At 34.3% G+C, this 137,279-nt stretch overlaps 16 protein-coding genes and 2 non-coding genes across 20 annotated transcripts; 7 read left to right on the top strand and 11 right to left on the bottom strand.

Moving 5' to 3' along the window:
• Positions 1–28,050: 28,050 nt before the first annotated feature.
• LOC130933678 (uncharacterized) lies at positions 28,051–29,079 on the bottom strand. Its single transcript, XM_057863303.1, has one exon. It carries the CDS (start codon positions 29,077–29,079, stop codon positions 28,051–28,053), a length of 1,029 nt encoding a protein of 342 aa, XP_057719286.1.
• A 33-nt stretch (positions 29,080–29,112) lies between these two features.
• On the bottom strand, positions 29,113–30,246 carry LOC130933667 (uncharacterized). The gene has a single exon (XM_057863295.1). The coding sequence runs from the start codon at positions 30,244–30,246 to the stop codon at positions 29,113–29,115; it is 1,134 nt and encodes a 377-aa protein (XP_057719278.1).
• Positions 30,247–33,340: 3,094 nt separating this feature from the next.
• Positions 33,341–34,472, top strand: LOC130960699 (uncharacterized). Its single transcript, XM_057886182.1, has 2 exons — positions 33,341–33,902; positions 34,175–34,472. The coding sequence occupies exons 1-2, from the start codon at positions 33,401–33,403 to the stop codon at positions 34,357–34,359; spliced, it is 687 nt and encodes a 228-aa protein (XP_057742165.1). The 5' UTR covers positions 33,341–33,400; the 3' UTR covers positions 34,360–34,472.
• Positions 34,473–38,311: 3,839 nt separating this feature from the next.
• On the top strand, positions 38,312–45,784 carry LOC130936485 (ISWI chromatin-remodeling complex ATPase CHR17-like). The gene is made up of 24 exons (XM_057866561.1): positions 38,312–38,591; positions 38,832–38,960; positions 39,059–39,165; positions 39,259–39,362; positions 39,885–39,982; positions 40,103–40,282; positions 40,374–40,595; positions 41,070–41,204; positions 41,296–41,578; positions 41,676–41,749; positions 41,870–42,090; positions 42,186–42,273; positions 42,658–42,751; positions 42,842–43,030; positions 43,424–43,455; positions 43,583–43,659; positions 43,771–43,860; positions 43,942–44,015; positions 44,101–44,159; positions 44,242–44,407; positions 44,627–44,805; positions 44,961–45,176; positions 45,269–45,364; positions 45,475–45,784. Exons 1-24 carry the CDS (start codon positions 38,370–38,372, stop codon positions 45,490–45,492), a joined length of 3,153 nt encoding a protein of 1,050 aa, XP_057722544.1. The 5' UTR covers positions 38,312–38,369; the 3' UTR covers positions 45,493–45,784.
• An 8,689-nt stretch (positions 45,785–54,473) lies between these two features.
• On the top strand, positions 54,474–55,278 carry LOC130962490 (monothiol glutaredoxin-S2-like). Its single transcript, XM_057888701.1, has one exon. The coding sequence runs from the start codon at positions 54,610–54,612 to the stop codon at positions 54,916–54,918; it is 309 nt and encodes a 102-aa protein (XP_057744684.1). The 5' UTR covers positions 54,474–54,609; the 3' UTR covers positions 54,919–55,278.
• A 589-nt stretch (positions 55,279–55,867) lies between these two features.
• LOC130939942 (pentatricopeptide repeat-containing protein At4g22760) lies at positions 55,868–57,985 on the bottom strand. 2 transcript variants are annotated; one of them, XM_057868010.1, is made up of 2 exons: positions 57,528–57,985; positions 55,868–57,449 (listed from the first exon to the last, which is right to left on the bottom strand). In XM_057868010.1, exons 1-2 carry the CDS (start codon positions 57,876–57,878, stop codon positions 56,154–56,156), a joined length of 1,647 nt encoding a protein of 548 aa, XP_057723993.1. In that variant the 5' UTR covers positions 57,879–57,985; the 3' UTR covers positions 55,868–56,153. The 2 variants fall into 2 exon arrangements, with proteins under 2 accessions (XP_057723993.1, XP_057723989.1); XM_057868006.1 differs by having other exon boundaries at positions 55,870–57,984.
• A 978-nt stretch (positions 57,986–58,963) lies between these two features.
• Positions 58,964–62,875, top strand: LOC130970346 (acyl-CoA-binding domain-containing protein 6-like). Of its 2 annotated transcripts, none has more exons than XM_057896419.1 (17): positions 58,964–59,174; positions 59,264–59,345; positions 59,431–59,577; positions 59,674–59,751; positions 59,857–59,961; positions 60,076–60,142; positions 60,222–60,283; positions 60,410–60,549; positions 60,628–60,754; positions 60,857–60,971; positions 61,066–61,154; positions 61,271–61,354; positions 61,437–61,500; positions 61,601–61,797; positions 61,908–62,411; positions 62,505–62,564; positions 62,643–62,875. In XM_057896419.1, exons 1-17 carry the CDS (start codon positions 59,137–59,139, stop codon positions 62,724–62,726), a joined length of 2,043 nt encoding a protein of 680 aa, XP_057752402.1. In that variant the 5' UTR covers positions 58,964–59,136; the 3' UTR covers positions 62,727–62,875. The 2 variants fall into 2 exon arrangements, with proteins under 2 accessions (XP_057752402.1, XP_057752394.1); XM_057896411.1 differs by having other exon boundaries at positions 61,595–61,797.
• Positions 62,876–63,092: 217 nt separating this feature from the next.
• On the bottom strand, positions 63,093–64,265 carry LOC130933658 (uncharacterized). Its single transcript, XM_057863284.1, has one exon. It carries the CDS (start codon positions 64,263–64,265, stop codon positions 63,093–63,095), a length of 1,173 nt encoding a protein of 390 aa, XP_057719267.1.
• A 941-nt stretch (positions 64,266–65,206) lies between these two features.
• Positions 65,207–66,559, top strand: LOC130933648 (uncharacterized). The gene is made up of 5 exons (XM_057863275.1): positions 65,207–65,339; positions 65,424–65,635; positions 65,746–66,249; positions 66,341–66,400; positions 66,476–66,559. Exons 1-5 carry the CDS (start codon positions 65,207–65,209, stop codon positions 66,557–66,559), a joined length of 993 nt encoding a protein of 330 aa, XP_057719258.1.
• Positions 66,560–66,911: 352 nt separating this feature from the next.
• LOC130933640 (uncharacterized) lies at positions 66,912–68,084 on the bottom strand. The gene has a single exon (XM_057863266.1). It carries the CDS (start codon positions 68,082–68,084, stop codon positions 66,912–66,914), a length of 1,173 nt encoding a protein of 390 aa, XP_057719249.1.
• Positions 68,085–81,344: 13,260 nt separating this feature from the next.
• On the top strand, positions 81,345–81,452 carry LOC130955742 (small nucleolar RNA R71). The gene has a single exon (XR_009076869.1). It is a non-coding gene; the product is annotated as a small nucleolar RNA R71 (small nucleolar RNA).
• An 18,352-nt stretch (positions 81,453–99,804) lies between these two features.
• LOC130978863 (uncharacterized) lies at positions 99,805–101,847 on the bottom strand. Its single transcript, XM_057902569.1, has 2 exons — positions 100,722–101,847; positions 99,805–100,042 (listed from the first exon to the last, which is right to left on the bottom strand). Exons 1-2 carry the CDS (start codon positions 101,746–101,748, stop codon positions 100,020–100,022), a joined length of 1,050 nt encoding a protein of 349 aa, XP_057758552.1. The 5' UTR covers positions 101,749–101,847; the 3' UTR covers positions 99,805–100,019.
• Positions 101,848–102,120: 273 nt separating this feature from the next.
• Positions 102,121–103,761, top strand: LOC130944982 (uncharacterized). Its single transcript, XM_057873611.1, has 5 exons — positions 102,121–102,532; positions 102,608–102,727; positions 102,800–102,899; positions 102,999–103,249; positions 103,345–103,761. Exons 1-5 carry the CDS (start codon positions 102,204–102,206, stop codon positions 103,430–103,432), a joined length of 888 nt encoding a protein of 295 aa, XP_057729594.1. The 5' UTR covers positions 102,121–102,203; the 3' UTR covers positions 103,433–103,761.
• Positions 103,762–104,341: 580 nt separating this feature from the next.
• Positions 104,342–105,511, bottom strand: LOC130933623 (transcription termination factor MTERF8, chloroplastic-like). Its single transcript, XM_057863248.1, has one exon. The coding sequence runs from the start codon at positions 105,509–105,511 to the stop codon at positions 104,342–104,344; it is 1,170 nt and encodes a 389-aa protein (XP_057719231.1).
• Positions 105,512–115,722: 10,211 nt separating this feature from the next.
• LOC130938752 (uncharacterized) lies at positions 115,723–117,021 on the bottom strand. The gene has a single exon (XM_057867179.1). The coding sequence runs from the start codon at positions 116,917–116,919 to the stop codon at positions 115,750–115,752; it is 1,170 nt and encodes a 389-aa protein (XP_057723162.1). The 5' UTR covers positions 116,920–117,021; the 3' UTR covers positions 115,723–115,749.
• A 980-nt stretch (positions 117,022–118,001) lies between these two features.
• LOC130941680 (probable serine/threonine-protein phosphatase 2A regulatory subunit B'' subunit TON2) lies at positions 118,002–122,361 on the bottom strand. The gene is made up of 12 exons (XM_057870249.1): positions 122,046–122,361; positions 121,796–121,887; positions 121,459–121,521; positions 121,266–121,364; positions 120,677–120,835; positions 120,447–120,518; positions 120,172–120,304; positions 120,001–120,065; positions 119,685–119,760; positions 119,359–119,460; positions 118,875–119,067; positions 118,002–118,495 (listed from the first exon to the last, which is right to left on the bottom strand). Exons 1-12 carry the CDS (start codon positions 122,182–122,184, stop codon positions 118,258–118,260), a joined length of 1,431 nt encoding a protein of 476 aa, XP_057726232.1. The 5' UTR covers positions 122,185–122,361; the 3' UTR covers positions 118,002–118,257.
• LOC130954364 (small nucleolar RNA snoR104) lies at positions 118,580–118,697 on the bottom strand. Its single transcript, XR_009076288.1, has one exon. It is a non-coding gene; the product is annotated as a small nucleolar RNA snoR104 (small nucleolar RNA).
• An 11,682-nt stretch (positions 122,362–134,043) lies between the features above and the next one.
• LOC130933613 (uncharacterized) lies at positions 134,044–136,937 on the bottom strand. The gene is made up of 7 exons (XM_057863239.1): positions 136,714–136,937; positions 136,174–136,495; positions 135,651–136,093; positions 135,302–135,390; positions 134,761–135,015; positions 134,602–134,685; positions 134,044–134,513 (listed from the first exon to the last, which is right to left on the bottom strand). Exons 1-7 carry the CDS (start codon positions 136,935–136,937, stop codon positions 134,044–134,046), a joined length of 1,887 nt encoding a protein of 628 aa, XP_057719222.1.
• Between the last annotated feature and the right edge of the window lie 342 nt (positions 136,938–137,279).

The raw sequence follows: 137,279 nt of genomic DNA, 5'->3' as shown, positions 1-137,279 counted from the left end.
TGAATTAAAAGGTGTCATTTGTGAGAAGATACATTCGGAAAGATCTAGAAGAATATCGTGTATTTTGTACAGATATCCTTTACCTGTGTTTGGTGGATTCATTCATTTTCAGACCAAATACGTGACAGATGAAGCGAGTATGCAGGAAATATTTTCAATGTATATTGAGAATCGGCACCGAATATCATGCATTGAGTTGTATATTGAGTTCGAGTAATCTGAAGCGGACCGAAATATTGAGCTGGAAGATTATGATAGTGATAGTGAGGAGAATTTTGAAAGTAACTATGAGATCATTGGTCCAGGTGAAGACGAAGATGGAGCTGACGGCACCATGAATGCAGATGTGGCAGAGGTTGCTAATGCACTAGCAAATTCGCTTCTGTTTCAGGAGCCTTCTTTCATGCGGTCGTTGGACTTGGAAGCGATGAATGCACCGGAGTTTTCGCAATATATGAATGCAGGTATGTCGTTTGTGACCATACCATTTGATTACTTTATTAATTAATAGTTCTTTATTGTGAATTATATTTACTAGCTCTGATGTATGTAGAATAGCGAATGTAGATAGAATAGCGAATGTAAAGACTATTATAGGAAGATTTTAATTGTTAAGATATATATATTTAATGATTATTTATGAAAATATATATCTTGTGGTGTGATTGTGGCAGAGCTTTCTATTGTGGCTGACGGTGAATTTACGGTGGAAATGAAATTCAGTTCAAGGGAGGAAGTAATTAAGGCAATGAAAGACTATACCATCCGTAGAGGTGTAGACTATCGGGTTTATGAGTCAGAACTGACGATATTCTATGCTAAATGTACACAATATGGCAAAGGTTGTGATTGGCTTATCAGGGTTACCAAAATGTAGCATTTAAGGAGGTACAATGGTAATCACACTTGTACCAGGTTGACAATTTCTCAAGACCATTCGAAACTGGATTCCAAGACAGTTGCAGAAGCAATTAAGTCGTTGGTAGAGGTTGACCCATCTTTGAAGGTGAAATCAGTCATTGCAGAAGTCCAGTCAAAGTTTAACTACACCATCAGCTATCGAAAAGCTTGGTTAGCAAAGCAGAAGGCGGTTGAGTCAATTTTCGGAGGTTAGGAGGCATCGTATGAAGCTTTGCCCATATGGTTTGAGGCCATGTGTCACAAGGAGCCGTCAGCAGTGGTTCACTTTGAAACAATGCCTGCGTACCAGGGGGATGACTTGGTTCCTGATATCCGTGTACTACATAGAGTCTTCTGGAGTTATTACCCTTGTATTAGGGCCTTCAGACATTGCAAGCCAGTAGTGCATGTGGACGGGACTCATTTGTATGGTAAATACAAGGGTTGTTTGTTGGTTGCAGTCTCACAAGATGGTAATAACAACATCGTCCCTATTGCATTTGCCATAGTGGAGGGGGAGACTTCTGATGCATGGTACTTTTTTCTAGGTAACCTTCGTCAACATGTGGTGACACGTGATGGTGTCGGACTTATCTCTGATCGACACGATTCTATCAGGTCAGCTATTGATTGGAGTAATGGGGCTTGGTCTCCTCCTAGAGCTTTCCATATGTTCTGTATCTGGCATATTGAGTCGAACTTCTTGAGGAAGTTCAAGGCACCGTACTTGCAGAAGCTCATCGTCAATATCGGTAAGTTTAAATACAAGGTCTACTCCATTGTTTACTAAGTCAATACGGCTCGATAGAATGTGATTCATTGGTGATTGTTTTTTATCGTAGGATATTCGTGGACGATACGGGAGTACTAGATGCGTTATGAACGATTAAAAGAACGGGGTGAGGCCTATACCAACTGGCTTGACTGCATCCCACGTGAGCAGTATGCTTTGGCATTCGATGATGGATACATATGGGGATATATGACCACCAATATTGTGGAGTGCATCAACTCCGTCCTGAAGGGTGCACGCAATCTTCCGGTCACTGCGCTTGTTAAGGCTACATTTTATAGACTAAATGAGTTGTTCACTAGTAAAAGAGCCGAGGTATGGTGACCTCGAAGCTGCATGCAAACCATTGAGGATCGGGAAACATACAGGTGAGCTGTTTTGATAGAGAACATGAGGTCTTTGAAGTACGTGAGATGCCTAGTGGGGTTGAGTAAGCAGTTGACCTACGCCAATAACGGTGCGACTGTGGTGAATTTCAGGTTGACCGAATTCTGTGTCGACATGTTCTAGCTTGCTGTGCAAATCAGCAGTTGGATTGGCAAGTATAAATTCATGACGTATACAAGATGGACCAAGTTCGAAAAGTATACAGGGCTAGATTTAGACCACTGAAAAATCCTACAACGTGGCCTGCTTATCATGGACCTCGATTCGTTGGCAATCCGTTCCTCAAACGGGTAGCCAAAGGTCGGCCTAAGATGACCCGCTTCTTAAATGAGATGGACACTCGCATGTTGCGTGGTCCTAGGAGATGCAAGCAATGCGGTGCCGAGGGACACAGCCGGAGTAGATATCTTCAACGAGGTGGTCCAAGTGCGGGGGCACCCGGAGAGTAGAAGTGACTATTGTTACATTTCATCTTAATTTACGTTGATGTATGACATTGGCAGTTTGATATATCGTAAGGAATTTATTGCTATATGTATTCATTTCAAACCTACATAGTCATCGCAGCATGAATGACAATATTGATCCATACATCCTAATTAAAATAGCAAAGTAACAATATCGATCCATACCACCTAAGTAAAATAGCAAAGTAACAATATCGATCCATACAACTTTTTGTCGGCAGACCTAAAATCATTGCCACATCCTCCAACGTCATCGCACACTCACCAACCAGAAAATGAAAGGTGTGCGTCTCAGGCCGCCATCTCTCAATCAGAGCATTAATCATTGCTGACTGACACTAGATTACCCCAATTTGGGAAACATAATAAAAATTCGTCTCCCGTAAGTGACCCTCAACAATTTCGTTATACCGATCGAACGGTTTCAAGTGATCACATATCAACATTCATAAATCCTACAAAATTATATTTCCTTTATAAGTACCAATGTAACATAACTATCATAACAATAATATAATTTCCCTTACATGTCCATTATTATAACTAACTACCTGCATACAGTTGCCTATCAAACATATAAATATTGTAACAACATTATTATATTATTAATAATAATAATAATAACAATAATAATAACAATAATAATTAATTATAATAATTAACATAATGTACCGACAATGATAATAGTAATAACAGTAATATTGTTGTTAATAATAATAATATTAACAATAATAATTAATTACAATTCTCCACGGTACGGTAATAACACTAATAATAATAGTAATAATAATAATTCTCTACCGATAATAATAATAATAATAATAATAATAATAATAATAATAATAATAATAATATTTTTCATTAAAATTACTTCACCGATAATAATAATAATAATAATAATAATAATAATAATAATATTTATTTTTAAATTTATTCATTCATTAACATATTATTCAATAATAATCATGATAAACTCAAATCAAATAAAAAACCTAACATTCATTAACTATTCGTACAAGTTTTACAAGGATAAACACTAACTAATTAACTCTACTTCATTCTTTATGTATAACACCTAACAGTAACTATATCATACATATATATTTGATGAATCTCTATTTAGTGCTATAATAATATATATTGTTATTAAAAAAAATAAAATAATTGTTATCACTACTATTATTTATTTACTAAATCAAAATATTATAAAATAGAAACTTACATAACTAGGATGTCCAAGATAATTAACAATATAAAACTCTGGTTGATTTAGATCTTTGATCTTTCTTCTTTTTGGCATTGTTTCCAATTTTTTTGGTGTTTTCGGTGGTCCAACAATGGTGGTGGGATTGGGAAACAGAGAGGGAAAGAGACGAGAGTGATGGAGAACAAAGAGAGAGAGAGAAGAGAGTGAAAGGGAAAGTGAAAATGGGTGGGAAGCTATTACACTCTTTCTTCAGGTGGAGCCAACGCGGGACTGAGCTGCATGCTTGCCACGTGGCAGCACGCCTCAAATCAGACCCACCAATTTACTGTCAGTCTGATTACTGAAATCGGACCGTCCGATTTTAGTACCACAATTCAGTCCATCCGATTTCAGTTCAGCAGCCATCACAGTTCGGTGATACACCCAGATCTCCCATAACTCTGTTATACACGATCTCTACTTCCATATCAAAATTAAAAAAACTCAACATAATAATTAACTTATTTGGTTGCAGATCTTGTGACAAAATCATCTATATCTTAAATTTAGTATAAGGGGCTAATATATTGAAGTCTTACAAGTTAGAGAAAAAAAATAATATATTTAACTGTAATAGGCTTTCATAATTAACTTATTTTTTGTAGTAATTTAATTTAATGTTATTTTAAATTTTATTAATTTTTTAAATTAAATTTTTACACATAAAATTAAGATATTTAATAAATATTAGTGTTATAATATTCAAAATTTCGATCTTTCAAGTTCTAAACTAAATTTCAAAAATTATAATTTTATGTATTATTTTTGAAAAATTAGATAATTTTTTATTAATTTAATTTAATATTTTTTTATGTTTTGTTATTTTTTAATTGAATTTTTTTATCAGTAAAAAAATTCAAATTTTCAATAAGCATATATGATTTTTAACATTTATCGTTGTAATGATAATTTTTTTACATATTTAATATTTTATATATTTTAATTTTTTCTACAAATATAATGATAAAAATCAAAGAATTATTTCTTTTTTACGAAGAAGACTAATATTAAAATATATATATATATATAATTTATAATATTAACCTCTATTGATAATTTTACTACCCTAATAAATCATAAAAAAATTTATTCCATACAAATTAATCATAACTAATAAGCTTGATCTTATTTTTTTAAAGTGACTCTATAAATAGCTAGTTTTAATTTTGGCAATATCACCCAAACGAAAAATGTGAAAATAAAAGATGTTATGATAAATAACGCCTGATGATTATCAGTGGCTAAAAAAATGGAGGTTGAATATTGGCCTTTTTTAAATTTTACCGTTAAACTTAATTTCTGTTGAGATACCTTCAGTAGAAAGCAGGAGAAATTATGGTTTTATCTCTTGACACGGTAGGAGGCAAAATAAAGAAGTGTACAAGATGTGTTATAGAGAAGTATTGCAGAATAGTAGAAATAGGAGATACTTCAGATTTGTCTCCTATAATGTAGAACCAAAAACAGATAAGAGAAAGAATAATGACGCACAGATGTATCCTAATTCAGCTACTCAGTGTAATGTAGCTTACATTCAGTCTCCATCACAACAGTGACAAAATTTCACTATCTTTCAACAAAGATTACAATCACCAATTCTCTCTATGATTCTAATCAACCCTATCTGGGACAAATTCAGTTTCTAACTGATGCGGATTTTATAACCCACACTTACTAACCGGCAAGTGCACCGGGTCGTACCAAGTAATACCTTACGTGAGTAAGGGTCGATCCCACGAGGATTGATGGATCAAGCAACAATGATTGATTGATTGGATTAGTTAAGCAAGCAAAAATTGGTTTTGAGATGTTCAAAAGGTTTAAGTTCGAACTTAGAATATCAAAAGGATAGACAAATAAATGAGTTGGGAATAAAATGTTGAGAAAACAGTTAAGGTTTCAGAGTTATCTATTTTCCAGATTAACTTTTATCACTAACTAATTTAATCATGCAAGATATAATTTCATGGCAAACTATATGTGACTAGGCCCTAATTTCTTAGACCTTCCTAGTCTCCTCTAAAATTCATTAACTGTCAATTCCTTAGACAATTAATTCCACTTAGAGGGTGATGATCAATTTCTAGTTTATATGCCAAAAGAATCCTAATTATCCACAAATAAAGGGATTATATGTCATGTATCCCATTAAGTACAAACAATTAAAAATTCAGTATAATATGTTTTCAAGCTGTTGTTCAAGTAAAGAGCTTTTCCAAGTTTTACAAGAACTCAATTAGAACATGGGTCATACTTCCGTTCCACCCAATATTCATAAAATTAAGAGCAAAAACAATTATTGAAATATAAATTAAAACATGAATAAATTAGAAAGATCAAACGAATTAATCCATTACAAATAGATAGAGCTCCTAACCTTAACAGTGGAGGATTAGTTGCTCATGGTTTAGAGAAGAAAAATAAGGGTTCTGATAACAATCTGGTATCTGTCTAAATGTACAGAGTTTCTATTTATTACTAATCCTAATAGGTTTAAAATCAAAAATAAAAAATAATATATTTTCTTAAAAGATAAGATTTGAATTTAAATTCGAATTAATTAACAGATCTTCAGTTGATGGTTGGGGACCACTTGATTTGTCCATTCTGCAGCTTCTAATCTGTGTTTTCTGGGCTGGAAAGTGGGTCAAAACAGCCCAAAATTCGTAACCAGCGTTTTCTGAATTATTGCAAATCGCGCATGTGACACATCCGCGTCGTCCACGCGTTCGCGTCATTTATGCATATTCCAGTCCACGCGTTCGCGTAAGGCACGCGATCGCGTCATTGCGATTTCTCCATTCCGCGCGGTCGCGTGAGCCATGCATCTGCGTCGGTCTTCGCTGGTCATCTCTTTGGTTTCTTCTTTTTCTCTGCAAAACCTTTATAAAATCTCTCCGAATGCTATCTAAAATAAATAAAATTGCACAAAACTCAAAATAGCATCCATAGTGGCTAAAATATAATTAATTATTAATTAAACTCAACAAATTAGGTGCAAATTCACTAGGAAAAGATAGATAAGATGCTCACGCATCACTAACCCAAACGAGACTTGACTAGGAACTCACCCTAACTTTTCAACTGTAAAGTGCTAACCCAACTTATAAGAGAATCTCCTCAAGATCATGACAACAAAACAGAAAAAACTAACAAAGAATTTCTAAGATAACTATGACTTTTTCTCCAAGTCTAACTCTTTGTCTTTTTTCGCTCAATGGCTTTTTCTTACAAACCTTACCAATTTGTCTTTTACCATTGAAATACAAAAAGACTAAACTGAGGAAAAAAATACTCAATAAAAACCATGAAGGAGAAGAATAAACAACTCATTGAGCATTTATTAGTGCTTTCACTCCTTACTCCAATCCTTGGCCATTCATCCCTTTAATAGAGGAATTAAGCTTTCTAGGCTTGAAACTTGTTTTTGCACCTTGTTTGACTTCTTATCCCAAAATCAGATGTAGCAGCGGCATTCACAGAGGAGAGAGAGAGTAGAAACAGTGATCGAATCAAACATGCAAGCATACCTTTAATCTTCTCTTTCAACCTTTTTCATCTTAATTCATAAATATGAGCCATTCAATCTTACTTTGGCCCTAAATTTGTTTCTTGATCGTTGATTTACAGCAGATCTCTATAATCTTCATCTTCTTGAAATTTTCAATTCGGTGCTAGCACAGAAAATATTTCTTCAACATTTCTTAATGAAGCACAAATGTAAAAATCTCCTTTTTGTGATTTACCCTTGATTTGATTTTGCCCTTTACCCTAGCCTCGTTGACCTTCTCCTCTTTTGTTTAAAATTGAAAACATTACTTTTTGTTCTTCACTTTGCCCTAGCTTAAAGTTTTTCATTTTCTTTCTTTTCTTCTAAAATATCACGTTGGTGTAGAAAGAGAAAGAAGAGAGAGAAGAGAGAACATGATTTTGGTGGTATGGTTTGGTTCAATTAAAATGAAATTGAAATTTCCAGTTAACAACTAAGTTGAGAAGGTTGGATTTGGATATGGGTCATCATTCAACCTTTGTTCTTGGGCCAAAATTTTCTTTTCTTTCTTTTGACTAGACTTTTGTTTTTGTTTCTGATGGAAAGGTTTGTAATGAAAGCAAGTGAGTCTTTTAGCCATAATTGTGTGTGTGGGGGCTAGAAGCTTATTTGGGATTGTTTTATTTCTTTGTGGGTCTGTTTTAATTAAGTTAATTTTCTGCACACTGAACACAATCAATCATACAAACAATTGGACAATAACTCAATAATGTTTAGTCGTCATCTTAATCATAATTTAGTTCTTTAACCTCAACAACGTTAATATAAAAAATATTTAAATAATTATTCTTTATCTTGTATAAATTATCCAAAACAATTTCAATATGTTTGATTTAATATTTTCTTTGTGATTAAAATAAAAATAGACATATTATTTTTTATTTTTCAAATTGCATATTGGTCCTCAAAATTTCTTTTTAAGCTTCGCCACTGCTTAGGACCATGTTGCTATTATCACTAGGTGTTAACTTGTCAAAGATGAAAATATATTACATCCAAAAAAATGCAATTACAACTCAATTTCAATATACACTTCTTCAATTAAGGTATCTATTTTCATCGATTTTCAATCTATACTTTTTCAACCGATTCTCTAATCCAACTAACGTTTCCTCTTATTCTTTCACTTTGTTATCCACCATATATCCATGGCCTACAAATTGAATTCATTTCTATTTCAATATCCCCTTTGAGAGTGTCTTCATATCCTCCTCATTACATTAAAAAACTTAATCATTTAGTCATACAAAGAAATTACAATGATATTCTACTGTCTACAAGATGGACTAACAGTTACTAGGCTAACAACATAAAATACAAATTGAAGAAACAAAGACATTATTAAACCTAATATAACTTAAAGTATGAGAACCGAAAGAATAATATATCTAAATTGTTCTTCGTCCCAGACATTAACATAATGCCATATGACCCACAATAACACTTGAGGATGACCTATTTTTTCTTCTTCTGATGTCCAACACTGCAATTGGAATTCATTTTCCAACCAGAATCGTCATATGCATCTGTGCCATTTCGCATGTTTGATGATGACTAATACTCTTCACTCCCAATCATGATTTCTTAAGGTTCATATTTGATTTGGAAGAGAAGTGAAAGGTTTTGGTTGAGATGAATTACCCCAAATAACATATATTTGGCTGCATTTGTTTATAGAGATAGGACACTAAGACAGGGACACAGAAACACAGAATTGTATTTGACAGAGACAATGTGTCTAGAGATACTGAATTAGTGTATTTTTTGTCCATCCTAATAGGAAGAATACGGAGACACTAACAAGAGACACAATTTAGTTTTTATTTTTTCTTTCATTATTTTTGTTAATCTTTCATAATTATATTTTTTATTATTATATTTTTTGTCTCAAATGTTTTGAATAAAAAATGAAAATAAATTATATTTTCATAATTTGTTCTAGTTTATCACAAAACAGAATACAAAAACATAAAAATTTGTGTCTCTGTCCTTTATGTCTTGTTCTCAGGGTCTTGTCTTATCCTATTTTCATAAACAAATGCAGCATTTTAGTTCAGTGTAGCATGTGAAAAATAAAGGAGGACAAATTGACCTCTGACTATTGCTAATAGGAAGATAAATCAATTCCTGACCATTGTCCATTTATCAATATGTCAGTTAATGGAGACTCAGTATTGGCATTAGCAATATTAAGTGCCACGTAGATCTCTTCTATTAAGTTTGATAAGAAAAGATGACAAACGAACTACCATGATTCACATCAAACAAAGACAAGAATTGAAATAGATATTTTTTTATATAATTGTCTTATCCTATTTTAAAATTGACAGGAATCGAGTTGTGTGTTTATTCATAAATTGACATGTGTAGCTAAATAGATATTTAATATGTATATTTACATGAACAAAATTTATTTACTCTATGGTTAATTGCGAAAATTTATGATTATATATATATATATGTGTGTGTGTGTGTGTGTACATATATACATATATGAATATTTACATAAAGTTGTCTTTATAAAAATTTAATAGTTAAAAATTATTAGATAATTTAAGTGATTTAACTAAATTATTATCTAACGATTTTTAATTATTAACACGTGAATTTTTGTTGCATATGAAGCTTGAGGTTCTTCTATGTAACTTGAGTTTTCACCCAACCTTTGTATATGAACGAGCTCAATGGCGAGGAATGACACAACCATTCTTTTTCCAAAGTCAAATGTATGTGGAATGTGGCTATGGTTACAGGTTGCACGTAAATATTGGAAGGAAGATGAGTTTTTATGTTTTAAATCTTTTTGTCATTGTTACAGGTTAGGCCAATGTCCACCCACAACATAGAACACACTAACACATGGGGGGAAATTGTTAATTGCATCTCAGTTTTGGAATCTCCTGCACCTTCAAGTTATTCCATGGCCGCTCTTGTTGAATGTTGTGGCATCGGATGAAGAGGTTTTTTTTGGATTGGGCATGGGCCGGACCAATCCAACCCACACCAACACTACACAACCCGGATGGGTCACCCCTCACACCCCATACCACCCAAAACTAACAATCTGCTAATTATTTGAATTAACCATCCTAACGACTTATGCATCCTTCCCTTTCACCATCGCTTATCTCCTTGATTACTGAACCTCGCCATAAACAACGCAGCTCACTCCTCTGGTCAGCACCATGTACGAGATTGGAAGGCTTATACACTGCTGATCTGTTCAAGGCGATTCCCATGCTCGCTATGGTTGTTCCTGCGGTGATGATTGAAACTATTGCTGCTGTTCTGGCACTGATTCGGCGATGATGGATGAAGATGGGTGGTGTTGCTTGGGTGCTGGAGGAAGAAAAGAAGCACTACTGCTACTGAGGAGAAGGCAATTGCTGCTGTTTCAGACCTAAATCCATTTTGCTCCTCAATTGTATGGTACTTTGTTCCTCTTTTATTAGAGATGACTTATTTGTTGATCCTCAAACTTTAATCAAATTGAATTTCACTTCTGATGATTTTGTGGATGTCTGCAGATGGTTGAGTGTTCCAGTTATGGTGCAATGTCCCTACTTCTGCGGCCTTGGCTGTTTCATGGGTGAGGAGATTCTTGTTTCTGGGAGTCCAAGTTAACCCCTTTTTCTGGTAAATGCTCCATTAGTATATCAATGTCTTGAAGAATTGCTGAAATTTCCCCTATTGAACCCTTGGATTTAATTGCTTGTACGAGTTCCAAATTATCAGATTTTATTAGAGTCTTTCCCATATGGAGATTATTAACTATGATTATGGCTTGTCTAACTGCTGTTGCTTCTGCTGTGATGCTTGAATTTGCTTGAATTTTTCATGTGAAACCTAATACAATTCTTCCTCTGTTATCTCTGACTACCACAGATATTGCACTAGAACCATTTTTTTCCTAGATGCTGCATCGACATTTGCCTTCAGGCAGCCAGTTGGAGGAGGTCTCCATCTTACCAGGTTTGTTCTGTTCTCTTTTTCTATAAGCATTGGTTTTTCTTTTGATTTTCAGTAAAGATTTTTCATAATATTTCCTTTTTTATTGTCCACATTGGGTTTATTTCTATATGTTGAAATAGTTTGTCATTTCTAGTCTTCCATATTTTCTACATCAAGAACCCAAAATTGCTGATTCTTTTATCTTGTTCTTCACCTCTTGGTGCTTTAATTTTTCTTATATTTTCCAACAACTAATTCCCAATAGATGTGATTGTCTCTCTAGTTGGAATACTTTGACATTCAGCCCCAAACCATGTAGCTCTTACCCAATTGCATAGCAGGAAAGCTTGTTTCACTATTTCCACTTCTTTAGAACAAACTTGCCAAATTAGGCTTTGTATTATCTTTCTCTTATACAGGTTGTGACCTACTGGCAATACATCCTGGCTTACTCTCCATAGCAGCATTCTATTTTTTTGTGGGACATCCATTTTCCATATTTCTTTCCAAATGTCTCTTCTATCTTCACTTGTTGATGGATTTTCTTAGTTCAATTCTTGACTTTCCATTTTAGCCACATGATATCCTATTTTGACTGTGTAACTCCCATCCTCTTTCCATGGCCAATACAAGTAATCTACTTTGTTTATGACACCAATAGGGGTTTTTAAAATTGCTCTGATGATCTCATGGGAAAACATTCCTACAAGTTTCCTTTCGTTCATCCCTCTCCCTCTATAATTAGCTTGCTAACTTTGGTCTCATCACTACTTTCTGCATTTAGATCCTTGTTCTTTCCGGCAATCCAATTATCTTTCCAAATGCACACTTTTGACCCATCTCCTATGCTCCACTTGCCTCTTGCTCTAAGAAGCTCTCTCCCATGCAAAATACTTCTCCAAACCCATGATGCTCCTTTTCCTTTTTGCTGTCCAAAAATTGTCTTCTGGAAAGTATAATGATCTTAGAATTTGGACCCAAATCAAATTCGGGTTTTTGACAGCTCTCCAAACTTGTTTTGCAAGGTAGGCAGAGTTTTGTGATTTCAGATCTTTGAATCCCGACCCCCCATCCAACTTACTCTTTGTGATAGATTCCCACTTTTTCCAATGGATACCTCGGTTCCTTCCTGATGCTGCCCACTAGAATCATTCCACCTTAGTGCATATTCTTTTGCAAAATTGTTTTGGAAACTTAATGACGTTCATAGCGTATGATGGTATTGCTTGAATTACCGCTTTGATTAGAGTTTCCTTGCCCGCTTGATTTAATAACTTCTCCTTCCACCCTTTTAATTTATTCATTATTTTCTCTTCAATCCATGCTAAAGCATTGCTTTGAGATCTTCCCCAAGTAGCTGGAAGACCAAGTTACTTACCAGGTGTCTCCTATAATGCCATGCCTAATATCTCCTCAATGTCAACCATTTTCTGAATTGACACATGACTCCCAAAAGTGATACCCAACTTATTCAGATTTATCCTCTGTCTAGATGCCTTTGTGTATTTAATGAGCGGATAATTTATACGCTTTTTGGCATTGTTTTTAGTATGTTTTTAGTATGTTTTAGTTAGTTTTTATTATGTTTTTATTAGTTTTTAGTTAAAATTCACTTTTCTGGACTTTACTATGAGTTTGTGTGTTTTTTCTGTGATTTCAGGTATTTTCTGGCTGAAATTGAGGGACCTGAGCAAAAATCTGATTCAGAGGCTGAAAAGGACTGCAGATGCTATTGGATTCTGACCTCCCTGCACTCGAAGTGGATTTTCTGGAGCTACAGAAGCGCAATTGGCGCGCTCTCAATTGCGTTGGAAAGTAGACATCCTGGGCTTTCCAGCAATGGATAATAGTCCATACTTTGCCCGAGATTTGATGGCCCAAACCGGCGTTCCAAATCAGCTCAAAACTGCTCGGCGTTAAACGCCGGAACTGGCACAAGAATGGGAGTTAAATGCCCAAAATTGGCACAAAAGCTGGCGTTTAACTCTAAGAAAAGTCTCTACACATGAAAGCTTTAATGCTCAGCCCAAGCACACACCAAGTGGGTCCGGAAGTGGATTTTTATGTCATTTACTCATCTTTGTAAACCCTAAGCTACTAGTTCTCTACAAATAGGACCTTTTACTATTGTATTCTCATCTTGGTAGCTATCTTGGAGAGTTTTATGCTATCTTAGATCACGTTTTGGGGGTTGGCCTCTCGGCCATGCCTAGACCTTGTTCTTATTTTTCACGTGGGTTTCTACACACCATAGATTAAGGTGGGGAGCTCTGCTGTACCTCGAGTATTAATGCAATTACTATTGTTCTTCTATTCAATTCAGCTTATTCTTGTTCTAAGATATTCATTCGCACCCAAGAACATGATGAATGTGATGATTATGTGACGCTCATCATCATTCTCACTTATGAACGCGTGCCTGACAACCACTCCCGTTCTACAAGCAAATAAGGTTTGAATGTTTATCTCTTGGATCCCTTAATCGGAATCCTCGTGGTATAAGATAGAATTGATGGCGGCATTCAAGAGAATTTGGAAGGTCTAAACCTTGGAAGGGACAAAGCATCTCCATACGCTTATCTGAAATTCTCACCAATGAATTACATAAGTATCTCTATCCTTATTTTATGCTTTATTCATATATCATCCATAACCATTTGAATCCGCCTGACTGAGATTTACAAGATGACCATAGCTTGCTTCATACCAACAATCTCCGTGGGATCGACCCTTACTCGCGTAAGGTTTATTACTTGGACGACCCAGTGCACTTGCTGGTTAGTTGTGCGAAGTTGTGAAATTATGATTAGACCATGGTATTGAGCACCAAGTTTTTGGAGCCATTACCGGGAATTGTTTGAATTGTGAAAAGTGGAGATCACAATTTCGTGCACCAGTATTCATTCAACACTGAAATAATTTGATATGCTTCTTTCTCTTTAGCTTCTGCAAAAATAATACAATCGTCTGCAAACAAAAGATGAGTAATTGTAGGGGTTGTAGGAGCAACCTTTAATCCAGAGATGTTGCCCTCATTCCGTGCTTCCTGCATCAAAATAGTAAAAACTTCGGCTGCTGAAATGAATAGATAGGGAGATAAAGGGTCACCCTGTCTTAGGCCTCTTTGTGGCTTGATTTTTTCGGATAACTCGCTATTGAACTTAAATCTATAATTGGCAATTCTAACACATTTCATCACTAATTCCACCCATCTTTCATTAAATCCAAACTTCTTTAATACATTTTCAAGAAAATCTTATTCTAATCTATCATACGCTTTATTCATGTCTAACTTCATTGCCATGTTATTAGATCCTCTTTTTCCCTTTCTGTTCAGGCTATGATATATCTCTTGCACGATCACCACATTATCTTATCAATCTTCCTCCTACAAATGCACTTTGAATTGGTGGAATTATATCCTCCATTAGTCCTTTCAACCTCAACACTAAGATCCTTAATATAATATTGTATATGAAATTACAACAACTAATAGGTCTTAGCTGGTTAAGTTCTTCTGGATTAGCCCGCTTCTGAAAAAATTCTTTGACAACCTCACATACCTCCTTCTTGATTACCTCCCAATATTTATGATAGAATAACCCGCTTAAGCCATCTGGTCCTGGGGTTTTGAGACTCCCCATGCTGAAAACTACATTCCTTATCTCATCTTCTAAGACCTAAAAAATCAACCTCCTGTTCATTTCTTCCATGACCCTCACTGGAATCTTACTTAGGGTGTTGTCATACCTTTGTGTTATAGTTGAAGTGAACAATGCTTCAAATTTCTCTTCAATGTGCCTCATTATTTCTTCCCTCTCTTCCAACCAATAGCTTGCTTTATTTTTCAATCTTTTAATGTGGTTTCTCTCTCTTCTCTGGATGGTTGTTACATGAAAAGAGAATGTGTTCTTATCACCCCACTTCAACCACTTTAATCTGGATCTCTGGCCCCAAAATTTCCCCTTTTGCTTCCATAATGCTGTCATTTTCTCCTTTAAAACTTGTATCCGATTCTACTTTTCTTCAGTGAAATCTGAATCTTGTAACTTTTTTAACTCTTCTTTCAGCTTATTTATTTCTTTATCTGTCCGTTTGAATGTAGATTTACTCTACTTTTTCAGTTTTTTCTTGCAATTATTCATCCTTCTTGTTATCCTTGTCCATTCGCAGCTCTGTGAGACCTTTTTCTCTCATTCCTTCTTAACAATATTTTCACATTTCTTATGGTCAGCCCAAAATACCTCAAATTTAAAGCTCTTGCTGATCCTATATACCATTTTTGGGTCCAAAATTAACGGGCAATGATCCGAGCTTATAGCAGGCATAGTCCAAAGTGAAGCATTCTCAAACAAAAGTCTCAATTCCCAATTAACTAATGCCCTGTCAATCATTTCTCTAGTTACAAATCCGTTTCTTAGATTACGAAATCAAGTAAATCTGCCCCTTTGAGATCTAAATCCATAAGAAAGTTAGAATCAACAAAGTTTCTGAACTCTCTTACTTGGCTATGTGACTTTGGGTGTAAACCCATTTTCTCCTCCTGAGTCAAAATGTCATTAAAATTGCCTATAAAAGGTTGAGGTTCAACCTTGTTATAATTAGTTGCTGTAATTTCTTTCCGTTGCACTCTCCTCCTGCCAAAATTAGGATTGCCATAAATAAAATTACATACCCATGCCTTTCCCTTTCTATTAACAATACGGGCCTTTATGTAGCTATCACACCAAAAGTAAACATCAACATCATATATATCATTCCAAAAGAGACATGGCCCTCCAGACAAACTCCAGGGTTCTATACAAAAAGTATTCTCAAAATGTAGTTTTTTCTTTAATTTCATAATAGATTTTTCTTTCGCTCTTGTTTCAATAAGAAAAACTAAAGCTGGCTTGATTTGCTTGCACATTTTGTGCAATTCAAAAATTGTCGCAGGGGCTGCTACCCCGCGACAGTTCTAGCTTATGATACTCATGGTTGAGTTGGGGGCATGTTTAGGCCCGCCTCCTTAGCCATTAAGTCTTCTATGATCTCTTCTCTATTCTGCTGGTCTTCCTCTATTGGCGTTGCTCCAGCTGGTCCTGATGATTGCTTGTTTCTTTCACCAGCTTTCCAAACTTGTAGGGCAGCTTTCTCTCTGAACATGTCTCCCATTAGCAATTGTTGCTTGTCATCCCTTTTCCTTTTCAATTTCAGCTTTTTCTCCATTTCTCGTGCAAGTTCTATTTCATATTCTGTAGCCACTACAAATGCTTTGCTATTGTTGGGCTCTAGTTCTTCATCTTCATTTGCAAGTTCAACGTAATAAACACCTCCATCAGCTGTTGTATATATTTTCTTGTTATCCTGTTCTAACTCTCTGTTTTTAACCCAGTGGTCTCCGTCTGCACTGGTATGATCCCTTTTATTATTACGTTGGGCCTCAATAACATTGTTTTCTCTTGTAACTACTTTCATTCTCTCCTTTGCCATGTTATTGAGCTTTTTAAGTGGTTGTCTAATAGTGAGATTATTATCTTCTTCTTGTGACACAATTCTAAATAGATGAATATTTTTATTGGGCCTTTGGCAGAAGTCAGCCCATGTACCTTTAATTGTAGATTCCTCTCTTAACACACTTGGCCCACCCATTTTTTTATCTTTCTCATAGATCTTTTTGCTACCCTTAATATCTTTACTCTCCTTTACACAATCCCTAGCATCTCTCTCCACTTCTTCTAATTCAGTTTCTCTGACAAGCAGATCTTCCAGGATATTCTTCTCCTTTTTCACATCTCTATGATCTTCTTCGCCAGTTCTTCTAGGAGCTTCGGCTATACTATCCTCTTGTATTCCCCCATTCTTTTTTCTGTGCATTGTCAGCTTGACTTCCTGCTATCTCATGTGTTGACTCACCTACCTTCCTCCAATCATGTTCTTCACGTGCCACTTCTCTCTAATTCTGCCATGAGCTACTCTCTTCCCTACTTACCATGTATTCTTTTAGCTTCAACGCTCTTGCTTGTGTCACTCCCAAACCAGCCGAATACCTTGGTTCCTTTGGGTTCCAGGTTGATATTGCTGTTGAATTCTTGCACTCCTTCTTGTTATGACCGATAATTTCACAGTTTAGACAATAACTCTCCAAGATTCTTTCATACTTAAACTATATCCATGTATTTGGTAGTCTGTCCCTATTCAAATAAAAACCAGTGGGTATGGGTTTTGAAACTGGTATTGCTACTTTAACTTTAAGAAAATTCTTTCTAAAGTGTCTCCCACCATTGGGTCTTCAGCCTCTGCAACCAAGCCTATTTTATTCCCAATCTCCTTTGCTAATTCCACATTAATGAACTCTTGGAGAAGTCCATGTATTTGGATCCAGATTTCCAAAAATCATGTCTAACCTCAGATATGGAATCTCCATGCATCCACATTTGTAAGTTTAGAATATGGCCTCTAACATTCCAAGGCCCTCCTTTTAATATTTGTAACCCTTTTGTCTTGTTCCTGAAGCTGACTAAAACTTTGTTTTTCTCAATTTCAGAAATTGACATACTTTTGGGATTTCCCCAGACTTCAATTAGAGTGTTTTTTATGGTTTTGAAAGCAAGATCCTTGTTAGTGATCATTTTCCCAACTAGATTCAAGCATTCTGCCCTGAACTCTTGTTGCGTCATCTTCTGCAAAGAGATTGTTTTTCCTTCTATGGATTCCAGTCCAAAGTTTCCATCAAAACTCAATAGGTTTTAGGATATTATTGTTCAAGTATTTGTTGGTTTTGCAATTTGTATGCTGGTGATTTGTGGGTAATGGTGGATATTGTGTAAGAATGGATGTGTTAATTGCTTGTGTGTAATGGTGGATATTGTATAGGAAAGGTTAGGTTAGATTTTGCTCGAAGAAGTACTGAGGATTTGTATAATATACTGGAAAAGTCAAAAGATGTGCTTATGTGATGTTAGATTAAGTGTGAACAAGAAGAACCATATGTTCTTAGAAAACTCTCATATCCTGAGAGAAACATTCTCCTAGAGAGAACTTGGTGACGAACATCTTAAATCCAAGAGGTTGAAGATAAGAGTTGTATCAATGGGGCCTTAGGTTTTTAACAGAAGTGAGGTTTTGGGCTCGAGCTATTTGGGTCAAATTATCTCCAAAAAGTGCATAGTTTTTTTTGTTTTTATTCGGCTCAAATTATCCCCAAAAAGTGTATTGTAGGAATTTTTTTTGTCATGATACTCAGTCAGTTAAAGAGAGTTATGATTGTGCATGCAACAAAAAAAGAGAGCTATGAGTATGCTTAGTTTTGTTATTGAGTTTAAATCCGTAACAAATTAGTCATTAATTAAGGAATACCGTGGACAAACAAAGAAAAAAGAGTTATGAGTGTACTTAGAGCATCTTCCATGCTTGGTTTTAATTTTATTTATTTTACGTCCTACATAATACTACATAAGTATTTGTGTGGCCATATATCATAAAAATTGATTTAAAATTCAATATGAAATTTGTCACTCCAATTCTTGATTTCATTTCAATTTAACCTTACATAGAAAGGTTACAATGTTCATTTAATAGATTTAATAGATATACAAATGATAGCATTTTACTAGTCTTTCTTTAAAATGACACTGTATCACTTTATTAATACCAGTATCATTTCAAATATTGTATCCAATACAAGTTAAAATTCAAATTAGTTCAGTTACTATAAAGTCAAAACTGATACTCAAAAAAATCTCGTTTGAGTTGCTCTTAATTTTGTTATTGTAGGTCCCTAATTTACTGGAGCTGATTAGTTTTGTTGCTATGCTTGGTAGGGGTATTCAAGATCGGGCCTGTTCAAAATTCGGCTCGGACTCGAAGCATATTTTGTCAGGTTCGGGTTTGTCATTTCTACCCGGTGTTGTATTTGGGTCGGGTTTAAGTTATGCTTCGGGTCACTCTGGGTGGCCCGAAGTTGTATTTTACAATAAAAATATATATTTTTGAGTGAAATTAGTAATATTATATTATATTTTTATACTCTAATTAATATTTTTATATTATATAATATTATTTTTATTTTAAAATAATTTATTTTGGTATAAAAATATGATATAACATTTGTTAAATTTAATTTTTAAAAACAAAATTTTATTATTTTAATATGTAAAATTTACAAATTTGTATATACTAATTTTACATTGGGTCAACCTGGTTTATTTTCGGTTTACTTTGAGTCGAGTCAAAATAGACCCGATAACCTTTTAGGACCGAATCCGGATCTACTTAAACCCGGCCAAGCTCCAGCTCATAAATCCCCTAGTGCTTGGTAAAAAGATATATAAGACAGTTATTATTATCAGCGGCTCAATATACCTGTCTTATCGCATTTCTAAACTTTTAAGTTGTAGCTTCTCCAATAGTGGATCTAACTCTCTCTGAATAAGTGGAGCTTTACTTCTTCGTAAAGCAAAGCTATATTCTCGTTATAGTCTCAAATATAGACATCTTCAAACACTACAATAATCAGCTGTTTATAAGGTGTAAAGAAACGGTAAAAAGAGAAGATTATTATCCACAAAGCTAAGCATGGAAGGCACATCTTTTGGTGACATGGGAGGAGATGTTCTTGATCTGGAAGAGTCTCCAGCTCAACAAGAAGAAGCAACGAATCAGAAATTAGTAGATCTGGTAAATTATCACGGTGTGCAAAATAATTCTCCAAATATGGGGAGATCCATAGGGATTGGTGGTCACCAATGCGAGACCAAACTCTTTCATCTTGAATTTCAAAAATCAAGATAAAGCAAGGAGAGGGTATGATGGTAGATCATGGAGGATAGAGGGCTACATGTTGAGTCTTCAATAGTGGAGTCCTAACCTATCCATAGATGAGGTAAACTATAATCAACTTCCTATTTGGGTGCAAATACATGGGTTACCTTATGATAAAATCCATATAAGTAATGCGGAGAAAATGGGAGCTATAGCGGGAAAGGTGATAAGTGTTGAAAATCTATTTGTTGAAGAAAATATGCTTTAATCATTCTTTGAGAGTCGGAGTGGAATTAAATGTCCTATTACCATTAAAGAATAGTCTTTGGTGCAAAAGAAATAATGGAAGTCACTCATTTGCAGATTTCAAGTATGAAAAATTGTATGATTACTGTTATAAATGTGGGAGAATAGGTCATGATAAAAAAAAAGCTGTGCTGAGGAGATAGCTATGTCCATAGTTAACCCAAGTATCCCCAGATATGGTCCAGATCTCACAACTCCAAGGTTTAGGTCAATTGACAATAAGGCAATAAGAAGGGCTGACATCAAGAGAAGAAAGAAAGAGCAACATAATTGGGTTGAGGAGTTATGGAAGACGCATGAAAGGAGACTATAGGAAAAGTGTGACTAAGAAGACAACAAGAGAGAAGAAGAAGTGTCTGATCAAGAAGGAATTAGAAGCTCCAAGCTAGTGTTTCAGCAAAATCTTAGAGCAGATGATAAACTACTATTTTATGGTTTATTTTGTATTGAATTGAGTGAATTTTATCCATTATTCTCACACTTATTCATAGAATTCGCATTGTTTTACACTTTCCTTCCTAATTTTGTGCTATGATTGAAAATATGCTTCTTTGGTCTTAATTTTGCTAATTTAATCATCTCTTATTACCATTCGATACTGTGATATGTTTGTTAAGTGTTTTCAGGGTTTATAGGGCAACAACGGCTTAGAGGATGGAAAAGAAGTATGCAAAAGTGGAAGGAACACAAGAAATTGATGTTTTGAGAATCTGGTAGCGACGTGCACGCGTGGATGACGCGTACACGTGACTGAGCCAATGTCCAAATGATGCGCATGCGTGACTGACGCCTACGCGTGGCCAGTGAAAAGTCCAGCGACGCGTACGCGTGACTGACGTATATACATGACAGAGCGTCATGTTATGCAATTACAGAAAATGCTGGGGCAATTTCTGGGCTGCTTTTGACCCTGTTTCAAGCCCGAAAATACTTATTAGAGGCTGCAGAGTGAAGCTGGGAGAATCATTCAATCACTTTTCATTCACATAATTTTAGGGTTTCTTTTAGTCTTAGTTTTTCTCAAATTAAGATTTCTACCTTGCTTTAATTTAGTTTTCTTCTACTTTTAATTGTTCTAGTACTTTGGTTTGTCTACTTCTCTTGTTGATTCCTTTATGTTGCAAATTTAGTTTATGAATTCTTCTTGTTTCCTTTAATCCATATTTATGCAATTTATATTTTTATGTTTATGATTGCTTTCTTCAATTTGTTGTTATTGTTTCCTCTTGTAATTGTTAGTCTTAGATTTTATTATTTCTTATTAATTCTCTATGCTTTTATTTTGTGCCTACCAAGTATTTTATCAAATACTTGGTTAGATTTTAAATTATATTTTTATATTCTTAGCTTGGATTGAGTAATTTGGAGACTCTTGAATTGTGAAGTCTCTTGTTGGTTGGTGATTGAAAGTTGCTAGTTGGCTTGAGCTTCACTAACTCTAGTCTTTGATTAGGACTTGTGAACTCAAGTTGATTTGCTCACTTGACTTTCCTTCAATTGTTAGAAGTTGACTAAGTGAGAGCAATTTGCAGTTACCATTACAATTGACGATGATAATTAGGATAGGACTTCTAATTCTCTTTCCTTGCTAAGAGCTTACTTAGTTATTAGTTTATTTCCTTGTCATTTACATTCCTTGTTCAACATCTAGAAACCCCAAAAAATACTTTTTCTTAACCAATATTAAACACACTTCCCTGCAATTCATTGAGAGACGACCCGAGGTTTAAATACTTCAGTTAATTTTATTGTGTTTGTATTTGTGACAAACAATCTAAACATTGATTGAGGTTTAATTGTCAGTTTAAAACTATACTTACCACGCGATATTTTTGTAAAAATCTTTACCAACATTTTTTCTCCGTCAGCAGACCAGCAAATTCAAACGAGTAAATGGGAGAGAGACAAGTAGTAATGCAGAATGTTCAAGGCCAAGTTGAATGGGCTGATCTTGAAAAAGTGAACCGCGATAAGAATATCAATGTCTTAGAGCTTGGAGACGGTACAACTAATCAAGAAAAAAAGGAAAAAAAGGGAAAGTGTTACTTCAAAAAATCATCAAGTCAGAGGGTCAGAATCAGAGAAGAGTGAACGAGTTGATAGGAGGATAGAAAAGACAATAGAAAATTAAAAAGATAGTAGCATACTAGCATGATCCATAGGAAGAATGAAAGGGTGGGCCAGGTAAGAAAAGAGCAAATAGTAAAACAAATGAGTCATGGGCTGCCTTTAACCACAGGCCCAGTAGAACTATACAACAACTCAAAGTTGGGCCAATTGAAGAAGAGAAGAATTCCACTATTGGAAAATTATTGAAGAAGTTCATTAAAACCATGGTTGAAGAGAAAAGAAAAAGAAACACAGGAGAAGAATTTGAAGGTGAAGCTCACGATACAAACACTATGGACATTGAAGGGATGATCAGGCAGCATAGGACTGAAGAATGGAAGCCAAATCAAAATAACAAGCCGGATCAAAACAACAAGCAATTGGTATCCAGAGATGTGAAGGATTCTATTATGCGGAGCTAGTAGAAGAAGAAGAGGAGATGGAGCCATAAAATAGTAAAAATATTATGGTGACTGGAGAATATAAAACTGAACTTGCCCAAAGAATGGAGAAAAAATTGAAAATCAAAAAAGGAAGAAAAGAAGACCAACATGGGTAGAATAGCGGGATGGAAAAGAAACAGCTACACAGAATTGAAAGATAAACAAAAAACACAAGCTGGTCAAAGGTTCAGCTAGCAAAACATCTCATGGAAAAGACTTGCACATAGAAAAGACACTATATAAGACTCAATAGCTGAAAAGGCAGGCTTAAATATGCCCCGAACTCAACCATAAGTGTCATAAGCTGGAACTGTCACAGGTTAGCAGCACACGCGATAGTTTTGAAACTGCACAGCATGTGCAAGCAAATTAAGCTAGCAATAGTATTCTTAATTGAAACTAGAGCTAAAGAAAAAACTATTCAGAAAATAAAGAAGAGGTTATATTTTGAGATTATATTTTACATAGAACCCTGGAGTTTATCCAAAGGGCCTATGCCTTTTTTGGAATGAAATTTACAATATTAATATTTTTTTGTGATAATTACATAAAAGGCTAAAATTGAAGATAAAAAAGGGAACATCTAAACATGTAATTTCATCTATGAAAATCCAAATTTTGGAAGAAGAAGAGAACAATGGAGGATGATCACAGCAACTAATTGCAATTTAAATGAACCTCAACTATTCATTGGAGACTTTAACGATGTGATGAGCCAAGAGAAAAAAATCGGACTTCACCCTTCACCCAAAGCCACTAAGCCAGGTGAGAGAGTTTAGACAGTTTGTAGACAATAAATTTCTTATGAATTTAGACATGAAAGGGGGAAGATTCACTTGATTTAGCAATCCTAGGAACAAATTTGTTACTTGGGAGAAAATTGACAGGGCATTAGCTAATTTGGAGTGTAGGATTCTGCACCAACATGCATCACTCTTGACTTTCTGGGCAATTAGTTCTGATCATTGTTCCCTAATTTTAAACAAATATAGTTTAAAGGATTGGAAAGAATTTCAGATTTGAGGCATTTTGGGCTGATAATGAGAATTGCAAGAATGTTGTAAAAGAGAAATAGAACAAGAAAGTTGTTCAAGGCTACGATTGGACAAGAATAAAAAGAAAATTGAACAATTGCAAAGAGGAGCTGAATAAATGGAGCAAGGCAACTTTCAAGCGTACAAATAAAAAAATTCAGAGATTGAAAGCGGAACTGAAAAAGGTTACAATAGTCAAAAGCCACAAAGGAGGAGCAAGCGTAGATATAGGTTTTAAAGGAGAACATAGTTGCATTGTGAAGACAAGAAGAAAAATATTTGGACAGAGAGCTATGTTAAAGTGGATGAAATAAGGGTAACAATAACATCTTTTTTTCATGCTACAACTATTTAAAGAAGAAAAAAGAAACACATAGTAAAGGTGAAGAATGAAGCAGGCTCCTGGTTGGATGATAAAAGGAAAATTATGAAGCATATTGAGCAATATTTTGAAGGATTGTTTACCTCAAACAGTAGGCAGAATTTTGAAAGCACCCTCAATAAGATTCCAGTGAGAGCTACAAAGAAAATGAATAGAGGGCAGATCTTGGAAGTCACAGAAGAGGAGATTAGAAAAGCTGCTTTTAGTATGGGTAGCCTGAAGGCTCCAAGGCCAGATGATTTGAATAAACTATTTTACCAAAAACAATGGGAGGTGGTTAAGAACGAGGTTTGTGGAGTTGTCAAAGAGTTTTTTAAAAGTGAAAATTTACCAGAAGAATTCAGTAAAACAATAGTAGTCTTAATTCCAAAGATCGAGAATATGGTAGAGTTTAATCAGTTAAGACCGATTAGTTGCTGTAATTTTATTTACAAGATTATATCCATGGTGTTAGTGATAAGGTTAAAAAGAATACTGGAAGAAATAGTTTCACCAATTCAAAGTGCATTTATAAGAGGGAGATTTATACAAGATAACGTAGTAATAGTTCAAAAAATTTATCACAGCTTCAACAAGAAAGGAAGAGGAGGATCCCATAATATGGCAATTAAGTTAGATATAAACAAGGCATACGACAGACTAAAGTGGGACTTTCTTGAGAATGTACTCAGGAGACTTGGGTTCAATGAAAAATGGGTTAAACTAGTGATGGGACGTGTCAGAAGTGCAAGCTATAGGTTCAAGGGAATTGGCAAGTTGTCTAGAAGGATCAAGCCACAAAGAGATTTTTGTCAAGGAGACCGATTGTCACCTTACCTCTTTGGCAGCAAAAGTATTTACCATTTTGATGCAAGAGGGCTAAGGAAAAAGTTATATATCGGCTCTAAGAATAGGTCTAACAACCCCGGTAATTACTCACCTGTTGCTTGCAGATGACTGCATTATATTCACGGAAGAAAAGGATGACGAGGTATTTCAAGTAATTAATAATGTCAATGAATACACAGAGGCATCCAGACAAAGAATAAATTTGAGCAAGTCAGGCATCACCTTCGGAAGTCAAGTGCCGATACAAAGAAAGGTGGATATTGAAGAGATTTTAGGAATGGTGGCATAGGACACATGTTAAAAATACCTAGGATTTCCGATTATATGGGGAAGGTCTCAGAACAGAGGTTTAAGTTGGATTGAAGAAAAATTATGAATTAATTAGAGGGATAGAAGGAAAAACTTTTAAACCACACAAGCAAGGAAATACTTATAAAATCAGTAGTTCAAGCAATGCCAGCATATGCTATGAATGTAACACCTTTATTGTCAGAATGTCATGCTTCTGCCTGTGCCACTCTATTTGCGAGGATATTACGACGACTTCTATATACTTAATAATAAGATATAAGCCTTTAACTCGAAACCGTGTCGCTGTTTTCTTTAAAAAACTGAAAGTTCTTTTTCTTTGGCGTTTTACAAACATGCATATATAAACATATTTAATCACAATCTGCATATATATACATACAAGACTTTTTATACAAGTAACTTACAAATATACTAGACATACATATCATTACAAATCACAACTTTTATCTCTTTTACAAAAATATATAACAAGACGAGGGAAGAATAATAACTAAAATATATACAACACAGTCAGATGCGTAGAAAAAACTCCTTAAACTACTCTCCGTCCTAAAAAGAAAAATCTATGGGGGTGAGAACCTAACAATACATTCTCACTATAGAAGTTTTAGAATTATCGTAAGAAGATATATAAAAGAAAACTGTTTTTAACTACAGTGATCGTCACTCATCTTATGAATCTTTTTGAAAATTAACGGTTAATTATTCAAAAATCCAAATTCATATCTTATTTGTAAAAACTCCAAATCAAACATAATATAGCATAATATTTCACTACTTGTCGGAGAACCATTCCAATCAAACTTACTAAGAGGGAGCAGCTGCTAGGAGAAGCACCATGCCCGCCTCACGTGCAAGCAGAGGGGATCATCTCTGTCTTCCAAGTCGGGTTGGGTAGAGAAAGTCATTGTTTAGAGTTTGGACCAAATGACTGGTTTAGACTCCTGACAAAAAAAAAAATAGGTCTTCCAACTTGAAATTTTGCATATGTCAAATTTTGGGCAATTTACTTAAATAAATAGAATGGGAGATTTCTTTACCTGAATGTGCAAAACTGTTTGTTGTTACGTGTATGTGCAAAACTCCATTTCTATGTAATCCGTGGCAACCCACCATGGTTTCAAAACATGCATAAACCGTGGCAGGTCCCAGCGGATTAGGAGCATAATTTTTTGAGTGTAAACCATGGTAGGTCACCACGGTTTACGAAGGAAACATGGCAAGCATAAACCGTGGAGAGTCACCACGGTTTATGAGGAAATTGGTTGCACATAAAACCCGGTAACCCACCGCGGTTTATGTGTGTGTACATATATAAGTAATCCGCTGAAGGCAGGGACGGATCATTTGAGACATCAGGAAAAAAAAGGAAGTTGCTGTAGTGTTGAGAGGTTTTTGGAAAACTTTGGAGGTGTGAAGGAGGAGTGGGTGGTGGAGCCAATGGAGGATGAGGATCGCTTGTACCGACTAAATGGCATCGCTCATGTGGCAGGATATATCGAGGAAGAGGTTAGTTACTATTATTGTTATTATTATTGTTATTAAAATTAATTCTAATATAGCAATTGATATTATTAGGAATATTGTTAGTAAAAATATTTTATTATGTTTATTTGTATTGTGATTCTGATTAATATTATTTACATAAATATTGATATTATTATGGTTATTGTTAGTAATGCATACTTTATTATGCTTATTTATCTTCTTAGTGTGGTTAATAGTATTTTTGTAAAATATTTAATTATAGATATTAATATTTTATTGAAAGATATTTTTTTCTGTATTTATATTGTTAATTTGTTGTAATGAGTGCATAGTATTCTTAGCTTCACTATTTATTAGACAATAAGAGAATCAATTTATTTATGTTTGGTGTTGTTTGTAATGGTTGTATGTTAAGGGATTTTGTTACCCACGTTTTGCAGCCTAGTAGGGTTATTACCGCCGTCAGGCGACAGCAAAATATGCCCTTACATGACCGGATTATGCCGTATCTGGAGACTGCGGGCTTGTATCATCTTGCTAGGCTAAACAGTCAGTGGTTCTGGGTTGATGAGTCTCTCCTTAGCGCATTTATTGAGCGGTGGCGTCCGGAGACCCACACGTTCCATATGCCGTTTGGTGAGTGCACCATTACTTTACAGGATGTTGCGTATCAGTTGGGTTTGCCGATTGATGGTGCGCCCGTTAGTGGGTGCTTGACTGAGTTTGAGAATCTGATGGAACACGGTAGACCAGCATGGGTGTGGTTCCGGGAGTTGTTCGGGGAGTTACCTCCACAGAGTAAAGTCAAGCAGATGACAGTGTGCTACACATGGTTCCACGAGAGGTTCCGGGTTCTCCCTGCAGATGCTACTGATGAGACCGTGCGTGTATACGCACGCGCTTATATCCTGATTCTCTTGAGACTGATCCATGGAGCCATGGATCCTGGTTGCCTTTGGACGACCTTCCTTTGCACGCTGCATATTAGGGTCAGGAATGATGGTTGGCCCAGCATATGGAGGCCATAGTCCTTCAGGGATAGGTGGGAGAAACCCCTGGTTGTAAACGTTGAACACCTCACTCATACGATACACTTCGTGAACATATGACGCCTAGTTAAGCCGGGAGTAGGCGCAACACGCAATGGCGTGGCAACAAGGATAATGCAGCGCCTGGAAGTGGCCACAGTCGCATCGGTGATCTTTAAGGGAAACTCTATAGCTACCCAGCGAGAAGGTCCCCGTTGGTGTTGTCTCAGCGACGGTGTACTCGGACTGATGCCTGTCGTATAATGTCACAGTGAAGCACCTAGAGTCTCTTAGGTTCCGATCAATAGCCTTTACCAATGCCTGACAGAATTCATTGCCAGATCCGAGTTGTGCCTCTGCTGTCTGTCCCCGTACCACAAATAGCTGAGCAAGCCTCCCGTAGGTTGACTTAACCAACGATGTGACCGGCAGGTTGCGAGTTCCCTTTAGCACGGAGTTCACACATTCACTGATGTTTGTGGTCATGTGCCCGAACCGTCGACCAGCATCCTCATGTTGGGTCCATTTGTCATACTCCATACGGTTGGCCCAGTCAGACATTGCTGGATTCTCAGTCCGCATGATGTCGAACCAGTAGTAAAACTCTGCCTCAGTCTTGGCGTAGGCAGCATTGACCAGCAACCTCCTTGAGTCCTTACCTTTGAACGTTAGGGCGAAATTCGTAGCCACATGCCTTATACAGTAGGCCCGGAAAGCACGAGGAGGCAGCCATCCAGTCTCAGGTGCCTCAAGCGCTGCCTTGATCCCATTATGCCTGTCTAATATAACAAGGATGCCCTCCTGAGGAGTCACATGCTGTCGGAGATTGGACAAGAAGAATGACCACGACTCTGCATTTTCGCCCTCCACAAGGGCAAATACTATCGGCAGGATGTTCGAGTTCCCGTCCTGAGCTATTGCCAACAGCAGCGTCCCTCCGTACTTTCCATACAAGTGGCTACCATCAATACTGACGAGGGGCTTACAATGCCGGAATGCCTCAACACAGGGTGGAAATGTCCAGAAAAGCCGGTGAAAGTACACCGTGGACTCATCAACCCCACCACCAATCCGAACAGGAGACGTCTTCAGCACCGTGATTGTTCCTGGCATTGTCGCCTGGATCCCTAGCATCCAACGTGGTAACTACGCGTAAGACTCTTCCCAATCTCCATATATTTGTGCCACTGCCTTCTGCTTAGCCATCCAAACCTTCCTGTAACTAGGCCTGAAACCGTAATCAGCTTCTGTCGCTTGCTGAAGTACCTTTACCGTAACCGCTGCATCCGCCCTAACCATAGGAAGAATCCTCGCACATATAACGTGATAATCCAGCTGACGGTGATCACTTGAAATAGAAGTTGCGAGGCATGTGTGTGGCCCGTTGTACCTCCTTACCTCCCAAGTCCCCTTTCGTGCACGAAGCGCTACACGAATCAACCAAGTACAACCCTTGCCGAATTCCTTGCATTTTCCATGATACTTCAAATGATCCGATTCGATGACTCTGTACTCAACACCTCGCCGGATTCTATAGTCCTTTACACTCAGCACAGCTTCATCTTTACTCTGGAATGATTGTCCAATCTGAAATTCTGTAGAAGATCTCCCCACTCTGTTACCACTGTCTTCCTGTTGACCAAGAGCTTCCAAGTTTAGTGTGAAGTGTGGAAGGTACTGATGAGAACCAGAACTTGAAGGCCGATGCTGCGCATGTGGATCGCCACTTGTGTCATCGTCGCTATCACCATCGATATCAACAGGCTCCTGGTCAGACTCATCGTCACGCATTGCATTCTCTACTTGATCGGGTCCACCAAAGTCTTCGATATAAGGTACGAGGCCACCACCGGTGCCCACAACGTTGGGAGGCTCAATTACTGCTGCATTCTCCAAAGGTACAGAACCAACAACCTCCAGTCGGTCTAAATCAGCCGCAAACGAAGGTGATTGAACCGGCGGAAGATACGGTCTGACCGCAGGCATCGAACTAGATGCACCACCCGCGGAAGCTGGGCAAGGAACTGGAGCGGATGCCCCAGAACTATCAACACCAACCTCCAACTTCGCGAATAACTCATGGATTCTGATCTCCGAAAAACTCCTTACAAAGTAGAACAGAACCCTAATATCTTCATCAGCCTTAACCGCAAAGGTTTCATACTGAACACCGGTCGAGACAACCGCCATGGGAATCTTGTAGAATAGTTTCTTCACCCACTTGCTACCCAACACGCCAAGCTTCTCCAAGATGCTGTTCTTCAAATCTGACAAACTCATCGACGAACTGATAAAAATACTTAGTGGTTCTCTGTCGGTAAACTTCACACCTTGGCTTTTGCTTTTTTTTTTTTTTTTTTTTCCCAGAGCAATGCACCAGGGCAAGAAAACTCTCCTCCTCACTAGCCATTGTGAAAATGATCTCTTATGGAGCTTGAATCACCCACATATATATAGACTTCCCGTCATAGTAAACCGTGAAAACCTACCAGGTTTTATGTGCAACAAACTTTCCTCATAAACCGTGGTGACTCTCCACGGTTTATGCTTGCCATTTTTTCTTCGTAAACCGTGGTGACCTACCACGGTTTACACTCAAAAAATTATGCTCCTAATCCGCTGGGACCTGCCACGGTTTATGCATGTTTTGAAACTATGGTGAGTTGCCACGGATTACATAGAAATGGAGTTTTGCACATCCACGTAACAACAAACAGTTTTGCACATTTAGGTAAAGAAATTTCCCATTCTATTTATTTAAGTAAATTGTCCTCAAATTTTGGTTGTTTCCATTGACTTAGCTATTTTAGCCACCAATCATATAGCCATCACGGACAAGATGATATGTAAAATTAGTTAAATAGTAAATATTTTGACTTCTTAAGATTTTGGGTTCAAATTTTATGAATTAAAATAATTTTTTCTATATCTATATTTATATACCAAATACAGTAGAAATATGAGAATATTTGGTGTACAGTTTTTTTATTTTTAAATATATTTTATTATATATAATTTATAAAAAAATATTTTTTATTATTTCTAGAACTTAATAAAAATCTCTTACAATTAAAGCAAAAATACCTTATCATTTCAACTCATTAATTTTGTTTTTATCAATTTTACACATATTCAATAAATAGGTACGAGTTTCTATTCATATACTAAATATTTAAATGTGTAAGATAATATATATAAAGTCAATGAGTTATAACTCAAATGACAGTCTTTTCATACTCATTTAAGAGGTTACGGGTTCAAATCTCCATATTTTTAATAAAAAAAACATATAAATAAAAAATTGAAAAGACTAATTCAAAATATCTAAATACTAAGTTTAAATAATACTTAATACTAAATAAATTCATGAGAAAGTATAATAACTAGTACTTTTATTAAAATATGGTAGCACTTAATTAGAAAAGTGAGTAATTTTATACCATTAAATATAATTTCACACAATTAAAAACATTAATAATGACTCATTGATAATTATAAATCACAAAATCTGCTGACTCATATCACTCCTCTAAATTCATATTGCATTGTTACCGCTTTCCACATGCAGCTAGCTTGGTGGGATTTTATTTTGGGTAATGCTAGGGAGATAAAAAAACAGTCAGAACTTGCCTTATTTAATATTTATTAATTGTCGCAACAATTAATGAATGTTAAATAAGGCAAGTTATGATTGTTTTTGACTGATTTTCTTTGGTTACCAAACTTTTCCGTTTGTTTTTTCCTTGTTCACGTTGCCATCTTGGTGGATCAGGTGATGCAAATAACGTATATGATATCTCTATTTGCATCCATGAACCCACTTGATATAATTAACCAGGTCTAATTCTGTGTGCTTAGCTAAACTAGCTCTAATGGTATATATAAACTAAGACGACGTGATGAGAAATGGGATCGGAGTTTAAACTCGTTGTTGATATGAGTTTAACTTGCTTCCAATCTCCTTTCGCACCTAATTGAGGCAAATTTAAACTAAGTCAAGCAATGATGTCTTCATACTATCATTGGAGAAATTAAACAATGTAAAGTTGAATAGAAAAATCTTCTGTTATTCTATCAATTTGTGTATATTTTTTTTATTTATATATTATAAATAAATTATAACAAAATAGAGAATACAATGATATTATAATAGTAAAAACTTACATGTAATTATTTTTATGTGAAGTTGTTAATTAAGAATTATTAAATAATTTTACATGTTTGACTAAAGTTTTATCTAATATTTTTTGACTATCAACTTCATATAAAGCCAACTGCATGCACTTGAGTATTCACTTATTATAATCTATTAAGAGATTCAAAATTAATTTTGTAATTGGTATTAACTAAATTAACGGTGCTTGATATAACAAGTGTCTACATACATCTACGAGTGGCAATGGGTAGGATAGGGTAGGGTTTGGATCCAACCCTAACCCTATTCGCGGGTTGAGATTTTTATATAAACTCAACCCTACTCTACCCGCGGGTTGAGAATATCTCAATCCTAACCCTACCCGCTCTTAATCCGCGGGTATCCGACTCTACCCGCAGGTTACAGAAAAGATACACTATTATTACATAACTACTTGATGATAATTCAAAATAGAACTGACTTTTATGTAAAAAAAAAAAATTAAATTATCAATTAATGATTTTTTTTAGTGGCCCGGGATCTTTTGCATTTAGTGAAAGGTCTTTATATAACTACTTGATGATAATACACTATTATTACATAACTACTTGATGATAATACACTATTATTACATCCACTTAAAATATATTTTTATATACGTATATAACATATACATATATAACTTGCGGGTTGGTCGGGTAGCGTTGAAACTCAACCTGCACCCTACCCTACCCGCACAAGAACCCTACCTGCTGCGGATCGGATTGACAACTCTATCCGACCGAATGGGTAGGATTGAATACCTGCAAATATGGTACATATTGCCACCCCTACATACATCTCATCTATCATCTTTACCCGAAAGCTACTCTAACCATCTTGCTTTTACAACTCCCCATATACCCAAGTTGCCATTTTTACAACTATGCCATCTCTTGATTTGTTGGCAAGATTGATGGTTTTTTGGTGATTATAATAAAAGAATAATTAAATTAGTCCAAAACATTAGTTGTCCCTTTCTGGATTAAAATAATTGTGTTCGATGAAACCTATATTTAGAGAAGATGATGAGAGAGCTTAAAAAAAGCCGGTTGGTTTCTAATGACACCAAATTATTACACCCATGCATGCAGGCCATTGTTCCATAACAACAAAAACAATAACAAAAAACCATATCCCTCTTTATTCTTCATATATTATTCCCATTATTCTAACCTAATTCATCATCATCAACCCTAATTCACATTTCTTACTCTCTGTTTCTTTCCCACAATCAATAATTCATTACACACAAACACTATGGGTTGTGGTAAATCAAAACCCGCAGATGTTGCTTCTGGAAACACAACTACCGTCCAGCGCAAGAAGAATATTCTAAGCGTACCCACGGCAGATGTGAAAGAAACCATTAAGGACCACAAAATCAGCAACAACACTGTTGAAATGAATCAAGCAGAGAAGAATGATGTCAAGGAGGAGAAGGAGAAAAATAATGGAGCTACTCCTGCTGCTGATGAGTCCAAAAACAAGAATGAAGATAGTAAAAAGGTGCAAGAAGAGGAGAAATTGGAGAACAAGAGCAAGGAAGGTGATGCTGCTGCTGCTGTAGAGGAAGAGAAAACAAAGGAAGCTGTTATTCAAGTTATTGCTGATGAGAAGAAGAAGGAGGAGGATGATTCATTGAAGAAAGAGAATAATGTTGAAAAGGATAATAATAATAATAATAATAATAAGGTGGAGTTTGTTGCTGCTCCTGTTACTGCAGATGAAAAGAATGATGCAGAAAAGAAAGAAGAGCAAGGTCTGAATTTTAGGGTTTATATGAAATAAATTAAGATAACTGATAAAGAATTTTATACTATTATTTAATTATATTTATATATTTCAATAATTTTTTAAGTAAAAAATTTGGAAATTATTTTTTATATAATAATATTTAATAACTGTTAAATGATTTTATTATATTTAATTAAATTATTATTTAATATGAAAATAATTGTACGGAATGTTTTACCTTAAAATTTTAAGATCTTATTAACATTATTAATTAACTGGGTGTTGTATGTTTATTAGAAGAGAGTGTTGATGTGGTCAAGGAAGAAGTATTAACAAGCAAAGAAACAGAGAAACAGGAAGAGGCTCCAAGCAGCAAAGAAACAGAGAAAAGCGAAGAGGCTCCGGCAAAAGAAGATGGAGAAAGCAAAGACACAACAACGGTAGTTTCAACCTCTGAAGAAGGCCAAGACCAAAAAAATTGAAAGCTGAGATGAAGTATTTGGATTATTGTATGCCACGAACTATAATTAAGTTCATTATTAATGTTAATGTTCAGCTCATGAAGAGATAGATAAACAAAAGAGGCTATTATTGTAAGAGCAAAATTTTTCAATCACAATGCTAAGTTGGAATTATTAATTTATTATGCCTTTGGTGAATCAAAGAAGATGATTTAATTTGATCAGTTACAAAATTAATTGAGCAAACGAAATGACGCCATAATTTGTTAATTGTCAAACTTGTTTAATTTCGCATGATTAGCTGAAGAAATTATAATAGACTAATTGAAGCAAATATGATTTGCTAACATCGCCAGACACCATTTTAAACTAGATTCATTATTACTGTATCATCCAATTTGACCTAGCCATAATTTTAATCTTTTACATGTAAATTATATATAAATTTCAGTTTAATTTTTTTTAAAATTTTATTTTAATATTATTTTATTGTATAAATAATTTTAACCCACTCTAATATTTTTTCTAACTCCGTTCCTGTGTATCTGTGTAAGCTCCAATTGACAGAAAAACAGCGAAAAAAAATAAATGACTAAAATTATACTTCAAATCAGAAATGAGTTAGCATGTGGCTAAACCAGTAAGCAATAAGCAATTCCTTTTATTCAATCATACAAATTTAAACCTAACAATTTATTTAAGCCAATATAATTAATAGTCTAAGTAGTAAGTACTGATTTGTTAAAGTTTTTATTTTTCAAATATAACTTATTAAAATTGGTGTTTAAAAAATATAATTTTTTAAAAGTTGTAATACTAAATCAAATTAAAAATCATTTTTAATAGGTTTAATTATTCTGCTGGTCCCTATAGTTTCACGAAATTTTCAATTAGGTCCATATACTTTTTTTCCTTTTAATTGGGTCCCTATATGTTAATTTTTTTTCAATTTAGTCCCTATTAACGTTAAACGTCAAAAAAATGTTAGTGAATTGTAAAATTACTTTTATACCCTTAGGGACCTAATTGAAAAGAAAAAAAATATAGGGACTTAATTGAAAATTCGGTGAACCTATAAATATTCAATGAAAGATATTCCTATAATCCCTATTCAATGATTCTAAAACATAAAAAATATTCTTATAATCCATTTTATTTTATTACTATCATTCTTTTGTTTATTTATATACAAATTGTACCAAAAATACCTTCTCTTTTTTTTTTTTTGACTTTCAAAATACCTTATCTTAAGAATCTAAAAAAAAGAATGGATAAAATGAAATAGAAATAATAGTAATAAACATATATAAAATTCAGTTTTCATCCTTCAAGTATTCATTATGATAATGTAACATTTTACATTTGTGTCTTTATCATATCATGGTACACAATAAAAAATCACAAGGATATGTAATTTGTGTTATTGAAATTTAAAATCTGAAAATCAGTTCTTGTGTTGCAGCCTCCCACTCCCTGAACTAGCATAGAGATCAATAATAGCATTAATAACGGACGGTTTTAAGCCGAAAAAAATTATGAGAGAACAGACTTCAGTTTATCAGTAACTATATGCAACCATCCCGAACCTCACTTTTCCCAGACCTGTATAAAAATCACCAATTTAGTAAATCAAATAATAAACTTAAATTTATAGTCATGATTCATGAACCTAGAAACAATCTAACAATGCCTTATCAAAGTGAACATTGTAATCAAATCATGCATGCATCACAATACAAACCAGATAGGAGTAAAGATCACAAACACTAACCGTGAACATTGAATATGATTAGCAATTTTATCCAGCTCACTTCACAAAAGAAAATTCTTTACATTTTTATTGAATTAAAATATTGCAAATATATAAAAAAACAACTCAGTACACTAAAGATGTGACTAATGCATCAATGTATGTTCTTACCTTCAGATTTCTGACTTGGTGAGGACAACCGGCTGGAATGAAAATAGCAGATGAACTAAGATCCATTACATATGGTTGGAGTGAACAATTCAAATTTTTTACTCCACCCGTTGGAGGAGCAGATGAACTAAGATCCATTACATATGGTGATATGGGAAAAACTCCTCTTGATGACTCCCAAGAACATTACACTCATGTAAAAGATTCATTATATCATCATTTATTGTTATTTAGCTTTATTATTATCATTATATCAAGTGAAAGCTCACTGAAAAATTGCTATATACATAAAAGAGAGGAAAGACTAATATAGGTTTAGAAGTTTGGACACACACACAGAGATAGTATAAGTAGTAAAAATCAACGAATAGTCTGAGTCAATTCCTGAACAATTTTTTTTTTCTTTCATTCTTAGTGTATAGTGCATGTGAAAATTCAGGCATATAGAGTTTTATAATAAATAATCCTGGCATAATACTAATCAAGCATATAACAGAGTTTATAAATAATCCTGGCATCATTTGCACATAAACTTGCAAAGTCTATAATAACTCCATTATTATTCATACTTGTAAAGACAGATAAATCCTCCCTTCTGTACAACAAGTTTTTTACCAATAATTAATACATAAACCAGCTAAGTTAGCTAGCTGCACAAATTAATTTAGTGCTATTTTCTAATTTCACATAAATAATAATGGGCTTTCATAAATTCAATGAACTGCACAAACATGGAATAGAACTAGGTTCACAATATATAGAAAATCCAATCAATGGGCTTTCATAAATTCAACTAACTGCAAAATAAACGAAATACTCTGATAATACAGCCTTCCTAGGAACTAAGCAGCAAGAACAATGGGAGAAAATAGGCAAAATGAACATTCGATTGAAAATCACAGGATCTTTAAAAATTAGTTCAATTGGATGCGATTAAGACATGCTTTATTGAGAACTAGTCAACCTTGAGCAATTCATTATTGCTGAGCTTGCCCATAGTGGATCAAGTCACATGATCAAATCCCTAACTCTAAACAGCAGCAATTAAACCCAACTAATAAAAGATAAATCCAAATTTTTGCTCAAAATTCTGAACCAAGATTGAAAACAAGAAGGAAAGATCAGTGTGGAAGAGCGAACCAGTGAAAGGGGAGATGCCGCGATAGGTCAGATTGGGGCGATAGGTTAGATTGGCTCACGGTGGAGGACGGTGTGACGGTTCCGCACGTGATCGAGGAGATGCTCAACTTCGACGCCGGTGAGAGCACCACGGATGGCAGCGGCGCGACTCGACAATCCACTTGGAGGAGCAGGGTAACGCAGGGGTGAGGGATTTCGCACACCTTGGATGAAGGAGTATGGATCTCAAGAACTGGGGATGAGAGGGGAACACTCGATGGGGGCACGACAGGGATGCCGAGAGGAGGAGGCGTGGCGAGAGGGCACCTGCGGCAGATCTGGCGAGAGGGCACCTGCGATGATGTGATTTTGGAAGTGAGAAGGGTTTTTTTGGAATTTTAAAAATATAAGAGTGTTCTGGTATCCTAAAAGAGAGAATATTCGTTTTTTTAAGAGAATATTCTGTTATTTTAGACGTTTTTGTCACGGTAGGGATTTAATTGAAAAAAAAATTAACATATAGGGACCCAATTGAAAAGAAAAAAAGTATAGGGACCTAATTGAAAATTTCGCGAAACTATAGGGACCAACAGAATAATTAAACCTTTTTAATATGCACATGCAATAATAATTATATTTAATAAAAAAAATTTAAAATCATAACCAGTTAATGAAGTAAGGCCCATAATAAAGCCTGTGGAGAAATCAAAAGTGGGCCCAAACTGTGGCCAATAAAAAACGAAGGAGACCCAAATCCAAGTAAGCGGGAAAATCTAATTTCCACGTAAATGGCGCGAAATATTCGGTTCACTTTCTTCGACGGCGTAGAGCCACTCGATCAAACCGCAAATAAATCTGACGGCCATAAATGCCTCACTAACTACGCATTTATTCGTTCCCTTCGGTTTTGGTTATTCATCACTGTGTCCCTCTCGCGCTCTCTTTTTTCTTCCGAAAGAAACCCTCTCAGATCTGAAAAGAGAACCAAGCCATGGGGAGGCCCTCCAAATCTCAGCCTTCTTCCGACGACGAAGCGCCGTCGAATGCCTCTGACTCCGATTCCGATTCCGGTTCGGAGGAGCAACTTCCCAACGATCAGATCAACGAACAAGAAGACGACGAGGAGCTCGAAGAGGTGGCTCGCTCCGCTAGCTCTGGCGATGACGATACTGCGCCGGATGAACCTGCAGGAGACGCCGACGACGATGAACAGGTAAACGTAAAACCATTGTTTCATGCCCCTGCGTTTTGTCGTTTGGACTTCGCTGAGCTAGGGCTTTAACTTCGTGTAACGCATTATCGTTTTGCGATGCTAAAATATTTGCAAGTGAAGCTATACGGTTGTTGTGTAGCAGATGTCAACTTCAATCGACAGTGCTTCTTGTTATTGCATTTCGTTCACGCATGAACAGATTTTGCTTCATGTTTTGTTTTCGAAACTGTTTCATTGTAGGACGAAAATAATGCTGACACTGAAGTTAGCAAGCGCGAGAAGGCGAGGTTGAAAGAAATGCAGAAATTGAAGAAGCAGAAGATTCAGGAGATTTTGGATGAACAAAATGCAGCTATTGATGCTGATATGGTGCGTATATACATGATACATGGGATGGCTTTTCACTTTCGTTATATAAAATTTGAATTGATTGTTAAATGAATCGATATTGTTACCTTTTGATGCAGAATAATAAAGGAAAGGGCCGATTGAAGTATCTGTTGCAGCAAACTGAGATTTTTGCTCATTTTGCCAAAGGTGCTCAATCTTCTTCTCAGAAGAAGTCAAAGGGAAGGTAATTTCAGAAGTCAAGAAGGACAACAAAGAGTTGTGATTCTTCTGCCTATGACTTCGTTACTTATTGTGAATTTATTGTTTTCTACTTTAGGGGACGCCATGCATCGAAAGTGACTGAAGAAGAGGAAGATGAAGAGTATCTTAAAGAAGAAGAAGATGGTTTGGCAAGCACGCGGCTGGTAACACAGCCATCATGTGAGCGTTTTTCTTACTTTAAATTTATTTTTGTATGTAGTATCTGTGCTTGCGTTGGAGTGCTCCATTCTTAGTTCTTCATTCATTGTGTACTCCATGTCCTTCTTTCTTCCCACCAGTCACTTTGTGGAGAAAATATTTGGATATTCCATTTCTATTTTATGTTGTTATATTGGTCGGTGATTCATCTATAGCATTGTTTTGGTTAAATTGTGTATGCTCCATTCCTTGTTTTGTTTTTCTTTTTTGGCTAAATTCTTTTTACTTACTATTGATGTTAGGAGGCCTGGTTCCTTGACTTCTTGTAGGGCATGTGTTTGACATTGATTATGTGTTGGACACCCTGCCCCCCTTTCTCTCTCTCATTTCTTTTCCCTCTGTTCACTAGTTGATTTCTTCTTGTTACTATCATAATTTGTTTTTATGGAAGCATATTTACTAATATGCAGTTTCTTTCTAGTCATATGATCATATTCAACATCTTTAAAGCTATTGGTTCATGTGGAATTTCTTTTCCAACAGGTATCCAAGGGAAGATGAGGGATTATCAACTTGCTGGGTTAAACTGGCTCATACGATTGTATGAGAATGGTATAAATGGAATTCTGGCAGATGAAATGGTAGGTATGGTAGGCGCTTAGAGTTAAGTCTCTGCGCAAATAAGTTCAAGAACATAATTAATATGTGATGTATAAATTGATTTTCTTAAGTATTAAATTAATTATGCTGTTGATTTGCAGGGACTTGGGAAAACATTACAAACTATATCTTTGCTAGGGTATTTATATGAGTTCAGAGGTATAAAGGGTCCTCATATGGTTGTTGCCCCAAAGTCTACTCTTGGAAATTGGATGAATGAGATTCGGCGCTTTTGTCCTGTTTTACGAGCAATAAAGTTCCTTGGCAACCCGGATGAAAGGGTAAGAATAGCTTTGCTGTTGCAAATTATTTTTCAAAGGTTACATCGGTGGATACTTTTGACACTTGTCTGTTGGTTTCAAATAACTGCAGAGGCATATACGAGAGGAGTTATTGGTTGCCGGGAAGTTTGATGTATGTGTTACAAGTTTTGAAATGGTTATCAAGGAGAAGTCTGCATTGCGTCGATTTAGTTGGCGCTACATAATTATTGATGAGGCCCACAGAATCAAGAATGAGAACTCCCTCCTTTCCAAGACGATGAGGCTCTATAATACAAACTACCGACTCCTTATAACTGGCACACCACTCCAAGTATGTCTTGTTTATTATGCACAACAATGCTGCAATGTAATCTTGAAACTAGTATTTTGTTTTTTTTTCTTTATTTTGTTGATCCATGTAGTTAAATTCCTTAGAACGGCCCTTTTCTTTTATGGAGTTCATGGGCTTTGCTGAACAGGGAAGCATCATTGTGTCAATTCATCTCCCTTTGAATGAATTTAAAGCTTAGTATGACCTTGCGTGTATTATCATTTGCAGTTTAGCTTTCAAAAATTAGACTGTTGCATATGCTACCAATGATGGGCTTGAATTACTCATAATTTGGCTTAACTTGGTAGCATTGCTGTTTTGTATTTTTGTTTATTTTCTGTACCTCCCCACAGCATTATCTGTTCATAGACTGGTGTAACTTTTAAAACTCTGATTCTAGTTCACTTTCCCTCGAAACATGCATCATCTAACAAAGTTGGATATTTACTGTGGTTTCTTATTTTGTGATTGCAGAACAATCTTCATGAACTCTGGGCTCTTCTCAATTTTCTTCTGCCTGAAATTTTTAGCTCTGCTGAAACTTTTGATGAATGGTTCCAAATATCAGGTGAAAATGATCAGCAGGAAGTTGTTCAACAATTACACAAGGTTAGCCATGAACCTCATTTGTTTGTTGAGTGTTGTTTTAATCACTTAATCTGACACTGAGTAATATTTTTACTTTTTATCTACATCTTAGGTCCTTCGCCCATTTCTCCTTCGGAGGTTGAAGTCAGATGTCGAGAAAGGGTTGCCACCGAAAAAGGAAACTATACTCAAAGTAGGCATGTCACAAATGCAGAAGCAGTACTATAGGGCATTACTACAGAAAGATCTAGAGGTTGTCAATGCTGGTGGAGAACGAAAGCGACTCCTCAACATAGCAATGCAACTGCGTAAATGTTGTAATCACCCATATCTCTTCCAAGGTGCTGAACCTGGTCCTCCCTATACTACAGGAGACCATCTCGTCACAAATGCTGGTAAAATTTCTTTACATAAAGAGATATTCTGGAAGTTCTTTGTAGACTAATCATTTAATGACTTATTGTCAAATGTTTCTAAATATTTCTTTTGTAGGTAAAATGGTTCTATTGGATAAGTTACTTCCTAAATTAAAAGAGCGTGATTCCCGGGTCCTGATATTTTCACAGGTTAGTTTTCTGTAAGAACAGGTTTGTCACTTTGTTGTCACTGATTGGCTTTGAAGGTTTTAAATTTATGCAATCTAATTTCTTGCTTCCCATCCTTGCTTAATTGTGGCCCTTCTGCAGATGACTAGGCTGCTGGACATACTTGAAGATTATTTGATGTTTCGGGGATATCAATATTGTCGTATAGATGGAAACACCGGTGGAGAAGATCGTGATGCTTCCATTGAAGCTTTCAACAAACCAGGAAGTGAGAAATTTGTCTTCTTGTTATCTACTCGGGCTGGAGGTCTCGGCATCAATCTTGCTACTGCTGATGTTGTAATTCTTTATGATAGTGACTGGTTAGTTAGTTGTCAGTTGATTGTGTCATCAGTCTTCTGAATTGCATTGGTTACCATAACTTGCTGCTTATTGATATTTGGTGGTGTTATACCAGGAACCCACAAGTTGACCTGCAAGCTCAGGATCGTGCTCATAGGATTGGACAGAAGAAAGAAGTACAAGTTTTCCGATTTTGCACGGAGGTTTGTAACTGTTGTGCATTATTACTATGTTCACTATTATCTATGCTTTTCTATATAGGCAGCATACATGTAAGGCACCTAACTGGATATATCTAATTTTAAAAAAATTGCAACACATGATGTCTATGATGCAACTTATAAAATTATTACAATATCAAGATAAATTGATATTAATCTTAGAATGAATGCCTGTGTCAGCATTAGTCATTATAGATAAACTAAAAGCCTGTATATCTAGTAAGTGCGATATCTCACTTGTATTGGCACAAAGTTTCAATAAATATTCAACAAGATATATATCCAACTCTGGCACAACAACCAATTTGAAGCACTGAATTTATACTTTTGGTTGGTCTTAATATCTTGTACAATGAAAATCCACAGTATACAATTGAAGAGAAAGTAATTGAAAGGGCTTACAAAAAGCTTGCACTTGATGCTCTAGTGATTCAGCAAGGCCGATTAGCTGAGCAGAAGAGTAAGGGTTTTCATCTGATTTCTTAGTATTCTTTTATCTCTTTAAACTTTTATGATTGTCTTATGTGGTACAATTGGTTTATGTGTACAGCTGTAAATAAAGATGAGTTGCTTCAAATGGTTAGATTTGGTGCTGAAATGGTTTTTAGTTCCAAGGACAGTACAATTACAGATGAGGATATTGACAGAATTATTGCCAAAGGAGAGGAAGCTACAGCTGAGCTTGATGCTAAGATGAAGAAATTTACTGAAGACGCCATCAAATTTAAGATGGATGACAGTATGTAACTTTTTAATATAAATCTGGCTATGGAATAGACAATTGTCTGAGTGATACTGTTGATCTGTTGCATTGTTTGAATTCTTGTTTACCCCTTTTCAAGTTTCAAGCTTTTCTTTTTCTTATCTGTGTGCTCTCCAAATGGAGCCTTAATTTTATCCTCCTTGAAAGAATGAAATAATTGGCATGCATTTATGCTTGCTTATTTCATAAATTAGTTTTTTGGTCTTTGAAGCGACAATCTACAAGTCATTTGCTTTTGTTCTAAATGAAGCATCTTTTTTTATTAAGATACAACTGCAAGCATTTTGCTCCTGTGTAGCATTGATATTGCCTTTTAACTTGTATGGTAGTTTGAAGTTACTAAATTTTCTTTTTAAATGTTATTTGTAGATGCTGAGCTTTATGATTTTGATGATGACAAGGTAAGTCAACATTTTATAATTTCCTTGCTAACTGTGGTGGACTCTTTTATTGCTCAGTTTTGCATCAGTCTAATGAGCTGCACTCCTCATTCTAACCAATATCTGACTGCTTTTTCTTTGAATGAAGGATGAGAACAAATTTGATTTCAAAAAGATTGTGAGTGAAAACTGGATTGAGCCACCGAGAAGAGAGCGGAAGCGCAAGTAAACACCAGTCTATATGCTATACATTGAATTACCCCCCCCCCCCCCCCCACACACACACAGAGAAAAACCAAAAAAATCTGATGTATGATTATTCTATTGGTTTCTTAGTTACTCGGAGTCTGAATACTTCAAGCAAACCTTGCGCCAAGGAGGTCCTACTAAACCGAAGGAGCCCCGTATTCCCAGGATGCCTCAACTGTAATCTTCTCTCTAAACAAGGTTTCCATTTTAATATGGTAGTTCTGTCTTGATTTATTGTGTCTAATCTGTTGTCTTCAGGCATGATTTCCAGTTTTTCAACACACAAAGGTTGAGTGAGCTGTATGAAAAGGAAGTACGCTATCTCATGGTGGGTAACATGAGCCTAGTGACATACAAATGTATCCCATCTTGGCATGTAAATGATTAATGTGACAATGACATATATGTTGAATTTAGAGGTGGGAGATCCACTGACTGCTGAAGAGTTGGAAGAAAAGGAGCAGCTGCTAGAGGAGGTGAGCTAATTTCATTCCAGGCCTGGCTTTGATACGGATCTATTTTATTTTGGTTTTAATTTTGGTATTTTTTTACACTTAGGGTTTCTCATCATGGAGCAGGAGGGATTTTAATACTTTTGTTAGGGCCTGTGAAAAATATGGCCGAAATGATATTAAAGGTATTGCTTCTGAGATGGAAGGAAAAACAGAAGAGGAAGTTGAGAGATATGCGGTGGTCTTCAAAGAAAGATACAAGGAATTAAATGGTTAGTGATGATGGCCATGTAAAGAAAAAAAAAGAAATGGAGGATCTTTTGTGGTACTACAGTATTGCCTTGTTTTTCTTCTTGGGTTAATATGCCAACTGATGCTTCCATTGATTTTTGTTTCATCTGGTCATTGAATTTTGCTTGAAGTTTGTTTCTCTGTATTACTATATGCTGTGTCTAATTTTTGCATTTTGACTTGTGTTTTATTGTCCGCAGATTATGATAGAATTATTAAAAACATCGAAAGAGGGGAAGCTAGAATATCCCGGAAAGATGAGATTATGAAAGCTATTGGGAAGAAGTTGGACCGCTACAAGAATCCATGGTTAGAACTAAAGATACAATATGGGCAAAACAAAGGGAAGTTATACAATGAAGAATGTGATCGATTCATGGTATTGTTTGCTTGTTAATCTTGGTTCTGTCCATATTTGAATTTTTTCGTTTTGTCTAAATTTATGTCCAGTTTCTTCATGTGTTTTTACTTTTTTCTTTTTTCGCTTACAAGGGGAGTTTTTTTTGCTGTTTATCTTGGCTTCGAAATTCGCAGATATGCATGATTCACAAACTTGGCTATGGGAATTGGGATGAACTGAAGGCAGCATTTCGAATGTCACCTTTGTTTCGTTTTGATTGGTTTGTTAAGTCTCGCACAACGCAAGAACTAACAAGGAGGTGCGACACCCTCATTCGCCTTGTTGAGAAGGAAAACCAAGAATATGACGAAAGAGAGAGACAGGCTCGTAAGGAGAAGAAACTTGCAAAGGTTTGTATATCCTTTTATCAACGCCATACATTACTAATTAAATATCAATCAATATCAGTTGTCATCTTATGCAAGTTTGACAAATCTTTCAGAGTAGTACCCCATCAAAGCGTACCATGCCACGACAGACGGAGTCTCCATCTTCGAAGAAGCGCAAGCAGCTGACCATGGATAACTTTGTAAGCTCGGTACGTTTCTTTGCTGAATCCTATATACCTTAAGCATGTATTATATCCCATGATCCTAATTACAAGTATCCCGTCGTGATTTTATTGAAGCTGACTGTTTTAATTGGCAGGGGAAGAAGAAAAAATAAATTAAGAGGAAAGCCGAAATTTTATTTTGGCTGAGTGAGGCGTGGGCCGGGATCTGGCCTCGCTAATTTTGATGTGTCCTATTTTCACATGCCAACTTTGGTCGGTATTAAATGCTCGAAAGATAAACCTTTGAGAGCGCATTTATTAGTTAGGGAAATCTAGATGAAATATATTGTTGAAATTTTGTAAATCTATCCACAAACCATTAGATTGAATGTCCATTGTATTTGAACACTAGTCACTAGTCAGATACTCAGCTTAATATAGTATTCACCCTATTGTATTATGTTATCTAACGTCTTTACAAACGCAAGAGATACAAACCTTAATGTGTCTTTACCCGCAGTTAATATTTGGTCAGAGGAATTTATTTATTGTTTGTGATTATCAGTTAATCATTAATGTTCAAAAGTATAGGCTAAAGTATGTCAGATTATTAGACTAAAAATTGGGTTGACAGTTAAAAATAGTTAAAAATAATAAATTATGATGTTTTAGCATTTCTCAATTTAATATCATCCTTTTTTAAGTTGAAAATAATGAATTTCATTAAACAAAGCCTCAGTACAAGGAAGCAATTAAGTCTAACAATACAATAAGGCACGATAAAATAATCTGTATATACTTGAACAGTCTACTGTCTGAATATATATAATTAATTAATTACAGTTTAGCCTGTTCTTAGTAATACCACTGCATACTCAAACCGCCTAAATAGTAAATAAAACTACACTGAAAAAATAAAGTAGGTGATGGGCCATCTTTGATTACTCACTAAGGGTTCGCAGATCTGGTACTGGTGTTAATAGTTGAGATGGCAAAGGTTTCTTAGTGCATTATTACGAGATAGATTGGAATCTATTCCATCACTCAAATTAGACATCGACAGGGTGGGTGAATATTGGCTAATCTTAGCTTTTTCTAAACAAATTTTAGTAACACATGCTTGATCTATCTGTTCTCCTTTCCTTTTACCAACTTTCTGCGTGGCAAACTGGCAAAAAAGAAGGGAATGAAGGTAAAATGGGAAAACTGGTGGCCAAAGCTATAACCATGACTGATATGCAGAAATGGTATATGCATATCTGCGTCTAAATTATTCTACCAAAAATCCACGGGAATTATCTTTTTTTAATATTTATAGTGTCATATCCTCTCTCTCTCTCTCTCTCTCTCTCACACACACACACACACACACACTCTCTCTCTTGTTTTTCTGGTAATGTAATCTTTGTCCCGCCTTGGATCGATTAATTAAGCATAAATTAATAATAAATGTTTAGAAATAACATCTGTAAATATTCTTGCAGCCATAGATAACGCGTTGAAGCAATTTAATGAACAAATTAAGCAAATTACAACTTAACTTTGACCAACTAACGTGCATGTATTCATGAATTGTCATGAAATATTGCACTTTGGCGTAGGAACTCATTAGAATAATGTATTTCAATTCTATTTAATTAGTTTGTAAATGGTTCTCCGGAATATAATGACAAACTGTGAAAGGTTAGTTTTCCATATAGTTCCGTATAGTGATGGCTCTTAGCTAGGTTACCCAATAATGTTAACTAACGTTGACTAGTTCACAAGATGAAGATTTTTTGCATCGACTCCATATGCAATATAAATTTATGCATGACACATTCATATATTCTTTTTGGCTTCCTTATTTCATTTTTTTTACAGATATTAGAATACTTGTTTTTTTGACATTTAAAATAAATAATTAACGTATGTACGTACGTTGAGAAGGAAAATAAAAACATTTTTTATATCTATATTATTATCTATGATGCACAGACACGAATATAGATACCGATATGGATACTGACATGACACAGAATGCGCTGATACATAAATTTTAAAATCTTATAAGATATGAGACATTTATACATATAAAATATAAAATATTTTTTAGATGAATCATAATAATATTTTGATATTTTATTAATATTAAAATATAAATTAATTTTTAATTATTTTTAATATTTTATTTTAATTATATAAAGTATTTAAAATATTTTGTTTTAATAAATAATAATATATATATTCTTTTAATTTATTTAAAAAATATATGTTAAAAATAAAATTGGACACGCTGACACGTCATTTAGATATATTCAAGCATTTTTGAAAAAAAAATATTTTTTATTAAGATACGAGTGGACACGTGCATACAACAATAAACACATGTGTCGAATAAGTGTATGTCGATGAATATTATAAAATGTGCCCAGTAAATAAATACAACAACTCAACGAAGTCGTACTTCATTGATTTTTATCGAAGCAAGCTAAGTGTAATATTAATAAGCTAATAATGATATTCCAAGAAATTAGTAAAAACTAATTAAGAGAACACCGAAGTTCAAACCCTAGAGAAATTATAGTAATCATTTTGAGGGAGCCCCTAATTAGCTTTAACTCATTTGCTTTTTGACATTTCAATTAAGTCATTTCAAGTAACTGAAATAAAAAGGAATAAAATGAAAGTAGCTTCTCCAAAAACAAAATTAAAGCTATATATTCACATCCAATTTTAAAGATTAGTAGCCATATATTGCCAAACCAATCAAATCCTATCTTATCGAAATGTTGTTTACTCAGAACGAATATGGAGTTTGCTTTTGGGTCATTTTACAAGTACTCTCTCCGCGTAAAGAATCCACGTTGAAAACAACATGTATCACTGTGACCAAAGCAAAATTATCATAGAATATGATGAAAGTACCATCACATTTTCCAAATTTAAATCTCCACGGATAATCCAATCATTCAACCATGTTATCTATTATTTGATAAATCTATTTATAGGTTTTTATACCCTCAAAGAGAGAAGTAAAAGATTAATCAGTTAAGTGTATTAATTTTTGTAAGACATAATGATAATGACTACTATTTATACATATCTAGTAATAAATGAATTGAAAAACTTTGGACTAACTTCTTCTTCTTCTTGGACAGAATAATTTAATTAATATTTGATTTATTAAATTATTCAAAAAAAAGTCGGAAAAATGAAATGAGTCCAAATTAAGTTTCAAAAGTGATTTTCATGTTTAGAATTTGGGTTTAATTTTAATGTATTTATAATATAAAAAATTTATATATTTTTCAATTAAATTATTGAATGTAGATGAATTTTTAATTATAGTTATTTTGAAAATTAGTTACTTTTATTGATATAATAAAATATGATTGAATATATGAGTTTAATTTTGATGTAATAATAGTGTAAAATATTTTATATCACATTCGTTCTTTTGAATGATCATTTACGAATTCAATATAAAAAGTAATTATTTTTGCTGATGTGGTTTACATAATTGGACGATATACGTGTAAAATTACTTTACACTGATAGTACATCAAAATTAAATTCTCAGTTCCATAAAAAATTAAATTCTTAGAATTTTAGATAATGTTTCTAGATTAAAGTAATTTGCATATCTATGGACTATAAGAAAGAAGTTCAATTCAGGTAATTAAAGATAGAGATGAACACCGGCCATATATGCATGCCTGCCGCAAAAAGAGATAAATCATAATGCTAGTGGGAATCATAGGCATGAAGAGGCAATCTTAATAAAATCTTGGAATATTTTCATGATGGAACAATATTATTATATTAATAGAAAAAATGGTGAAAATAAAATAAAAATTGAGGGAATTTTCCTTTTAGATTGTGCTTTGAGAGGGTTTTGGATACTTCATGATAGGCTAAGCTATTCAATTCTCTTTGTCTCGTATCTTAAAAAGCAATGGAAAATGCAAAGTGTAAATTCATTAATATTATTATTATTATTATGGTTCTTTTGATAATGATAGGACCCTCATCACCATCTCTCAAATAGCAATTTGTACAGTTATGTACTTCGCCAACCAAAAATCCCAATTTTGTATGTGTGATGCCACATTCATCACTGAATTTTTTGTTTTAAATATTTATTATTATTTCTAACATATACAAAAAAATTTAAGCTGACATTCTTTCTCCAACCATGCATCCGTCCGGTCCTTTCGTGAATCTTGACTTTTGTTTATTAATTTATGAATTGAGAAGTATTTAAAATTAAAATAGATACATAAATTAAACAACCAGTGATTTATTAATCTAGAAACATTATTCATATTAATTATTACACCCAAGACCCAACCAATTTATGTGCGTAACTATTGTTAGAACTTAGAAACCAAGAGAAAGAAATTAGAGAAAATAATCTACGAATTTCATATGATGTAAGGTACAATTTATTTATAGGTATCAAACAAATACAAAATAATCAGAAAAACTTAATTATTTAATTTAAATTAAAATACAAACACTACTATAATTAATATTTTTAATGAAAAAGTATAAAACTAATTTTTAGTTAATCAACATTAATATCTTTTTAATTCTAAAATTCTAATTTTTTAAAAGATTTAAAATTTAAAATTTATAATTTAAAATTTAAAAATAAAAATTTATGATTTAGAATTTAAAATTTAATATAAATAAAATAATTTTAAAAAATTAACTGATTTTGTTTAAAAAATAAATTAGTTCTCTAATATTCTTGTTTTAAATATATTCTAACAACTATAAAGAGAAGCCAATTTATTATAAAGTAATGATGAAGAAAAATGAGCATAACACAAGCCACTTAATTATATATATATATATATATATATATATATATATATATATATATATATTAAGGTGAAAATTCAGGTACAATTAATTTTATGTAAAGTTGATAATTGAGAATGGTTAGATAATAATTTAATCAAATTTGTTAAATAATTTATCGACTTTCAACTATCAACTTTATATAAAAATAATTGCATCTTAATAAGTTTCTATCATATTTTAATGTGAATCAATTAACTTTATATAAAATTAATAACTAAAAACAGTTAAATAATAATTTAATCAAATTTATTAAATTATTTATTGGCTCTCAATTATTAATTTTATATAAAATTAACCGTATCTAATAAGTTTCCACCATATTTTAATGTGAAAGCATATATGCTGTGCAGACATAGGCATGCATGAAAATGCAATTGAGTATATGCTGAGTATGAGTAAGTACTTATATACGTACATGCATTACATGCTAGTTGTTAAGTTTAGTCACACTGACATGATGAAGCAACAAGGAATTGAAGAAGATTATTATAAGTGGCTCTTGGCTTTTAGTTAGAGCCACTTAAATCTCTTATCATGCATGCACTTGCAGCCACCTATAATAAAATGTAAGAATTTCTCCATTTTGTGGATCAATATGTTAGGTTGTTATCCCAAAACGTGGCGCCATGCCACAATAGACATATATATCGGAAAAAGAAAACACAAAATTATTCGCTGTTATTATATTCTAGAAAATTTTATTTGATATTATTATATTCTCTAAATATAATATGTGATTTGTTGGAATAAGATTTAGGATACGAGAGAAAATTTTGGATTGGTGTCTATTGTTAAAAATATATACGCATGATTGAATTTTATCTTGTGGGGTTGTAGATTTGAAAAATATTCAGTTAAAATGGTAGATCATATTAGAAATATTTTAATAATTTATAAGGGGTAAAATAATATCTAAAAAGATTTTAAATGAGTTTATTAAATGTGGAATTTAGACATACGTAATTCATAAAAGAATCAATAATAATGTTGCTTAACCCTTATAAGTGAATTTTGTCTTGGTAAAAATTCACATGCACGCAGTTATTTTCGTATGAAGTTGTTAGTTGAAAATTATTAGATAATAATTTTGTCAAACATATCAAATTATATAATGATTTTTAATTAACAACTTTATATAAAGACAATCATACTTAAATTTTTATCTTTTGTTTTAGTGTTATTTAAGATGAAAATTTGGGTGCAGTTAATTTCACATAAAGTTGATATTTGAGAATCGTTAGATAAAAATTTAGTCAAATAATCTAACAGCTCTCAAATATTAACTTCACGTGAAGTCGACCGCACTTGAGTTTTTACCGTTATTTAATCAAGTGAGACATAATCTCACTTATTTTAGTAATTAGACAAGCAAGCTAAGTTGAAATATGAAATTATAAGTAATAAATTCCCCTAATTTTAAGAGGAGATAGAGACATATATAAAGGTTTAACTTTATCTGTATGGGATATATGATGCATATATGTGAAAGTGAAAGAACATAAACCCTAGTTTTGGACGTGAACATCCATTGCACCAGCCAGATTCCCAAACAAGAAATGCAATGCAAGTAGATTATTTTTGGATTCAAATTAAATGCATTTTTCCAGAGATATATCATATCATCATCATCGTATTCACGTGGGACACAAACCCAACCAATTTCTTGCATTGCATTGTAACGATGATTAATAAATGTTAGATAAAATAAATTTAAACTATTTTAATTAATTTTTTTTGTCTCTTAAATATTATTGTAATTCTAATCGGTGTTTTTTAATTCCCCTCGTCTTCGCAACTTTTTGTTCCTAAAAACAAAATAAGGGTTTTGTTAGAGAATTATTATTTTTTAACTAATAATCAACTAATAAAATACTAGATGAAAGGCAATTTAAGTGAAAAGAGAAATATTGGCAAAAAAAAAAAAAGTCTGCTTCCTATGGAAATAATTTTGTTAAAACAATCTTTACAATATATTGGACTATTTTCTAATATTTAAGGGTATTCTTTTGTCCTCTCTATACTTTTTGATGTGCAACTTTATCCATTTACTCTATTTCATAACATTCTCTTGTTACTATTACTGTATGCATATACCTTAATAATTTGATGATGGCATATGTATATAGAGACTTCTACTATTTAGAGTATCACATAACTTTTTTTTTAAAATAGTCATTGAGGAGATTTTATCTTTAATTTTCGTGCTAGCTTAATCAACTTAACTCTTGATAATATTGATAATTTATTTTTCTTTTATTTATGAACAAAAGTTTACGTATGCAACGTTAGCCACCCTATTAGGATTAATTAATAAAGTATACTTGTAAGGTTTTTTGAGAGTTTATAAAAATTTTTTTACAGAATACTCGTCAAATTAAAGTGACTCATGTATCAACTATATAAATTAAACCTAGATCATTCTAAAATTTGGCTCTATTCTTATTTTACTAACTAGTTAGTAAAATAAGAATATAGACTACACAGTAATAATAAGGATGATTAACAAAATAAAAAAATGTTGTGTTGTCAGTGCTATATAGAGATAAGATCATAAGAGCATCTCCAATCCTGCTATTCTTAAATTCAATTTCATTTTGGATCTCACTAAATGAAATATTCATATTTGTAGAATAATCATATATCATAAACAGTGATTTATTTAAAATAAAAAATATAATTTGTCATTTTAATATTTGATTTCATTAATTCAATTAATATTTTATATTATTTTTAATTATTTCATTAAAATAGTTATACAAATAATAAAATTTTATTAATTTTTAATTAAGATGATTTTTTTTAAAGTAAGACCAATTTTATTTTGTACGTCAAGTTTAATACAGATGTTAATTCTAAATCAGTTCATTTTGTAAAAGCATACAAAATCATACACTAAATATATTTCATTAGAGTTGCTCTAAATGCATAACACCAAGTTTACATAATAAATGAAATTTAAGCGAAATATTTTTCTTTTTTAGAATTTAAGTTTGATGTACTATTACTTGTAATGAAGTAAAATGTTTTACGTTATCAACTAGTTATCTTATATCCTTTTGTATGTATAATTTAAGATAATTATTATAATTATTTTTTTATAAGGTAGGATTTAATTTTGATATATTGATAGTGTAAAACGTTTTACATAGTCGTAAAATCACAATCGTTCTCTTGGATGATCATTTATACAATCAATATAAAAGATAATTATTTTTGTTAATGTCGTGTTATGTGACTAGATGCACGTGTAAAATAGTTTTATACTGACAGTACATCGAAATTAAAATCTTTGGACAAGTGAAAATGCAAATGTGGGATATATATAAACTTTTACCTACACTATCATGTGAAACTATAAATTTCATCTTTTTAAAATGATCAATCTACTTCCAGCTAGTTGTCATCTTAAACTAATATTTTTTCAAATTTCAACTCGCAATATTGCTTTAACCATATATTTCCTTTTCCAGAATTAGATGCGAATCTAAATAAGAGAAAAAAAAGATCGAGGTCCCAATTGGATAATTTCAACTTTCGTTCCAACGCAGCAGATGCCTCTAAGATAGATAAGGTGGAAACTCTCTCTAGTTTTAGGTGGAAAAAATTAAAAGGAAAAAGAAAAAAAAAAGAAACATGATTGTTGTTGATATTAATTACTATTTATAAGTGATCAAATTATTATTACTGTTGTTGCTGTTGATATTATGATTACAACTTGTGCATAATTAGCGAATTTATTCATGTCAAATAGCTTAATTAATTCAATAATAATTCTCCTCATTCCACAATTGGAAGTCGTATATATGCAATCGTGTAAAAGCAAAACACGAAAACAACAGTGTTTGATTTTTCTACCAATCAGATAACACCACATGACAATTTAATTTTAATCAATTAACATGATGGTATATATGCACAAAGTTCCTTTTTTCTATTTTTTTTTTCATTTTTTTTTCCCTTTAAAGCCGTACAAAGGACACTATCTTATTATATTTTCCGTATATGCATGCATGCATGGATCAATTATGGATATATATATTCGTTCAGCAGTAAATAAAAAGAATACTTTTCCATCATCAATCACTATCATGCCTGAAATGATCAAAGCAAAATTAAAATAACCGACCCAAATATCTAATAATAATTTAAAATATTAAATTATCTCTATCCATTATTCTCATCATCTCTTTAATTATCACCTATCTTTTCCTTTTTCCTTATTAGAGAGATTCCAATTGATAATAGTCCACCAACCCCTATATATATAAGTCTGCTTAACTTGCTGCTTCTCATCAACATCACAAACCCAGATACATCATTACACATTGATCACAAAATTCCCCCAAGCTAAGGTAGTTGTTTTCTATTAAACTGCATTAAATAATTAAATCAAACCCATCTAGGAATTGAGGGTATACACCATTATATTGTATTGTATAATGGATAGAGTGACAAAGTTGGTTTCAGAGAGGCCAGTGGTGATATTTAGTAGGAGTACATGCTGCATGTGCCACACCATCAAGACACTGTTCTGTGATTTTGGTGTTAACCCAGCGGTTCATGAGTTGGATGAGATACAAAGAGGAAGAGACATAGAGCAAGCTCTTTCAAGGCTTGGTTGCAACCCTTCTGTGCCTGCAGTTTTCATTGGTGGTGAGCTTGTTGGTGGAACCAATGAAGTCATGAGCCTTCACCTTAACCGATCCTTGATCCCTATGCTCAAGAAAGCTGGTGCTCTTTGGGTTTGAATTTTCATTTCATTTTCATTTTCATATCATCATCTTATTGCTATCACTATCTACTCACCATGCACACACATGCACTTACTAATAAGTCTGTTTTGGTCATAGTAATATATATATATATATAGAGAGAGAGAGGCAGTGTCATATATTCATATAATATAGAGTTCATATATATGGCACTAGATGCTTGCTAAAAGAATGATGTAATTATCTTTTTGATGATTATAATAAACTAATACATGGAGTTTGCAGCCTATGTTTACTAGCATCAGTAATCACAAATATAATTAAGCACTTTTGTTGAGTCTGTAAATCAAGGTACTTAAGTTCTTAAAAGAATAATAATGCAACTGGAATTGAATATTGTAAATTTGTAATGTTTTGATATAGACAAAACTGTTGGCGTATTTGATTCTGCCAGACGGTGTCTTTTCTCAGCACTTTGATGAGGGACAAATGCAAAAAAAGTAAAAGGAATAAATAAACAAACTTGCATTGCTTGCTGATATCTCATATGCAAAAGTGAGAGTGACATAAATGTAACATGATCCTTTTCTGTCACATCATCAAATTATCAAATAATACAGAGCTTAGATAAAAGAATAAAAGACAAAAGGGATTATTTTTTTTTATTAAAATAAAGCAGCTAACACTATGGAGCGCATGTCAATATGTCATCAAGTTAAAAGAGGAAAATGTAGTTTGATCAGAGATTTAACACTGTATGCTAAATATCTTTAGGAATTGTAATCTGGTGAATACACTATCTCTATGAAAAGGATAGGCAAGAACATTGGTGATAAAGTTAAAAAAGTAATGCTTATCAGTTCTATTTATAGTCTAATACTTTAACTTTGTGAGTCATCTACTCTTTCTCACTTCACTATATATTCAAGAGATTTGCCATGTCTACGTAAGAAATCCCTTCTCTTATGCGATACCTACTCATGTAGCACCATGGACTCTATGGTTTTTATTTCTACTTACTTTTCAATGCATGTAATACAACAAGTTCCAAAAAAAAAATCTTTCCAACCTAGCTAGTCACCATTTCAATAACTGGCTTTCTTCCAAATAAATTTGATTTCCAAGGGATGAAAAAGAAAATGGAGAAAAAACCATAATCAGTATCTGATTAATTAGGATTAATTTAATATATGATTTACATGTACATATTTACTAATGGAAAAAAAAAATGGCATGTAAAAAAACAGAAACAGCTAATTATGTAAGTAAAATTAGATTTTCCAACTACAACCAGGTACCTTGGTGATCTTTCCTTCCTCACTCATTCTAAACTTCTTGGCATCATCCCATTTTCCAACAGCAGCATATATGCTAGAAAGGAGAGAACAATAACCAGCTACATCACTTTCCAGCTTAATGCAGTGCTGAACAGCTATTTCCCCAAGCTCCACATTGTTATGTACTCTGCATGCAAGAAGAAGAGCTCCCCAAACACTAGCATTTGGTTGCATTGGCATGTTTGTTATAAGATTATAAGCTTCATTCAACCATCCTGCTCTCCCTAATAGATCAACCATGATTCCATAATGATCAAGTGAAGGCACAACTCCATTTTCTTTCATGGAGTTAAAGCACTGGTAACCTTCTTTGACCAAACCGGCATGATTATAAGCAGTAAGGAGTCCAGTGTAAATCACTAGATTCGGCCGAATACAGTCCTCAAGCATCTGTTCATATAACTTGATTGCATCAGATGACCTTCCATTGATTCCACATCCGTAGATCATTGCAGAGTATGCAATCAAATCCCTCTGTTTCAGACCATGAAATAGCTCATATGCCCGGTCGATGCTTCCACACTTCGCATACAAGTCAATTAAAGAAGTAATCAAGTGATCATCCAATACAATTCCAAAGTCACTCATGTGTAACTCAATCCAACACCAATATTCTAGATCCGCCAATTGTGAACATGCTGATATGGCACTGGCCAAAGTCATCTTATCTGGATTCACATAGCTTTCTGGTTTAATCATCTCACTGAAAAGTTCAAGGGCCTCCTTGGGTCTACTGTTTTGAGCATAACAGGCTATCATAGCATTATACAAAAGCAAATCCTTTTTATTCATCTTATCAAAGAGCTTTCGAGCAGACTCAACATCCCCACTCTTTGAATAACCAGCAATCAATGTTATCCAAGACACATTGTTTCGCATCGGCATTGCATTGAAAAATTCTCTTGCTGACACTATGCTTCCACAGTCAACATAACCACCGATCATTGTGTTCCAGGAGGCCAAGTTTCTCTCTGGCATTTGTTGAAACAAAGAATAGGCCGAATCCATATCTCCGGATTTGGCATATCCTGAGACCATAGAATTCCAAGATATAACATCTTTCTTAGGAATCTCTTCAAAAAATTCCTGAGCCTTGCCTAAGTTACCAGCTTTCAGATACCCAGACAGCATAGAGTTCCAAGAAACCACATTTCTGTCAGACATTTCATCAAACAGTTTGCGTGCAGTCCCCACATCACCGATTTTCGAGTACAAGTCAAGAAGGGCTGTCTGCACATAAACACAAGCATTAAACCCAAGAACATGAACCTGTCCATGAATTGATACACCATGAAACCCATCCTGAACCTTAGCACATGACTTAAGCGCAGAGGACATAGCATGTGAAGTTGGACACAAGCCAATCCTCTGCATTTGAACATAGAGAGAAATTGCTTCCATGAATTGACCGTTTTGAGAGAAGAAGCGAATCATACATCCCCATGAGAAGGAATCAGGGTTGCGCATACGGTGCAGAACAAGGTGGACATAGCGTGCCAGTGTTTTGTAGTTGGTTACATTCCAGAGAAGAATGTGATGGATGAGGAGTTGTTCAAGATGGAAAAGTCCATTGATCAGTATGTGAGCATGGATCTCTTTTGCTTGTTTTAGAGTTGAACACTTTTTCAATAAGGTTATTAATTTGGGAGCTCCCACCATTAAACTTTTCTAAATTATGTTGCTAGAGAAGCAAGAAAAGAATGAAACTTTAGGCACTGCTTGATTAGTGATGCAATTATTGAAATGAATTTTATGTCATGGGAAAGAAAAGAAACTGAGAAAAGAGGAAAAGTTAACCGTATAATATATATATAATAATATTTCTATAATTAAATATAGATAGTAGTCTTTAAGTACTCTTGTATATATTATTATGATAAGAAGTTATGTATTTTAATTTTTTTTATAAGCAGTAAGTTATTGGTTAGTAAAGTATTTAAATAGATTAAAAATTTTTAATAGACAAGTTTTTTTTAGTAAATGTTATGGTGTTTATCACTTTATACTTAAATTACTAAAAAAAATAAATAAATAATATTTAATAAATTTTATATGATTTATTTTTTATTTTAAATTTTTTATTTTTTATTTTAAAAAAAATTAGACAATTTAAATACCATAAAAAACACCATAGAACTCGTTTAATTTATAATAATAAAATATAAAAAAATATTTTTTAAATATATATTATATTCATTTTAATTCTGGTTAAATCTCACTTAAACATTTAAACTCTTAATTTTATCGCTTTAATAACCAATTTCGGTTTTTTTTGCAATGCAGTGCAAACTAATATGGAAATATATCCAAGTTATTAGCCCTAAAATTGAATGATGAGAGGAAAGGACAGCTCCAATTATAGAGCAAGCAAATAGCAACCATGCCCATGACAATGACTCAGCAGAATACAATACTTACAAACCTGGAGAAAAGTTGATAGTGACAAAGACGAACAATTTATTCATTTAAGTATTAAAAAACCTCTGTTTTTTCACAAAAAGTAACATCGTTTTAAATGAAAAAAAAATTTATTTTATCATTTATTTTTTATTACTCATCAGATAATCTTTCATAAAAATACACAAAAAAAATCGTTTATTGTTTACTGGTGCATTTGTTTTTGTGTCCCACATGATTAATATTCAATTATTGATTAGGAAGTGAAGTGAAGAGAATCGAATCCATATTGTGCGGAAGAAAATAGTGACCTCACTGCTATGAGTTTTTGTCTCATCATGCCACTTGCTTTATCAATTAATACTCATTTATTAAATTAAACAATGTTGTTCATCCACCATAACCATAACCATAACCATAACCATAACCCTTAACAACCAGCAATCATTTTCTCTTTGTTTTCCTTCTTCACTTGCTGGTTGCCACTTGCCTCATCAGAAGAAACAAATCCTTTTTCGAAATGTTCGGTTTCTCTCGTCGCCGTACCAAACTTGCCCGGTAAAACCCCTCTTTCTTTTCTCTTTGATTCTTTTGAAGTTTGCTTCAATTAATTGATGTGTTGAACTTGAACGTGTACTGTAATGTAGATTGAAGGTGCAGCTTTCTGACTCAACTCAGGGAATTAGGAGTCCCGTCAGGAACCCCAAACGAAATGGAACCACCAATGGAGTAGTTTTCCTTTTACCTTTTCTTGTATAAGAAATGGCAGCAATATATATAAAGTCTTAAGCTTGTTTGCTTTTATTCATTTCAGGGTGAAGGTGAAGGTGAAGGAGAAGAAGGAACAAGTGGTCATTCTGATGAGAATTATTGCCACACTTCATCTCAACCACAGTCAACCACCTCAGATAATTGGATGGTCTTGTCAATTGCAGGGGATAAACCAACTCCTAGATCCAATGTTTGTATTCTTCTTCTTCTTCTTCTTAGTGTATTTTGTGGAATTTTTGTTGTTAGGTACTAATTGAATTGAGGTATTATTATTCATTGTGAATAGCATGCAGCAGCTGTGGTTGGGAACAAGATGATAGTGGTTGGTGGTGAATCTGGAAATGGATTCTTAGATGATGTGCAGGTGTGAATCTTGGAGATTGTTGATCAACATTGGCTAGTTAATGGGTTGTTTGTTGGTTTCTTCATATAACTGTGTTTTTTTATTGCTATTCATTTCTATTATCAGGTGCTGAATTTCGACACATTTTCGTGGACCACAGCATCGTCGAAGCTTTACTTGTCGCCAAGCAGTCTGCCGCTGAAGATTCCAGCATGCAAGGGTCATTGTTTGGTAAATATGCCCTGTTAGCAGCATATTCTCACTAAGTGTTCTGCATTGAATGGATATATCATTAAAATTTTCTTGCTGCATCAATTCTCTCATAGTTGATGATAATTTGGGCAGGTTTCTTGGGGAAAAAAGGTACTTCTAATTGGAGGGAAGACAGATCCAGAAAGTGACAAGATTTCAGGTTCAGCTTTGTGCCCTTTACATCCAATTGATCTGTTCATGTTGTGTTATTGATCTAATTATATTTTTGATGTTTGTAGTATGGGCATTTGATACAGAGATTGAGTGCTGGTCACTAATGGAGGCAAAGGGAGACATACCGGTACCAATTTCTACTAATAATTATGCAAATACCCTGTGAATATCATGATTCATGACTGAATAAATATCTTCACAGAAATAACACTAGGCAGTACTGAATTACTGATAAAGATTTTATTCTTTGTAGATTGCTCGAAGTGGTCATAGTGTTGTTATGGCAAACACTGTTTTAATATTGTTCGGCGGCGAAGATGCAAAAAGAAGGAAACTGAATGATCTACATATGTTTGATCTCAAGTCCTTGACATGGCTTCCTCTTCACTACACGTAAGTGTGTTTCAGCCTACTCTTGGACTTAAATGTGATTATATAGTCATAATCACTTTGCATAAATGTTACTTGCAGCGGAGCCGCTCCTTGTCCAAGATTCAACCATGTAGCTTCTCTTCATGATGACAAAATTTTATACATATTTGGAGGATCATCAAAATCCAGAACCTTAAATGACTTATATTCACTCAACTTTGAAACAGTGAGTCGAATGTCAAAGTCTCAAATGGAATTGCTTCATTTCTTCTAGTGCAGATTAAATCTCATCCACTATATAATTTGATGAAAATGAATGCTTCTTCAGATGGCATGGTCAAGAGTGAAGATTCAAGGTTTCCATCCATCACCTAGAGCTGGTTGTTGTGGAGTTCTCTGTGGTACTAAATGGTATATTACAGGGGGTGGAAGCAAAAAAAAACGTATGTATAATTCTGGAACAGGTAGTCGTTCTTCATCATACCAAACTAAATCATAACACATTTTAGATAATTTGTTATTCTCTACATTTTGCAGGAGATGGAGAGACTTTGATATTTGATATCGTTAAAAGTGAATGGTCTGTGGCATTTACAGCACCTCCATCTTCAATCATTACCAGCAGGGTGGGTTACATTTATTGTTCCCATGCCATGTTTAGTTATCATTTCTCTGTTATATTGAAATCCTCGTTTTGCAATTGATAATTTAACATTGTGCTTATAAGAACTTTGTATAGCAGGGTTTCAGTCTGGTATATGTGCAGCACAAGGAAAAGGACTTTCTTGTTGCATTTGGAGGGTCCAAAAAAGATCCAACGAATCAGGTCTGTCAAAAAGTATTAGGAAGTTAGTGTTTGATTTCAATTTTGTTGAACCTAATAACCTTTTTTCTTCTTAATTTAACAGGTGGAAGTGCTGATAATGGAAAAGAATGAATTGGCGCAGGGAAGACGATCAAGTCTGAATAAAGGTCTAGCATCTATATTGGAAAATTATTCATCATCCAATAGATAGATTGGCCCCTCAAACTGATGATACCTCTTTCTTTTTTTTTTTTGACAAAGGTTTAGTTGACTCTGCTAGACAAAATCTAGCATCTGCAATTGAACATGGTTCTGGTAGGAAATCTTTGTCAGAGTCCCTGGTTCAAGATTCTAATTTCCCACCTACCAATCTCTCTTCCCTTCCCAAGCAATTCGAGCTCGACAAAGAATACAATACAGATGTCAAGATTGACAAGAACTCTGATCAAGGTTCTTTCCCTCAGGTAAAACACATCTAAATATCATTAGTATTTATTATTCCAAAATATGTCTGATAAAAGTGGGGCGGGGGTAGATGAAACACAATAGTAGTTTAATTTGTCATACATTTCAGGTGGCAGATCAGAGAAGAAATGAAGTTGATTATGGTAATCATGGAGCGAAGATGAATGTGGAGGAAAAACAGTTATTGCTATCTGAAATTTTAAATCAGCAAAACCAAGGATTTGAAAACATCAGACTAGAAGGCGACGATGCTTCGTTTCTTGATAGCAATAAATTTGGATCTCTGTCTACTTCAGCTTTGTACCATTACTATGAAAGTAAAATGGCGGCTCTGATAAGGAAAAATGGAATTCTAGAGGGACAACTGGCGGCATCCCTCGCAAACAAAGAAGCCGCAGAGAAAAGCTTAGCATCTGCTATTAAAAGCCGGAATGAAATGGAGACAAAACTAGGCGAGGCACTGAAGGAGATGGAATCACTGAGAGAAAAGCTGGGGGGTTTAGAGTTAGCACAAGAAGAGGCTAACAACCTATCAAGCATGGTCCATTCGGATAATGTACGGCTCGAACACGATGTGGCCTTCCTCAAGGCTGTTTTAGATGATACACAAAAGGTACATAACATTAACCCACACTTTGATGGAAAAAGCACTTGGATCAATCATTTTATACAATAATGTAATCGGCTGATTGAGTTTTTGTTGTAGGAGCTGCACTCAACCAGAGGTGTGATTGCTGGAGAGAGAGCCAGGGCATTCCAACTACAGGTATAAATATAACTATTTGTATTGATTACTAGCCTTAGCTGTGTCATTCATAACATAACTTCCTTGTTGTACGCACAGTACGAAGTATTTCATCTCAAACAGAGATTGCAATCAGTGGAGAATCGAGAACCTACTCCAAGGAAACCTTTTCATCTGCAGTGAAGTGAAGTGGGTAGTTTAAGAGTAGTTACTAATAACCATTTAAATCAGTTAATGTGATCTTTATTTTTTTTAAACAATTTGTGATCTAGTGATATAGTGGGTAATAGTAACTGCCATTATGTTAAGGGGAATAAACTAACAGGTAGAGGAATGTAAAAATGGTATTTGTCTTTTTCTCTTATTTGATAAACGACTTAATAAATCAGAAATCTGTTTGTCCTTTTCTCTTATTTTATTTAACTAAAAACCCAATTCGAGTTGCCACCTTAAAAGTTCTGATATTGTTTATTGCTCCTGAATATTGAAAAACTAATGAACTATAACCAGCAAAATGAATGCAAAATATCAAAGGAGAACTCATAGGCATCAAGACATCAATTTACTATCCATTACTGGAAGATTCATTTTCTCATGATACAGCGTCAATAAGTCAGGAGCATGATCCTTGTCACGATTAACATACTTCTTAAAAAACTCCTCTTCAGAAACATAATATGCAGAAGCATGCCTGCCACTCCTAATGACACCATTGGAGATAAGAATCTTCATGACAGCAGCCCTCGGAACAACCCTTTTGTCCAAATCCAGCGAGAGAAGAACCGGATTATTGGTTACTTCAGCAGGCTCCCAACCGAGTTCTTTGACAAAGAATCCAATGCAGGCCTCAATTTTCTGCACAGATTTGAGCATACAGAAAGGGTGCTTCACAAAAGCCTCACGAATGTTGTCATCAGTTAATCCAAAACCCTTGTACAACTCAACTTTCTTATCCCACATGGACTTCGGAAGAAACTTAGCATACAATGCAGCAACAAAATTAGACTTGTTGGGATCAACCCCCATTTTAATGACTTCATCTACTATACTCTTAAGGCGAACTTCAGAATTGAATACAAGCAAGCAAGGCCACTGGCGAATCAGCCATGACATGCTTATCTCACGGACTCCTAAATCAACCAACAAGTTAATATTTGGAAGCGTCCTGGAACATGTTAAAATTTGGACAGCGCGTAAGATAGAAGCAACGGTCCTTTCTTCAGAACGAATGAAATTGTTCAAAAAATCGAAAGTGGGGATCAGGTGTTTCTCTAAGCTTCTTTTCAAGATTAGAGGGTTGCGCTCGATGAGGCAGGCAAGTTGCGATTTTGAAGCACCTTTGGAGATGAGGAACTCGAGCTTCGGCAAGATGGTCTCTTTGGGTTTGCTGGCGAGAACCTTGGGTGATCTCCGAATGACATTGTGAATCTGCAAATCTGAGAAACCGAAGCTCCTGAAGAGTGCGATGACTGAGTCGGGTTTCTCGGGACTCTTTAAAAGGACGTATTTCGAAGCACGAAGAGCGGAATCTGGGAGGAACCCACAATTGTTGACGAGGTAATTCACCGTAAAGGATTGTTTTTCCAGGGTTTTTGTGACTGTAGCGTAATTGGGAGCAGGGAATGGGGAAGAAGGGGAAGGGGTCAGAAATGAGGTTGATGGGGTTCTTGTGATTACAGTAAGGTGGTACAAGAACAGGTTTTTGAGACAAGATCCCCACATGAGTTCTAATTTTTTTTGACAGAGTAAAATGGGAGAAGGGATAAACCCTAAATAGGGATTCAGGAGGAGAAGAACAACGATTTATTAAGACGGGCTCGATCTAATAATTAAGATATCGTGTGAAATTAGCACTTATTGAGTTTGGCCCACAGCTTAAGGCCCAAGATGGCAAGATGAAGTCCGAAGGTGCACGGTGCAAGCTATCCAGGGGCATTCTTGTCCAATATGTTTGACCGATCTGGCTGCGGTTCGGACCCGCTGCTAGCACGCTTACTGCACCGACTGCATCCGCCGTTGGAGTCACGTGCGCAGAGCGTGCCCTCTCTGCACTTCCGACTTCGGGTCCTGGTTCTCCATCCTCAGCCTCTCTTCCAGAACCTTCCCGCAAGCACTTCAATGGCGTGCTAGGTATGCTAACAACAATTCAATTCAATTCAATTGACAGATATGATTTGGGAATTGGGGTTTTGTAGCATATACAATCAAAGGCTGCAACCTGATTATGCATCCCTAAGGTGTGTTGAGCCAGGATGCAAAGGCTTCTCTTTTTCTCCTTTCTCATTTTCATCTTAGTTGCAGTTACATTCTTACTCTCAATGCAATGAGTCTTTAACTGTTTAAATTTTCAGAATGGAACAAGAAAAGATGCTGTGAAAAGGGAAATTCTAGAACGGGTTGAACCATGGATAATGAGGGAGCTACAAGAGAAGGCGACCTTCATGTTGGACCTCTTAGTCCATTCCTACATGATAAAGCCACCATCTTTTGGCATGAGCTAAGCTACTTGACTCTCTTGATTCTCTTGGTAAGAATGTTGTTGCCCTTAATTTTCAATTGGTAAGAGGGTTGTCACAACATGGAGTGAGTGGACAACACACATTAGCTGTTACTGTTGGTGATGCTGCCTTCCCACAACTATGAATCCTTGTTGGTGTTGGTGCATGTTGCAAACTTTCAGTAGCATCCGAACAAGTGTACAACATTTGTATGATAATAGTAATACTGTCAAACATTTAAAAAGAACATGTGTTGCTGATTCACGTCCAATTCAATCCGTTTCCTACGATGTCAAATGTAATTAGTTCAAAAAGACCAGCCTTGTAAATAATATTTATGCACATCGACTGTATCATCTCTATTAAATGGTAATTTGTGTAGCCAAGCTGATAAATCTGTGCATGGACATGATGAATCTAGCATCTGCAATTGAACATGGTTCTGGTAGGAAATCTTTGTCAGAGTCCCTGGTTCAAGATTCTAATTTCCCACATACCAATCTCTCTTCCCTTCCCAAGCAATTCGAGCTCGACAAAGAATACAATACAGATGTCAAGATTGACAAGAACTCTGATCAAGGTTCTTTCCCTCAGGTAAAACACATCTAAATATCATTAGTATTTATTATTCCAAAATATGTCTGATAAAAGTGGGGCGGGGGTAGATGAAACACGATAGTAGTTTAATTTGTCATACATTTCAGGCAGCAGATCAGAGAAGAAATGAAGTTGATTATGGTAATCATGGAGCGAAGATGAATGTGGAGGAAAAACAGTTATTACTATCTGAAATTTTAAATCAGCAAAACCAAGGATTTGAAAACATCAGACTAGAAGGCGATGATGCTTTGTTTCTTGATAGCAATAAATTTGGATCTCTGTCTACTTCAACTTTGTACCATTACTATGAAAGTAAAATGGCGGCTCTGATAAGGAAAAATGGAATTCTAGAGGGACAACTAGCAGCTTCCCTCGCAAACAAAGAAGCCGCAGAGAAAAGCTTAGCATCTGCTATTAAAAGCCGGAACGAAATGGAGACAAAACTAGGCGAGGCACTGAAGGAGATGGAATCACTGAGAGAAAAGCTGGGGGGTTTAGAGTTAGCACAAGAAGAGGCTAACAACCTATCAAGCATGGTCCATTCGGATAATGTATGGCTCGAACACGATGTGGCCTTCCTCAAGGCTGTTTTAGATGATACACAAAAGGTACATAACATTAACACACTTCGATGGAAAAAGCACTTGGATCAATCATTTTATGCAATAATGTAATCGGCTGATTGAGTTTTTGTTGTAGGAGCTGCACTCAACCAGAGGTGTGATTGCTGGAGAGAGAGCCAGGGCATTCCAACTACAGGTATAAATATAACTATTTGTATTGATTACTAGCCTTAGCTGTATCATTCATAACATCACTTTCTTGTACACACAGTATGAAGTATTTCATCTCAAACAGAGATTGCAATCAGTGGAGAATCGAGAACCTACTCCAAGGAAACCTTTTCATCTGCAGTGAAGTGAAGTGGGTAGTTGAAGAGTAGTTACTAGTTAACCATTTAAATCAGTTAATGTGATCTTTATTTTTTTTTTTAACAATTTGTGATCCAGTGATATAGTGGGTAATGGTAACTGACATTATGTTAATGTGAATAAACTAACAGGTAGAGGAATGTAAAAATGGTATTTGTCTTTTTCTCTTATTTTATTTAACTAAATCTAATTCCAGTTGCTACCTTAAAAGTTCTGATATTGTTTATTGCTCCTGGACATTGAAAAATTAATGAACTATAACCAGCAAAATGAATGCAAAATATCAAAGGAGAACTCATAGGCAACTAGACTGAAATTAAAAAAGGAGTCCACAAAACTCAAGATATCAATTTACTATCCATTACTGCAAGATTCATTTTCTCATGATACAGCTTCAATAAGTCGGGAGCATGATCCTTAGCACGACTAACATACTTCTTAAAGAAGTCCCCTTCAGAAACATAATATGCAGAAACATGCCTGCCACTCTTAATGACACCATTGGAGATGAGAATCTTCATGACAGCAGCCCTCGGAACAACCCTTTTGTCCAAATCCAGCGAGATGAGAACCGGATTATTGGTTACTTCAGCAGGCTCCCAACCGAGTTCTTTGACAAAGAATCCAATGCAGGCCTCAATTTTCTGCACAGATTTGAGCATACAGAAAGGGTGCTTCACAAAAGCCTCACGAATGTTGTCATCAGTTAATCCTAACCTCTTGTACAACTCAACTTTCTTATCCCACATGGACTTCGGAAGAAACTTAGCATACAATGCAGGAACAAAATTAGACTTGTTGGGATCAACCCCCATTTTAATGACTTCATCTACTATACTCTTAAGGCGAACATCAGAAGTGTATAGAATCAACCAAGGCCACTGGCGAATCAGCCATGACATGCTTATCTCACGGACTCCTAAATCAACCAACATGTTAATATTTCGAAGCGTCCTAGAACAAGTTAAAATTTGGCCAGCGCGTAAGATAGAAGCAACGGTCCTTTCTTCAGAACGAATGAAATTGTTCAAAAAATCGAAAGTGGGGATCAGGTGTTTCTCTACGCTTCTTTTCAAGATTAGAGGGTTGAGCTCGATGAGGCGGGCAAGTTGCGATTTTGAAGCACCTTTGGAGATGAGGAACTCGAGCTTCGGCAAGATGGTCTCTTTGGGTTTGCTGACGATAACCTGCGGCGATCTCCGAATGACATTGTGAATCTGCAAATCTGAGAAACCGAAGCTCCTGAAGAGTGCGATGACTGAGTCGGGTTTCTCGGGACTCTTAAAAAGGACGTATTTCGAAACATGAAGAGCGGAATCTGGGAGGAACCCACAATTGTTGACGAGGTAATTCACCGTAAAGGATTGTTTTTCCAGGGTTTTTGTGACTGTGGCGTAATTTGGAGCAGGGAATGGGGAAGATGGTGAAGGAATCAGAAATGAGGTTGATGGGGTTCTTGTGATGACAGTAAGGTGGTACAAGAACAGGTTTTTGAGACAAGATCCCCGCATGAGTTCTAATTTTTTTGACAGATCGATGGGTGAGTAAGACGGGAGAAGAGATAAACCCTAAATTGGGGGGATTCAGGAGGAGAAGATAAACGAATTATTAAGACAGGCTCGATCTAACAGTTAAAATTATTTAATATACTAAAACTGGATTTTCTCTTTATTACATTAAAGTGAGGTTTCAATTTTTTGTGAATTCTTTTTTAAAATACAAGTTCTATTCTTTTTTCAAAATTTATTTAAAAAATTTATTTTTATTATAATTATATTACAATTAATATTTAATAAATAATATATAATTATATTAATTTTAAAAAAATATTTTTATTATAATTATATAAAATTAATATTTAATACATTATCAATTAATAAAAATAAAGTGTCAATTTTTTATAAATTTATTTTTTCTCCAAAAAAAAGTATTATTCTTTTTTCTAAATTAAAAAATATATTTATTATAATATATTATAATTATATTACAATTAACATTTAAAAAATAATACATAATTATACTAATTTAAGAAAATATTTTTTTATAATTATATAAAATCAATAATTAACACATTATTAAACTAATTATCAATCAAAAATATTTTTAATTATTTTAATTATATTGATACAATTCTAATTCTCATTCATTTTTATTAGTGATAAGTTCTTATATTAATGGTGACCCATTTATAATAATAATAATAATAATAATAATAATAATAATAATAATAATAATAATAATAATTAAACGTTAAAATAATTGTCAAAAGTTGTCTACCTAGCTTCAATTAGTTAACAAATTTAATTTTAGCTGTTATGTTTTATTTTTTACATAATTATATTAATTGTCAATATTTTTTTATAATTATACATCAAATCAATATTTAATAAATAATTATGTTAATTGTCAATAATTTTAATTTTCAATTATTGTAATATAATTTTAAATTAATTGTAATTTTCGGCAAGTTGATATTGATATCTACCTTAAAAAATTAAAACAAAAATCTATGGTTCTCATGATAAAAATATATATGATATAATAATGACTTTTTCAATCACAACAAATATATGATGTATAACGTAAATAATAAAAAAATTAACTTAATAATAACTAATTTATATAATTATTTTTGTTCTAATAAAGGCTATATATAATTTTTTTTTTTGTTCGTGAGCCTAGGTCTAAGAGTCAACTCATTTTTTTAATTTATTATTCTTCTTTTACTACATAAAATAAGAATGTATTCTTCGTTTATTATCGAAGTTGATCCTTTTAAGGTACTGTATCGTATCCCTTGTATCTCGGAAAAAACGGTTATACCTCGGTTGGATAAAATGAAATTCAAATTAAATTAAACATATCACCGTAACCCACTTTTTTCCGAGATTCTCGGCTTTAGTCATCTATAACTAACGGACTCACTTATCTCCGAGAATCTCGGCGCTAGTCATCCACGATCAAAAGGACCGACAAATAGTTCAAACACAACAGGCTATAAATAAGATAGAATCAAGGATAAGAGGGACAAAAGACAACTTCGTGACCAATCTTATACTTATTTTCGTTAAGAGATCATTCACTGACTTGAGCGTCGGAGTCCTTTTTTCAGGTACCACGTTCGGGTTCAAGTTCGCAAGGGTGCTTCACTTTTAGGCTGAGACACCAAGTTCCTAAGAGTCGAACTGACCAAATGCCTCGGAGAAGAGTATTATTGCCAGAACATTTGGCGCCTACCATGGAGGCCCTAAATCATTTAAATCTAACTCCCCACATATCTCGCTTTAATTATTTCTTTGCAGGATCATGGCCGAAGAGGTTATATCCGCTACTCCTCCTTCCACAAACAAGGAGCTAGTAGCTATGAATACTACCCTCTTGGCCGAGGTCAGGAGAATGACTGATCTCCTAGAAGCATCTCACAATGGGAAGTCAAACGTAGAGGACCCTAAGAGCGCAACCTCGAACGGGGTGCGACCTCTGGACTTAGGCTCCTAGGAAGTCACTCCACTTAAAGAAAGGCTGATGATAGATAATCCCTTCTCAAAGAAGATTGTCAGTTTTCAGATGCCGAAGAATTTTGTTCTGCCCACAGCACTTAAGGCGTATGAAGGGTTTGGGGACCACGTGTACACATTAAAAAATTCCAATCCATGATGTTTTGAACGGTGCCTCTGACCCTATACTCTGTTATTCTTTCCCAACTTATTTAGATGGTGCTGCTTTACTTTGGTTCTCTAAAATTTCTGCAGGTTTGATCTCTTGCTTTGAAGAGTTAGCAAGGTCCTTCATAGACTATTTCTTGGCCTCAAGAATATACGTGCATGGATCTGATTACCTCAGCACTATCAAATAAGGTCCGCAGGAGAGCCTGAAAGACTATATGACAAGGTTCAACAAAGCAACCATGGAAATCCCGGACCTTGATCCCAAGGTACATCTACACGCATTGAAGAGCGGCTTCCGCCCAGGGAAATTCCTAGAAACCATTGCTATTACCAAGCCGAAAACATTAGAGGAATTCTGAGAAAAAGCAGCGGGTCAAATGGAGATCGAGTAACTCCGTAAAGCTTGACGAATGGAGAAACCACAATCCCACCGAGACGAAAAGCGACAAACAAGGTCTCACACCAGTAGGGAGCCTAAGAAACTCTTCAAGCTCGCTCCCAAGTTCGACTCCTACACCAAGTTTAACACCAAAAGAGAGGACATCATTAAAAAAATATTACACAACAAACTAATAAAACTGCCGAGTAAAGCGAGCACATATCAGGACTAAAGATATGTGGACAAAAGCAAGCATTGCACATTTCACCAGAAGTACGGCCACACCACTGACGAATGCGTAGTAGCCAAGGACTTACTGGAAAAGCTAGCTAGACAAGGCTTACTGGATAAATACGCCACTTCCAGAAACCAGAAAGAAACAACAAAAGACACTGAAAAGTCAAACATTAGCTCCGAGCATAAAGAAAAAGGAGCTTGGTATGGGCCAGTCGAAACCCATGCCTCTAAAGGAATAATAAACTACAATTCAGGTGGCTTCGCAAGAGGAGGAGCAACCAACACAATTAGGAACAGAAGCTACAGAACCATGATGACAATGGAAGGATCTTGGCAGAGGGCTCAAACCTCGGCCCCAGCTACCCAGATCACTTTTAATGCATCCGACTTCAAGTCACACTGCCTAAACCTCGACGATCCAGTAGTAATCTTGTTAAACATGGGAGAAATGACAGTCAAAAAGGTCCTACTCGACCTAAGGAGTAGCGCCGACGTCCTATTCTACTTCACGTTCAAGAAGATGCAACTCAGCGAAAAAGCACTGCAACCATCACCCGGAGAATTGGTAGGGTTCTCCGGAGAAAAAATCCCTGTATCAGATTATGTATGACTGAAAACAACGCTAGGGGAGTCTCAGAACTCAAAAATCCTAGATATTCAATTCTTAGTTGTTGATTGTGCAATCCTGTATAATGTCATTTTAGGACGTCCGTTCCTTAACTCCTTTGGAGCTATTATCTCCACCGTTCACCTTTGTGTTAAGTTCCCTCTACAAGATAACATGGTAGCAACAATGCATGCTGACCACAAAAAGGCTAGAGTCTAGACAATGCTACAACGCGGGCTTGAAAACCACCCCAAAGGAGACCATTATAAGAGTCCATTCCATTTACAAATCGGAAAGCATCCCAACCCTGGCTGAACTAGATCCAAGAAGTAACGACAATCGTCCAGCTCTAATGGACGACCTAGAAAAGGTACAACTAGGCAAGGCCGACCAGTTCACTAACATCGGCTGTCTTTTCTGCAGGAACAAAACAAGGCCTGATCAAAACATTACAATCCAACTCTGACCTATTTGCATGGACACCTGCAGACATGCCAGGAATCAATCCGAACTTAATATGTCACAAGCTAGCGATCAACCCTAATGCCCGACCTGTAAGACAAAAAAATGAAACCTGGGCTCGGAAAGAAGAAACGCAGCAAGGGAAGAGACACAGAAGTTGCTTGATGCAGGATTCATCCAAGAACTTCGATTCTCATCATGGTTGGCCAACGTAGTAATGGTAAAAAAGAGTTCGGAAAAATGGTACATGTGTATGGACTTCACAGACTTGAACAGGGCATGTCGAAAAGACTCTGCCCACTTCCAAACATTGATAGGTTAGTAGATGACACCTCGGGGTTCCAAGTACTCAGTTTCATGGACACCTATTTAGGCTGTAATCAAATACTCATGCACCCAAATGATGAAGACAAAACAACATTCGTGACTGACCAAGGTAACTTCTGTTATAAAGTCATTCCCTTCGGACTAAAAAATGCAGGAGCGACCTATCAGAGATTAATGGACAAGGTTTTCAAAGAACAAATCGGCCGAAATATTGAAATATATGTCAATGACATGGTGGTCAAGTCAAGCTCGGGACAACAACATGAAGCCGACCTTAATGAAATTTTCCAACAACTCAGAAAATATAACATGAAGCTGAACCCAAAAATGTGCGCATTTGGGGTGCAGGGAGGCAAATTTCTTGGATTCCTACTAACAAAGAACAAATCGGCCGAAACATTGAAATATATGTCAATGACATGGTGGTCAAGTCAAGCTCGGGACAACAACATGAAGCCGACCTTAATGAAATTTTCCAACAACTCAGAAAATATAACATGAAGCTGAACCCAAAAAAGTGTGCATTTGGAGTGCAAGAAGGCAAATTTCTTGGATTCTTACTAACAAACAGAGGAATAGAAGCCAACCCTGACAAATGTCAGGCTATCATAAATATGCAATCGCCAAGGACCATAAAAGAAGTACAGCAACTCACAGGTCGTCGAGTAGCCTTGTCAAGATTTCTGCCTGCAGCAACAGCAGCAAAGTCATATCACTTCTTCAACACTTTAAGAAAGGCCAAAGAGTTCGTCTGGACAGATGAATACGAAAAAGCATTTACCGAATTCAAAGACCTCTTAGGTTCACCACCCATACTACAAAAGCCTCAGCAAGGTAAACCCCTTCACCTATTCCTTTCAATTTCAACTAACACGGTTAGCTCTGTGCTTGTTACAGAAATAGGAAAGGAGCAACACCTAGTAAATTTTGTGAGCAAAGTTCTGAAGAATGCTAAAACGAGATACCCAACAATTGAAAAACTAGCATTCGGCCTAATCATCACAACTCGGCGCTTGCGACACTACTTCCAGACAGACCAAATAATAGTTCAGACCGGTCAACCTGTAACACCTTAATTACCCTAAGTCTTACCTCATGCCATAAAGCAAAGGTTAATCAAAGGTTACGACAATTCTAAGGCATGTACAATATTATATATAGAAAGAAATAATAATTTTAAAAGCCCGATGAAGGAATAAGCTCAAAAATAGAGTTACAAAAGTGTAAAATGTTCACACGAAGCTACAAACTTAAGGCACAAGATATAGGTACAAGATAAGAAAGCATAAGTAGATCTATGAATATAATAGTCATAAGAAACTAGCCTCAAACTGCGGAGTTTAGGCTAACTAGTTATATACAGACATACAGAGTTTTGAAAGTAAAACTAGCATATACAATATATCTCTCTCAAAGTAAGCCTCTAAGGCGAATATAAATACAAAAGTGAGAGTACTAAACAAAATATCCAAAAGACTCTAAAATATGATAAGGATCATTTGCTCTGTCACCCTCACGTAACTCACTGAGTTGAGTTTTGACCTACATCTGAAAAATAACAACACAATATGGTATAAGAACCGAAGGTTCTTAGTATGGCAATAGTGCCCAGTAATGTAAGATATAAGACTCTGGGATGCCAGGGGCAATCCTAGAGCTTCATATTAATCATGAGATTCAACTTAAGGCATAACTAAATTTAAAACCATAATTTTAAAACCATAATGAAATAAGTGGATCTAACTTAGGGATTTTCTAATCTAACAGTTACACCACTGTCCCACAGCCTTCGTTAGCCTAACCTCCATGCGATCCCATCACCACCGCCTTCCAAACTTCCTCAATCCTAGCAGAAAACACAAGTAATAGCAATGCAAGTAAAACACAAGTATAATCATATATATCAAGTAATTCAAGAATCAACTAAGCATGTTATACAATTAGGCAAACGATGCAAGTCGTCAAAGCAAGCAAACATATAGAATATGCACATGATGAATGCCTGTCCTATTTGGCTGTGATATCACTTCGTCGGTTCAACTGCCAACTCGACACATTCCCATTGAAATGTCGCCTTTCGGTCACGAATAAAAGGGGTACCATCCCCAGGGATATAGTGTCCGGCTCACTTTTCCAAAAATATGGTGCTCGACTCACTCTTGTGACTTGAAAGGATGTGAGCAGAATACTTAGCCACAGACCTCACATCTCAACATAAGCGGGATTAACCACCGTCCTTATGCCGCCGCCGCGACCTCGATAAGCAGGATTAACCACCGTCCTCGTTAGGCGCATAACGTCTCAACAATGTCAGTAATTTTTTTCATAATTCATTCTCATTACTCAGTAAAGTCATCATTTAATCCCGAGTCCTAGACTCGTCTCAACCATCAGTGGTCCGTAATTTCACAATCCATCGCACAATCATCATTGCAATATTCTGCCATCTCACTCAACTAATTTCATCCTCAGTACCCTAGAAACCTAAGTCCCTGTCTTCTAGATTCATACAGAAATTCACTAAATTAAGTCACTAACTCATCCTTAGAAGTATTAGAGCCTAAGTACTAGATAGTATTCCTAAACAGCACTTAAAGAATGTTTGGAAAGCTCGAGAACCTTTGAAAATGAAGAAAAATATTTTTTCAGCAAAATAAGAGTCTCGCGTATGCAAGCCCCTGTCTCACATACGCAAGCCCCTGTCTCGCGTACGCATGCTGTTGAAACATGGGTGGTCGCGTACGCAACCATCTGCTCACTACGCAAGTGTCCCAACCCGAATGGGTTGCTCGCGTCGCGTGTGACATGTTCGCGTACGCAAGGGCCAAAACTCTGATAGCTCGCTTATGCGTGCAAGGCCCGCGTATGCAACATGCCCAACCCGAATGGAATGGCCGCGTTGCGTGCACTACGTCGTGTACACAACTGGTGCACGAAATTGTGATCAATACTTTTCAAAATATAAACAATCCCTAGTAATGGCTCCAAAGACTTGGTGCTCAATACCATGGCATAAACACAACTTCGCACAACTAACCAGCAAGTGCACTGGGTCGTCCAAGTAATAAACTTTACGCGAGTAACGGTCGATCCCACGGAGATTGGTGGTATGAAGCAAGCTATGGTCACCTTGTAAATCTTAGTCAGGCAGACTCAAATGGGTATGGTGATGAACGAAAATAACATAAAAGATAAAGATAGGGATACTTATGTATATCATTGGTGTAAGAGCTTCAGACAAGCGTATGAAGATGCCTTCCCTTCTGTCTCTCTGCTTTCCTACTGTCTTCATCCAATCCTTCTTACTCCTTTCCATGGCAAGCTTATGCAAGGGTTTCACCGTTGTCAATGGCTACCTCCCATCCTCTCATTGGAAATACGTTCCTGATGCTCTGTCACAGCATCGGCTATCCATCTGTCGGTTCTCAATCAGGCCGGAATAGAATCCAGTGATTCTTTTGCGTCTGTCACTAACGCCCCGCCCTCAGGAGTTTGAAGCACGTCACAGTCATTCAATCATTGAATCCTACTCAGAATACCACAGACAAGGTTAGACCTTCCGGATTCTCTTGAATGCCGCCATCAGTTCTTGCCTATACCACGAAGACTCTGATCTCACGGAATGGCTGGCTCGTTTGTCAGGCGAGCACTCGGTTGTCAGGCGATCAACCATGCATCATGCAATCAGAAATCCAAGAGATATTCACTAAGCCTCGAATGCTTGTAGAACAAGAATGGTTGTCAGTCACCTTGTTCATAGGTGAGAATGATGATGAGTGTCAATCATCACCTTCATCAAGTTGAAGAACAAGTGATATCTTGGACAAAGAACAAGCGGAATTGAATAGAAGAACAATAGTAATTGCATTAATACTCGAGGTACAGCAGAGCTCCACACCTTAATCTATGGTGTGTAGAAACTCCACCGTTGAAAATACATAAGAACAAGGTCTAGGCATGGCCGAATGGCCAGCCTCCCAAAGTGAGTTCAATTATCAAAACATGATCAAAAGACTCTCTATCCCTATTACAATAGTAAAAGGTCCTACTTATAGAAAACTAGTAGCCTAAGGTGTACAAAGATGAGTAAATGACATAAAAATCCACTTCCGGGCCCACTTGGTGTGTGCTTGGGCTGAGCAATGAAGCATTTTCGTGTAGAGACTTCTCTTGGAGTTAAACGCCAGCTTTTATGCCAGTTTGGGCGTTTAACTCCCAATTAGGTGCCAGTTCCGGCGTTTAACGCTGGAATTTCTGTAGGTGACTTTGAACACCGGTTTGGGCCATCAAATCTTGGGCAAAGTATGGACTATCATATATTGCTGGAAAGCCCAGGATGTCTACTTTCCAACGCCGTTGAGAGCGCGCCAATTGGGCTTCTATAGCTCCAGAAAATCCACTTCGAGTGCAGGGAGGTCAGAATCCAACAGCATCTGCAGTCCTTTTCAGTCTCTGAATCAGATTTTTGCTCAGGTCCCTCAATTTCAGCCAGAAAATACCTGAAATCACAGAAAAACACACAAACTCATAGTAAAGTCCAGAAAAGTGAATTTTAACTAAAAACTAATAAAAATATACTAAGAACTCAACCAAAACTACTAAAAACATACTAAAAACAATGCCAAAAAGCGTACAAATTATCCGCTCATCACAACACCAAACTTAAATTGTTGCTTGTCCCCAAGCAACTAAAGATCAAATAAGATAAAAAGAAGAGAATATGCAATGAACTCCAAAAACTTTTTGCCTCTGAACAGTTTTGGCATCTCACTTTATCCTTTGGAACTCAGAATGATTGGCTTCTTTAGGAACTCAGAATCCAGATAGTGTTATTGATTCTCCTAGTTAAGTATGATGATTCTTGAACACAGCTACTTTATTGAGTCTTGGCTGTGGCCCAAAGCACTCTGTCTTCCAGTATTACCACCGGATACATACATGCCACAGACACATAATTGGGTGAACCTTTTCAGATTGTGACTCAGCTTTGCTAAAGTCCCCAATTAGAGGTGTCCAGGGTTCTTAAGCACACTCTTATTGCCTTGGATCACAACTTTATTTCTTTCTTTCTCTTTCTCTTTTCTTTTTTTTCCCTTTTTTTTTCGTTTGCTTTTTGCTTCTCTTTTTTTTTTTTGTGTTCACTGCTTTTTCTTGCTTCAAGAATCATTTTTATGATTTTTCAGATCCTCAGTAAAATGTCTCCTTTTTCGTCATTCTTTCAAGAGCCAACATTCATGAACCACAAATTCAAAAGACATATGCACTGTTCAAGCATACATTCAGAGAACAAAAGTGTTGCCACCACATCAAAATAATTAAACTGTTATAAAATTCAAAATTCATGCAATTCTTGTTCTTTTCAATTAAGCACGTTTTTATTTAAGAAAGGTGATGGATTCATAGGACATTCATAACTTTAAGGCATAGACACTAAGACACTAATGATCATAAGACACAAACATGGATAAACATAAGCACTAAAATTCGAAAAACAGAAGAATAAAGAACAAGGAAATCAAGGAACGGGTCCACCTTTAGTGATGGCGGCTCTTCCTTCCTCTTGAAGGTCCTATGGAGTGCTTGAGCTCCTCAATGTCTCTTCCTTGCCTTTGTTGCTCCTCTCTCATGATTCTTTGATCTTCTCTTATTTCATGGAGGAGAATGGAGTGTTCTTGGTGCTCCACCCTTAGTTGTCCCATGTTGGAACTCAATTCTCCTAGGGAGGTGTTTAGTTGCTCCCAATAGTTTTGTGGAGGAAAGTGCATCCCTTGAGGCATCTCGGGGATCTCATGATGAGAGGGGTCTCTTGTGTGCTCCATCCTTTTCTTGGTAATGGGCTTATCCTCACAATGGTGATGTCTCCCTCTATGTCAACTCCAACTGAATAACAGAGGTGACAAATGAGGTGAGGAAAGGCTAACATTGCCAAGGTAGAGGACTTATCCGCCACCTTGTAGAGTTCTTGGGCTATAACCTCATGAACTTCCACTTCTTCTCCAATCATGATGCTATGGATCATGATGGCCCGGTCTAAAGTAACTTCGGACCGGTTGCTAGTGGGAATGATTGAGCGTTGGATAAACTCCAACCATCCTCTAGCCACGGGTTTGAGGTCATGCCTTCTCAATTGAACCGGCTTGCCTCTTGAATCTCTCTTCCATTGTGCGCCCTCTTCACATATGATTGTGAGGACTTGGTCCAACCTTTGATCAAAGTTGACCCTTCTTGTGTAAGGATGTTCATCTCCTTGCATCATAGGCAAGTTGAACGCCACCCTCACACTTTCCGGACTAAAATCCAAGTATTTCCCCCGAACCATAGTAAGATAATTCTTTGGATCCGGGTTCATACTTTGATCATGGCTCTTGGTGATCCATGCATTGGCATAGAACTCTTGAACCATCAAGATTCCAACTTGTTGAATGGGGTTGGTAAGTACTTCCCAACCTCTTCTTTGGATCTCATGGCGGATCTCCGGATATTCACCCTTTTTGAGTAAAAAGGGGACCTCGGGGATCACCTTCTTCAAGGCTACAACTTCATAGAAGTGGTCTTGATGCACCCTTGAGATGAACCTATCCATCTCACATGACTCGGAGGTGGAAGCTTTTGCCTTCCCTTTCCTCTTTCTAGAGGTTTCTCCGGCCTTGGATGCCATAATGGTTATGGAAAAACGAAAAAGCAACGCTTTTACCACACCAAACTTAAAATGTTTGCTCGTCCTCGAGCAAAAGAAGAAAGAAGAGAGTAGAAGAAGAAGAAATGAGGAAGAGGGAGATGGTGGTGTATTCGGCCAAAGAGGGGGAGAAGTGGTGTTTTGGTTGTGTGAAAATGAAGGAGTGAAGAAGGGTATTTATAGGAGAGGGGAGATGGGGTTCGGCCATATTGGGTGGGTTTGGGAGGGAAAGTGGTTTGAATTTGAAGGGTGAGGTTGGTGGGGATCCTGTGGGGTCCACAGATCCTGTGGTGTCAAGGAAAAGTCATCCCTGCACCAAATGTTGCTCAAAATCACGTTTTGAGCCATTTCTGGCGTTAAACGCCGGGCTGGTGCCCATTCCTGGCGTTTAACGCCAGGTTCTTGCCCTTTTTTGGCGTTTAACGCCAGTCTGGTGCCCCTTTCTGGCGTTAAACGCCCAGAATGGTGCCAGACTGGGCGTTAAACGCCCAACTGCTAAGTTTACTGGCGTTTGAACGCCAGCAACATCTTCCTCCAGGGTGTGCTGTTTTTCTTCCTGTTTTTCATTTTGTTTTTGCTTTTTCAATGGATTTTGTGACTTCTTATGATCATCAACCTACAAAAAAACATAAAATAACAAAAGAAACTATATAAATTATAATCATTGGGTTGCCTCCCAACAAGCGCTTCTTTAATGTCAGTAGCTTGACAGAGGGCTCTCATGGAGCCTCACAGATACTCAGAGCAATGTTGGAACCTCCCAACACCAAACTTAGAGTTTGAATGTGGGGGTTCAACACCAAACTTAGAGTTTGGTTGTGGCCTCCCAACACCAAACTTAGAGTTTGACTGTGGGGGCTCTTCTTGACTCTGATTTGAGAGAAGCTCTTCATGCTCCATCTCTATGGTGACAGAGGGATATCCTTGAGCCTTAAACACAAAGGATTCTTCATTCACTTGAATGATCAGTTCACCTCCATCAACATCAATCACAGCCTTTGCTGTGGCTAGGAAGGGTCTGCCAAGGATGATGGTTTCATCCATGCACCTCCCAGTCTCTAGGACTATGAAATCAGTAGGGATGTAATGGTCTTCAATCTTAACCAAAACATTCTCTACAAGTCCATAAGCTTGTTTTCTGGAGTTGTCTGCCATCTCTAGTGAGATTTTTGCAGCTTGTACCTCAAAGATCCTTAGCTTCTCCATTACTGAGAAAGGCATGAGGTTTACACTTGACCCTAAGTCACACAGAGCCTTCTTGAAGGTCATGGTGCCTATGGTACAAGGTATGGAAAATTTCCCAGGATCTTGTCTCTTTTGAGGTAATTTCTGCCTAGACAAGTCATCTAGCTCTTTGGTGAGCAAAGGAGGTTCATTCTCCCAAGTTTCATTTCCAAATAACTTGTCATTTAGCTTCATGATTGCTCCAAGGTATTTAGCAACTTGCTCTTCAGTGACATACTCATCCTCTTCAGAGGAAGAATACTCATCAGAGCTCATGAAAGACAGAAGTAAGTCCAATGGAATCTCTATGGTCTCATGTTGAGTCTCAGATTCCCATGGTTCCTCATTGGGGAACTCTTTGGAGGCTAGTGCACGCCCATTGAGGTCTTCCTCAGTGGCATTCACTTCCTCTCTATCCTCTCCAAATTCGGCCATATTGATGGCTTTGCACTCTCCTTTTGGATTTTCTTCTGTGTTGCTTGGGAGAGTACTTGGAGGGAGTTCAGTAACTTTCTTGCTCAGCTGTCCCACTTGTCCTTCCAAATTTCTAATGGCGGACCTTGTTTCATTCATGAAACTTTGAGTGGTTTTAATTAGATCAGAGACCATGGTTGCTAAGTCAGAGGGGTTCTGCTTAGGATTCTCTGTCTGTTGCTGAGAAGATGATGGAAAAGGTTTGCCATTGTTAAACCTGTTTCTTCCACCATTATTATTGAAACCTTGTTGAGGTCTCTCTTGATTCTTCCATGAGAGATTTGGGTGATTTCTCCATGAAGAATTATAGGTGTTTCCATAGGGTTCTCCTAGGTAATTCACCTCTTCCATTGAAGGGTTCTCAGGATCATAAGCTTCTTCCTCAGATGAAGCCTCCTTAGTACTGCTTGGTGCATTTTGCATTCCAGACAGACTTTGAGAAATCAAATTGACTTGTTGAGTCAATATCTTGTTCTGAGCCAATATGGCATTCAGAGCATCAATCTCAAGAACTCCTTTCTTCTGACTTGTCCCATTGTTCACAGGATTCCTTTCAGAAGTGTACATGAATTGGTTATTTGCAACCATTTCAATGAGTTCTTGAGCCTCTGTAGGCGTCTTCTTCAGATGAAGAGATCCTCCGGCAGAGCTATCCAAAGACATCTTGGATAGTTCAGAGAGACCATCATAGAAAATACCTATGATGCTCCATTCAGAAAGCATGTCAGAAGGACATTTTCTGATTAATTGTTTGTATCTTTCCCAAGCTTCATAGAGGGATTCTCCATCCTTCTGTCTGAAGGTTTGGACTTCCACTCTAAGCTTACTCCATCTTTGTGGTGGAAAGAACTTTGCCAAGAAGGCATTGACTAGCTTTTCCCAAGAGTCCAGGCTTTCTTTAGGTTGAGAGTCCAACCATATTCTAGCTCTGTCTTTTACAGCAAAAGGGAATAGCATCAGTCTATAGACCTCAGGGTCAACCCCATTAGTCTTGACTGTGTCACAGATTTGCAAGAATTCAGCTAAGAACTGATGAGGATCTTCCATTGGAAGTCCATGGAACTTGCAATTCTGTTGCATTAGAGAAACTAATTGAGGCTTAAGCTCAAAGTTGTTTGCTCCAATGGCAGGGATAGAGATGCTTCTCCCATAAAAATCAGGAGTAGGTGCAGTAAAGTCACCCAGCACCTTCCTTGCATTGTTTGCATTATTGTTGTTTTCGGCTGCCATGTCTTCTTCTTCTCTGAAGAATTCGGTCAGGTCCTCTAAAGAGAGTTGTGCTTTGGCTTCTCTTAGCTTTCTCTTCAAGGTTCTTTCGGGTTCAGGGTCAGCTTCAACAAGAATGCCTTTGTCTCTGCTCCTGCTCATATGAAAGAGAAGAGAACAAGAAAATGTGGATTCCTCTATGTCACAGTATAGAGATTCCTTGAGGTGTCAGAGGAAAAGAGAAATAGAAAGAAGAAGGAGAAGAAGAATTCGAACTTTACTTAGATAAGGTTCGAATTGTGCATTAAGAAAGAGTGGTACTCCATAAATAGAAGGATGTGAGGAGGAGGGGAGTAATTTTTCGAAAATTAATTAAAATATTTTGAAAAACATTTTTGAAAAACACTAATTGATTTTCGAAAACAAAAGTGGAAAAGAAATCAAGTGATTTTTGAAAAAGGATTTGAAATTAGAAGTTAAAAAGATTTGATTGAAAACTTATTTTGAAAAAGATATGATTAGGAAGATATGATTGGTTTTAAAAAAATGTGATTGAGAAGATATGATTTGAAAACAATTTTAAAAAGATTTGATTTTAAAAATAAATGACTTGCCTAACAAGAAAAGATATGATTCAAACATAAAACCTTCCTCAACAGAAAAGGCAAAAAATGTTCAATCAAATCATTAATTGTTAGTAAGTATCTTTGAAAAAGGAAAGAAATTGATTTTGAAAACATTTGATTGAAAAGATATGATTTGAAAAAGATTTGATTTTGAAAAACTTTGAAAACTTGAAAAAAATTGATTTTGAAAACAAAATCTTCCCCCTAGCACCATCCTGGCGTTAAACGCCCAGAATGGTATCCATTCTGGCGTTTAACGCCCAAAATGCACCCTTTTTGGGCGTTAAACGCCCAACCAGGTACCCTGGTTGGCGTTTAAACGCCAGTCTACCTTCTTCACTGGGCATTTTTGAATGCCCAGCTTTTTCTGTATAATTCCTCTGCAGTATGTTCTGAAGCTTCAATTCTCTGTATTATTGACTTGAAAAGACACAAAATAAAATTTTTTTTTGGATTTTTAATAATCAAAATGCAACAAGAATCAAATAACAATGCATGCAAGACACCAAACTTAGCAGTTTGTATACTACTGACACTACATGAGACACATAAACACTCAAGTCAAAAGAATTCAAAGATCAGAGTAAGAAATCATCAAGAATTACTTGAAGATCCTTAAGACACAAGAATGCATGCAATTGACACCAAAACTTAAGATGAGACACTAGACTCAAGCAAGAAATATTTTTGGTTTTTATGATTTTCTAATTTTTTTGTGTTTTTCGAAAATTAAGTGAAAACATCAAAATTCTTAATGAGAATTTCAGGAATCAGTGCAATGCTAGTCTAAGACTCCGGTCCAGGAATTAGACATGGCTTCACAGCCAGCCAAGCTTTCAAAGAAAGCTTCGGTCCAAAACACTAGACATGGCCAAAGGCCAGCCAAGCCTTAGCAGATCACTGCTCCAAAAGCAAGATCAACAAGCTCTTGTGATGATAAGTTGAAACCTCGGTCCAATGAAATTAGACATGGCTTTACAGCCAGCCAGATTTCAGCAAATCATCATGAAACTCTAGAATTCATCTTCAAGAATTTCGAAAAAAATAAATGCCTAATCTAAGCAACAAGATGAACCGTCAGTTGTCCATACACAAGAACAATCCCCGGCAACGGCGCCAAAAACTTGGTGCACGAAATTGTGATCAATACTTTTCAAAACATAAACAATCCCTAGTAATGGCTCCAAAGACTTGGTGCTCAATACCATGGCATAAACACAACTTCGCACAACTAACCAGCAAGTGCACTGGGTCGTCCAAGTAATAAACCTTACGCGAATAAGGGTCGATCCCACGGAGATTGGTGGTATGAAGCAAGCTATGGTCACCTTGTAAATCTTAGTCAGGCAGACTCAAATGGGTATGGTGATGAACGAAAATAACATAAAAGATAAAGATAGGGATACTTATGTATATCATTGGTGTAAGAGCTTCAGACAAGCGTATGAAGATGCCTTCCCTTCTGTCTCTCTGCTTTCCTACTGTCTTCATCCAATCCTTCTTACTCCTTTCCATGGCAAGCTTATGCAAGGGTTTCACCGTTGTCAATGGCTACCTCCCATCCTCTCATTGGAAATACGTTCCTGATGCTCTGTCACAGCATCGGCTATCCATCTGTCGGTTCTCAATCAGGCCGGAATAGAATCCAGTGATTCTTTTGCGTCTGTCACTAACGCCTCACCCTCAGGAGTTTGAAGCACGTCACAGTCATTCAATCATTGAATCCTACTCAGAATACCACAGACAAGGTTAGACCTTCCGGATTCTCTTGAATGCCGCCATCAGTTCTTGCCTATACCACGAAGACTCTGATCTCACGGAATGGCTGGCTCGTTTGTCAGGCGAGCACTCGGTTGTCAGGCGAGCACTCGGTTGTCAGGCGATCAACCATGCATCATGCAATCAGAAATCCAAGAGATATTCACTAAGCCTCGAATGCTTGTAGAACAAGAATGGTTGTCAGTCACCTTGTTCATAGGTGAGAATGATGATGAGTGTCAATCATCACCTTCATCAAGTTGAAGAACAAGTGATATCTTGGACAAAGAACAAGCGGAATTGAATAGAAGAACAATAGTAATTGCATTAATACTCGAGGTACAGCAGAGCTCCACACCTTAATCTATGGTGTGTAGAAACTCCACCGTTGAAAATACATAAGAACAAGATCTAGGCATGGCCGAATGGCCAGCCTCCCAAAGTGAGTTCAATCATCAAAACATGATCAAAAGACTCTCTATCCCTATTACAATAGTAAAAGGTCCTACTTATAGAAAACTAGTAGCCTAAGGTGTACAAAGATGAGTAAATGACATAAAAATCCACTTTCGGGCCCACTTGGTGTGTGCTTGGGCTGAGCAATGAAGCATTTTCGTGTAGAGACTTCTCTTGGAGTTAAACGCCAGCTTTTATGCCAGTTTGGGCGTTTAACTCCCAATTAGGTGCCAGTTCCGGCGTTTAACGCTGGAATTTCTGTAGGTGACTTTGAACGCCGGTTTGGGCCATCAAATCTTGGGCAAAGTATGGACTATCATATATTGCTGGAAAGCCCAGGATGTCTACTTTCCAACGCCGTTGAGAGCGCGCCAATTGGGCTTCTGTAGCTCCAGAAAATCCACTTCGAGTGCAGGGAGGTCAGAATCCAACAGCATCTGCAGTCCTTTTCAGTCTCTGAATCAGATTTTTGCTCAGGTCCCTCAATTTCAGCCAGAAAATACCTGAAATCACAGAAAAACACACAAACTCATAGTAAAGTCCAGAAAAGTGAATTTTAACTAAAAACTAATAAAAATATACTAAGAACTCAACCAAAACTACTAAAAACATACTAAAAACAATGCCAAAAAGCGTACAAATTATCCGCTCATCAACAACCCTCACCAGTTTTAAGCTCCAAACTTTAAACGTTCATAACTTCCTCTACAAAAATTCATTTTCCTCAAACTTTATATCAACTTAAAGCTCTTTGAATTCTCTTTAATCTAAAACAATTTCCAACCTATTTAAAAAATAGAGGCTCAAGTTATGATCCGCCAAAGTTCATCAAAAATTGATTTTTACTAAAAGTTAACTAGGTTCTCAACTTCCAAAATTCACAATCAATACCAAATATCCTACAACCAAAATAGTTCCAATAGACATAAATGATATTCAAATATCTTCCAATTCATTCCACAACCTAACAACATGTAATTTCACCAATTTCATCCAAAAATTCTCATTTGCATTCCTCAAATTCTCAATTATTACACTCAAAGCATCATTTCCCTATCCTCAACATTTATCAGCATCAATAAGCTTCACAATTCATGATCAACATTCAAAATCATCATTCTCAACTTCAATTTCAACAATCAACCACAACATCAAAGTTCAACATCACAATTCATCAAAACCAACAATGCCATCATACATTATCAACTCAACAATTTCCAACAATCAATTCAATCCTATCCTAAAGTCCACTAGCCTAAATGTCCATAAATATTACATATTACATAGAAGAAATCGAAACCATACCTTGACTGATTTCCAATATGTGTTATACACCAAATTTGTGTCCAAATCAAGCCTTCAATCACCAACAATTAATCTAAAGTTCCAATAATTCACAATTAAAGCTAGGCATACATAATTTATCATAAATCAACACCTAGAGTTCATCAAATTCATAAATTCACAAGGTAAAGAATTTTCTTATCTTCTCCGATGGTGTTTGGAGCACAAACCACCAATAGCCCAACCTTAGATACCACATAATCAATCAAAACACAAAAATTCACTCAAAACCAACACCTACATTTTCGAATTTCTTAGGGATGCAGAAAGGAGAAAAAATTTCAAAATCTTACCAACACAAGTTGAATAAGACTAACAGTCTCGGCGAGAGCTTCATGTAGCCGCTGACGGCACGTAAATCGGAGCATCGTAGCTCGAGTTATGGCCACCGGAAGTTAGATGTGAATAGTATTTTTCTCTTCTCTTCCTCTCTTCTCTTGCAGCTGCTATGGTTGTGTTTTGAGGTGTTATGATGCGGAATGGGTTCATTTTGAGTGTATTTATATGTTGGGCTTGGCCCAAATTGAGTCCGGTCCAATCCGTTAGCATTTTTGGCACGTTTGGCCCAATTTTGGGTCAAACCTTTAAAATTAGCACCTGGTTTTCAACTTTAATTAATTTTCTAAGTTTTTCTACTGTTTTTACTGCTCTTACATAGTATCGGACAGATTTAAGTCGGCACTTCTGGCTAATTTGTCGGTACGCATTTTTACGCAATTTTTCATAGAAAATTATATTTTCCAACTCAGAAAAATCTACTGAATCTAAATATCATATTTAAATTTTATAATTAATATGCTAAATTTTTGGTTCCTATTTTGGGCAATTTAATTTAATCAAGTAAGCGATTAATTAGTCGTGGTTCTTACACAACCCCTGCGCCAAGTCCTATCAAAACCAGACCTAGCAGGACACCTCACCAAATGGACAATAGAACTCTCAAAGTTTGACATTATATACTGGTCTCGAGGATCCCCTAAAACTCAAGCACTGGCCGATTTCATTGCGGAATTCACCAATATCAAAGAAAAAATCAAGGTATGGAAACTATATGTAGATGGAGCATCAAATAAAAGCGGATGTGGAGCAGGAATATTACTAAAGGACAACACCGAGGTGCACGCTAAATATGCAATCAAATTCCTTTTTCAAACCACCAATAATCAAGCCGAATATGAAGCACTATTAGCAGGATTGATACTAGCAAAGGAAATAAAAGTCAAAGGGTTGAAGGTATACTGCGATTCCCTACTCGTAGTACAGTAGGTAACTGGTAACTTTCAAGTCCGAGATCCACTCTTAGAGAAATATTTGAATTCAGTGAAAAACACAATAAGTAACTTCCAAGAGTTTGAAATATCACACACACCTAGGGAACAAAATTTTCGAGCAGATATTTTATCCAAATTAGCTACATATAGAGATACTCACGCATTAGACAGATTAACTCATCTTACACTAACAGAATCTAGTTTAGATGTGAAATATGTTCTAAGTATATCACAGGAAGAAGATTGGCGAAGCCATTCATTCGTCATCTAAGAACTGGAGAAGAACCAACAAATGAAAAGCCGAAGTCTTTCAGGCACAAAGCAAGTTATTACACCATCATGAGAGATGACCTGTATGTACGAGGATTCTCCCGGCCACTCCTTAAATGCCTCAGCTAGCCCGAAGCTGAGGCAGCTATGGAAGAGATTCATGATGGCATTTGTGGCCACCATACTGGAGGTCGAAGTCTGGCTACAAAAATCTTGCGCACAGTATATTACTGGCCAACGCTGAGTAGGGGCTGTCAAAATAAAGTACGCAAGTGCGAGGCATGCCAGAAATGCTTGCCCCTCATCCATAGCTCGGCCGAATTGTTGCAAACTTCGGATGTCATCTGGCCCTCTCACAAATGGGGGATGGATATCCTCGTCCCTTTTCCAGTATCACCAGGACAGGTAAAGTTCCTATTAGTAGCCATTGATTACTTTACGAAATGGATAGAAGCACAGTCATTGGCAAAAATAACTTCTGATAAAGTACGAATGTTTATTTGAAAGTTTATCATTTGCAGATACGGTTTACCTAAAGAAATTATTTTTGATAACGGTAGGCAATTTATTGATGGAAAAATCGCTTTATTCCTAGCTGACCTCTACATTAAACACCATTTCTCCTCTGTCGAGCACCCACAAAGTAATGGGCTCGCAGAGGCGGCTAACAAAGTTATATTGCAGGCTCTAAAGAAAAAATTAACAGATGCCAAGGAACATTGGGTCGGGCTTATATCGGAAATATTGTGGAGTTATGACACGATACCACAATCCACAACAAAGGAGACCCCATTCCGACTAGTATACGGAGCCGACTGTATGATGCCAGTAGAAATCGGCCAGGGCTCAACTCGAACCAAATACTTTGACGAAAGCAAAAATACGGATGCCAGATGCACCGAGCTTCATACAATAGACAAAGAACACTGCCTAACCAAACTGAGACAGAAATTCATGCAGCTGGCTATGCAGAGACAGTATAATAAGAAAGTTAGACCAAGAACGCTGGGACAAGGAGACTTGGTCCTAAGCCAACTCGAAGAAATTCAAAAACCCCCAGGACATGGGAAATTAACGGCAACCTGAGAAGGTCCTTTTTGGATCTCCAAAGTCATTGGAAAAGGAGCTTATTTCCTGGAAACACTGGACGGAACTGCCATGCCCAACACCTGGAACATCTCCTCACTAAAGCTTTACTATAGCTAATTTGTTTTTGTAATAAGTGGAGTGGCCTGGTACTATTTTTTCTGATCACGAGGTTTTTTCCCTAAGGAGGGTTTACTTGAACAGGTTTTAATGAGGCCGACCACCCCACGTCCTTCGTAGTTGAGAGGTCTTTTTCACATGAATAACATTTTCTCCTTCTATTCTATTCTACTACATTTACGTAATTGCGAATAAAAAAAATCAAGTTAGATTCCACATTCACAAACATACATTCAGATATCAAAATGTCTTAAAAGTTCAAACCGACACTCAAGGGTCAGACAAGCAATTCACAACAAAAAATAGTCGGTATGAATTCGGCAACAAAACCAAAAGTTTCAAAATACAAAACATCATAAAATACAGTTGTTCAAGAAGGGGGAGGAACATTCTCATCATGATCCTCAATAGCCCCATCCTCAACCAACTTCCCATCAATAACAATCTTGGTCACATCAAGTTGACCCAAATCAAATTCGGGAGCAAATAACGCAACCAGGCTAATAGCCCGAACAAATCCAGAAGCAAACATCTCTAACCCTTCATCTTCTAATTCATGAATTCGGGACGTCAGTTCCCCTTTGATCTTATCATTTTCTTTAATTTCCACTTGAAGAAGCCAAATCTGGTCCTGAAGCCGAGCAATTTTTTGTTCTCCACGCTTTATCTTTGTGGTCACATCCATAACAACTTCATCTTTTTCTTTCATGGACCGCTCCAACATGATGAATTTATCAGTGGCCGCTTGCTGCTCGGCCCTTAATAGCTCAGTCGTGTGACCCACACATAGTAAACGCGAAGCTACAACCTGAGAACAAAAATTCAACCAATGAGAAACAAGCAAACAAAAACCAAATCAACTAAGCAAAAATACTACTAACCTGGATGAACTTCCCCATCTCCTCCATACCAATTTCGTGAGTTAGCCGCATATCACCGGGATACTAAGAAACCATATCAGCAAGCTTAATAATGGAAAACTGGTCGCTCCAAAGCAAGTGGGGATTTGCCTCGGAAATAAACCCATAAAGCTTCTGCTGCCTGTCAAAAATCGACTTATTACCTCCAACATCATCCTTGTCTTCCTCTGAGAAAACCTCTAAAGACTTTTCTGATTCATCCCTTTTCCTCTCCAACGACGCAGCAGGTTGAGCGGTTGAATAGGCACTATCCCCTCCACCTTCTTTCAGAGCTCCAAAACCACTAGCACCTTTTTCCTCATCTTCTGAAGAAAAGATTGCAAATGGGAAGTATTGAGATGGGTACTCGTCCACCTACAACCACAAAGCATAATAAAAAACCTAAATCAAGAAAACAAAACATAAATTCCTATTACCTACGTAAGCTCTCAACCCTTCTTTATCACCCTCCTTCTCAAAATGCAACAACTCAGAAATGGATAAACATTCACCAGCAGCAAAATTTTCTATCAAAAAGACCAAAAGAAATCTTCTTCTTCACTCCTCTCAGTAGCCTCAAGTATTTGCATTGGCTCGGAACACCAATACAGGGGAAATCTTTCTATCAGTTCACTATCTAAGTAAAATGGGTACTCAATCTCCACAGGCCGCACCTTTACAAACATGAATTTGAAATTTTTGAACGAAGATTTGTATAACAGGAAAAGCGAGCGACCAGGAAAACTACTCAATAAAACCCACAAGCCCTTCCTTACCCCCCTTAGATTAAAACGGGGAAAAAAAGACATTCAAAGAACAAGGAAATTCCAAAAAATCCATCAAACACTGAAATGCTCGTAGAAACGCCCATGAGTTTGGGTGTAACTGTGAAGGAGCGCAGTTGACCTGGGTCAGAACCTCGCATTCGAAGTCAGAAAAAGGAAACTTCACATGCAATTCAGTAAAATAGGGAGTATACAAATACTCCCAGTCTCCTCTCCTTTCACAAACCCTTTCTTCTCTAGTACGAGGAAGGAACTCGACACTGATCCCCGAACTCTCCTTTACCAGCTTCAAGCTCTTAAGTTCGTGAAGCGATTCAGCATCGGAATATGACGATGAACGGGTTTTGAGATTGTCATGCACCCAATGATACGGGTTCTCATTTTTTACCTCAACTACCTTTTGCTTTTCCCTTTCTCTCTCTTTTTCCATTTCTTTTTTCCTAACCATTGTAAAACAGAGACAAAGGTAAGAAGAAGAAAAGACTAATCTCTGTAAGTCATGGTGAATTCAACTTTTAGGCGAATGAAACGAAAGCCATACATCAATTCCCAAGGATAAAATGGCAATAATGCATTATTACAACCCACTAACTTAGTGGGTAATATAAAGTTTAACCGTTCGAATACCCAAGGCCACACTAACGGCATAGATGGATCTGCAAAAAAGAGGTATTAATTGTAGCACGGTTCCACAAGGTAAAAAGATTGTTAGAAACTTTTTATCTTATTTATTTATTCATTTACTTAATCTATTTGCAATAAATACCCAAGCTTGAAATGCAGTAGCACGCCGTTGAGCTTGGGGGCTATTAGGTCCAGTCACCAACCGAGGTATAAACTACAGAAAAAAAGCTCAACTTACTAAAAAATTATATCGGCAAGTCAAGCTTAGGGGCTATGTATCGTATTCCTTGTATCTCAGAAAAAACGGGTTATACCTCTGTTGGATGAAATGAAATTCAAATTAAATTAAACTTATCACCGTAATCCACTTCTCTCTGAGATTTTCGGCCTTAATCGTCCATAACTAATGGACTCACTTATCTACGAGAATCTCAGCCCCAGTCATCCACGATCAAATGGACCGACGAATAGTTCAAACACAATAGGCTATAAATAAGATAGAATAAAGGATAAGAGGGACAAAAGACAACTTCGTGACCAATCTTATACTTATTTTCGTTAAGAGATCATTCACTAAATTGAGCGTCGGAGTAATTTTTGCAGGTACCACGCTCGGGTTCAAGTTCGCAAGGGTGCTTCACTTCTAGGCTGAGACACCGAGCTCCTAAGAGTCGAACTGACCAAATACCTCGGAGAAGAGTATCCTTGCCAAAATAGGTACAATTATAATTTTTTTATACTATTTTTATATACTCATTCTATTATATCATTCTTTTGATAATTTAATGATTGTTCTTACTCCAACTTATTCTTTTCGTCTAATGTTCCAGTGCGATTGTCTTTTGCTGTAATCATTTACAATGCACCACATTAATCAAATACCATCTCAAGTTGTATTCACTAATTCGGGTTCTAATTATATGGATGTAAGTGTCCAACGAAGTAGCAGTAAACTCTATTTTACCGAAGGATAGTTGGATTTACTCATATATTATGAATTTATGACCAACCTAATGGAATGTGGATAAAGTTAGTTTTCTTGGGAGGAGCTCGATTTTGATAAAGGAATTGTTTCCATGGAAATTTGTAGGCCAAGTTCAAGTTCTATCCCCTCCATGCTTTTTACGTCTGGTCGAAAATCTTTGAAGTGGAGCACATAATGAGATTGAATTTCCTCAATTTAAGTTCAGTTTTGGTAAATTCGTGTCAAATTCGGAGATGCAATTTCAACGATTGGTAATATATTCAATTTTTTTATTTTAAACTTTTCGTAATTAAATTAATTTTATAATATATTATGATTTTTTCAGAAATTACCGACCTTCTTTTGTATCAATGCAATGCCATTGAGGGGAATAAAGGCCAGTTTATTTCTTGTTATGGCAGTTATATACCTTGCCGCATTGCATAGAGAGCGGATGATGAAGCTTATTTAACAATGGATAGTCTGAATTTGCACGAATTCTAAATATTCGAACTTATGATGTTGTTTCCACTATAAGAAAAAAGGCCTATGGTCACGCTTTTTTTTGTCACACTTTAAAAGCGTAGCCAAAAGTGGTCAATGGCCATGCTTTTGTGAGGGTGGCGATTGAATATAGATTTGGCCACATTTTTTTGCCACGCTTTGCTCAATAGCCACGTTTTTTTTAGAGAGAAACAGGGACGTTTTGAAAGCCTGGTGACATGGTTTCATTACGGCCACGCTTACAAAACGTGGCCATATCCTAGTACTCTTTTGGCATGCCTTAAAAGCGTGGACAAAAGGTTTTTTTTTTTTAAATCCTAATGACCCGGCCCCCAACCCGGTCCCCAACCCTAATGACACTCTTTCACCCTAAGTCGAGTTCACATCCCCTGGCAACTCTCATCAATGGATACCTTGGAAGATCCTCACATTCTCGCCGTCACTAGCACCACCCTCGCTGTGCCGTTAGCCTCCACTCGTCTCCTCGTCGCTGTTACCAGCATCCTTACCGTCAGTGTCAGCGTCAACGTCTGCGTCATTAGCCTCTCCTCTGCGTCGTCATCTCCATTACTTCTCAATTGAATTATGTTTATTTTATTCGGACTTAGGCACAATAAAGAAGAAAACACGTGGAAAAACTACGTGCAAAAAGCTTCATGCCATAGATTTTTATCATCGACAGGAGGTGGAATTTTTTCAAGGGAAGTCTATAGGTCCAACCAAGGAGGTTGTATCTGACCTCAACGAACTATTGGACAGAACAATTAGAAACCCTCATTTTGTGACTTTGTTATATACTAGTTGGCATGGTGTGCCTAAAAAACTCAAAGGGGACATGTGGGAGTATGTCAATGTATGTAAATATGGCATTATGGATAATTTTTTGTTAATTTTTTTGGCCAAAGCTTTGTGCTAACCATTGACATTCTAATGTGTTGCATTGCATAGCAAAAGTTCATTCTTCCCATAAGTTCAAAGCCGTGGGTAATGCGGGAATTTTGTTGTGCATGGAAAAAATACAAGGGCGAAATAAAAAAAAGAACATTTCTTGAAGTACAACACAAAGAAAGAAATGATAAAGAACTGACCTAGAGATTCCCAAGGTTCAATTTCGCAAACTAATTTGGTCTTGGAGTCATCCAACTATCAAGGTAATATTGTCTTTTATCTTTCTATAGACCATCAAGCATACTATCATTGATTCTTAATGTTCCTAAACTTAGGTGTTTTGAAGAAATTTGACATGATATCTTGTAAGAATAATAATATCTCTTCTTCATGTTTATATTTAGGCTATCTCTGCTAAGAATACTGAAAATAGGTAAAAGCAAACATGTCCTCACTGAATGGGATCCACAAATTTTAGAATAGTGCGTAAGCAGCTGGTAATATAACTTATTCTTTGTGATTTCTCTTTTATATATATTCATGGTGTAGTTGTTTAGTTAGTATGCTTCATGTAAACTTTTTTTTCTATGTACTCTAGCGCGACTCTAAAGAGAACAGTGAAGAACCATCAAGGGCTGAAGTTTTCATAGCAACTCGCACAAGTTAAAAAGGAAAATAAATTGATGCTAAAACACAAACCACAATTGTGAGTTGTTTGTATTTGTATTTTGGATATGTACAATATGAATTCTGATATGATTTCTATTTATATTGAATTAATGCGACTTTGTATTTTATTGGATGTTGCTTTTTGATATACTGAACTTCAGAATCGCTTAGAGGCAGGAGAAAATGATGAGAATGCATTTACAGGAGTGTTAGGAAAGGACCAACCAGGTTGAGTTCGTTGTTATGGGGTTTCGATTACAAGAAGCTCTCTTAAAAAGGATGAGGAGATTTGCCACATAAAAGTTGAATCTAACGCTAAGGTCTCATCATTAGAGAAGAAGATGGATGGTGTATGTGGTTTATTAAAGGTATTGGTGCACCAAATCAACCCTAAAATGAGCGATGAAGAGGTAGCAGTCTTAGTGCAAGCTGTCCAAGATTCTCCTTTGGATACCTCAAGTAGCAGAACAAGAAATACTCCTCGCTCTTCTGAATCAACTCACATTCCACACAAAGATGATGTAAGTAATCTTTTTCATTTTATTGTCATAGAGAAATACTAATAAAAAGAAAAAAAAAACAATGGTCACTGTTCTATTCTTAGCTAAAATTATAATATTTTTATTAATAAAAATGTTGGAATATAACTAAATACTTTAATTCTGTTTGTTGTTGCTGAATTCGAACTTGGAAGGTTCTAATGTTGTGATTTTGAATAACTATGACGGGTGGAAAGAGTTTACTTTGTTAGAATTTTTTAATAATGTTGGTAAGTATGCCAGGATTGGATCTATGATAGCTAAGGAGAGTGTTAGGAAGAGATTGAAATATGTTCAAAAAAGGTATAACTATATATATCAAACAGCAAGCGGTGGCAGTGTAATCTTTAAGATCGTAACTTTTGCTGGAAATTTGTCATGCAATGTATTGGGAAATTGGCCACCTAAGATATAGGCAATCATTAACAAGTGGCTAAAAGGTAGGGCTTGAATACCCTCAGTTTTGCTGGAAATCATACTTATTCTAATAATTTACAAATATATTATCCTAAGTTTTAAAAGATTCAATTTTCGCTGCATCATCATTGCAAATATCTAAGTCCTTTCATCCAAAATACAAAAGAAGACCAAACAAATTCAATCTAATTGTTAGAATGCTTTTATTTATTTATATATTAATATTCCAATGAAGGCTGAATGCACAAGATATATATTTAAAGTGATAAAGTGGAGAAAGCTTATGCTGTATATGTTGTGTATAAAGCAAGCTGATGAATAGGCTCGTAATACTGGTGTAACAGCAATAGAGCTTTACTGTTCCATAGCTCACAAATGGTTCTTTGTTCTTTGGCTCGTAATACTAGTTTAGTTTACTGCATCATCCATTTTTCATTTAATTTGTAGGTGTTCATTTGTGTTTTTTATGTTACAGGGTAGCGGTCAAAATAATTTCGCTTGCAATGAATGATACATGAAGTTTTTATATCTTGTAATGAAGTACAAGAAGTAGATGTTATGTGTATTAGAAATTCATGAGTAGTTATGACTTTGATTTTTGGTTTTGTTAGAGCATATGTTGTTATGTGATCATACACTTATTTTGGTGACAATTTTATGAAAGTTGGATTACTTAATTTAAAATTATTGGTCATTGACTAAATTATAAAATTATCTATGAATTGTAAGGTTTTATTTATGAAGATTAAAAAGAATAATTAGGTTATTGACCATCTTTTTCGCCACGCTTTAAAAGTCTGGCCATATCCTTGTCTATTGCCACGCTTTTTAGACGTGACCATATCTCTATCTATTGCCACGACTTTAAAGCGTGGCCATATCTCCTCTACTGCCATGCTTTAAAAGCGTGGCCATATCTGCTCTATTGTCATGCGTTAAAAGCGTGGCCCTATCCTCCACATACGGTCACGCTTTAAAAGCATGGCCATATCTCCCACCTACAGCCACGCTTTTAAAAGTGGCAATTTGTAAAAAGCGTGGCAAAAAAAAAGTATGGCGATAGGCTGAAAAAAGCGTGGCGATAGAGAAACCGCCACTCTTGCAGACGTGACCCTTTCAAAAGCGTGGTGGTAGCTCAAAAAGCGTGACGAAAAGCTATCGCCACATTTTTTTCAGCTTTTTGCCACACTTTAAAAGTGTGGCAATAGAGCTATTTTCTTGTAGTGTTCAGTTGGTTGTCGTTACGAGAATGACTCTAATCTATATGTGTCTACGGACTAGAATAAATTAAATATATTTAAGTAATTTAGTTATTGGTATTTGATTAAATTAGTTTTAGATTAATTTAAATTTAAATTGTTGCCTCAATTTATATATTACGATTATTCTTATTTAATATGTTATTTTTAAATTTTTGAATATGAAATTTCTTTCTTTTTTCGGTTTTTAAGTTATTTTTATTTCTATTTTTATCTGCTCTCAGTACAACTAAGAAAAAAAATAATTGTTAAAAAATTTCAAATAATAAATATTATTTTTTATATGACAATTATTTTAATCAACTATGTAAAATTATTGTAAACAAATAATAAAATAATTAATAATTGAGTATGAATAAATCAATAATAATATTTATTAAAAGTTTTACACATCCAATAATATTCTTAGTTGTGTTTAAATTTTGATAATAAGTTTAACTTATTTATTTTATATAATATAATGAATACATTGGAGATCATATCATTTTTTATAGAATACGAAATTTTTACTCTACATTATTTAACAATTATTTATTTATTTAGTATTATGTCTTTTTTCTCTTTTTTAACTATTTAGATAATATATATACTGAGCAAGTATCTCCATTGAATCTATTCTATTATATAAAAATCGGATGTCTGCACTTAATAATGGAGCTGACGTGGCATGCTCAAGAGAGTGTTTCCCGATTTAATTATTTTAACTCATTCAATATAATTTATTACCATGACTTAATTATATCAACTAATTGATTTGATTAGATATTTAAATATTAATATAATTTATTATAATATATATTACTTAATTAATTTTACTACATTAATTGTAATTTGTTATATTAGTTAATTAATTTATTCATTTATAAAGTCTGAAATAAAAAGAATAGATTTGTTGTTTATTCTAATTGAATTCATTAAATTTAATTATACATTATATACGAATTAATAATAATTTATAAATCACTCTAATTTATAATATTCAATAAAACAATTTGTAAATCATTTTATATTATATATGTATTAACAAAATATTATATATATCTTAATGTGTTAATTAAATATTATATACACACAGAAAAATAAATGCAAAGATGATTTATATAATATTGATAATATTATATTAGCACGGTGATTCTTTTTTGTTTTGATATCATATAGTATAGATCAATTAGCATTATTTAACAATTATTTAACATTTAGAAGATTCATAATTCTGACATAGTTCATCTTCTGTTTTTTTATTTTTCATACCTAATGGCTACTAGCAACGATTCTATCAATAGTATTACCTACGATTCTAATGGATGATAAAGTTAGTTAGTTATTTTTCATGATTCTTTCAAGTGATACTAGGTTCAGTTTATAAATATTTTTAATAGCTTTATAAGTATTAATAACTTTTATATTTAATTTGTTTTACAGTGTGATAAAATTTATTTTTCAAACAAGAGTTATTTGGCAAAGATGTTTGAGAATGAACTGATCGATGGGAGGGTCTATGTCTTCTCAAATTTTGTGATTGAGGAATCAAGCAGAATTTATCTTCCAACTACACACATGTGTAAGATAACTTTTGAAAAGGAGTCATGTATAGTAAATACAGTCGATAATCGTAAAATTTCTGACAATCATTTTCAATTTTCTTGCTCATGCTGATATATTAAAACAAACAAATGAACAACCTAACTTATTTGGGACGTAATTAATTTATATTAACCTACACAAAATTGTTTTTTTTTTTTAATTTTTACTAAGAAATTATATAATAGCATCATTTTATCGATAATATAATTTTAACATTTGAATTATGCAAATGTTTGAAACTTTATTGTGATTTTTTTAAAGGTATATTCTTTTATTAATATATTGTTAGTTTTATCGTTTGGTATAAAATAAATTGATAAAATCTCTTTAATTTATAAGTAATTTATTATATTATTTATTTGTTCTTACTTTTAATTCAGTTTTTTTTTAATTAGATGTTATTGGACTCTTGACCGAAAAAAGAGAGCTTATATCATGGTCAAAAACGGGGAGAAGTGGCCTTATATTGTGGTTGATCTCTATGATTTGTAGTATGTGAAAGTTTCATATTTTATAATAAGATTTTGTTTTGTAACAATTATCTATTTATATGCAAAATTTTTTATCTTTTTCATGAAATCTTAATTCCCGCGTTTATTTAGAAATGAGAAAAAAATAAGGTGCATACTGTGAGATCAATTTGCAACCCAATTACTCAATTATCTATGTGATCACCAAGCAACCGAATACATACCTATTCTCTAATTTACAAAACTTAACAAATGCATTGGTAAGCGTATTGGTTTAATCTTTTAGTTAGTATATTTGTTTATGTTATATCTGTAATCATATCATATCTATTTTTACGTATATATCTTTTTAAAAAATACTTTTAGTATTAGCATATGATGTATTAAATAAATATTTTAAAATTAACGGTAACATATGATAAAAATAAAAATTAAACTAAATAGATATTATAAACACAAACACAGGCACAATCCATTTAACTCAGCTCCAAACACAATCATGAAATTCATCATAATTGGGGTATAACTGCTACCTGCTACAACCAAACCCACAAACAACCCTAAATCTAAATAAGTGAACAAACCTAACAGCCACTCAACGACATAAAAAACAAGCCCATCGCGCCGTCACGTGCTTGCCATTACTGCCCACCCGTCGCACTGTCACGTGCTCGCCATTAGAGTAGCCATTAGAGTAGATTAATAAAAACATTAATAACTACATTAGAGTTGATACATTTAACACCAGATTAAACAAAATGAACAATGCATGGCATGTTACTTTTTATTAATCAAATTATTATAATTTAAATTAATTTTAATAAAATAACTTAAAATTATAATTTCAATTTTATTACGTGAATTATTACACTTGTAATTAAAATATAGTGTGAAATTAGCACTTACTGAGTTGGGCCCACAGCCTAAGGCCTAAAATGGCAAGATGAAGTCCGAAAGGGGCACGGTATGCTAACGGGAATGAATCCTCTCAATTATTAAAAAAAAGGGAGGCGCTGTATGCTATCAACAATTCAATTCAATTGAGTGTATAAGATTGGCTGATATGATTTGGGAATTGGGGTTTTGTAGCATATACAATCAAAGGCTGCAACCTGATTATGCATCCCTAAGGTGTCTTGAGCCAGGATGCAAAGGCTTCTCTTTTTCTCCTTTCATTTTCAACTCTTAGTTGCAGTTACATTCTTACTCTCAATGCAATGAGTCTTTAACTGTTTAGATTTTCAGAATGGAACAAGAAAAGATGCTGTGAAAAGGGAAATTCTAGAACGGGTTGAACCATGGATAATGAGGGAGCTACAAGAGAAGGCGACCTTCATGTTGGACCTCTTAGTCCATTCCTACATGATAAAGCCACCATCTTTTGGCATGAGCTAAGCTACTTGACTCTCTTGATTCTCTTGGTAAGAATGTTGTTGCCCTTAATTTTCAATTGGTAAGAGGGTTGTCACAACATGGAGTGAGTGGACAACACACATTAGCTGTTACTGTTGGTGATGATGCCTTCCCACAACTATGAATCCTTGTTGGTGTTGGTGCATGTTGTAAACTTTCAGTAGCATCCGAACAAGTGTACAACATTTGTATGATAATAGTAATGCTGTCAAACATTTAAAAAGAACATGTGTTGCTGATTCACGTCCAATTCAATCCGTTTCCTACGATGTCAAATGTAATTAGTTCAAAAAGACCAGCCTTGTAAATTCGATGTGTTAGACAACTTTAAACGGTGACTCAACATAAATCAATAAAACCACTTACTTATGCATGACATTAGACTTTGTACCAAAAACATAAAGGGGAAAGAAGATCAAAATTGGGGCTCATTAATCATGCAAGGAACAACGGCATCATATCATGTTCAAAAATTACAGACAATATAAAGGGGATATCGTATTCATCTCCCCCTGAAAAATAATGAAAGGCGAAATTGTGAACTAAAATCTACAGTCCTCCCTAATTACCACAAGGTTCTTAGATATTGTGCAGTTCCAAAAAATGTTACAAAGATGGCAGCTCAACATGATGTTAGAAGCACACATTTAACCCCAGTTCACTAAAATTAAGTCTCTTAGGCTGACAGATATTACTGCCTGATTCATCAAAAAACCAGTTCATGGCAAAATTAGCACAAATTATCAAATGAAACCTCAGAAAAGTAGATTGAAATTCAAAAAGGTATCCACAAAGCTCAAGACATCAATTTACTATCCATTACTGGAAGATTCATTTTCTCCCGATACAGCTTCAATAACTCCGGTGCTTGATCCTTACCACGATTCACATACTTCTTAAAGAACCTCTCTTCCGAAGCAGTATATGCTAACAAATGCTTACCACTGCTAATGGCACCATTGGCCATAAGAATCTTCAAGACAGCAGCCCTGGGAACAACCCTTTTCTCCAAATTCAGCGAGAGAAGAACCGGATAATTGGTGACATCAACAGGCTTCCAACCGAGTTCATTGACAAAGAATTCAATGCAGGCCTCAGTTTTCTGCACAGATATCAGCATACAGCAAGAGTGCTTCACAAACGCCTCAAGAATGTTGTCGTCAGTTAATCCAAACCTCTTGAACAACTCAACCTTCTTATCCCACATGGACTTTGGAAGATACGTAGCATACAATGCAGGAACGAAATTAGCCTTGCTGGGATCAAGCCCCATTTTAATGACTTCATCTACAATACTCTTAAGGCGAACTTCAGAATTGCATACAAGCAACCAAGGCCACTGCCGAATTAGCCTTGCCATGCTTATCTCACGGACCCCTAAATCAACCAACATGTTAATATTTCGAAGCGACCTAGAACAAGTTAAAATTTGGCCAGCACGTAAGATAGAAGCAACGGTCCTTTCTTCAGAACGAATGAAATTGTTCAACAAATCGAAAGCGGGGATCAGGTGTTTCTCTAAGCTTCTTTTCAAGATTAGAGGGTTGAGATCGATGATGCGGGCAAGTTGTAATTTTGAAGCACCTTTGGAGATGAGAAACTGGAGCTTGGGCAAGAGGGTCTCTTTGGGTTTGCAGAGGAGAATCCCGGGCGATTTCCGAATGACATTGTGAATCTGCAAATCTGAGAAACCGAAGCTCCTGAAGAGTGCGATGACTGAGTCGGGTTTCTCTGGAGTCTTAAAAAGTACGTATTTTGAAGCATGAAGAGCCGAATCTGGGAGGAACCCACAATTGTTGACGAGGTAATTCACCGTAAAGGATTGTTTTTCCAGGGTTTCTGTGACTGTGGCGTAATTGGGAGCACGGAATAGGGAAGATGGTGAAGGGATCAGAAATGAGGATGATGAGGTTCTTGTGATGACAGCGAGGTGGTATAAGAACAGGTTTTTGTTATAAAATCCCCTCATCAGTTTTCAATTTTTTGACAGATCGACGAGTGAGGAAAATGGGACATGGGATAAACCCTAAGTTCGGATTCGGGAGGAGAAGAAAAACGAAACATTACGACGAACTCAATCTAATAGTTAAATGAAAAAATGTTATATTAATCCTAATTTAATAATCTAACAATGTATTTCATTTTATATTTTTAAATATTAATAAATGATTAATAATTAAAAACAATAAATTTAAGTTTAATAATTTTTTAAAAATAAAAATTTAAATATAGTCAAAAAATTAATAATTAAAAATTTAGTTAAATAAATCAAATTATTTAATTATTTTCGATGATCAATTTGACGTAAAATTACGAATGTCTAAATATTATTATTTTTAGAATAAAATGAAAATTAAGTCAGCTTGGGCTTGGCACTCCTTCCGTGAGCTGTGAAGTCGGAAGCTGCAAGCAACGTGAGCGGTGATGGAACGGACTTGTTCCCTCCGGCGAAAGACACACAAAGAGAAGGACGTAATTTGGGCAGCTATCCAGGGGCATTCTTGTCCAATATGTTTGACCGATCTGGAATCTCGGTTCAGAGAAGCTGCGGTTCTGTCCCGCTGCTACCACGCTTACTGCACCCACTGCATCCGCCGTTGGAGTCACGTGCGCAGAGCGTGCCCTCTCTGCAATTCAGGTTTCGCCTTCTGGTTTTCCATCCTCAGCCTCTCTTCCAGAACCTTCCGGAAGCACTTCTTACCCTTCCACTCTCATTCTGATGCAAACCAACCGCCACGACTTCCCTCTACCAGGTCAATTGCTCTCTTCAATCTTACCATTGGAGAATTTTGAGAATAAGGATTTAGGGTTTCTTATTTGTTTTGTAGGGCGAGGATAGCGGTGACTAATGGACAAAGGAGGGCATTGCCCCGGAGAAGATCGTTTGGGCGTGCTGGACTTGTGAGTGCAGATGTTATTGCTCAGAGGAAGCTTCAATGGCGTGCTAGGTATGTAAACAACAATTCAATTGAGTATATTTGAAGATTGGTTGATATGATTTGGGAATTTGGGTTTTGTAGCATATACAATCAAAGGTTGCAACCTGATTATGCAACCCTAAGGTGTCTTGAGCGAGGATGCAAAGGCTGCGGTCCATGCAACTTGTTCCTTTCCATTGGGGTATACTTGTCTTTTTCTCCTTTCTCATTTTCAATTCTTAGTTGCAACAATGTTCTGTAGCCAATCATCCTATTTGTCTTTCACTCTGTAAATTCTCAGAATGGAACAAGAAATGCTATTAAAAGGGACATTCTACAACGGATTGAGCCATGGATAATGAGGGAGCTACAAGCTCTCTTAGGGGACCCAGATCCAACTGTCATTGTTCATGTTGCCACCTCACAGTTCATCACTTGGCTAGAAGAGAAGGCGAAATCGCCATCTCGCCACCTTCATGTGGGAGATACCTTCATTTCACCTCTTCGTCCATTCCTGCATGATAAAGCGACCATCTTTTGGCATGAGCTAAGGTACTTGAGTCTCTTAATTCTCTTGGGAAGAATGAGAAATATTTTTCCTTTGTTGCCCCTTTTTGTGACCAATTTTCAATTGTATTGCCCACTAGTTGTTTCGCTGAGGGTTGTCACAACATGGATACCTACGATGAAGTCGTCGAATATAAACAACAGGAGTGGGTGGACGACACACATTAGATGTTGCTGTTGCCTCTTATCATCCCTTAAATCTGTTGGGAGTTGATGAGATACATGGAGGTTGGTGATGATGCCTTCCTCACAACCATGAATTATGATACCAAATCTCTTGGGAGATCTGAACGGTTTCTTGGGTACAAGTTGAAAGCTGATCCCTGTTCCTTGTTGGTGTTATTGCATGTTGCAATCTTTCAGTAGCATCCAAACAAGAACCATGTGTTGCTGATTCACGTCCATTTCAGTCCGTTTCCAACGTTGTCAAACGTAATTAGTTTAAGGTGTAAAAAGACCAGCTTGTAAATAATATTTATGCACATCTATCATCTCTTTTAAATGGCAATTTGGGTAGCCAAGTTGATTGAATTGCTTTTAAATTCGGTCTAATACAACTTTAAACGGTAACTAATATCAATCAACAAAACCACTTATGCAAGAATAAAATTACACAAGACTTTGTACCAAAAAACATAAAGGGGAAAGAAGATCAACATTGGGGCTCATTGCTGATGCAAGAATCAACGGCATCACATCATGTTCCAAAATTACAGATAAATGTGGAGAGGATTATATTCATCTTCCCCTGAAAAATAATGAAAGATAAAATTGTGAACTACAATCTACAGTCCTCCCTAATCACCACAAGGTTCTTAGACATTGTGCAGTTGCAAAAAATATTAAAAAGATGGCAGCTCAGCATGCTGGATTAGAAGCATTCCCAGAGAATACCCTGAAAGCATCACATCTCACACACATTTAACCCCAGTTCACTAAAACTAACTACTAAGCCTCTTATGCTGACAGATATTACTGCCTGATTCATCGGAAAACCAGTTCATGGCAAAATTAATGCAAATTATCAACTGTAACCTCAGAAAACTAGACTGAAATTCAAAAAGGTATCCACAAAGCTCAAGACATCAATTTCCTATCCATTACTGGAAGATTCATTTTCTCCCGATACAGCTTCGATAACTCTGGTGCTTGATCCTTATCACGATTCACATAATTCTTAAAGAACATCTCTTCCGAAACAGTATATGCTAACAAATGCTTACAACTCTTAATGGCACCATTGGCCATAAGAATCTTCAAGACAGCAGCCCTGGGAACAAGCCTTTTCTCCAAATTCAGCGAGAGAAGAACCGGATAATTGGTGACATCAACAGGCTTCCAACCGAGTTCTTTGACAAAGAATTCAATGCAGGCCTCAATTTTCTGCACAGATTTCAGCATACAGAAAGGGTGCTTCACAAAAGCCTCACAAATGTTGTCATCAGTTAATCCAAAACTCTTGTACAACTCAACTTTCCTATCCCACATGGACTTTGGAAGCAGCTTAGCATACAATGCAGGAACGAAATTAGCCTTGCTGGGATCAACCCCCATTTTAATGACTTCATCTATTATACTCTTAAGGTCTTTAGAATTGAACAGAAGCATCCAAGGCCAGTGGCAAAGTAGCCTTGCCAAGCTTCTCTCACGGACACCTAAATCAACCAGCAAGTTAATATTCCGATGCGACGTTGCAGAAGTTAAAATTTGGACAGAGTGTAAAATAGAAGCAATGGTCCTTTCTTCAGAACGAATGAAATTGTTCAACAAATCGAAAGTGGGGATTAGGTGTTTCTCTAAGCTTCTTTGCAAGATTTGAGGGTTGAGATCGATGAGGCGGGCAAGTTGTGATTTTGAAACACCTTTGGAGATGAGGAACTCGAGCTTGGGCAAGATGGTCTCTTTGGGTTTGCTGACGAGAATCCGGGGCTTTTTCCGAATGACATTGTGAATTTGCAAATCTGAGAAACCGAAGCTCCTGAAGAGTGCGATGACTGAGTCGGGTTTCTCTGGAGTATTAAAAAGTACGTATTTTGAAGCTTGAAGAGCCGAATCTGGGAGGAGCCCACAATTGTTGACAAGGTAATTCACCGTAAAGGATTGTTTTTGCAGGGTTTCTGTGACTGTGGCGTAATTGGGAGCACGGAATATGGAAGATGGTGAAGGGATCAGAAATGAGGGTGATGAGGTTCTTGTGATGACACTGAGGTGGTACAAGAACAGGTTTTTGTTATAATATCCCCTCATCAGTTTTCAATTTTTTGACAGATCGACGAGTGAGTAAAATGGGAGAAGGGATAAACCCTAAGTTTCGGATTCAGGATGAGAAGAAAAACGAATTATTATGACGAACTCCTTCTAATAGTTAAAAAAAAATGTTAGATTAATCCTAATTTAATAATCTATAACAACGTATTTTATTTTATACTTTTAAATATTAATAATTAAAATCAATTAGTTTAAGGAGTAAATAATTATTTAAATCATTAGAATATTATAAATTTTTACGAATTTGTAATATACGGTGATTCGAATCACCATATAATTTAGAAGTATTATAAAAATTTGTAATATATGGTTAATTTAGGTCATTATAGAAATATTCTACATAGTCAATAATAATTTAAATCTTAAAGAAAAAATATTTTTATCATGTATTTACCTAAATTACTAGAATATTACAAATTTTTATAGTACTCATAACATTTTTTAAGCTATTTTTTAAACAAATTTTGTATTAAAATAAAATATATTTTTTAACTGTTTTGTATGAAATAAAATATTTTCTTTCATTTCTAAATTATTATTGACTATGTAGAGTATTTTATTTAAAATTTGAGTACATGGATGTATTTACCTAAGTTATTAGAACATTACAAATTTGTATAGTACTCCTAATATTTTTTAAGCCATTTTTTTTTAAATTGTTTTGCATAGGATAAAATATTTTTTGTAGTATAATTTAAATAAATTTATTAAAAAATATCCATGAGCTATTAAAAATAGACAAAAGAGTATTGTATAGAATTCGAATTGATAGATCACAAATATTTTAAAGAAGTCTCGTAATTAAATATTTTGTTAGTTTTTCTTAATGTATGAAATAAAATATATTTTTTTTAATTTTTAAATTATTAATTTTTTAATAAATTTTTTTTAATAAATTATTAATTTGTTAACAGCATAGAAATTACTATGTGTGTAATTCGAACCAAGCTGGTTCGAATTAGTGTGTGCGTGTGTGTTGTGTATAATTCGAACCTATTTAAATGTGCATTGGTGGATTCACGAAGCAGATTTTGGTTTGGCGGATTTGTGTAAAATTTTGCTCCCCTTAGTTTATTATTGTGATTTACCCTAAAAAATGGATAGAATTATTATTATTATTATTATTATTATTATTATTAAATACTATAGACACTGCTGAATGGTGATGTCATGATCCAAAATGAGCTATAGCCGGCTACCAAGCTTAACTGACTCAAAGATAAATTGAATTAGAAAGTTACAAATACTTTAAATAATTTACAGTTTCTAAAATGAATAATTACATATTTTTAAGGAAAGGTAAAATAAATAAATATAGATGGATTCTGCTAGTGACATATGGAGCATATACATCTAGGAACTCTACGAAAAATGAGTACACATTGCAGATCGTTACTCTTGAATAGAAAATCTCATATAGTCAAATATTTGTTCCAGAAAATATCTTTAGAAAAACGAGGTGAGTTTTGCAACTCAGTGACTATACAATACATCTATAATCGACATGAGACTACATAAACATTATTATCAAAGTAATTTTAATTAGAAAATAGTGGTTGATAATAATAAGTGAATCAATAAGGGAGTTCTCATACAGAAATAAAATCAAAAGTCCACACTTGGACAGCTCCACCTCTATGGGTAGCCCTTTCCTCTAGTGTGTCCGTACGGAATAACAGATCCAACATGTGGCCTACACGTTAGGCTAGCAACATCCCTGCTAGCTGAAGTCTGAGTCAGATGCATCTAGGTTAACGTCATAACCGCCATTAACTACGGTTTTCTAATACAAGCCTCTCAAACGAATTCAAAATATATATTTCCAAATACAACAAATCTTTGATCTTCCAAATATATAAGGTGTCGAATCAAATCAAATCAGATAATACTTTTTCATCCATATCATATTCTCAATTCCAAAATAAGTGAGTACCAACAAAATTTTAATGCTTCAAAAATACATATTCGAGTAAAATAAAATACTTTAAAATAATATAAAACTTCTTCAAACATACATATAGTCTCATAAAAATATATAGTCTCATGTGCATATTAAAATGAGCTTAACATGGATAAATATTTACTTCTGATAAATCAATTAATAAAACCAATTTAAAACCCTTTGATAATAATCTTTGTAAGTATAACTAAGTTCAAGCACCGTATATCAAAATAATTATAGACGTAAAGCCAAACAATTATAAATGTAAAGCCTACTCACAACTTGATCCTAAAGGAACGAAAAGGCCGAACCCGGAGTGCCAAATTAAAGGATAAGGATGGTTGGAATAGAATGGATCGAAAGAACGGCCAATGGCAACAACTCCAACTAATCCCGAAACAACAACATTGTAATCATTACAGCTATGGCTGCTGAAACAGAACGGAAACAAGGTAGCATCAATGGAATAGTAGCAGAATAAAAGTAGAAACGAGGCAAGTTAAAGGAAATTACCTAGACCATAACAGAGGCACTTCAGCAGCGTCTTCTCTAGAAACCGCAACAGCGACAGAAGATCCGGTAGGATGCTTAAACCGGAAGCAAAGGCAACTACCAGCAGCGGCGCCAGCAAGGAACGACTCTAATGGCGGCGCGCAGCTCGATAGTGACCTCCTTCCCCAGCAATGGCAACAGCAGCGATAGCTCACACCACCGGTACCCCTCTTTCCGGTGACGAGCTTTGTTGTGTTCTCTTTCCCCCTTTGTGAAGTCTCTCTCTCTCTTCGGCCTCTTCGGCAACACAGTAGCTTGACGACGGTGAGGCTGGCTTCAACGGCGGTGACTAGGGTTCTAGCAGTGACGGCGATGGAACCTCCTCTGTTCACCATGCATCTCTTCTGCCTGTTCTCTTCTCTCTCCTTGTGCTCCTCTCAGCAATGCGACGATCCTCCATGCGCAACCACCACTTGCAGCCACCACGACGGCAGCACGACCCTAACCAGTGTCATCCTCCTTTCCCACCCCCTTCTTCCTTTCTTCTCCCTCTCTATTTTTTCTCTCTCTTTTTCTTCCTTTCATTTTTAGCCATGTGTGTGTGTGTGAAAAGGGTTAGGGTTTGGTTTGGAAAAAATGGGAGTAAGGTTATTGTAGGGATTTTACATTCTACACTCTTTACAAAAATTTTTGCCCTCAAAAATTCAAAAATTGATATAATATGCAAAACTTTACATAATTTTAGCACTTTACCAAACATGAGAAAGAAGTATAACGAGGTGCAAAAGTTACAAGATAGGTTTCTGTTAAAACGATGCAATTGGCATTCACCTACTCTCGTTCCCTTGTCAACTTAGATATATATAGCACTTTTCACTTAGTTTGCCAATCTCCTCAAAATACACTTTTACTTCATAATCTCTTGGTTCTGTTGTACATCTCATTGGTATAACCAGTCTCACGTCAAGTCTTAGAATTACAACTTTTTGAACTTCAACATCGATAAGTTGTGCCCTAACAAACTAACGTATCGCTTGCTCTATCTAAGAATCACACGTGACACTAAAACAAGCTCAAGTTTACTAAAAAGGACATAAAGCCTAGGAAAAGAAGATCAAACATCACAGATGGTGTTCGCACAAACATAGAAGGATGCTTAAGATTGCAATTAAGCCATGATGTATAAAAATAATGAAGTGTGCCAGAAAGAGTCAATCGCATCTTAACAAAAAAATCTGAATCAAGAAATTTTGATGGAATCAGTAAACAAAAATATGGTGTATTAGGTCAAAACAAGTTCAAGTTAAATTAAAGAAGTACAAAGTTCACAAAAAGAGGTTAACCAAAATCAATGACTATTTTTACAAAGATTTAAGAGGATTATTAAGGATACGATCAGGTAAGGGAGGAATCAAATCAAAAAAAATTTTCAAAAAAGATCTGGAACAAGAATTCCAGCAGAATACTAGAAGATATGATGTAACACAGTAAAGCAATTGCAAATTACATTAAGAAGTTACATAGTTCACGTAAAGGAATGCAATGTCAGCACCTGTGTTGTCGAGAATAAATGGTATAGCCAAAAGCACGATCAGATCGAGATATGCATAAGACGTAGGACATAAAACAAAATAATCAAATTCATTTCAACAAGAATTGAAACAAAAAACTCCCGATATGAAATATAGAAAAAAAAATGAACGATACGTCAAATCACGTCACGATTATAGCACATACTTTAACATAAACTATCCAAAGAAAAACACCTAATGCTCCCAAATATAACGACTACCATTACTTGAATAAAGAAACGAGGGAGTTTAGAAGAACTATTCCTCGCATGTTATAATTTATAGTCCTCTGTATGCACCATACTCAGCAATCATACCACAAGATGTGACAACGCTAGATAGAATATAGATTTTTTTCCAACAAAACTAGAAAGCAAATAAAACAAAATAAGGTCCAACAGAATAATATCATCATAGCATAAAAGGCTTTAGGGCACAAGTAAATATTGAAAACACCGAAAAAAAACTTCATCAAATTTCTTATCAACATCATCAAGATTCTAAAAAGACCAAAATGATGAGTGTTACAAATAATTGAAAGAACAGATTAGGAAAAAGATATAGATGTTACATCCAAAATTAGAAGCTAGTATATAAAAAATGGTATCACCTGGAGATTTCTACTTCTAAACATCAACAATAATAAACAAAATAAAATATTCAAACACAATTAATCAAAGTATAGTAATAAAGAAAATATTTAGAACAAGCAAAGGCAACATATGAAAAAAAATTTGAAATAAATGAACCAACTAAAAATAGGAAACACATTAAAAAAAAAAGAAATATTGATAATTTTACACCTCTAAAATCAAGTTATGATCAATCCATACACATAATTTCTCAGATTAACAAGTTATAACGAAACAACTCAAAGATTAAACCCATTGACTCAAAATGAACCTATCGGTTTATTTAAAATTTAGACATCTCCAATTTTTATACATTGCAAATAAGTACTAAAGCTGTCCTAAAATTAGAGAAGTAATCAATTTTTTTTTTACAATTCCTACTTAATAATAATCTATGAATATAATAAGGGAAAAAATTCATATAAAGAATTTGTTCGACTTTAAGGAATTAGATAGTCAATCTTTTCCATACGAAATTGCCATAAATTCTTTCCAATATCTAAGACCTACAATCTAAACCCTAGAAAATCAATCTCCACAAATCTCTGAGAATAAGGACAATAGTTGAGAATAGAGGAATTTTCAAAAAAAGCAAGGGTTAAGAAAATTTTCAAGTTTCATATTTTAGCCAAAAAAAAATAAAGTTCATCTTTTTACTCATCAACAAAAAACAAGCGATCACAATCTATATTTCACCTTCACGTGCATGATTTGTTTGAGAGTAGACCAAATTCCTTCACAATGAATAAACTGAGATACCGCTCAAGCAAATATCCAGTTTAAAATCAAATTCAAACAACAAAGTAGCATTACTGCTATCACAATTATAGTTATTTATCTGAAATCAGCTAATAAAAAAATAAAAGACAAACATCACCGAAACAAATGTAATTATAAGACTTGATTCTAACACACCCTCATCCATACATAAACAATTTTTTTTGTCATGATAATATACATAAAATAGGTTGTTTGAGTTGCCATTTAGTAAGGCATTCGCGTCTAAATGTAATCCACTATTGCAGCAATGAAATTAAAGCATAACACATAATTATTAAAAGACACAAACACATCGACTGTGGTGTACACTTCTAAAGTCAGACTAACCAAATTATTTCGACTTTCAGTTTTAAAATAATGAACATGATCATAAAAATTCACTTGAAAGTATGAAGCCATTTTGACATAATCACGGAAAATATTTTTTAATCTAACTAATGATAAACCTGGAAAAAATATAAAGATAGTATAATAGAAAGCCTTTTGGGCTTTACTCCCATCTAAATAGAATGGAAAGAATTCTCATTAAATAAATGGAAAGTTGTGTAAATCAACAAAGGAAAAGTCTAGGGGGCCAGCAGTTTTATTGAATTTTGGCCAGCATGTAACCAGCAGGGGAAGGTGAGCCATTGGATGAAATTTCACACCATCAAATCATCATTGATGGCTAGTTGATGGCTAACAATCACAAAAATTGCTGGCCCCCTAGCATTGCTCATCAACAAAACATTATATTGTAAGCATCCAAAAGTTAAATAATTTCTCTCCTTATTCTTCAATTTAAGTCTCTGCAAAGTTATCTCTCACCTCTTTCTTCAAGTACATTAAAAAATAATAGTTCATATTTATGTATAATAAAAAAATAGAAATGTGTATGAATTTAGGAACAATGTTTTTTTCTGCACCTACAACCAAGGAGAACTTGAAACGCTATTTTAGATCTGACCACTTTTCCATTGATCTATTTTTCCTTATTTGTGTGCTTAATCATTTTTCTTGAACACATCTCAGATATATAACTCCATGAACATCAAACCAGCAAGGAGGAAACAAAACAAAGTTCAATCAGGACCATACATAATAGAAATGTACAATTAGAGGCAACCACCTAAAATTCAAATAACCCCTTATTCAATTTAACCACACAAATTGATTCCTAGAAACCAGTAGCTGCCGAATATACACTTAATTTGTTGTCATCATTTCAAAAGTCTTAACCTCTTCATTCAAGTATCATATATATTTCTTAGAAATCTCTTGAAATAACTAATTTCTTTCACAAACATCACATTTTGCAGAAATCATTAGAATTCAGCAACAATAGAAAAATCATAGAATAACATAATCACAATAATTCCGTGACAAGAAAATTATGTCCAGCAACACAATACTATAATAAAATCAGATCATCAAATTAGAAAAATTCAAACAAATTTCTAGATCGAAAAGATCTTCGATCCATCTGACTAGTCACCCAAATAATTCACTATATCTAATTCTAAACAGATAAAATCACCAGTTCGACAAACAACAATAACACTCCATTATATGTTCATCGCATAGTTTTTCTCCTTGAAAAATTGAATAAGTTTTCAAAATTCTTAATTTGAAAGAAAGGATCACAAACAAATCGAAATTTGGTCATAACTTCAAAGATTATCAATCTAAAAAGAACAATTTCGATATCGCTATCAAGTCCAAGACAAAGCATCTCGTTCAGTAACTCAACGAATTCATGCAATCCACAATTTCAAATACAGTTCTATAAAGAAATTAGATAATAATTTACAACAAACACCGATCGAATCTTCTAAGTAATTTATGAAATATTGATATTAGGAATCATAGAAAATAACACGAAGACGAAAAAGATTAAAACATGCATTCACAAAATCGGAGAAGATTTGAACTAGCTACGAGAGAAATCGTGAATCGGAACCAAAACTAAAACCTTTGCAAAAACACATTCAAGAAAAATATACCAAAGAATAAGTTAAGATTGGTACAAAAGGACAGGAGTAGTAAGAAGCGGTAGAAAACACATTATCACAATCAAAAGACAACAATGACACAGAGGATAAGGATGACATTCCTATAGGCCTCTGATAGTGTCACAATTCGTATAAATAGGTGCGCTTCTATTTATATAATTGTAATCCTACCATAGGACACTTGCTCCATATTACACAGATTAAACCTAAGCTCTGATACCAATTTGTCACGGTCCAAAATGAGCCATGACTGGAGCTCAGGAAAATAATCTCCTAGCAAGCCTAACCAACTCAAAGATAAATTGAATTAGAAAGTTACAAATATTTTAAATAAATTTATAGTTTCTAAAATGAATAATTACATATTTTTAGCGAAAGGTAAAATAAATAAATATGGATGGATCCTGCCTGTGACATATGGAGCATATACATCTAGGAACTCTACGAAGAATAAGTACTCATTGCAGATCGTTACTCTTAAATAGAAAATCTCACATAGTCAAATATTTGTTCTTGAAAAATATTTTAGAAAAATGGGGTGAGTTTTGCAACTCAGTGACTAGACAATACATCTATAATCGACATGAAACCATATAAACATTATTATCAAAGTAATTTTAATTAAAAAATAGTAGTTGATAATAATAAATGAACCAATAAGGGAGTTCTCATACAGAAATCAAATCTAAAGTCCACACTTGGGTGGTTCCACCTCTATGGGTAGCCCTTTCCTCTAGTGTGTCCGTACGGAATAACAGATCCAACGTGTGGCCTACACGTTAGGCTAGCAATGCCCCTGCTAGCTGAGGTCTAAGCTAAATGCATCTAGGTTAACGTCATAATCGCCATTAACTACGATTTTCTAATACGAGCCTCCCAAACCAATTCAAAACATATAATTTCAAATACAACAAATCTTTGATCTTTCAAATATATACGGTATCGAATCAAATCAAATCAGATAATACTTTCTAATCCAAATCATATTCAGTCGTATTTTCTCAATTCCAAAATAAGTGAGTACCAACAAAATTTCAATACTTCAAAAATACATATTCAAGTAAAATAAAATGCTTTAAAATAATATAAAACTTATTCAAACATACATTTAGTCTTATAAAAATATATAGTCTCACGTGCATATTAAAATGAGCTTAACATGGATAAATAGTTACTTCTGATAAATCAATTAGTAAAACCAATTTAAAACCCTTTGATAATAATCTTTGTAAGTATAACTAAGTTTAAGCACCGTATATCAAAATAATTATAGACGTAAAGTCAAACAATTATAAATGTAAAGCTTACTCACAACTTGGGCCTAAAGGACCGAAAAGACCGAACCCGGAGTGCCAAATTAAAGGGTGAGGATGGTTGGAATAGAATGGATCGAAAGAACGGACAGTGACAATAACTCCAACTAATCCCCAACAACAACATTGTAATGATCACACCTATGGCGGCTGAAACAGAACGGAAACAAGGTAGCATCAATGGAATAGTAGCAGAGCAAAAGTAGAAACGAGGCAAGTTAAAGGAAATGACCTAGACCAGAACAGAGGCACTTCAGCAGCGTCTTCTCTAGAAACCGCAACAGCGACAAAAGATCTGGTAGGATGCTTAAACCGGAAGCAGAGGCAACTACCAGCACTCCAGCAGCGGCGCCAGCAAGAAACGACTCTAATGGCGTCACGCAGCTCGATAGTGACCTCCTTCCCCAGCAATGGCAACAGCAGCGATAGCTCACACCACCGGTACCCCTCTTCTCGGTGATGAGCTTTGTCGCGTTCTCCTACCCCCTTCGTGAAGTCTCTTTCTCTCTCTTCGGCCTCTTCGGCGACACAGTAGTTCGACGACGGTGAGGCTGGCTTCAATGGCGGTGGCTAGGGCTCCAGCAGTGACGACGATGGAACCTCCTCTGTTCACCGTGCCTCTCTTCTTCCCGTTCTCTTCTCTCTCCTTGGGCTCCCCTCAGCAATGCGATGGTCCTCCATGCGCATCCACCACTTGCAGCCACCACGACGACAGTGTGACCCTAACCATCGTCATCCTCCTTCCCCATTTCCTTCTTCCTTTCTTCTCCCTCTCTGTTTTCTCTCTCTCTTTTTCCTCCTTTCATTTTCAGCCGTGTGTTTGTGTTAGGAGAGGGTTAGGGTTTGGTTTTGGAAAAAGGAGAGTAAGGGTATTGTAGGGATTTTACAAGTGATGTTTATTTTTACGTAAATATGAGATAAAGATTAAAGATTCATTTGAATTTTACTATCTTAAATCTATATAGATAATGGAATACATGTTCAAATAATTCAAACTAGTTTAAACGGTGACTAATATCAATCAATAGAACCACTTATGCAAGAATAAAATTACATTAGACTTTGTACCAGAAACATAAAGGGGAAAGAAGATCAACATTGGGGCTCATTGCTGATGCAAGGATCAACGGCATCACATCATGTTCCAAAATTACAGACAAATGTGGAGAGGATTATATTCATCTTCCCCTGGAAAATAATGAAAGATAAAATTGTGAACTACAATCTACAGTCCTCCCTAATCACCACAAGGTTCTTAGACATTGTGCAGTTGCAAAAAATATTAAAAAGATGGCAGCTCAGCATGCTAGAAGCATTCCCAGAGAATACCCTGAAAGCATCACATCTCACACACACTGAACTCCAGTTCACTAAAACTAACTACTAAGCCTCTTATGCTGACAGATATTACTGCCTGATTCATGGCAAAATTAATGCAAATTATCAAATGAAACCTCAGAAAACTAGACTGAAATTCAAAAAGGTATTCACAAAGCTCAAGACATCAATTTACTATCCATTACTGGAAGATTCATTTTCTCATGATACACCTTCAATAAGTGGCGAGCATGATCCTTATCACGATTAAGATAATTCTTAAAGAACATCTCTTCCGAAGCACAGTATGCAAACAAATTCCTACCACTCTTAATGATACCATTGGCCATAAGAATCTTCAAGACAGCAGCCCTGGGAACAAGCCTTTTCTCCAAATTCAGCGAGAGAAGAACCGGATAATTGGTGACATCAAGAGGCTTCCAACCGAGTTCTTTGACAAAGAATTCAATGCAGGCCTCAATTTTCTGCACAGATATCAGCATACAGAAAGGGTGCTTCACAAACGCCTCACGAATGTTGTCATCAGTTAATCCAAAGCTCTTGTACAACTTAACTTTCCTATCCCACATGGACTTTGGAAGATACGTAGCATACAATGCAGGAACAAAATTAGCCTTGGCGGGATCAACCCCCATTTTAATGACTTCATCTACCATACTCTTAAGGCCTGCAGAATTGAATCGAAGCAACCAAGGCCATTGGTGAAGTAGCCTTGCCATGCTTCTCTCACTGACCCCTAAATCAACCAGCAAATTAAGATTTCGATGCGACGTTGAAGAAGTTAAAATTTGGACAGAATGTAAAATAGAAGCAACGGTCCTTTCTTCAGAACGAAGGAAATTGTTCAACAAATCGAAAGTGGGGATTAGGTGTTTCTTTAAGCTTCTTTGCAAGATTACAGGGTTGAGCTCGATGATGCGGGCAAGTTGTGATTTTGAAGCGCCTTTGGAGATGAGGAACTGGAGCTTGGGCAAGATGGTCTCTTTGGGCTTGCTGAGGAGAACCCTGGGCGATTTCTGAATGACATTGTGAATCTGCAAATCTGAGAAACCGAAGCTCCTGAAGAGTGCGATGACTGAGTCGGGTTTCTCGGGACTCTTAAAAAGGACGTATTTTGAAGCCTGAAGAGCGGAATCTGGGAGGAACCCACACTTGTTGACGAGGTAATTCACCGTAAAGGATTGTATTTCCGGGGTTTTTGTGACTGTAGCGTAATTGGGAGCACGGAAAGGGGAAGGGGATGAAGGGATCAGAAATGAGGGTGATGGGGTTCTTGTGATGACAGTGAGGTGGTACAAGAATAGGTTTTTGTTATAACATCCCCGCATGAGTTCTAATTTTTCTGACAGATCGACGACTATGAATCACTGAAATGAGCGAAGGTAGAATTTTGCAGGGGACGGGAGCAAAAACCCCCGGAAAACCCTAAATTCGGATTTAGGAGGGGAGCAAAAACGATTGATTGTGACGCGGATAATAGTGTTACGTTTTGTCGCATCTCTATGTGTGATACGACGCCGTCGCGTGATTCAGTGATATGACGTCATAATATCCAACAAGCGAGAACTAAGAAGTAAATATTTAAAATAGAGCAATGCTAGGAACATCAACTTTGGTATTTTGTAACCATTAATTGACCATCAATAGTGCTTTTAATGGTGTGAGATTACATCTAATGGTGAGAAATTACTCACTTTTCTTTTGATAGTTAAATGCTGACAAAAAAACACAAAAGTTGCTGGCCCCTAGACTTTTCCTTTAAAATAACATGAAAATTCAGGTGCAATCGACTTCACGTGAAGTTAATAACTGAAAACCGTTAGATGATTTGACTAAATTTTCAATTAACAATTTTCCTTTAAAATAACATGAAAATTCAGGTGCAATCGACTTCACGTGAAGTTAATAACTGAAAACCGTCAGATGATTTGACTAAATTTTCAATTAACAACTCTCAGCTATCAACTTTACATGAAGTCGACTGCCTGAGTTTCCACCTTTAAAATAATTTATTTATTAAAAAAATTCACTTGTTCTTATTTATGTAATTATCTTACATAGTTTTGTAAAGTAAATGTTTAAAATAATTTACATATATAATAAATTAGGATATAGTTAGTTGAAGCTGTTGTAACTTGTTTCAACTAATTATCATTGTTAAAATCGACAAAATTTTGCAAGTTTAAACCAACCCATCTGAGAATTTATATTTCTTTTGTAGATTCATAAATTTTTGGTATCTTTTCAATTCGGTCTGGTTTATTAATTGTCAATTGTATTCGAATGGTGGTTAGTTGTGCCTTTATCTTCATAATATTGCACACTTAAATAACACTTTAACAAAGATACTCCTTCCATTCACACAAAATTAGTTTATACTTTCTTTTTCCTATGAGAAAAGATACTCCAATAACTTCTAATCATGCGGGCCCATTATTAACATATAATCATATCAAGCATTTAGCTAAAGGAAATGTTCGAACTACACGCGGCTAGATACACTACTTTTAACGTTTTACATATAACACAACATGCAGATGAAGCAAAACTAATACACATCTAATGACTCAAAACACGAGCATTGGTTACATCCTGTGAGAATTCTAAGTTGAATGGGCATTAAGACGAGCAATATTCTGTTAGCAAGTGCCATGATGAACAATGGGTTATTCCTCCTCTGGCTCTTCTTCTTCCTGAAGTAGATTTTCTCTGTTGTCGTGAGCCCAGAAACCGCGCACATCGATGAGCATGCTGGCCACGGTTCCGCCCTGTTTGCAGGCCAGTAGATCAGCCAATGTAATCTTAAGGGGATCTGCCGGCTTAACCATATCCCACACTTCATCCCTCACATCTTCGATGCAAAGTTCGTAGTTGCCACCCTCAATCCATTTATGGTGCACATCCCTGTTTATAAATAAAAAGGGCCCTTTAGTAGGCAAAAACTGTCTCTAATAATGCCGGATCTCTTTAGGATCCATCTACTAACTAACTTGTTACTGTCTATTTGAAACTTGTAGGATCATCTCAAGTGCTACAAGCAGGAAACAACAGTAGTTTAATGTAGGAAGATTGTATCAGGCAACATCTCCCCATGTGGATGCTCCCCTTCTATTCTTCCAATATTAACATTACATACCATTATCTTGTAGATATTAGAAGTTTGAAAAACTTTGTATAAAGAAAACATTGCAAGCCAAAGTAGGACCAAAGAGTATAAGGAAAATGGCAAAAGATATATTGGTAAATGCTAAATAGACAGTATACCAACAGAATGACAGTTTACCTGAAAAGGGAGTGAATATCAGCTGTAGTTAGGTACCCCCTTCCTTGAAGATCAAGACACCGGAATAAGTATGTCAACCCCTCTGGAGTGTCTTTGTTTTCTAAAGCCAGAACAAAGTCCAAGAAACTCTCAAAACTCATCTCCCGGGCATTTCCACTACCACCCTTTCCTCGGCGAACATGTTCATCGAATACTGTAGGACAAGAATTTAACCATAAAAGTATGAGACAAAACATCAACAGAGAGTCCACAAGGCGTTGCTATCTAACAGTGAAATCATCAAAATGGGGGAAACAAAAGGATGCACTGTAGCATGGAGAACAGATAAGGGAGCGGAGCAAGAAGTGTCTTATTACCAATAGGAAATTTAAGTAAACGAGCAATTTAACATTACATGCAATAGTCAATAGATGTCAACCTACGAGGTAAATACCCCCAAAAAATTTACACCATAACAATTGCCAAATTGGAAACAATTTCTTACCTCTCTCGATAAAAATCTCTGTCAGAGTCCCATCTGCATATTCTCGAAGCTCCTGCTTGCTCAATGACCCACTTGCATCTTTATCAAGGGCAAGAAACATGTCTGCATATACAGATTTTTTTTCCAAAACGAGGAGAAAAAAAGTTGAAATAATGTCAACCTTAAATTATATTCTTCACAGCTCTAATTTATCAGGAAATTCAACCCTTAGATAGGGCCATAATATTTCAAATTTGAAAGACTACGCATGCAAATATCACGAAAGGCCACGTAGGTGAATAATGGAGCACGATGCGAGTCAGAACTAAGCTACACAAGAAACCCACCACAAATACGTTGAGCAGAAGTCAAAGAGAACCAGTTTTCAGCTTGTTCTGTGTCTGTGACTTCTTCTTCACTTTCCTGAAATAGATAAAAGCATAGTCAAAGCTTCGAATCAAAGCCTATCAGAATTGACCAAATTACAGCTCAGAAATGTTATTATAAGGGTGAACAAATCATGAGGGTGAACGTATAAAAGATGTGCACCAGATGGTACAGTGAAAATGAAACAGCAAGATAGAGAAAGAAAGAACATGAAATGAACATTAAGTGGTTTGGCTCTAACACAGATGGAAACTAAGAACTTCTCATGCAATCTACCTGGTGAAGCTCCATTAGTTCTTGGAGACAATTACTAAGCAACACTTTCTTGATGCAAGCTTTTCCTGTTTAAGGGAAACACATTATATAAGAGCTCTAAAATACTACTGGGTAAGAAAGTTAGCAATTAGTTGAAAATACATCAGGCAAATGTCAGTCAGACATGCAAACCTCGTCTATGAGGATCACAAAAGAAGAAAAACTTGTGTGCAGCAATACGACAATACATTTGAACAAAGGCTTCTGGCATATCACGTAATTGTGCCAAGTTGGGGATAAGACCTCGTATATATGCCTCCATTTCCTGTGGAGAATAGTAAATGACATTCAAGGTTAACCTAATCATCTTATATAAGAAACTGTTCAAGCTCATTGCTTCTCATGTTCATGTTAAGCACATGAAGAGCACGCTAAATAGGAAACCCAATAACAATAAGAATCCATACATGTGGCTGAAGGAAACCATCAGAGTCCTCATCGAGTTCACTCATATCTATTCTTGCCTGTGTAAGTGAAACCTGAATAGCCATAGCGATTAGGTAGCAAACATTAGACATCAGATAGATTCAAGGTACAAGCAAACAAAAGAAAAATAAATGTTAAGAAAGAAAGAAAAACCCAAGCCGCATCTATTTAAAAATGCCAATGAAATAATATAAGTTGACTGGTGACGTACTGTACGCATCACATAAAGGTAAAAGGGTAAAATGGCAATTCTTCCTTGTTCATCCTTCTCAAACTTCATGAAGTTTGAAGGGCTAAAAAAGCGTCGGCATTTTGGACCAATTTGTTCTGTACATACAGAGGCTATGTGGCAAAAGTCTTCATAATTCATCTATCAAACAAATTGAAATATTCATCAGGATTGCTGTAAAAAAACAGTACAAAGACAAAGAACTCAAAAAACCATTCAAGGAAAGGCATCATCCATGAAAAGTAAAGTCCAAGTTTGAGCTTAACAATAAGTGTCAACAAGTGTTATATCGCAAATGTAACAAGAAAAAGTATGTTGACATTGTTTTTATGAAACAAGCAAAAAACATATGTAATGTCAAGTAATATTTGTACAGATGTTAAGAGTTTATCATTAATCTTTTTTATATAACCACGGAGGGAGGGATCAGTTAAACCCATCCTACTCTAAAAGAAATAGTGGTGGCTCTAAGGATTTATCGTACTGCCCTATTCCCAGAGGATAAACCTAGGTGTAAATATAATCATATTTAAGAAATGGGGAAGCAAAGGCAGATGGGAAAGTGGTGCACCTTCTCAGCACCAGTAGCATCGTCTATTACACAATTTTCTCTTAAGCAAACCCACATTGCATCCAAATCATCAGCATTCAGTAAAAGATCTGATTGTTTCTGCTCAGTAAACAGGGAGAATGTCACCAACTGAGAAAAGTATCACAAGTTTAAGCAGATACAACCAATGAATAGGTTAACCAGAAAATTATACCTTCAGAAACCTGTACTTTGCCAATCGCTGTACTCTATGACTGATTGATCCTTCTTCGGGTTTCTGCATGAAGGCACATAAATTTTCAAGAATCATATTGAGGCTTTAAACAAATGCCATGTTAATCAAACTCCAGAGTTGAAACAAGAATGCCTATCCAGCTATCCTATATAATCTGTTAACGAAGATAAAATTACCTATGACTCTATGATGAGATACAACATGTAAGAGCTACTCTACATACCAGGGTACGAGTATTATGTATAAAATTTTAACTCAACAACAAAAAATACTATTATACTAGAATGAAGAAAGAAAAAGTAACGATTTCACATGCCTTCTTGTAGAAACTTGGAATCGTACCAGCTTCCGCGCTTTTCTTCTGCTTTTCTTTGAAAATGTCGAGCAAAATCCTCTTCGTTTCAAGCTCTGAAAAAGAGCAAGTTAGGGTTACAGATTAAGTGAAACCATAGTTCCAAATTCCAATACAATTCGAATTAATTGCTGAATCGAACAAAGAGATTGAGATAACAGAATGAAATTCTTCACTGAAAAGCTTAATGGAAAAAAAATAAAGGAATGCGAACCCATCAAGGCTTCGGATCCGAGGCCGGCACCGGATCCGATGAAACGGCGAAGGTTACGGACCCATAACATGGAGGAAGCGGGAGGGATTTTCCTCTGAGGGGGGTCATGGGCTTCGCCGTCGCTGGAGCCGCTGTACATGGCGGAGGGACACTCTGCTCCGATCTGATCTGACCTGATCTAAACTCAACCACCGACGTTACAAGTTTTACCACAAAAGCCCTCTTATTAGTTATTCCTTCGGTTCCTTTTCAGCTACATAAACATAATCATCATCACCGTATTAATTTGATTGATTATCCTCGTAAACCAGTTTTGACGTCAATTAAAAACTTTTTAAACCCTTTTCTAAACCGAGCTTTTCCTTCAACAAACCATGCAATATTGAGGTTTTTTTACTAAAACTAGTTTATGATGTCATTATTACGAACAGAATAAAAACACTGACGCTCTTTTTGGGCCATGGTTTATTGGGCTCAGAAGCATATATGGCCCAAGTTTCCTTCAAACAGTTAACGGTGTTTATTGGACCACTGGAATGCCATGGCCCATGAGTATGTCTTTAGAGCCATTTCTCGTTGACTCTTTTGTAATTTCAAATTGCTTACTTTGCATGACCAAAAAAAATAGTTGCTTTGGTTTTAAGGTGGGTTGAGTGGCCAACTCAAAATACTCTCTTTTGATAGATTAATTTTTTTCATTCCGTTTCTTTTAATTAAAATTTTAATATAAATATTAGAAAAATAAATTTTAAAAAAATATTATAAGATAAACGAATTTCTTTAAAAAAAACAAAGAGATTAATCTAGATTCTAATGTTTTAAAAATAATTTTTTTTTGGAATCTAATTTAAGGTTTTTTTAAAGATCAATTTAAATATTTACTCTTGTGATTTAGATCAATGTTAGATGGAGAATAGATCCTCTCTCCTATCTATGTTACATTTTACAACATCAATTTACAGAAAAAAAAAAAAAGAATAGTCATTCTCATCTTGAATCTGCATGGCTGCTACCAAAAGGGTAGACAATAGAACTAGTGTGAATCTCCACTTGAAGATTACAGTCTTATTAATTATCAAAAATATTATTCTTATACTAAAATTAGTCAATAATATATTTATGTATAAATATATGTATAATTTAATTTATTTTTAATATATATTTAAATTTTAATATATATTTTATACTGTGGCTGATTTTAGTATACACGTAGTATAACTGATTTATTATACACCAAATAATTATTGACTGTGCAGCACTGAATTTGTAAGAAGATATAGAGGATGGTGTACGACAGTAAGACTAACATGCATGCATTGTTGTATCTGATCTGAATCGGTAATGAAGATTCGGTTTCACTGTTTGCCATCATGATCATCATTTCATATTCGATCTTGATCCTGCAGATTAAACTACTGCACTGTACCAATCAGATTGCGCGCCGGATATTCATCTTCCTTACTACCACGCACGTCCGTACCCTACACATCAAATGAAAATAAATAATTAAACGCTGAAATTAAAACTCATGCATTTGTATTTTTACCTGAAGTTATTAGTTAAAAATTGTAAAAAATTTGATATATTTAATTTATTATTTAATAATTTTTAACTAATAACTTCACATGAATATAACTGTATATAAAATTATAAATATTCACGCATATATATTATCAATACATGCATTTCACCTTGAGTTAGCATGCAGTGGTAACACAAAGAAACAAAGACTAACCTTGAATATATATATATATATATAGCCATAAAATTACAAATTCAATTATATATAATTATTTTTTTATTTTATTGTTTTATTAATTTTTTTATTTTAAAAGATATTTTCCTATTTATAAGAAAGGATTGAGATGTTATTAATTATTAATATCTAATAAATGGTAAAAATACTATTTATATACTAAAATTAGTTACTAATATAAAATTATTATTTATTATACAAAATATATATATAATTTAATTTATTTTTAACATATATTTTGTATTTTAATATATATTTTATGTTAATTGTTAATTTTAATAGCTGATTTTAGTGTACAATTGATATAATTGGATAAATTATTAAGGTATTTAAAGATCGATTATACTACATGTATATCAAAATTAGTCACTAATATAAAATATATATTGATATAAATATATAGTAAAAATAAATTAAATTACATATATTTATATATAAATACATTAATAAATTTTTTATTGAAAGATAAATGTTCTCACTAATTTAGAGTTATACCAGGCAAGTAATTAGTAGAAAGTCAAATGGACTATGTATTTATTTAATACTTTGCTTAATTCAAAACATACTTCTTCTCATATCATTGTTTCCTTGTACAAGGACAATGTCATATCAAAGTATTATTGACCCGTTGAGACCAGTTGTAAATGGATATTAATTTAGTAATCATGAAAATGATTCCAAAAATTATAACTAATCAATAATGTTCATATATTCATTATTATACTCATACAGTTAATAAAATGGTATTGCTATAACTTTGTAATGCTATTTGTACATTAAAGTAAGCCACTAAAATCAGCTATTAATATATTTGTATATAAATATATATGTAGTTTAATTTATTTTTAATATATATTTATATTTCAGTATATATTTTATACTCATGATTGATTTTGGTGTACATATAGCATAACTTTTAATTAATTAACGAGAAAATTTGATTTTTTTTCTCTAAGAGATCGATGTTAAAATGATATTTTCTTCCCTTCTATTTATAAAATATACATTTTCTTCTTTTATAATTTTTAAAAAAATCTATTTTTAATCCATTTTAAATTTTTTGTATTAATTAATAATATTAATTTTATCTATTTTTCAAAAATAAATAAATTATTTTTTACAAAAATATTCTTTAACAAAAATTTTATTTTTTGTCATTAAATTTTACTTATTAAAATATCCTTTAATAAATTATTTTTTATTGATTAAATTGTATTTACCAAAATATTTTTTAAAAAATTTAATAATTAAATTATTTTTTTAAGATATCCTTCAATAATCTTTTAATTATTAAATTATATTTTTACTAAAATTTTCGTTAACAATTATTTTTATATTTTACTATTAATTTTTCGATATCAATATATATTATTTTAATATTAAATAAAAAAATCTTAGTAAGATTATTTTTCGATATCAATATATATTAATTTTTATACATATTAACAGTGGTGAGATTTTTTATTTAATGTTAAAATAATATATATTGATATCGAAAAATTAATAATAAAATATAAAAATAATTATTGACGAAATTTTTGGTAAAATCACAATTTAATAATTAAAAAATTATTGAAGAATATCTTAAAAAAATAATTTAAATATTAATTCTTTTAAAAAATATATTGGTAAAAATATAATTTAATTAATAAAAAATAAATTATTAAAGAATATTTTAATAAGCAAAATTTAATGATCAAAAAATAAAATTTTTGTTAAAAGATATTTTTGTAAAAAAAATTATTTTTTTTTGAAAAATGGAGAAATTTAACATTAGTTAATACAAAAAATTTAAAATAGATTAAATAAAAAAATTTTTAGAAGTTATAAAAAAATAAAATATATATTTTATAAACAAAGAGAAAGAAAGTATCATTTTAACATCTCTTAAAAAAAAAGAGTAGAATTTTCTCTTAATTAATTAATTTGTGTTCATCCCTATTCCACAAGTGTTGAAGAAAATTCAAGGCTATATATAGTTATGTTGAGTGAAATTTTTTATGAATCCAAATCCAATAAAATCGATCTTCTACTGTATATACACCCTGCATGCTTTTGAGTACATGTGCCTAAACCTAAAGTTTCTTTATATTTGCTTTTTTCCTACTATAGGTAGCTGATATTTTTTGTTTTCTCGTCAATAAAAATAAAAAATAAAAACATAAACCATCTTCAATACCAACTATAGATCCATATCTATGTTGTAACAAAAACAATCCTTACTGCTATAATCACATAATTGTCAAGTCTTGTTCATCACTTTTTTTTAACATTATTTTAATTTCTTTTATTGACAAGTTGTGAACTTTTTTTTAATATTAAATTTATATTGGTGTAATTCATCAAAATATCTAAAAAATTGTATTTAACGTCATTGTGAAAATATACAAAACGTTAATGCCATTTTCAACTTTTTTTAATTAAAAAATATAAAAAACATCAAAACATCAATGACGTTTTCCTATTTCCAATTTAAAAAAATTACCCCATGCAAAATGATTCTACCGTTTTTTGAAAAATATATATTTTTTACTTTCTAAATAAAAACGACATTGCCGTTTTGTATTTAACAAATTTAAAAATTATTTTTACTTACGAAACATCTTGTGTTTTTTAAACATAAAAAATTATCCCATACAAGAGTAAAATTTACATACACTAAAATATTTGGTCACATCACACAATTTGTTCCAATATAAAAAAATCAGCCACAAATTATTGTTTTTAACTCTGTATATATATATATATATATTCTCATGTATAAAATATGTTTTGCAAACTCAATTATTATTATTGAATACAAATTAAAAGCTTATTTTCCTCGAAGAAATTCAATTCGAGCGTTTATTGCCATTTTCTATCTTTATTTTTTTTATAATTTTTTTCGGTCTAATAACAGGTTAAATTATGTTGTGATAAACTGAAACACTAATTTAACAAAACGTATTATGTCAATATTTAATTTATCAATCAGTACTTAAAATAAATTATTTTAATTTTACTAAATCAAAATTAAAAGCAAAATTTTATAAAACAAAAAAAAATATTTCAAAAGGACAAAAAATTTGTATATTATTTATTTTTATTGAAAAAAAAAAGTTGTCTATATTTGTGACTAATCACATGGCTCTTATCATACCACTTTGACCAAAGCAATAATAATTCATGAATCATAATAATATAATGTCACTGCCAGGTACCATTGTGATGGTCACGAACGCAGACACAGCAAACTTTAGAAAAGAAGATAGTATTAATTAAATACTAATAATAATTAATTAATTAATTAATTAAAACAAAAAACATCATCTTGTTTTGTGAACCTTTGATTGCGACGGAAGGACAAAACTAAGGTGATATATATACGATTTAGTATATTAAAATTATTAATTAAAAAATTATAGAATTTATGTAGAACTTAAAATGTTAATATATTTATTGAAATAAAACATTTAGTAATAATTTATTGTATACTCGTAAAATATATAATATAAGGTTAAGCAAAAAAGGTAACACGGGACGATCTAGTATGAAGTTAACTAATTAATAAAGTGCTTACCAAAAAACATTAGTCACACAAACACTTTGATTATAATTAGTGTCTAATTTCCGTCAAAATCCCCTCCTAAAAAACATGCTTATCTTTTCTCCCTAAATCCCGGACGACCTTTAACAACAGCTAAAAAGTGTGTGCCAGTTTTGGAGAATGTGCAAAATTCCATTCTGATCATAAAAGTTACATGCTAAAAACCAACTTAGATAAAATAAAATAAAAAGGATTTATCTATTACGTCAAGATTATAAAATAATTTTTTTTATTAAAAATATAAAAAAACTTAAATTTTTAATGTATTTATTTTATATTTATTAAATAAAAATATTTAAAAATTTTTATTAGTAATAAATTTATCATGTGCCCTTAATTAAATCTAAATAAAAATAATTATTCATACTATAATATACATTAACATAACTTGAACTAAATCAGTTAAACTAATTTAGGCTAGTCGAATGATAAAATTATTCGTCTGCTTAAATAAGTGTTGGAGTTAAAATTTTACTTTATGTATATAATAATATATGATTAATAACAAATTGTTAAATAAAATTTAAGTTCATGATAAATTAATTTTTAATCTATCAAATTAAAAGTTACGATGGAAAATAAAAAAAAAATAACTTGGACTTGAGAAAGAGTGAGAGATGAGAGAAGGGCAAAATATGATAACTCATAAGAGCTATCTTAATTTCTTTGTGGTGTTGTCTGGCCATTATGGAAGAAACACATCTACTTTTAGGGATATATCTAATTTGCCTTGTCAAAATCTACTACTTTGCCAACCCAACTTCAAAGTCACATCTTTTGAGATGTGTCTTTGACTAACCTTTCTTATTTCTAAATGCTGATATATGTTCCAAAACATTCCATATATAAAAAATAAAATAAAATAATACATCCTATTTTTAATTAAAAAATATTAAGAGACTACTATTTTTAGAAAAAAAAATACTAGTATTGGTTTAAATGTATGGTAAAAAAATATATTGATTTCTTGATATATATTTTTCTTTTTTAATTGACCATAATTATTTGTATGACAATATATATCTGTCTAATTTTTCCATTACTCACATCACAACTAAAAATTTCATTTCTCCTTGTATTGACCTATCAAAGGAATATTACATTATTTTATGTAACGTAATTAAAGAATTTAATTTTTATATACTAACAATACTAAAATTTTGTACAATTGTCAATACAATTTATGTGTTTAAATAATTTTTTAAATAATAAATTTAAAAATTAATTATTTATATCAATATGGTAACTTAATTTGATAGTAGTAACACAATTAGGAATAAAGTAGTCATTTTTAGTGTGTATAAATAACAATTTTAAATTACAATTGAATTACTTACTTTCCTCCAAATTAAAAATCAAAATGAAAAGAAAGAGGGGAAAAGCTCTCACATTATGCTCATTTTTTTTAATTTGTTGTTTTAATTTTTGTTATTATTTATGGTATTTTTTATTTGATAGATCAATAGCTAATTCGTTGCGAAATTAAGTTTTGTTTAAAGATTTATCGTTAATCAATAAATTATTATATATATAAAATTAAATTTAAATTTTTAATATTTATTTAAATAAACAAATGAACTCATCGATCCATCGAAATTAGTTGTTTAATTTGTTGTTAATGATATCGTTCTTGGCATCTTATATTTAACCCATTGAAAATGGGGCCCAAATGGAGCTAACATAGTGACTTTCTGCTGCTTGAAATATTGAGTGGAAGAGTCAAAGTTCTTGGATTCAAAACCAATCAATACTTAGGAGAAAACAAATGATTAATTCTAAACAAATGCGTGCAATTTTTGTTTTTGGTACATAGAACAAATGCAGTTTCTATATTATGCATGCGACATCTCTCATTCGAATGCTTTTCACTTGCATTGTTTATGGAGTTTGGTGGGACCAAGACTCTCTCTCCCAGAAGAAAAAAAAGGTTTTAGTCGGTGAAAATATTATATTAAATTTACTATATATATATACCTCTTAAATTAAATTATTCAAGCATAATATATATATACTAAAAATTAGTTATTAAATTAATTATTTATATAAAATATATATTAAAAATAAATTAAATAATATATATAATTAATAATTAATTTAGTAATTAATTTTTAATTTAATAATTTATCATTCTTTCTATATTCAAAATTTTAATATATCTAATATAAAAACTATATTTTGATGTATCTATTATTTTATATGCATTAAAATATTTAAAATAACAAATAATCACTACTCAATTCTTTCAGTATAATTAAATTTAGTCTCTCAAATAGTATTGTTAGAAGTCAAATTTTCTCTGAAACAATATATTTATATATGCCATGTTTATGTGTGTGCTTTTTTTTATTTCTTATTTTTAAATATGATTTTACAACTTGATTTGTTTATATAATTAAAAGCAAACTGAAAATTGATATCAAAAAATTATTATGTTAGCAACGAAAAAATTGAAAACTGTTTTTTTTTTATTTAAAATATATTTTATTTTAAAACTCTATAACTAAATATATATCTTAAACATACATGTTAAAATTATTATTAATAAAAAATATTAAACTTTTACAAACTATTAATTTATAACTATAAATCTATAATATATATCTTTTCTACCCATGTTAGCTAAATTCTTATTTTAAAAAGTTAAAACAAAAACTCCCAATATCTAGTCAAAATTACTTGTGTGGCACTAGGAAATATGCTTACAAACAACAAAACGGCTTGACTAATTATGATTAGTGTTTTTTGCTATTTCCAAAGCTACATTATAGGCATGTGATTTCAGACCAATCAAAGGGACCAAAATTATATATATACTTTCCTTAAAAATAATCCCCATTATGCATTCTATTTGCAAAGGTTCCTTTATTTAAACTTTTCCATTGCCCTTTTGACTAGAGCCTTTTTCTGATGGCTTTTTGGAAAATGACCCCTCTCATTATCATTTTTTTTTTTGGAATTTGCTCAAAGGTGATTTACCTCAAAGTCAATTTTACTCGGAGCAACATGTATGTACTTTCATATATGTAGAATTTTGTGTCATTATTAGGCGCCATTTTTTCAACTAGGAGTTAACATTCATAATAAGGCTATTTAGACTTAAATTTGATAAAAAAAATTTAAAAGATATTTGTATTTTTTTTAAAATATAAATATCATATTTTATATTCGGTAAATTAAAAAATCACATTTTTGTATTCATAATTTTGAAAGCCTAAGAATATTATTAAAAGCATATAAAGATATATTTTTTAAAATTAATTTGTACTTATTAAAAATTAAAAAATCTAATATAATTCATGTATATTAATAAATATTCATATTTATCTTTAATTAATTAATTAAGTATTGATGTCAAATTTTATTTACGGTCAAAATTTTTCTTCTATTTATATTTATTATGATCATTTTAAATTTTAAAAAATATTTTATTAAATATAATAATTATTATTTTTATTTATTAAAATTTATTTTTAATTTAATTTACCAAACATAAATAGTATCATTTAAAAAAAAATATTTAACTATCTTATGCACTAAACACACGTTTTAAGAGTATAATAAAAAAATTATTTTTTATGTATTTAATATACCAGAAATGTAAAAAATATATAATTTTAATAACTTTTAACAAAAAAAATTATAATATTCTTAAGATGTATATTTAAGATATGAATTAACAAAATTATTAAAAAAAATTATATTTTAAAAGTCAATTTTAATAAGGTATTAATAAAAATTAGAGATTAATATATAGTTCAGCAAAACACAAACTTATTATGTACTATACATATGAAAAGATTATGCCATTTAAGATATAATTTATTGGTATTGTATATTATATATTCACCAAAAGATAATTAAATATTTGGTCAATTTTATGATATTTTTTGTTTGGTACTTAATTTTGGTCTAAATTATTTTTTATAATAACTTTAAAATATTTAATTTTTTAAATTTTATACTTTTAAATTTAAAATTAATTATTTAACCTATTTTAATAATTAAACAATATTTTTTAAGCACCATAGCACATACCTAAATATTTTTACCGTGATATAAGATAAAGAGTAGAATCATGTTTTGATTTGTCCCTGTCGTTCCTTATTATCTTGGTCTTCCTTCCAACACAAACCACTACAAAGTTGACATGTCCAAACTTCAAAGCACAACCAAAATAGCATATTTATTTTAGTCTCAGTAGTGTGCTTCCTTATAATAATGCAATTTCAGAACTCAGTAACCAAAATTAGAATTCTTTGTATTAAATGTTTACATACATAAAGGTCCACACTCAGTTTTCACTGTATAGATTAACCAACTATATTTCTAGACACACACAATAAAATAAAATGTTTTTCTAATTTATATGTGTTTTTGGCATGGGGGACCGCATTATATTAACACATGGCGTCATCAATAATATTTAAAAAGTAATAAAACATCAATCAAAACTGTTTAAATTTATTTTATTTAATATTTATTAATAATTAATAAATACTAAATAAAATAAATTTAAGTTTAATAATGTTGCCTTGCACGCTTATTGCCTGAACCTGCAGATATATAATCATAACAAGCCACTTTAATTAGCATACTAATCAGCTATGACCATGGTCAACTGCCATGATCATTTTGCCACAAATCAAATTTAGGATCATGTATACCAAAATTAATTAGGTGGAGTGGATGATGATTATTATTATAGAGGATATAATGATATCATATTAAATTTAAGGATACTTTTTAAATGTGGTCGAAATTATATACCCACCGTAAGTATAATAAGTATGTGCCAGTTAATAATTATGCAATTGATTGGCTTAATTTTAGTTAATGAGATGTACATAGTAATTTAAGAGTATTAGTAATTTTTTTTACGATATTTTTTTATTCAGACCAATGACTAATTTATTATGACTTAAGTTTATTTAGAATTTGTTTAAAAATTTATAAATTAAAAAAATTGTTTTTGGAACAAATAAAAGAAAATGACTTAATTTTTTTTGAGAATTTTATTATTTTTTTTTTCGTTTACAAATCAGACAAAAAAAATCTAATTTTAAAATTAATTCTCACACCAAACAAACTCAATATGTCAAATATAAAAAATATTTCTATTTATATATTTAAAAAAAATAAATGTTTAATAAAATAATTTTGTAAGGACAAAATTATAAAAGAAATTTTTTTAAACTCATAAAAATTATTATAAACTAAAGAATTAAATTTCATTCTATTAATACAATAAAGTCATTTTAAATCATGGAATTGAATCTTAAATAAAAATGAATTCTATTTTTAAAAGAAAAAAAATCTTTTCTCATATTTAAATAGTCGCTACAAGAAAAACACTGAATACTGTCGGATTTAGCGTCACATATTATCGTTGGCTTTATCAACAAATTTATAGATAGTTTTGAAATGAAATTCGTTTGGTCAAATTGTTACAGGTGGATTTTCGTTTTCGACAATAAATTCGCCGGTAATACTTGGAGAGAAAATAGGCACGAAATTTAGCGTGGGATTTACCGTCAAAAAATTCATTTTAGTGAAACGTTACATTTGGTCAAAAAATTCATTTTAGTGAAACGTTACATTTGGTGACCTACAATGAGTTACTGTCGGATTTATCCGCGGATAAATCTAACGATAACAAACCCTAAAATTCAAAGCGCGAACCCTCTCCCCTTTCATTTCAAAATTTTCTCTCTCTCTCTCTCTCTCTCTCTCTAACCGCCTCCTTTCCCCGCCGTCTGCCTCTCCTGTCGCTGCCTCCTCTGCCCCCTCACTTAAACCAGCTCGTTCCTCCTCTCCCTTCCGTTAGCCGCGACTCCCTCTTTCCCTTTGTTTGTTTGCCGCCATCGCAATCCAGTACCATCGCCGTTGCTGTCCAGCACCGACGTGATTCCCACTTTCTCTCTGTTCTTCTTCCTCTGTTCGCCCCTCAGGTTCCATGGTTTATCTTTTTCCTTGTTTAAGTTAATTTAGGATTAGTTATATGTTAATTTAGGATTTAGAATTTGATTATTATATGCTAATTTAGAGTTTAGGGTTACTTTAGGATTTAGTTATCATATGCTAATTTAAGATTTAGGATGAAGTTAATTTAGGATTTAGGAATTAGTTATATGTAACTATATGATTTAAAATTTGATTATTATATGCTAATTTAGAGTTTATAGTTAAAGTTAATTTAAGATTTAGGATTTGGTTATCATCTGCTAATTTAGAATTTAGGATAAAGTTAATTTAAAAATTAAGAATTAGTTATATGTTAATTTAAGTTTAAAAAAAAAGTGCAAGATGCTTGAATTTTAAAGTAGGAAATGTACCAAAAAAATATTACAAACCTTACGTTGATATAATATAGTTAGTTATAAATGCAGTATTTAGGTCCAGTTTGGGTAAATAACTTAAATAAGTTCTTTTGGAAAAAGAGCTTAAAGTATAAGGACTTTTATTAATAGTAGCTTATAAATAAGTTATTTTGTGTTTGAATTTTTAACTATAAAAGTACTTATTTTAAAGTTTTAGCGTTTGGATAAATAACTCAAAAAATACAATTTTTTAATACAAGAGAATGGATATTAAAATAACGATGATAACAAATAATTTCCATTATTGAAGGTTGATTTTACATAACCAAATCACTAAGATTACAATCGATCAGGCAATTGATTCTTTATTTGTTCTCTAATTAGTTCCATTTTTCTAACACTTTCAGCATTCGGTTCTTCCCACATAATATCATTAGAAACTGGTTCTTCTACTTCACCTTCACCTTCACCCATAAGATTAAAATTTTCATGAAATTCTTCAAATTGTTCATCACTTGTGTCATTTCGTCGAATAAAATTGTGTAAAGTCATACAAGCACCAATAATTCTAACTTGTGTGTCTAAGGAAAACGATGGCATGGCACCTAAGATTTTCCATCTTGCTTTACAACATCCAAATGAGCGTTCAATTGTACATCTAAGGCTAGAATGGTAATAGTTGAATACTTCATTTCTTCCTCTTGCTCTAGGACCCAATCTAAAATGTGGAAGATGGTATCTGTGACCTTTATAAGGACCTAAGAACCCCATAAAACACGGATAGCCAGAATCTACCAAGTAGTACTTATCTAGCAAAAATTTAGTGCACCACAAATCAGTTAATAAAAATAAAGAGTTTAATCTAATATAAATAATATCAATCTCAAATATGCTAACCTTTAGGAGGAAGAGGGAAATGAAGACTCTGTCTACGCACAGCTTGATTGAAAATTTTAGTATCATGTGCAGATCCCTCCCAACCTGCCCATACAAATGTGAAACACATGTTAAAATCACATACTGCCATCACATTTGTAGTTGTAATCCCTTTTCTACCAAAGTATGGAATTTTCTTATCGGCAGGAACAACAACAGGTATATGAGTTCCATCTATTGCACCAATACAATTTTTAAAATATGGATAATATCTTTCATCATTTTTAATTTCCACTGGAGTATCTGTAAATTGTGGATCAGTTGGTTGAATAATATGTTGAGCAAGCTTGCAAACAGCATCCAATACATAATGAAATTGTCTAGAAATAGTTTCTCCTGAATGTTGGAATCTCTCTTCTGCATTACGTATTGAGCCTGGTTGTCCAATGATATATAAAAATATACCTACTTGTTCATGAATTCCAATCCCTTTTGTTGTCTTCAGATTGTAAGTATTTTGTAAAACATCACAGAGATGAAGGAACACAAGCTTTTTCATCCTAAATTGCTGGTAGCAACGAATAGGATGCCCATTTAAAAGTTCATTTACCCAACTACTTCCTGTCAACCTTGAAGTTCTTCGTGGATTTTTTCACAACGTACTTTAGAAAATAATCAACACAAGTTGCGATTGTTATTAAAGTCATTGTCTTCTTCTTACGTTTGGCTGCGACCTTTTGTTTGTTTTCAAATTCTTCGTCTGACACATTTGTATTTGATATCAAACTTTCAGTTGAGCTGTTAGATATCCTGTTATACAAATATTTTAAACTAATATCAAATAAATACTAGTTCACGTATTAAATATAAAATAGCAAATAATCATAGAAAATAATTAAAAAATATCATCATAGAAAATATTTTTTGAACAACACATAAATATATTAAAAAGAGACATTCTAGCAAAAAAAAAAATTTAAGATCCAGACACATCTGCTAAACAATGAGTCTTCAACCAACCAAGTTGTAAGGCAGAATCTTCTAACCCCATAAAAATCTCTCTATTTGACCTTTTTGCCATTAGTCTTGTAGCTATAAAAAATATATCACTCCCAACTTCTAGTCCAGGTAATTGTTTGAGAACAGCTAAACAAGTAGATATACTTGGTACGTTATTTCTATGAGCTATTTCGTTGGCCTTTTCTTCTTCAAACACATTAATTATACGTTCTAGTTGAGTTGAAAGTTGAGAGGCTCCATACCCTTTTCCAACCTTTCTTCTCTTTTGTCTCATTGCACTAGAAGGCGTTGATTCATCATTTAACTCATCTTCTAAACCTTCTTCCTCATTACCATTATCTTCGTCATTATATCTATTATTATAACTATCATTTATATCTTCAGAAGGTGCCCATGCACCTACACCAGTAGCTACAACATCTTCAAAAAGGAACTCCATTTTATCAAGATGTTTTGGACCTTCTTCTCTAAATTTTGCCACATCAGAATTTTCCTATGAGACCACAAAATGACAATTAAAAATCTCTCGATAAAATTCATATTTCTGAGATAGTTTTAAAAAATGCAACATACCTGAATCTTAGCATCCCACCAATCATCACTTGCTTGTATGGTCTTCTTAATAGGATCCCAACCAAGACCGGTCTCTTTTCCTTTTAGTTTAGCCCATAGTCCCCATTCTCTTTTCATAGCCTCCCACTTGTTTTTAAATTGTTTAGACTCATAATTTAAACCAGTCTCTTTCAAAAATTTTGTTTTTAAATTTGCCCAACCAACTTTGTTAAAATGTGTTCCAGGTCTATTTCCAGCCACCATCTCTTTTTTACATATTTTTATGAATATAACAGTATTTCGTTTATTCCAATCAGCTTTAAATTTTCTTCCGGACTTGCCACTTTCATAAATTTGTTGGGGAAGAACATAAAAAAAAGAAAATTATAAAACTAATTATATAGATAATAGCAAGTTGTATAAAAATAAAATCACATATAAAAAATAAAATTAAAATCACATGTAAAAAAATAAAATTAAAAATGAGATTTCATAGTATACAAAATGTTCAATACAAATTTAATAATAAAAATATAATGATAAAAGGATAAAAAAAAATACCTGGAAGGAATATATGCTGGTTCAGATGGAACGAAAGATGATGGTGAAGGGTCAATCCTTCCAACAAATGAATCATTACGTGAAAATGGTGGTGGAGGGCCAACACTTCCAGTAGATGGAACATTGCGTGAAGATGATGGTGGAAGGTCAATACTTCTAGAAGATGGAACCTTGCGTGAAAATGGTGGTGGAGGGCCAGTATTTCCAGCAGAAACAGGAAACATTTTTTTCACGGAATCAAAAATGAAAGTAGATTTTTTTCTTTTGAAATCAATTTTTTTTCACGGAAGTAATAAAATGACTTATGAAGAAGGAGATAAGTCATCTATTTCTACTTCTTTCAAAAGTTATAAATTAACTTTTCGGGAAGTCAAAAGTTCTTCTTTAAAATGGTGCCAAACACACTTATCATAACTTTTCATAATTCAAAAGTCAAAAAAAGTAGCTTTTGGCACTTCCCAAATGGACTCTTAATAGTAATAAGAATTAACTCTAAAACTTGTTAAATTTGTAAGTTGAGTATTTTTTTACTTCTTATTCAACCTCAAGAACTAATTAACCTTACT

Source organism: Arachis stenosperma, chromosome 1 (genome assembly GCF_014773155.1).
Source record: "Arachis stenosperma cultivar V10309 chromosome 1, arast.V10309.gnm1.PFL2, whole genome shotgun sequence".
Classification (NCBI taxonomy): domain Eukaryota; kingdom Viridiplantae; phylum Streptophyta; class Magnoliopsida; order Fabales; family Fabaceae; genus Arachis; species Arachis stenosperma.
This window is presented reverse-complemented; position numbering and strand designations above follow the sequence as displayed.

Excerpts from the sequence above, each read along its gene's own strand:
- LOC130933658 (XM_057863284.1), bottom strand. The coding sequence starts at position 64,265 with ATGTGGGGATCTTGTCTCAAAAACCTGTTCTTGTACCACCTTACTGTA.
- LOC130960699 (XM_057886182.1), top strand. The coding sequence starts at position 33,401 with ATGGGTTGTGGTAAATCAAAACCCGCAGATGTTGCTTCTGGAAACACA. Across the intron at positions 33,903-34,174 it reads AGAAAAGAAAGAAGAGCAAG|AAGAGAGTGTTGATGTGGTC; the intron begins GTCTGAATTTTA and ends TATGTTTATTAG.
- LOC130941680 (XM_057870249.1), bottom strand. The coding sequence starts at position 122,184 with ATGTACAGCGGCTCCAGCGACGGCGAAGCCCATGACCCCCCTCAGAGG. Across the intron at positions 120,836-121,265 it reads ATGCTACTGGTGCTGAGAAG|ATGAATTATGAAGACTTTTG; the intron begins GTGCACCACTTT and ends TTTGTTTGATAG. Across the intron at positions 119,761-120,000 it reads AACTAATGGAGCTTCACCAG|GAAAGTGAAGAAGAAGTCAC; the intron begins GTAGATTGCATG and ends TATCTATTTCAG.
- LOC130933648 (XM_057863275.1), top strand. The coding sequence starts at position 65,207 with ATGTTGCAAACTTTCAGTAGCATCCGAACAAGTGTACAACATTTGTAT. Across the intron at positions 65,636-65,745 it reads ATCAAGGTTCTTTCCCTCAG|GCAGCAGATCAGAGAAGAAA; the intron begins GTAAAACACATC and ends CATACATTTCAG. Across the intron at positions 66,250-66,340 it reads TTTTAGATGATACACAAAAG|GAGCTGCACTCAACCAGAGG; the intron begins GTACATAACATT and ends TTTTTGTTGTAG.
- LOC130933613 (XM_057863239.1), bottom strand. The coding sequence starts at position 136,937 with ATGTTTCCTGTTTCTGCTGGAAATACTGGCCCTCCACCACCATTTTCA. Across the intron at positions 136,094-136,173 it reads GGTGGGATGCTAAGATTCAG|GAAAATTCTGATGTGGCAAA; the intron begins GTATGTTGCATT and ends GTGGTCTCATAG. Across the intron at positions 135,391-135,650 it reads ACAAGACTAATGGCAAAAAG|GATATCTAACAGCTCAACTG; the intron begins GTCAAATAGAGA and ends TTTGTATAACAG.
- LOC130933667 (XM_057863295.1), bottom strand. The coding sequence starts at position 30,246 with ATGAGTTTGTCAGATTTGAAGAACAGCATCTTGGAGAAGCTTGGCGTG.
- LOC130933623 (XM_057863248.1), bottom strand. The coding sequence starts at position 105,511 with ATGAGGGGATATTATAACAAAAACCTGTTCTTGTACCACCTCAGTGTC.
- LOC130939942 (XM_057868006.1), bottom strand. The coding sequence starts at position 57,878 with ATGGTGGGAGCTCCCAAATTAATAACCTTATTGAAAAAGTGTTCAACT.
- LOC130944982 (XM_057873611.1), top strand. The coding sequence starts at position 102,204 with ATGGAACGGACTTGTTCCCTCCGGCGAAAGACACACAAAGAGAAGGAC. Across the intron at positions 102,533-102,607 it reads CCACGACTTCCCTCTACCAG|GGCGAGGATAGCGGTGACTA; the intron begins GTCAATTGCTCT and ends TTTGTTTTGTAG. Across the intron at positions 102,728-102,799 it reads AAGCTTCAATGGCGTGCTAG|CATATACAATCAAAGGTTGC; the intron begins GTATGTAAACAA and ends TGGGTTTTGTAG.
- LOC130933678 (XM_057863303.1), bottom strand. The coding sequence starts at position 29,079 with ATGCCAGGAACAATCACGGTGCTGAAGACGTCTCCTGTTCGGATTGGT.
- LOC130970346 (XM_057896411.1), top strand. The coding sequence starts at position 59,137 with ATGTTCGGTTTCTCTCGTCGCCGTACCAAACTTGCCCG. Across the intron at positions 60,143-60,221 it reads AGAAAGTGACAAGATTTCAG|TATGGGCATTTGATACAGAG; the intron begins GTTCAGCTTTGT and ends TGATGTTTGTAG. Across the intron at positions 61,355-61,436 it reads AAAAAGATCCAACGAATCAG|GTGGAAGTGCTGATAATGGA; the intron begins GTCTGTCAAAAA and ends TTAATTTAACAG.
- LOC130978863 (XM_057902569.1), bottom strand. The coding sequence starts at position 101,748 with ATGAGGGGATTTTATAACAAAAACCTGTTCTTATACCACCTCGCTGTC. Across the intron at positions 100,043-100,721 it reads CAATGGTGCCATTAGCAGTG|GAAACGGATTGAATTGGACG; the intron begins GTAAGCATTTGT and ends TTGACATCGTAG.
- LOC130933640 (XM_057863266.1), bottom strand. The coding sequence starts at position 68,084 with ATGCGGGGATCTTGTCTCAAAAACCTGTTCTTGTACCACCTTACTGTC.
- LOC130936485 (XM_057866561.1), top strand. The coding sequence starts at position 38,370 with ATGGGGAGGCCCTCCAAATCTCAGCCTTCTTCCGACGACGAAGCGCCG. Across the intron at positions 43,456-43,582 it reads ATGATTTTGATGATGACAAG|GATGAGAACAAATTTGATTT; the intron begins GTAAGTCAACAT and ends CTTTGAATGAAG. Across the intron at positions 44,016-44,100 it reads AGTACGCTATCTCATGGTGG|AGGTGGGAGATCCACTGACT; the intron begins GTAACATGAGCC and ends TGTTGAATTTAG.
- LOC130962490 (XM_057888701.1), top strand. The coding sequence starts at position 54,610 with ATGGATAGAGTGACAAAGTTGGTTTCAGAGAGGCCAGTGGTGATATTT.
- LOC130938752 (XM_057867179.1), bottom strand. The coding sequence starts at position 116,919 with ATGCGGGGATGTTATAACAAAAACCTATTCTTGTACCACCTCACTGTC.